Genomic DNA, 120,000 nt, shown 5'->3' with positions numbered 1-120,000 from the left:
GATCTTGTCCCCGTTTACTTGGAACCATCTCCGATTCTCATATATATAATTCTCTAGATTTAGTTGATAAATTATACAAAATTGCTCTTTGCCCTACTGATAAGATGCGTTAGTTTTGACGTATGTTCTCTTTTTACTAAAGTCCCTATAGACTCTATTTTAGAATATCTTAGCAATGAACTAACTCAGCATGAATTACCTCTACCTATAAGTCACATTATTTCACTCACGAGTTTGTGCATTTGTGATTGTAAGTTTATATTCAATGGTGAATTTTATCAACAAATTTTTTGGCATGGCAATGGGAAATCCTTTATCACCATTGCTCTCAAAACCTGTATATGGAATTCTTCGAAAAACGCTACTTACCTAATATCATTCATATTCCTGTAAAGTGGTATCGTTACGTTGATGATTGTTTAGCTGTTCTTCCTGTCGGTATTGATGTAAATGATTTACTCTCTAAATTAAATAACCAGGTACCATCGATTAAGTTTACTCTAGAATTAGAAAAAGACAATTGCCTCCCTTTCTTAGACGTTTTGATACATAGAGAACCATTTCAATGTAAATTCAGTATTATAGGAAACCGACTAACAACTTAACTTATGTTCATTTCTTCTCAGGCCACCATCTTAATATAAAAATATCAATTTTTTCCTCTATGTTTTTACGAGCATTGCGAATTGTCAGTCCACAATATTTGGATCAAGAAATTGAATACATAAGAAAAATAGGGAAAGATTTATGCTATCCTTCACATATATTAGACATTTGTTATAATAAAGCCCACAAAAAGTTTTATACTGAAAACAACACACAGAAAGAAAATTCTAAGAACATTCTCAGTTTGCCTTATTTTAACGGATTTGAAACCATTAAACCATTGCTAAAAGCTTTTAATGTCAACCTTGTTTCTTCCTATAATAACACACTAAAAAGAATGTTAATAAAAAATGGCCCCAGAGAAAGCAACAACATAATATATAAAATTCCATGTATGGATTGTCCCTCATTCTACCTCGGACAGTCGAGCAAGGGCTTAGAAGTAAGGCTAAGCCAGCATAAATACTCTGTAAAAACTGGGGCAAAAAATCTAATGCATTATTTATTCATTTAAGTGAAAACAACCACCGAATTAATTGGATTGACAGTTCAGTAATTGCACGGTCAAGAGATGTCTTATCACGAAATCTTTTAGAATCTGCTTTAATACAACTTACTTTTCATTGTAATTTCAATGTTAGTCGTGGCCTTTTTCATTTAGACCCTTGTATCTGTAACATGTTTAAGAATGACCTCAAATATATAATTACTGACTTAAATAAAAATCAGTTGCCTTAGAGTTATTAAAAAATTTTTTATTGTAATGTATGTCTGTCATTTTTTGTGAATATGGTTTTGTCTACCAGGTTCCGTATAGCTGTCACCTTTAATCCTTTAATTGTCTGGAGATTGTATCTGAGATGATTGTCTTAAACCTTTAATTGCACCCTTTGTTTATGCTTGTTTGGGAAGGTTTCTTATCTTCCAGGTGTGTCGGATTCTAGGCACTAATCTTTTTATAATCCCTATCTGTCAGTTATACGAACCTTCTTGTATTGTCTTTTCTCGTATTTTTGTCAGTAGCTGCTTCAGTAAAGGGCTTTTCAGCCGAAAGATCTCGCAGACTCCTTCGTTTATTTTTCCTTCGTGGCATTTATCTTTATATATATATATATATATGTGTGTGTGTGTGTGTGTGTGTGTGTTTACATAAAGCGTGCTGTGTGTGAGAATGAATAAAATGCAATATGTACAATCCACGTGTACGTATTAACTGATATTTTACAAATAAAATACACCGAAAATAAATAGAGCTGTATATAAAGGCTACTGAAGTGAAAGTGATGTAGACTCATTCTTCGTTGATGAAGAATAATTATTTGTATTTCTATGAAAACGCATCTGCTCTGGGGAATCGAGGAAGATGTATGGATGAGTTCATTGTTCCTTTAGTGCAGCGAATCTCAAACTAGTTCCAGGGTGCCACAGGCGGTGCCTAGGGTGCCGCAAGATTGTCTTGAATTTTGTCTCGGCTAAATCATCTCTGAACATTTATTAAAAAAAAAAAAACTTGCAGAAGTCTTCATATAACTATTATAAGTGTATATATATTTCTACTTTTAAAATGCATATATCTCCTCTGTGACTGTATAAAATGTTATGTAGAATTGTGCAACATTTTTTGAGATTCCTAGATAGCTTAGAGATAGGATGTTTAAAATGTGTGTTCAGGTTTTGCATAACATGTTGTAAAAGAATATATATATAACATAGAATGAAAAAAGAGAGAGATTTTCTTTGTCCATTCGAAACTACGATTGTTTCCCTGTTATGTCAACACTTTGAGATTAGAGGGTCTCCGAGATCCGTTTGCTTTCCTAATCTGTCAACACGTTTGATAAGCGAGCTCCAGACTTCATTTGTGTTTTGGGAATCTGTCACCATGTGTGATAAGCCTTCTCCTTCGTGTCGATCGAGTAGAGTACGTGTCTTTTTTTTTACCAGACTGAACTCATACGTGTATGTCTTTGTCAAAGCCACGTGCAGGTTACACACTGTATATGAAGTTGCGTAAGATTTCGAAGCTTCTGGAAGAGTTATAGCCCAAAAGCATTTTGTGTCATCTGCCCTGTCCAGTTTCTGTAAGGAAGAGAGATTCATTATATCTTAGAACTGCGAGGCGATCAGATCTCCCTCTCTCTCTCTCTCCCTCTCTCTCCATCGCATAGCACTTTTGATCTTAAAGTAACGTAACGATTTCGTATTTATAAACTGGTCACTCGTAACTTGAGAATTTTAGATTTGATATTTCTTAGAGTTTATCTAGTATTATTTAGTGTTTTTTGTAAATCTGAACAAATGTTGTTGTAACGGCACCTGGTTTTTGTGAAAGTGTGATACAAGCTGCGGCAAGAAAGAAAGAAATTGGTATACCAAAAAGGTAAAGTGTGTTATATTTTTATTAGTTGCAAATAATATCTAATGGTTATGATGGTTTGGTAAGAAACTAATAACTGATATGAACAGTGGTTAACTAGTAACTAATAACAGATGGTTACGAAGGTTTGGTAAAAACTGATGGTTACAATGTTTTGAGTGAAAAAGATTTACACTTTTACACATTGCGAATTTTTGTGTTTTGTGTTTGTTCCATTGTTTGTGCACTTGTTCATTTTCTTATTGAAGTGTGCCTTTTTATTTTATATTTTCATTTGCATTCACAATTTAATTGACTTAGTTATTTTCATTGCTTAATCATTGCACATTTAATTAAATTTAACACTTGTGAATTAATTTGCATTTACTTAGAATTCTTTTCAAGTTTTATTATTGTTTGGCACTTGTGAATTAATTTCAAATTTTCAGTTATTGCCTAACCCTTTTCAATTTTGATTGAATTAATTTTCTTAATTTTGTGATAAATTAATTTTGATTTAATTTTACTTAATTTGATTCAAGAATTAATTAAACTTTACTTTGTTTTCAAGTAACAGTAATTTTCCCTGATATTGTGAATTTCACTTATAAACTTTGAGTTTAATAATAAATTTTTGTATTTAAAATTTTTATAAGTATTTCCTTTCTAACCAGTATATTTGCATTTAATTATGATTATACTTATGTTAGGTTGAAACATAGAGTGGTGATTAATCTGCTTTCCTTCAATTTACTTGAAGTGACTTAGAACCAGGGAAGTACTTAGACTTCTGAAATCAGGGAAATACTTAGACTTTTAAAGTTGTTGATGCCCTTTGATTAATTTAATTACTTACAAGATTACCTCACACCTGTTTTGATGAACTTAGTCTGATTTTCTGCAATACTGGTAAGTTGTTAAGGTATCACTGTTTGCCTTTAGAGTATTCAGTCGTTTAATACCTTGTGATGAGGGTTCAGGTTTTCCTGGCTTTTTTTTTGTGAGATAACAATAAATGGACTGGTAAGCGTAGTAACCAGATACTTGGCACTTCGTAACATTGCATATATATATATATATATATATATATATATTATATATATATATATATATATATATATATATATATATATTATATATATATATAAAGAATTAGTGCCAGGGTAATGATTACATTAGTTAGTGTACCTTTACTAAAAAAAAAAAAAAATGAGAACTATTGCTGTAGAGCCTCACTGATTGTGGTCAAGTAATCGCTACACGAGATGAATATATCCTTGCTGTAGTATACTTTCAGTGTTATAATGCTCAAGGCAAGTTTTGAGTTATTGGGAATAAAATCGGAAAGAACCAAGCTTTTTCTTTTCTTCTCTTTCTTTACTGAGAACCTAAAAGAGACTGAGAGTTTGTTGTCTGACCCAAAAGAGATACGACTCAGTTTCGATCTTGGGCAAATCTAGTAGACAAGATTCCTTTTAGAATTTGTGCAAATCAAATAGACACATTCACTTGTTTGAGTTGAAGAGAATCATTTAGACAAGATTATATTTTAGAGTCTTACTCAACCAGACATATATAAACTCAATTTTGGGATAAGAAAATTACCAATAAAAGAATTGTATGGATAAAATTACAAATATTAATTGGTTGTTTAATTGCAATCTGTCACTCTTGCCTTTATTTATTTATTGAAGAATAGTATTGGATAAATAACAGTGTCAGTCGTTCAGCCGCACAGGAGTGGGGATTTTAAGTTGAAATTTTGAAAAAGTTTGAAAGTCAAGAATTTAAGCTGTGAAGAAAGGAAAAGAACGGAGCAAATCCACATGACCTGTTCACCCCCCCCCCCCCCCCCCCCCCCCCATTTTTTTTTCTCTCTCTCTCACTCGAAAGGCTAACTCATCGCTATAACGACGATTCTCATGACCAAATTAGCATGCGGGTTTTTCCTGTGATGGATGAGAACTTCCTCAGGTATAATGGAAGTCGCTCTCAGACGAGAACTTCCTCAGGAATAACGGAAGTCGCTTTCATCGCTCTCAGACGAGAACTTCCTCAGGCATAATGGAAGTCGCTCTCAGACGAGAACTTCCTCAGGCATAACGGAAGTCGCTTTCATCGCTCTCAGACGAGAACTTCCTCAGGTATAATGGAAGTCGCTCTCAGACGAGAACTTCCGAAGTCGCTCTCAGACGAGAACTTCCGAAGTCGCTCTCAGACGAGAACTTCCGAAGTCGCTCTCAGACGAGAACTTCCGAAGTCGCTCTCAGACAAGAACTTCCGAAGTCGCTCTCAGACGAGAACTTCCTCAGGCATAATGGAAGTCGCTCTCAGACGAGAACTTCCGAAGTCGCTCTCAGACGAGAACTTCCTCAGGTATAATGGAAGTCGCTCTCAGACGAGAACTTCCTCAGGTATAATAGAAGTCGCTCTCAGAAGAGAACTTCCTCAGGTATAATAGAAGTCGCTCTCAGAAGAGAACTTCCTCAGGTATAATGGAAGCCGCTCTCAGACTAGAACTTCCTCAGGTATAATGGAAGTCGCCCTCAGACGCGCGTTTTAAGAACAAAATAAGAAGAAATATTTGCTCAGTGAAGAATTTTTCCTCAAAATCGTCGACATTTGAACGACCCAAAGTAATGCCAAGCCGGCACGAAAATTCGTCCTAACAGGCACATTCATCTGAGAATTATAGTCCCACTTTCATTTCTGAATAGGAAACTTTCGAGACTGACTCGCGGGTGAATACTTTACACTGATGGCGGCGTCCTCGTCAGTTCAAGAATGTGTCCTCTGTTGTCCAGTGATAACTTCCGGTGCAATTGGTCACATGTTAGCAATCTGTTCGGCAAGTTGATGTCCTTGCAGTTATGCTCCTTGTTTATGTGCGCTCAGTAATTAATCCTAGATTACCACCCTTGGTAATCTAGGTAGGTTTTATCCGTGCGCTGCGCATGCGCAAAGATACTGCTCCCTCCCTCCCTCCCCCCGGGAGTCCTCTTTTTCAGTGGGAGTCCCACCCTCGTGAGGTGAAGTCGTTAGACTCTGTTAGTTAAGAATTGCCCGGGAGTTAGTCATTGAAAGCGTAAAGGAAACAAGAAGATTATTGCAGACCTCTAGCTTGGCCTCAACAGCTGAGATGAAATAATGGAAGTCATACTAATGATATGAATGATACGAACCAACCGACTTTTCATTAAGTTTCTGTTACATAATTGGAACGGAGAAGTGGTTATTCAAGGTCTCTTCTGATGTATTCTGCTGTATTACTTTCCTCAGTCCGTTTTGCCCGGCAGGTACTTCTTAACACATGTTACCTCTGCAATCGCGAGTCATCTCGGTGTTCCTCCTCCAGTTCGTGTCGCTGCAATTTCTACCTGGATCTCCCCGCAAGGGAAACCGGTATGGACTAGCACATAATCATTCCAGCCCAAGTAGAGCAATCTAGAGGGCCTTCTTTATGAAGGTATCCTATCTTTTTGTGGCCATCAGGAGGACACTCATTTGGTAGATTTCAGGCAGAGCGTTGCTGATTTTCTGATGGAAATCTTTGTAGCTTCGACATCACGGAAGGGAGTGCTTCGCACACGGAAGGTTTCTTAACGTTACAGGGCCAATTTTGAAGCCCATCTCCACAAAGAGGACGATTATGTTCTGTCTGTAGGTGGCAGGGATGAGTATTTGATTCAAGACCACCTCTGTTACGTCCATGTAGAGATTAGTCAAGAGCACCTTCCCGTGGGAGCCATCAACCACATCGCCGTATGTCATTGGTGAGAAATGAAAGCGGCTTTATTTGTGCATTTGTGCATGCATGTGGGGAAGCACACAGGACCTCCTCTGCAATATCAATTCTCGGGCATTCCACAGAGGTGTGAGAGATGTGTATTTCTGGTGATAGAAGTTCACTCTCGACGTGGTTCGGAAGTCACGTAAAGCCGTTGGTCCCGTTACTGAATAACCACTGGTTCCGTGCAACGGAAAAACACCATACAAACAAACGAACAAACAATCTGCAATGTCAAGGTTAGGTCTCGTCCTAATGCATCCTATCCAGGCTGTTAATATAGCCCGTAGTTGGGGAAACCTTCAGAGTCTGCAAGAAGTAGGTAGGTTTGCAGCTCAAGATAAAACCTATTAAGAGCAAACGCGTCAGCAGTTCATTTAGACGTTTGGCCAAAAAGAAAGGAGGGGTGGAATCTTACTTATGAGGAACGGGGCGATGGTGTTTGTTTGTTATCGGACTTGTACGTTTTTGCTTTGAAGCAGATTATGATATTTAATATATTGACACGTTCAGCTGATCCCATTTACATGCGACATAAATAAAAGAATGAAAGAGAATGTAAAAGGAAAATATCTAAGCCGGGGTTCCCCGTAGAGGGTTAATGTCGTTAGTGCGTTGGTGCGCCTCATGCAGTGCGCAGTAGGCATTATTTCAGGTTATTTGTAGCGTCCCTTCGGCCCCCTAGGTGCAACCGCTTTCATTCCTTTTACCGTACCTCCGTTTATATTTTTTTCTTCCAACTTACTTTCCTCCCTCTCCTAACAACTGCTTTGAGGTTTTCCTCCTGTTACACCTTTCAAACCTTTTGACTATTGATTCCGGTTCAGCGATGAATGACCTCATAGGTTCCAGCGAGTGGCCTTCGGCGTAAATACTATATTCTATTCTGTTACTTAATAATTTCATAATGGAAGTTATTCTGTTTACTTTATTGCTTCTACAGTTCTAACGCATCGAGAGACAAGCGCAGAATTCATTGTTATTCTCGGTGGCCAAAAGTCAACTTGGCATGCAGTGCAACAACCGGTTTTGCCGCTCGTAGGGTATGAATCAATTTCGGCATAGGAAAAGAATGGCGCGATGAAGTCTGCCTCATTAGTCCCAGTATACTTGGCACGGACACACGTTTACAGTACACTCACTTTATATGCAAAGGAACTCCTTATAAAAATCTGGTTGCGAAATTCGACACCACATTTTCCATATGAGCATTCGAGCATGTTTAAAAGAAGCATTCGAACACACCGAGAATGCTAATCGCCTCTCTGAGGGGTTATTGATTTTTATTCGTCATGATACTCCTTCGTATTGGTTACCTCCAATCGCCTCTGTTTCTATTCTGAATAGAGACTGTGTCGGCTGCCTTCTTGATCTCCCATCACAATCTCTAATCGCTTCTGTCTCCACTCTTAACTAGAGGCTTGTTTGTTTGCTTGTAATGGTGTTTATACGTTGCATGGAACCAGTGGTTAGTCAGCAACCGGGACCCACGGCTTCACGTGACTTCCGAACCACGTCGAGAGTGAACTTCTATCACCAAAAATACACTTCTCTCACCCCTCTATGGAATGCGCGAGAATCGAACTCGCAGCCACCGAGATGGCAGGCCAAGACCATACCGATCACGCCACTGAGGCGCTAGAGAGAGAGAGAGAGAGGCTTGTTTGGATGCCTTCTTAGTCTCTAATCGTCTCTCTCTCTCCACTCTGATCAGAGAATCTCCAATCGTCCCTGTCTCCTCTCTGATTGGAGACTGCTTCGTCTGTCTTCGTGATCTCTCGTGGTATGAGCAGTAGCACTAATGCCTCACAAACGAGAGGACCCGGCTTTCAGTCGAAGATGAGGTTGCAGTGATTACCTTCTCCTTAAATGCTTCGTCCACACGGTCGAACTCGTCTTCAGACTGTGTCTTTACCATACAAAGTATGCAAACTCTGACCGAAACTTCGTCCAAACGCAGAGCTATACAGATGGGTTACGGTCTTAAGTAATCACTGATCAGTCGGCAGCAAGTCGAGGGCAGCGTGTAGTTGTGGTAGTGTAATACGGTACAATAACAATGGTCGGAGTCTTCCGTAAAAAGATAGCGCTATACACCATAAAAATGGTTTCTGAGATTGTCTTTTTTTTCACATCACTTGTCAAAACTTTGAAGCTTTTACTGGTAATCTTATCGGCTATCTCTTTGAGGGCTGCAGAACGTTGGTTTCTATTCCCATAAGAAGCACTTCTTACTGTACACAAACATTCATGTTCTTGCAATAATTCAGTTAATTCAATAGTGTTATCCCGAGACCAATACGTGTTTGAGTTGGACATGATGCACAGTAATAAATCTAAGAAAAAATAAAAAACGTTCTTAACTCAGTCAGGATAGAAACAGACTGAAAACTGATTTTGTGTCTGGCAGCGTCGTCGTTTCATATTCATATGTCAGAACAAGGGCATTGTTTGTGCCCTCTTTAACAGCAAACACGGACATTTCAAGGTTTTGTCCGCTTAAATTGCCCATTTACAGATAATGTCTTTGTGTCTGCAGATAGAGTTCGACCGTGTGGACACGGCACACAGGGTCTTTTTTGACTGATCCAGCTAGTTTCTGACTTGGTGGTGAGTTGATTGTTGTGTGTAGCAGCCTGCGTGGTGTAAAAAAATAAAAATTATTATTACTATTATTTATTTATTTATTTTTATTTTTTTTTTTTGTCTATCACAGTCCTCCAATTCGACTGGATGATATTTATAGTGTGGGGTTCCGGGTTGCATCCTGCCTCCTTAGGAGTCCATCACTTTACTTACTATGTGCGCCGTTTCTAGGATCAGACTTCTGCATGAGTCCTGGAGCTACTTCAGCCTCTAGTTTTTCCAGATTCCTTTTCAGGGATCTTGGGATCGTGCCTAGTGTTCCTCTGATTATGGGTACAATTTCCACTGGCATTATCCCATATCCTTCTTAGTTCTATTTTCAGGTCTTGATACTTATCCCAATTTTTTCCCCTCTTTTCTTCACTCTGGTGTCCCATGGTATTGCGACATCAATGAGTGATACTTTCTTCTTGATTTTGTCAATCAACGTCACGTCTGGTCTATTTGCACTTATCATCTGATACCATTGTCCCAGAGGATCTTTGTCTGATCGTTTTCTATCGCTCTTTCAGGTTGGTGCTCGTACCACTTATTACTGCTGATGTTTCTTGCACAGGATCCAGTGGAGGGCTTTTGCCACTGAATCATGTCTCTTTTTGTACTGGTTCTGTGCAAGTACCGGACATTCGCTTGCTATGTTGTTTATGGTTTCATTTTTCGTATTGCACTTCCTACATATGGGAGAGATGTTATTTCCATCTATCGTTCTTTGGATATATCTGGTTCTTAGGGTCTGATCTTGTGCCGCCTGTTATCATTCCTTCAGTTTCCTTCTTGAGCTCTTGCCTCTGAAGCCATTGCCATCGCTGTCTCATTTATTGTCCGTGCATTGGTTTGTTGTACCAGTCCTCTGTTCTGTTTGTCATTCTCCTGTCTCTGTATATTTGTGGGTCTTCGTCTACTTTTATCAGTCCTTCCTATGCACTCTTGAGCCACTCGTTTTTACTGGTTTTTAGATATTGCCTCAGTGCTCTGCTCTCGATGATGACGCAGTCCTCTATACTTAGTAGTCCATTCCCTCCATCCTTTCATGCTATTTATAGTCTGTCCGTATATGCTCTTGGGTGTTGTGCTTTGTGTATTGTCTTATGTTTCCTAGTTTTCTGGTCTATGCTGCTGAGTTCTGCTTTCCTCCATTCCACTATTCCTGCGCTGTATCTGATTACTGGCACTGCCCATGTGTTTATGGCTTTTATTATTATTATTATTATTATTATTATTATTATTATTATTAAAGAGAATGACAGAATTAAGCGAGTTGATTTTATATATTGTGCTTTTTTCTATTTTTCTTACAATTCGCTTCTCTGGCTCAGCGATGATTCCGAGTAACTGGCCAATATTCATATTGGGAATTTCTAAAAATTATACAAAGCCTGAAAGAGCGTCTTTTACCAAAATATATTATTATTATTATTATTATTATTATTATTATTATTATTATTATTATTATTATTATTATTATTATTATTCCAATTCGACTGGGTGGTATTTATTGTGTGGGGTTCCGGGTTGCATCCTGCCTCCTTAGGAGTCCATCACTTTTCTTACTATGTGCGCCGTTTCTAGGATCACACACTTCTGCAGGAGTCCTGGAGCTACTTCAGCCTCTAGTTTTTCCAGATTCCTTTTCAGGGATCTTGGGATCGTGCCTAGTGTTCCTCTGATTATGGGTACAATTTCCACTGGCATATCCATATCCTTCTTATTTCTATTTTCAGATCTTGATACTTATCCATTTTTTCCCTCTCTTTCTCTTCAACTCTGGTGTCCATGGTATTGCGACATCAGTGAGTGATACTTTCTTCTTGACTTTGTCAATCAACGTCACGTCTGGTCTATTTGCACGTGTCACCCTATCTGTTCTGATACCATAGTCCCAGAGGATCTTTGTCTGATCGTTTTCTATCACACTCCTTCAGGTTGGTGCTCGTACCACTTATTACTGCAAGGTAGCTGGTGTTTCTTGCACAGGATCCAGTGGAGGGCTTTTGCCACTGAATCATGCCTCTTTTTGTACTGGTTCTGTGCAAGTGCCGGACATTCGCTTGCTATGTGGTTTATGGTCTCATTTTTCGTATTGCACTTTCTACATATGGGGGAGATGTTATTTCCATCTATAGTTCTTTGGATATATCTGGTTCTTAGGGCCTGATCTTGTTCCGCTGTTATCATTCTTTCAGTTTCCTTCTTGAGCTCTCCCCTCTGTAACCATTGCCATGTGTCATCGCTGGCCAGTTCTTAAGTCTGTCTCATGTATTGTCTATGCATTGGTTTGTTGTGCCATTCCTCTGTTCATTATTATTATTATTATTATTATTATTATTATTATTATTATTATGATGTAAATGGCCGTCTCAGTTGTACTTACTTCAGATTTGTTCTTTCTATTTTTCTTATTATCTTCTTTGATATAGACAGGCCATATATATTAAGTTTAAAATATTCATTTGGAAAAACTCACAATCGAGGTGTAATAGACTTCGCTTATTTTACATTCGGAGCCAAGATAGTTTAAGAATCACTTTCCCTTGTGAGATCAGATTTAAGGGTGACAACCTGAGAATTGCAGTTTTTAAAAATGCAAGCAGTAACTACCATACGTCAAGAGGACAAAGCATTAGTAATAGCTGTTATATTTATATCAGGTTATCACCCAAGTCCAGGTAAGTTTATGGTATAACAAAATCATGTTACTTATACGAGTTTGGAGACTGGGCTCCAATCTCATTACTGCCACAACTCTATTGCTAATTCTGCTTATGTGGAGTCTCGTAAATCTCTACTTTCTAGCAAAGGCGGATTGGATTTCATATATGTTGGCATGTTTTGTGGTTGTACTTTTACATATGTGATGCGCTTGTTTAGAAGTCTAGCCTACGTATTTGTTGATAGTATATAAAACCGAGTACAAATCATTTCATGCTTTTTACATTGTACTCGTATAAACTTGAAAGTAATCTTTTAACTACTATTTAAATACTGTAATGTCTCTTTCAGGTTTGAAAATGTTGTTATGTAGAAGCAACGAAACGCGTCGCAAATAAAATGTGGTGTCTCTTAGCCTATATACGCTCTTCTTACCCTACTGAGATTAAAAGTAAGTTGCTCTACAATCTCTACAAGAAAGCGCATCCAGGAAGCAACAGAGTTGGTATTATGAGCGCAAGGTTTGTCTCCTTTCAGTGTGGCTGAGGGCATTTAAATAAAAAGGAAGGGTTGGGGGGGGGGGGGGGGGGCGAAAAATTACGCCGCAGTTGCAAAAGGGCACCCGAGGTAAATATCACCACACACTTCGAGGTTGGTCCCCGCAGGAGAACTCACTTGACCTTGTTGACGCATATAGTATTCCTGGGTTAATTCCCGATTCCCCCACCCATAGCAGGGCTTTCGAATTCTCGAATTCTACCCACTACTACTACACACACACACGCACGCACACACACACGCACCTGGCAGACCGGTTTAAGTAAGGTTTCAAGTGAAGCGCAGTGCGTCTCCTGGCGTAATAGTAGGGTTTTGTTGGGGAAGGGGGATGTGGTTTTTTTTTTTTGGAGGGTGGGGGGAGAGGTGTAGGGTTTCGGGGACGATACCGGGGAGGGGGGGGTGGGGGGAGTTGGTTCATCTCGTCGGTTTGTGTGGGGGGGGGGGGGGGGGGAGCCGTAGCCGTGTGGGTAAGGTCGAGGTAAACCGAGAGACGACCTATAAAGATCATGATACTACTGGACCGGTGCGCTTCCAAGTTTTCCCAGTGCTCGAAGGATGTACCGGGAAACTTTGTGAAGATGGCGGCTTGTGGGCCGCCCCCCTACCCCCCTACCCCTCCACCACCCCTTCTATTTGGTTTTTTGCACTTTTTATTGGGGAACCTCAGACGGTTACCCGCATGGATCCGGTCATCCTCTGGAAATATTAGACCTCTTGTAATACTTGTCTTCAAAACACCCGGCATATATATATGTGCGTACAGATACTGCTTCCTTTGTAAATCAGTTATCGTAAGATTTGTTTGCACATTTTATTTGCCAAAAATTTTCTTGAAGGCCGAAAGTGTTGTGATAAGCATTTACAAAAAATGAGAGGAAATGATGTATATATATATATATATATATATATATATATATATATATATATATATATATATATATATTGTATGTATATATATATATATATATATATATATATATATATATATATATATTATTTTAGGGCATGGTTTTTCTCTTATACAACTTTCATTAAAAGGAATTGCTTTAATGGCATCAATAAGTTTCTTTTATTGATGCCACTAAAGCAATTGCTTTTAATGAATATAATATATATATATATATATATATATATATATATATATATATATATTATATACTATATATATCTGTGTTTGTGTGTACTCAGCAAGTTTCCTCGTAAAGACAAGAAACCCCCATGAATCTTAGATCACTGAAAATGTCAAACAAATTTAGAATTAGAGAACAGAAGATGCATCACACAGAAGATGTTTAGACATTAACCTCAACAAGAGGTCGCTTTTAAAAATCCTTTTCATCGAATTTTCTTTTAAAAACAACAGACTGATCGTTTTCCTTACATATGAAGAATGACTGAGTTCAAGAAATATTTGCGTTGTGTTTTAAGGAAACTAGAATTCTACTTATCCTGTTAAAACCGACTACAGTCTGCTGGTTTTCCGATTTACACCAACCCGTTATCGTAGTGCGACGCCGCTGAAGTCATCGACGTAGTGCATTGAATATCAGTAACTTTGATTTAAAGAAAGATATGCCCCGTAGGGGGGTAGTGCCGTCAGTGCACCGCATGCGGTGCAATGTAGGCATTACTTGAGGTTCTTCGCAGCGTCCCTTCGGGCCCTAACTGCAACTACTTTCATTCATTTTACTGGACCTCCTTTCATATTACCTTTCTACCATCTTACTCTCCACCCTTTCCTAACAATTGATTCGTTGTGCAACTGCGAGGCTTTCTCTTGTTACGCCTTTCAAACCTTTTTGCTGTCGATTTCCTTTTCAGCACTGAATGGCCTTAGTTGCCCCAGTGCTTGGCATTATGTCTAAAACCTATAAATCAATTAAAGAAAGAGATAAATTTCTTGATTTTGTAATGATCGCAAAAGTACAAGTGGGGGATGCAATGCTGCACCACCCTTATATTAGTCTTCTTGTATTTTAATACATTTTTAAAATCTTTTTTTAATAAGTGAGACCTCTTCTTTCTGTATTTCCCTCTACCTCTTCTTACTCCTTCCTAATAAACACCTTAATATCCTTTGGAATCTTGAATTTAAGACAGTGGTCCCTGTGGACTTGTTCTATATGAATAGGGTTCACCTTCTGAATAATAATAATAATAATAATAATAATAATAATAATAATAATGACGGAATCAAACTGTTACTCGACAGAGCGCAATTCTGGCTCAGTCCTTACATCACAGAAATTCATAATCCACGTAAAAGGAGAAACTCAGTTCCAGAAAACAAACCTAAATAACATGACTAAAGTCGTAATGCATTCTCTCCCAAGATCTAACCATTCAGGTGAGCACATACTACTGCCTTTTACGAAACGAACATTTCCATTCCATCTAAAAAAAAAAAAAAAAGTTCGTGTGCTCGTGCCTTTTCTGGGTGTAAGTTCCTTGATAGCAGCCCTTCGGTAACCCCTCCCCCCCCCACCCCGCCCCCCACCACGCACACACACACACACACAAAGAATGACGCGGACGGAGGGAGGCAAAGCTCAGGCAAAGTTCCAGGTCGATCTGGCTGGATGTAGCCGAGACCACCGAGATGAACCCTTCTGGAAGATGCGACCACAGCCCAACCACCCTTTTGCATCCGATGTCAGATAATGCGGTAACCCCAATGGCAGCAGCAGCAGCAGCGACGCTCGAATGTATACTAGTTAGACCTTGGTTCAAATGACCTCTCCGTTTGGTAGCCACCCAGAATACTCTACATCAGGTGTCAATTTAATCCCAATACAATTATTGTAAATCGGAAGGTGGCACCTTTTGCAGTTACCAGAGAGAGAGAGATTAAAATGGGAAAAGAATAGCATTAGGATAGTACTACCAGTCTCATTGCATTTTGATATTTCAGGAGAGCTGAATGAATGCCTCTTAAGACTTGAATGCAAACATCAGATTTTGACTCATTTTAAGGGCAGCTCTGTCCACAGCATGTGTTCGAACTTCAGCCTCCAGTTCATGTGCAGGCCCTGCTATGTTTCCAACAGCTGCAGCTTAAGAACTGGTCTTATATATCTTCATATCCACGTGTGCCCTTTCCCCCGTTAGGGGGTTAGTGCCGTCAGTGGACCTCACGCGGTGCACTGTAGTCATTACTGAAGGTTATTTGCAGCGTGCCTTCGGCCCCTTGCTACAACCCATTTCGTTCCTTTCACTGTATCTCCTTTCATATTCTCTTTCTTCATCTTACTTTCAAACCTCTCCTAACACTTGATCCATAGTGCAACTGCTTTGAGGTTATCCTCCTGTTACACCTTTCAACCCTTTTATACTGACAATTTCCATTTCAGCGCTGAATGGCCTAACAGGTCCCAGTGCTTGGCCTTTGACCTAAATTTTATATTCAATTCGACTCGACTCAAGATGTGCCCTTTCCGGTTTTTGGGAGCTTGCTTAGCTCTTGTCTTGTTCGTTCCTGTTGCCTTTCTCTCCTTCAGAGCGCCTCATTGCGCATTGCATCAGCTACAGAGACTACATTGCGCAGATGCCCAGGAGTCAAAAATAGACCAAACAATGGTGTGCGGTTTTTTCCTTTGCGGGAGTATTGCGTCATTCGGGTGACAGTATCCATGAAGTCACGTTTCACTAGAATCGGACGAGAGCTTCGAGTGCTTGCTTTCGCTGCTCTGCCTTATGTTCTAACGAAAGGGTTACTGATATCGAAACACTGAACCAGGTTTATTGTGAGATTGTTTCCATATCCAGTAATACAGAACATGGAAGGTTCCACTCATCGTACAGATGAGAAAGGAATAAACTTCGTCAATCGTCGGTCACATACCACTCTCAGTTCAACGCCATTTGGTGTACGAGAGAGAGAGAGAGAGAGTAGGATAAATTTGCACAGGTGCACCCGTACTGGTTGGAGTGACTGGCAGCGGGATGAGTTGCTGGGTAGGGGTAGGGGATAGAAGGAAAAAAAAAATAGGATAAATTTGCTTCATGCTCTTATTAGTTGCGTTTTTATATTTTAATTTTTTTTGTTTTTTTGTCGGCTGATCTTCGAGTAAGGATCTAGATGAATTTTTGCTTCAGTCTATAGTTCGCGTTTTTAAGAATTTTATTTATTTATTTATTATTTTTGTGGTCCTGACTTGACATCCTTCAGAGTTAAGATAAAAAAAAAAAAGGGTGAATTTGCTTCTTGCCCTTCTAATTCACGTTTTCAAGGATTGTTGTTGTTGTTGTTGTTTGCTTCGTTCTGTTTAGTTGTTGTTTTTGTTTTCTGACGTGACATCCTTCAGAGCAATGGCGCCCTTGGTCACGTTGCCATTCAAAATTCGATTACGATCTCGCTTTCGTTATTATACGACCTCGCTTTCATCATTGTCCTTTATCTTATCCATATTGAGCCAAGTTCTGCAACGCCATTTCGCTGACGTAGAGACTTCCGAATAGTACAATATATCAGATTTTCTAGGTTTGTTTCGACGATGGTTTCAAAGGTGCACAGGCATGAACAAATCTGTCTAATTCTGTAATATCATATTGCATCAAGCGTTTAACATTGAGGATCATGTTAAGAGTTACCGAACCCACTGTTTTTCAAGACAATATTTTGTATATATATATATATATATATATATATATATATATATATAATTTATATTTATTATTATATCAATATATGTATACATATATATATATAGAATATCTCTATATATATATATATTTATATTTATATATATATAATATTATATATATTATAATTAATAATATATTATAGAACAAAGTGGTTTAATATTGTCTTGAAAAATAGTAAACAGGGGAAATTTTTCAAAAATCATCACTGCGTAATAGAACAAGTGCGTTTTTTTATATATATTTCTCTATTATGATCATAAAACGTCAGTTTTTGCCACTCTCAATGCACTGTTTAATAAATGAAAGCTTCAGTGTATTTTCATATCCTTACACGCATCTCTAATAATAAAATTTTTTAATTTCTGGGCCAACACACTCGTGGTTACATGAAGTTATGCTCATAAATGACAAAATACAGATTCTTTTTATTTACATCTGCGACCAGAACGAGAAAGTAATAAGTAGAAAAATTTAGTTGTAAGTTCACAGGTGATTACAACTTCAATTTTAAATCTGTTATAAATATTATTTTTAACGGTAATATAAAACAGAGGGCAAGGTAGGCTATAATTTGTACTTATAAAAGGCATTTAGTTTTTTATGTCCAGGGAAATTTCAATGGTTATACAAACCTACTCATAGTTGCTTTCGCTGAATTCTTTACAAATTAATTTTCAATGTTGGATCATGTCAAGTTTAGCGAACTCACTGTCATTCAAACAATATTATACCACTTTGATTTATATATATACATACATGCACACGCACACACACAGCTATATATATATATAATATATATAATATAATATATTATATGTATATATAATATATATATATATATATGTATATATATTTATATATATATATATATATATATATATATGTATATATATATATATATATATATATATTATTATTTGTATATATATATATATATATATATTATATATATATATATATATATATATATATATATATATATATATCTATATATATATATATTAGATATATTATATATATATATATATATATATATATATATAAGATATATATATATATATAGTTAATATATTTTTTCTTACTTAGGCGCAATCTCGTTCTAGTCTCAGAAATAAATAAAATGAATCTGTATTTTGTATTTTAAGAGCAAGACTTCATGTACCACGAGGTGTGTTGGCCAAGAAATGAATATAATTAGAGATGCGTGTAAGGATAGCAAAAGATATTGAAGCTTTATTAGACAGTGCATTGAGAATGGCAAAATGACGTTTTATGATAATAATAGAAACAGATATACAAAAAACTCACTTGCTCTATTACATAGTGATGATGTAAAAATTTTACACCCCTTGCTTAAGACATCCGGCGTTCAATTGGCATTTAAACACAGTAATACGATGACAAAACGCTTTCTAGACAAAAGCAAAGCGTGTTTATATCAGACTGGAAAATGACAGGAAAAGGAACTTGAATTAAACAGACTAAAACCCAAACATCAACAAAATTAACTCGTGAATCGGGTTAAAATCGTTATTTTAGTTCATGTTATAGAGAACAATTTTTGCTATTAACAGAACAGGTGCCATAAAGTTGGTTTACTCCAGAACCAGCCAAGCGGATCGCAAATTCCCGAGATTTATTGCACCACCCCCAGTTTTTTTTCTCCATGCCCCTAGGATAGCTTAGGTTTAGTCAGGTTAGTTTAGTTTGAGGTTGTTTTCCAAGAAGATTCTATGGTTAGTTTTTAAGATATAGCGTCCCGCTTTTTCAGGGAAGGCTCGGTACTCGGTTACACTTCGGGAGTATGCCGACAGGTCCTGCATTGACCCTATTAGTATGCTGGAGTCAGGTTATACTAACGAAAATCGCATTATCACGGGAGGCCCAAAATCTTGGAGAAAAATACCACACATGAGATTTGCGAAAGATTTGTACATCGACAAGAATGTGGAATTGTCCAACGCAACGGAATCTAGCTTTTGAAGATCTAGTTTGGATTAGTATATGACTAGCAGCCTAGGAATGTATAAAATCGAGTGTAGTTAACCTGTAAGATAAAACATTTGAGATCAGCTGTCCTTGGAAAAACACGATGTGTCATTGGAACACTCGTAGTCTGTCAGACACGGGATTACCCCGTCTCTTTTTACGGTGCAAATTTTGTGCTCGTGTGTACCAGTCCTGTTGGAGATGTCTATGGAAGACGAAAAATGTTAGGATTCACGCCTTTTTATTCATTTTTTTTTAATTTATTTTTTCTTTGTGATATTTTGCATGCACACATACTTAAGTATATATATATATATATATATATATATATATATATATATATATATATATATATATATATATATATATATATATATATATATATATATATATATACATATATATATATACATATAATATATATATATATATATATATATATATATATATATATATATATATATATATATATATATATATATATATATATATATATATATTACATTTGTATATATATCTTGCATTTTAAGCACTAACTTTCCTCCTATATATATGTGTAAATAAATAAATAAATAAATTCTTCTGTTAAAACAGGATATATCTCAAGTATAAAAGGCCCATTCAAACACTCACTGCTTGATTGGGGTGGAAGAAAGTCCACCGAAATGTAGTCCTTAGCTTTAAACCAGTGTTTTAATGGCCTTTTATACTTGAGATATAATCTGTTTTAACAGAAGAATTTATTTATTTATTTATTTATTTACACATACATATAAGAGGAAAGGTAGTGCTTAAAAACGCAAGTATACGTGTTATATATCCAAAAATGTTAAGTCACATATAACCCACAATAACACTCGGCTATCATGGCAGAGATGGGCAGATTTCGATTCTGACCACAAAGCCTGAATTCGACAGGTGTATGAATTAGCAGAGTCGAAATCAACTTATAATTTCTCTTGATCACATGGTTGATAAGTCAACTGTCTACCACTGTATCTAACCCAAGGCATTCCTTCGAATCCTGGCCGGGCATATGCTTACCCCTCTGGTGTAAGTTATTCCCAAGTCAAAATTAATTCGACAGTAAGGGGTATTTTTGATTTGAAAGTCATGGTGAATTACTGACAAACTCAAATTTCGTCGAAAGCAAACAGAAATTATTTATCCCACTGCCTATCCTATGATTTGTGCGTTGGGCAGAAAATCATAGCCTAAGAATGCTGCTGCTTTTTGTCTTTTACTAGAAGTGCAGAATAATTATAGAACCATGAAGGTGGAAAAGAAATTAAAAGTAAAAGTCATAGGTGAGAGATGAGCGAGATAATAAGCGAAACATTAAAGAAGGCAGTGCAAGGGTCCAATTAGACAAGCTAATAGTATACCTAGATTAGGAGACTCCGGTCTCAGGAAATCTCTAGTAGATCCACAGTCGAAAATTGCGGTCTTGATCTGGATGAGCAATAGAAATCATTGACAGAAGGCACAAGAGTGGGAAAAGAGAGACTGGAGGGATCAGCAGAAGTGATTTTGCAGCATACAGTGGGGTACTGCAAGGGAACGTTATTTTACCTACGCTATTTACCTTTTTGATAGACTTTTCAATGAAAATGGTAGTCGGAGATGGAAGGGGTCTGTATAGGAGTATCGATAGAAACTTGGCAGACAGAATAGATAGTTGAAGCTGTTTTAATTAGTGTAAAACCATACGGTTTACAACGCTCGCTTGGTAGAAAACATCATACAGCTAGAGATGGGATTTAATATCGTTAAAAAAAAAAATTTAAGTAATGAAGTCAGAGTATGCAAAAAGGGATGAAATAGCACTAGATTGAGAAGGACTGAGGTTGAACTTACAGATATTGAGAAACAGTGATCACAAAAGGCAGGCTGAATAAGACTTTGAAAAATCAGATTGAAATGGAATAATGAAAGTAAGGTTATGTATTAATTCAGCACGATCTGTTATGCTATGAAGAACTGACTCATGATAATGAAACTATATCTAAAAGATTTCGTTTTTTTATATATATTTTAGGATACATTTTTCAAGGAGTCAGAGAACAGGATAGAGTTAGGAACGATATGGGAAAATGACTGAAATTCCACATGTGGTAGATGACATCATAAAGAAAGGAAGATGGCGATTGTGTAGGGATGTCCTCTGCACGACCCCTGGGGGGGAACATTGCGTGACGATGTCACCTGGGTTCCTGAGGGCCACCACAAGGGTTGGGGACCCAGAGGACATGCTCGGATGAGAACTGTAAGAAGGAAGGATGAAGGGGAGTGGAGTTCCGTGGAAGATAAGAGGAAAGACATTAGTGACGGAATTTTACGGAGGATGGAAGGCGATGATGATGACGATGATGAATGGAAGTAAAACAAAGTTGCAGTCTGTCGAGGTGAATTGTTTGTTTTTTCTCCAAGTGGAGTGAACAGAGTTGAGCTATCGTGGGTAATTTCTTTTTCTAGGTTGTTTATTCGTGTGAACGAAGTTGTAAAAACAGACTGATGAAAAATATTCATAATTTGGATGTTTCTTCAAGGGAAAGAAAGCTGGAAAACCCAAGGAGTGTCGTGCTGATGGCACGTGAGAAATGAAAAATAAAAAAGGGTATACTTAATGAATATCAATGTTCACTGATGTTTATTTCTACTTAGTAGATACCATTGTTCATTTATGGCGTGTGATTCCCAAGTTGGATGCTCGCATATAATTTTCCTTGGTTGGCTATTTAGACGCAGTGAAAATATTCCCAGTATATTTTTTTCATTTATATATGATGTAGATTCATTCCGCCCCACGGGCATAACTGTAGTTGCATAGCCTCAATACGCTGAGCAGCCATACACGAGAGTTGACGAGAGGAGCCGGTGTTTCTCAACGTAATAACCTTTCTTCTCTTTTAGACCTTGGGCTGGATTCCGCCCTACGCGGCGGCGCCCTTTCGCCAAAGGAGGAAAATACCTCCGTGACGTCACGACATCCGGGGAGGCCGGCCACGTCACCGATGACTCTACAACTCTGGGCGATATTGCCTTATGCACTATGCATCGGCCTGCCTCCTAGTCCTAACCTGCCCTTGTGTGGACACCACGTCACAATGACATCATGACTACGTCACTGATGAGGTCACAGACGCATCTGTAGCTAGAAACTTCTCCTATTCAGAGATGTCAGTGACGTCATAATTATACTACGTCATGGGCGGTGTTGGACTTTCTCCTACTTTCTGTGTAGATCAGGTAGTTTTCAGCGTAGATGAGAGAATACGGTGAGGTTGTTACATCATTCAGGGAGCTGCGTTGTACATAAAGAACGCTCTTCTACGAACACTGATATAATCCATTCCTCTAGATGTTTTGCCAGTGGATGATTTCAGCAATATATATATATGTATTTATATATAATATAATTATATATATATCTATATATATATATATATTATATATCTATTATATCTTTATATATATATATATATATTTATGTATGTTATATATAGATATATATATATATAATTATATATAATTTAATATATATATATATTATATATACATTTATATGATTGGTAAAAATGTTCTGTTACAGCAGAATCCCATCTACTAAAAGGAGCGCATAAAAACGCCAAAACATAGAAAGTAAGTACTATACTTCAGAGAGGGGGAGAGAGACAGCTATCTCTGAAGTATAGTACGTACGTTATATATTTTGTCGTCTTTATGGGCTCCTATATAATTAGCAAAGTTAAACCTGGTTATCCTGTTCTACATATGTTTTATTTCTCTTTCTGAAAGAGGGAGAGAATGTTAACTCCCTCCGAAAGCTTTAATAAAAAAAACTTATTTCCAATTTTTTTTTCCAAATTTTCGGGGTGGGCTTTCATACAATAATAATAAATAAATATAAATAGTTTAGCCAGACCACTGAGCTGACTGTCAGCTCTCACAGGGCTGACCTGGTATTTCATACAAAACGTACGAAATACCAGGTCTAGGCCAAAGGCCGAGCACTGGCACCAAATATGGTTCTTCAGCACGGTGATGGAGCCTCCCCAGAGATTCTTGTACTTGAGAGAAGGGATGAATATTGGCTGAAAAAAAAAAGAAACTTCCTGTACATTCACCACCTTATTGGCAAATTAGTTACACTATACCACATCTTTCCCCAGTATCTATAAGGGGTACGATTGACTCTGACGAGAACCTTTTTAATCAAACAAAATCTTCTTTCAGTTTTCTTCTGAAGATTGAAAAAGAAACCCACAAAATTACTGTGTATAACGTGTTTAATTATAGATATTTACGAGTAAAATAAAATGTAAATATTTGTAAGTAAACACGGTATACACAGTAATTTTGTGGGTTTCTTTTTCAACCATTTCAATGTTACTCATTATAAAATCAATTTAAAATTCGTGACATATGTGATGCTTTTTGAATGAAAACCATGCAACTAAATGATATATAAAAAAGATGGGCAAGAAATCTAACCACATAGCATTGCTTTGCCTGTGAAATTTTTCTAATAACATTTTGCTGCTTCATTAAAATCTCACAATAGCGTCGGTGACTAAAATGGCGAAGAAATCCACAGTGGTTCAAGTATAAATATATATTCGAAATAAATATACAAAGCGAGAACTTTCGAGAACCAGCTCGATTTTCCTTCTAGATATCTTTTCGAGAACCCGCTCGATTTTCCTTCTAGATATCTAGATTGAGACCGAGAATCTAGGAGCATGCAGGTTCTCGAAAACTCTCATTTTGTATATACTTCTGTTTATTTCTTCGCCGTCTTGTTGCTTGTTGCATCTAACGTCATTCATGTATGTGAATATTTTATCAGGAATAAACGGCTCTGATGATAAATGAATGTTCTATTTATACATATTGATAGATCTTTGATTAATTTTACTCTTTATACATGTTGACAGATCTTTAAACATTTACTTTTATCCCATTTAGCCTCTCTCTCTCTCTCTCTCTCTCTCTCTCTCTCTCTCTCTCTCTCTCTCTCTCTCTCTCTCTATATATATATAATATAATATATATATATTATATATATATACACACTCGTATATATATATATATATATATATATATATATGTATATGATATATATAATGTATATATATATATATATATATATATATATATATATATATATATATATATATATATATATATATATATTTATATATATATATATATATATATATATATATATTTCCAGCAATTTATTTCCAGCAATTTATTCCTCCATTTGAACTTTTTTTTTCTTCCAAGATGTCCCCAGTCTGATTTTTTTTTTTTAGTTTTATCAAATATAGAACAGCTCGTGTTCGGATAAAGTGACCTCATTGCACTTCACGGGGTGCAATGTAGACATTACTTTAGGTTCTTTGCAACGAGCCTTTGGCCCGCACCTGCAACAGCTTTCATTCCTTTTACCGTACCTCCGTTCATATTTTATTTCGTCCATCTTACTATCCACCCTCTTGTTACAGTTGTTTCGTAGCGCAACTGCTTTGAGGTTTTCCTCCTGTTACACCTTTCAAACCCTCTTACTCTCAATTTCCATTTCAGCGCTGAATGAATGGCCTCATAGGTCCCAGAGCTTGTCCTTTGGCCTAAATTTGTATTCAATTCCATTCCTATATTTTGGTTTGATTTGATTCATATAGAATTTTGGCACTACGTCAAGCACTGGGGCAACTAAAGCCATCCAGCGCTGAAACGGAAATTGACAGTAAAAGGTTTGAAAGGTGTAACAGGAGGAAAACCTCCCAGTTCCACTAAGAAACAATTGTTAAGAGAGGGTGGACAGTAAGATGGAAGAAAGAGAATATGAACGGAGGTACAGTAAAAGGAATGAAAGTAGTTGCAGTTAGGGGCCGAAGGGACGCTGCAAAGAACCTTAAGTAATGCTTACATTGCACTGACGGCATTACCTTCCTACGGGGTCCAATCCTATAGAACAGCCGTCGACAGAATGAAGTAATGACGTATACGTCTCTCCTGAAGAACCTTCAAGTCCCCATCAGGCACCTTTCTTCCCTTTCACATCCCACCTTCCTCCGGGCGAGGTGCAGGTTGGTGCAAAGCCAGTTTAATTGAAACCGAGGTGAAAACCAAGGTTGATAAGCGGATTAAATTAAAACCAAGGTTGATAAGCAGATTAAATTAAAACCAAGGTTGATAAGCGGATTAAATTAAAACCAAGGTAGATAAGCAGATTAAATTAAAACCAAGGTTGATAAACGGATTAAATTAAAACCAAGGTTGATAAACCGATTAAATAAAAGCCAAGGTTGATAAACTGATGAAATTAAAACCAAGGTTGATAAACCGATTAAATTAAAACCAATGTTGATAAGCGGATTAAATTAAAACCAATGTTGATAACCCGATTAAATTAAAACCAAGGTTGATGTACGGATTACATTAAAACCAAGGTAGATAAACGGATTAAATTAAAACCAAGGTTGATAAGCGGATTAAATTAAAACCGAGGTCGATAAGCGGATTAAATTAAAACCAAGGCAGATAAGCGGATTAAATTAAAACCAAGGTTGATAAGCGGATTAAATTAAAATCAAGGTTGATAAGCGGATTACATTAAAACCAAGGTTGATATAAGGATTAAAACCAACCATCGCCAAATAACGTAACTAGGATCTCGATACCAGATCCACATTAACGGGGATTGGGGGTTTATTGCCAGCACCCTCTGCCTGCCCAAGAGAAGAAAGAGAGAGAGAGAGAGAGAAAAAAGGAGTCCAATTCATTACAGTGATGCTTTTTTGCGGCCTCTTATTCATCCGAGGATTGTCATTCTGTTAATTAGGAAATGATCTCGCCTGTCATTTTGTCGCGAAAGTTTGTTTTTCAAATTATTCGTTTTTTTGTACGCCTTAGGTACAAAACGTGTTAAGGACGATCTGTGCAATTTATTTGAATTCGAGTGTATTATTTGTATTGTTTATTTAAGGAGTTCAAATGATTTGGGGAGTTTGGGGTGGGGGGACTGGTGTTGTTGAGGAGGCGAAACGAACAGGACTTCCTTTCTCCAGGTAAAAGAATGACTTGGCAATTTCAGAGTTTGTTTTTTTCCCAGCAGTTAAATATTTAGTCTGGCCTCTCTCCGAGTTTTTCCTATTTGGGTCTGCTCTCGTGCATAAGACTGTCAGGTGATATCAATGTTATTACTCAGGTATGCTGGGTTGCTTTACAAGAAGAAGAAGAAGAAGAAGTCGCTAAAGGATGGATTATGGATTTGTGTACCAACTCGAGCCCTGCACTGAAAACCCGCGGTGTATATCGAACCGGAGATATTTTCAAGGGTAATTTACCACTGAAAGCCCTCCAACTGTGACCAGCCGGAGATACCAACAATGAATTAACGTCAGGAACTCGGAGAATTGGAAGTCATAACGGATCTTTACACCGGAGTCGACTCGGTTACTATCGTTGATTCACACCAACCGTGCATTTGATGTCTATGCCAGTCCCTTACGACGCTCCTGATTGGCTGTTGATAAGCCAATGACAGGGCTGGAAACTCTCAGTCTCTCTTGAGAGTTCACATGGGTAGGATCTATGTTCCACTTCTCCTGAAGTATACGTCTTTCAGGTGAGGTGGAACATGCAGCCTGCCTATGTGAACTCCCGAGAGAGAGTGAGAGTTTCCAGCCCTGTGATTGGCTTATCAACAGCCAATCAGGAGCGTTCGTACGGGACTGGCCTAGACGTCAAATGCACGGTTGGTGTAAATTTACTATAACTCCACCTTATTCTCAAGGCCCCGTAACCTGATACGAGAACACGGCGAGTTGTTTACCTGGGGAAGTCGATGAAGGTCAGAAATAACAATCCTTTCAAATGGAAAAAGAAACCCACAAAATTACTGAGTATAACTTGCTTACTTGTAAGTATTTACATAGTATTTTTACTCAACACTCGAGTACCTTCAGGCCCTATCTGTGGTGGCCCTTTCTCAAGTTATACTCGGTCATTTTGTGGGTTCATTTTTCCATCCTCAGAAGAAAACTGAAAGAAAGTTTTCGTTTAGTCCTTTCAAAGTCAGATTCCCGAGACAGGTGGTATGATTGATTGGTTCTGAATTACCCGGCGTTAAGCTTAACCACCAAAGTCACTGGAAGAGGAATTATACAACATGTAAAATTTGAATGATATATCATCGGAATATAACCTTGAATATGTATATATCACGCTGGCTGTTTCCACTGGACTTCTATCAGAGAAACCAGCAGCGTTGATTCTATAGTAGATTCACATCAGCCGTGCATTTGATAACTCAGGAGAGATGGAACATACATCCTGCCTATATGAATTCTCGAGAGAGACTGAGAGTTTCCAGCCCTGTCATTGGCTTATCAACAGCCAATCAGGAGCGTCGTAAGGGACTGGCCCAGACGTCAAATGCACGGTTGATGTAAGTCTACTATAGTCATTATGTGAATAGACAAACGGCAAGGAATGAACAGAACACTCGTGGAACTGCGCATGTGAGACTATCAGCCTCATCCTTATATAATATGTTGCCACAGGGAACCTGCTTTTCTTTTCTACCATCTAGCGGAACTGTGTTTATGATTTTTTTTTTTTTTTTTTTACACTTTTCCAAACTTCTCCCTCCCCCCTTTTTCTAATTTTTCTTCTTCGGAAGCGGAATCACTTGAAATGGAGTAATGATGCGCCTACACCACTGAGAAAATGTAGTACCAAGAAACAAGAAACTTGATAGTTATAGTTAACAGCTCTCTCGAGCGCCTCAGTGGCGTGGTTGGTATGGTCTTGGCCTGCCACCTTGGTGGCCGCGAGTTCGACTCTCGGGCATTCAATTGAGGGGTGAGAGATGCGTATTTCTGGTGATGGAAGTTTCACTCTGATACGTGGTTGTCGTAAGAATTCACGTAAAGCCGTTGGTCCCGTTGCTGAATCCAGCTCTCTCTTGGCTACTTTTACTTTGACCTAAGCCTGTTTTGGTCTAAGAGTTGGGTATTACGCAGACGATTTACTCATGTGCGTCCTCGCCTCTCACGTGTAGTACTAATCGCTGTTAACTGCTGCGGGTACAGGGCTGTTTTAACGCATGGGTACCCTCGGCAGTTTCTCGGGAGCCCCGCGAGCATAGAGCCCCGTGCAATGCTACTGGAATTCCTCGTTGGACGAGTGGTTTACGTGCTGGACTACCGATTCGGTAGTACCGAGTTCGATTACCCGCTCTGCCAACGTGGAGTCAGAGAAATTTGTCTCTGGTGATTAGAGACCAATTTCTCGATGTAATGTGGTTCGGATCCCACAATAAGCTGTAGGTCCCCCGTTGCTAGGTAACCAATTGGTTCCTAGCCTCGTAAAAATATTATCTAATCCTTCGGGCCAGCCGTAGGAGAGCTGTTAATCAGCTCAGTGCTCTGGTTAAACTAAGATATACTTAACTTATATGATATTGTAATATACCAGAGTTCAGGCCAAATGCCATGCGCTAGGACCTATGAGGTCATTCAGCGCTGAAAGGGAAATTGAGAGTAGTTAAGTTTGAAAGGTGTAACAAGAGGAAAACCTGAAAGCAGTTGCACTATAAAACAATTGTCAGGAGAATAAGAACAGAGGTACAGTAAAAGGAATGAAAGGAGTTGCAGCTAGGGGCCGAAGGGACGCTGCAAAGAACCTTTAGTAAATGCCTACAGCACACCCCGTGAGGTGCACTGACGGCACTAACCCCCCCCCCCATTGCTTATTTGAGATTGAAAATGAAATTCATCAAGAACACTGGTAGGATGAGCACGAAGTAGCTATTCAGGATTACAATTTATGAAGCAGTACTGATAACCAAGTGTTGATACTCCCCGTAGGCGGGTAGTGCCGTCAGTGCACCTTATTCGGTGCAATGTAGGCATTACATAAGGTTCTTTGCAGCGTTCCTTCGGCCCCTAGCTTCAACGACTTTCATTCCTTTTACTGTACCTCCGTTCATAATCTTTCTTCCATCTTACTGTCCACCCTTTTCTAACAACTGTTTCATAGTGCAATTGCTTTGAGGTTTTCCTCCTGTTACTCCTTTCAAAACCTTTGACTGTCAATTTCCGTTTCAGCGCTGAATGGCCTTAGTTGCCCCAGTGCTTGGCGTAATGCTAAAAATCTATATAAATCAAATCAAATAAGGATTGATAGGTTTGTGGATACATGAAGGGAGTAATTGTTCATGTCTGTGGAAACTGTAGAATGTAGACCTAGATAGAGATGAGGCCAATTATTTCCTAAATGTGTGTGAATCGGCTCGCAGCAGAGGGTTTAGATTAAGAATAAATACTGAAGTATGATCTAAGGAGGGCCTCGTTCATTGTTGCAGCAGGATGTTTAAAAGTCAAAGGTTTAACAGTGGAAACATCCCTTCCTATTCTGGACACTCATCTCTGAATTGAGGGCAACGCTAAGTTATTCCGGGTTGGAAATCTGGTTCTTTCCTTCAGTTGAAAACAATTGGTTCATGAATAAATGGGAACATGGTTTTGTACACAAAGACCTAGTTTGGCGACCTTTTTAAAGAAACGTCGCCTCCCAAGGAACAAGGCTCTTGATGAACATTGAGAGACTCCATGCACGGGACAGTTAGAGAATTTGGGACAACTTGAAATCGTTTTTTTTTTTTTTTTTTTTTTTTTTTTTTCACGTTGAAATTGCTCTTAGTGTTCGTGTGCATGATGGTGACCAACCGTGATGGAAAGCGTTCGTTTTTCAGACCGAAACATAAGAAGAAGAAGAAGAGGAAGAAGAGGAAGAAGAAATCAGTTTCGTGGCACAACGATGCAGCAGCATTGGAACGAAGGTCTAGGGGTTGAACTGCCTTTCACTCATGTGTATGGAAACATGCATCGTGAGGACCATTGATTTCAAGCCAAATAAAAACCCATTCTCCGCAAAGAAATTTCACAAATGTTTGTGTTGAACGCCTGACTTATAATAAACAATTCATATAGTGATTTCAACTATGTGCCATCTCTGTCAATGGTTTACCAATTGGTGATTTGCACCATACAAACTTCTGACATCCTATTGTGAATGTAGGACTATTTATTTCTTTCTCAATGTATTCTAGATGTGCCGACTTATGGACAATAGTGATTTTTACTCCACAACAAAAGTAAGTTGAAGTTGATGTCCAGCGATCCACGATACTTTTATTAAAATCTATAATTGATATAATTATTACCGATTAGGGGCGTCCTTTTATGAGTCCGTGCTTGGTTCTGTTAACCTTCTTAATAACATTCATTGCTAATTTAGAATCGAACTAAAGTAAACTTGAAGGTCAAGGAAGTAAGAAATATAATTAGACAAACATTATTATCCACCATTTCAACTCGTATGTTATACAATTTTTGGAGGAGAAGGAGAGAGAGAGAAGCGAGAGAGAGAGAGGAGAGAGAGAGAGAGAGGAGAGAGAGAGGGGGGTAAAAAAAAAAGTCACATTAATCTTTCCTACGTATTATATATCGCCACTCAAGGGTTTTAAACCGGTATGTATCCACTTTGCGGTGTGTTTAGTACTATAAGCCCGTTGGGGACCACCGTAAAAATATAAGCAAAAAAGAGAGAGAGAGAGAGATGACAGGGCAGTGCTGTTAGTTCGGTGTCGTACAGCCTTACAATTTGAGGAAATGGGAACATTTTGGCTCAGTGATGTAACGCGAGTGAGAAAGTTGCCAGTTTCGTATATCCAAGTCCACATTGATCTTATAGGGACAACCTAATTGTGCAGGGTGGCTTATTTTCAAGTTTCATATCAAAGGTGTATTTTTACCATCGTTGTTGTTATACGGAAGTAACAATACTCTCCAAACAAGATTTAAGGTAAGGCAGTTGATGGTTTGCCGGAATAGAATAGTAAAATTTGAATTGAAGTACATTTGAATTTCATCGTATAAGCAAATAACTTTAATTTGATTTGGATAAACGTTTCATTCGTTTTTTTGTGTACAAACCAGAATGTTTAGCTTTTCTCAATAGATTACTGAAAAATTACCCAAGAATTTATTAAACTTTTCTTTAAAATTGTAGTTTGATTCCAAAGCCTTAAATTACCTGTGGATATTCTCACCTGCGCTTATCAGCGAAAAATAACGAATTTTAGAAATCTGGATAACTGAGCCATATATACAAAACATCGGCGTAATCACGAAAATCCATTGAGTTCCCCATTCGATGAATACTAAAAGTACCAAAGTACGAAAGACCCTTGCCCACATGGCAGCAACCATATCTAATATCTAGATTCACATCAACCGTGCATTTGATGTCTAGGCCAGTCCCTTACGACGCTCCTGATTGGCTGTTGATTGATAAGTCAGTCACAAGGCTGGAAACTGTCTCTCTCGAGAGTTCACATAGGCAGGATGTATGTTCCACGTCTCCTGAGGGGTACTTTTGAAAGACATAGATCCTACCCATGTGAACTCTCGAGAGAGACTGAGAGTTTCCAGCCCTCTCATTGGCTTATCAACAGCCAATCAGGAGCGTCGTAATGGACTGACCCAGACGTCAGATGCACGGTTGATGTGAATCTATTATAGTCATTATGTGAATAGACAACTGCAAGGAAAAAAAATAAACACTCGTGGAACTGCGCATGTAAGACTATCAGCCGCATCCTATGCTAATATGTTGCCACAGGGAACCTGCTTTTCTTTTCTACCATCTAGCGGAATTGTGTTTATGATTTTTTTTTTTTTTTTTTACACTTTTTCAAACTTCTCCCTTCCCCCCCTTTTTTCTAATTTTTTTTCTTCGGAAGCGGAATCACTTGAAATGGAGTAATGATGCGCCTACACCACTGAGAAAACTGTTAGTACCAAGAAAAAACAAGAAAACTTGATAGTTATTGTTAACAGCTCTCTCGAGCGCCTCAGTGGCGTGGTTGGTATGGTCTTAGCCTGCCACCTCGGTGGCCGCGAGTTCGATTCTCGGGTCATTCATTGAGGGTGTGAGAGATGCGTATTTCTGGTGATGGAAGTTCATCTGGACGTGGTTCGGAAGTCACGTAAAGCTGTTGGTCCCGTTGCTGAATCCAGCTCTCTCTTGGCTATACCTTTACTTTGACCTAAGCCTGTTTTGGTCTAAGAGTTGGGTATTACGCAGGACGATTTACTCATGTGCGTTCTTGCCTCTCATGTTTGTTGTACTAAATCGCTGTTAACTGCTGCGGGCAGTGCTGTTTTAACGCATGGGTACGCTCGACAGTTTCTCGGGAGCCCCGCGAGCATAGAGCCCCGTGCAATGGTATTGGTATTGTTTATATGCTACTGGAATTCCTCGTTGGACGAGTGGTTTACATGCTGGCCTACCGATTCGGTAGTACCGAGTTCGATTCCCCGCTCTGCCAACGTGGAGTCAGAGAAATTTGTCTCTGGTGATTAGAGACCGATTTCTCGATGTAATGTGGTTCGGATCCCACAATAAGCTGTAGGTCCCGTTGCTAGGTAACCATTGGTTCCTAGCCTCGTAAAAATATCTAATCCTTTCGGGCCACCGTAGAGAGCTGTTAATCAGCTCAGTGTTCTGGTTAAACTAAGATATACTTAACTTATATGATATTGTATTATATCAGAGTTCAGGCCAAATGCCATGCGCTAGGACCTATGAGGTCATTCAGCGCTGGAAGGGAAATTGAGAGCAGTTAAGTTTGAAAGGTGTAACAAGAGGAAAACCTGAAAGCAGTTGCACTATAAAACAATTGTCAGGAGAATAAGAACAGAGGTACAGTAAAAGGAATGAAAGGAGTTGCAGCTAGGGGCCGAAGGGACGCTGCAAAGAACCTTTAGTAATGCCTACAGCACACCCCGTGAGGTGCACTGACGGCACTAACCCCCCTCCCCCATTGCTTATTTGAGATTGAAAATGAAATTCATGAAGAACACTTGTAGGATGAGCACGAAGTAGCTATTCAGGATTTACGAATTAATTAAGTTCAGTACTGATAACCAAGTGTGATACTCCCCGTAGGCGGGTAGTGCCGTTCAGTGCACCTATTCGGTGCAATGTAGGCATTACATAAGGTTCTTTGCAGCGTTCCTTTGGCCCCTAGCTTCAACTACTTTCATTCCTTTTACTGTACCTCCGTTCATAATCTTTCTTCCATCTTACTGTCCACCCGTTTTCTTTAAAAAAAAAAAAAACAACACTGTTTCATAGTGCAACTGCTTTGAGGTTTTCCTCCTGTTACTCCTTTCAAAACCTTTGACTGTCAATTTCCGTTTCAGCGCTGAATGGCCTTAGTTTGCCCCTCCGTTGCCTTGGCGTAATGCTAAAAATCTATATAAATCAATCAAATAAGGATTGATAGGTTTGTGATATATGAAGGGAGTAATTGTTCGTGTCTGTGGAAATTGTAGAAAGTAGACCTAGATAGAGATGAGGCAATTCTTTCCTAAATGTGTGAATCGGCGCGCAGCAGAGGCTTTAGATTAAGAATAAATACTGAAGTATGATGTAAGGAGGGAGTCTTGTTCATTGTGCAGCAGGATGTTAAAAGTCAAAGTTTAAGGTTAACGGTGGAAACATCCCTTCCTATTCTGGACACTCATCTCTGAATTGAGGGCAACGTACATAAGCTTATTCTCTGGTTGGAAATCTGGTTCTCTTCTTCAGTGAATTGAAAACAATTGGTTCTGATGAGATAAATAAAAAGTGTGAACATCTGGCTTTTGTGTATCACAAAGACCTAGATTATGGCGACCTTTTAAATGAACGTCAGCCTCCCAAGGACTACAAGGCTCTTGATGAACATTGAGAGACTCCATGCAAGGACAGTTAGAGAATTTGGGACAACTTGAAATCGTTTTTTTTTTTTTTACGTTGAAATTGCGCTTAGTGTTCGTGTGCATGATGGTGACCAACCGTGATGGAAAGCGTTCATTTTTAAGACCGAAACATAAGAAGAAGAAGAAGAAGAAGAAGAAATCAGTTTCGTGGCACAACGATGCAGTAGCATTGGAACAAAGGTTTAGGGGTTGAACTGCCTTTCACTCATGTGTATGGAAACATGCATCGTGAGGACCATTGATTTCAAGGCAAATAAAAACCCATTCTCCGCAAAGAAAGTTTCACAAATGTTGAGTTGAACGCCTGATTTATAATAAACAATTCATAGTACGTAATTTCACTCTGTGCCAATCTCTGTCAGGTTTACCAATTGAGTATATTTATATGGTGATTTACAGGCTTACATACAAACTTCTGACATCCTATTGTGAATGTAGGACTATTTATTTCTTTCTCACTGTATTCTAGATGTGCCGACTTATGGACAATAGTGATTTTTACTCCACAACAAAAGTAAGTTGAAGTTGATGTCCAGCGATACAAGGATACTTTTATTTAAAATTCTATAATTGATATAATTATTACCGATTAGGGGCGTCCTTTTATGAGTCCGTGCTTGGTTCTGTTAACCTTCTTAATAACATTCATTGCTAATTTAGAATCGAACTAAAGTAAAGTTGAAGGTCAGGGAAGTAAGAAATATAATGAGACAAACATTATTATCTACTATTTCAACTCGTATGTTATACAATTTTTGGAGGAGAAGAGAGAGAGAGAGAGAGAGAGAGAGAGAGAGAGAGAGAGAGAGAGAGAGAGAGAGAGAGAGGTAAAAAAAAAAAGTCACATTAATCTTTCCTACGTATTATATATCGCCACTCAAGGGTTTTAAACCGGTATGTATCCACTTTGCGGTGTGTTTAGTACTATAAGCCCGTTGGGGACCACCGTAAAAATATAAGCAAGAAAGAGAGAGAGAGAGAGAGAGAGAGAGAGAGAGAGAGAGAGAGAGAGAGAGAGAGAGGCAGTGCTGTTAGATCGGTGTCGTACAGCCTTGCAATTTGAGGAAATGGGAACATTTTGGCTCAGTGACGTAATGCGAGTAAGAAAGTTGCCAGTTTCGTATATCCAAGTCCATATTGATCTTATAGGGACACCCTAATTGTCCAAGGTGGCTTATTTTCAAGTTTCATATCAAAGGTGTATTTTTACCATCGTTGTTATACGGAAGTAACAATACTTTCAAAAGATTTAAGGTAGCAGTATGGTTGCCGGAATAGAAGAGTAAAATTTTGAATTGAAGTACATTTTAATTTCATCGTATAAGCAAATCACTTTTATTTGATTTGGATAAACGTTTCATTCGTTTTTTGTGTACAAACCAGAATGTTTAGCTTTTCTCAATGGATTACTGAAAAATTACCCAAGAATTTATGGGACTTTTCTTTAAAATTGTAGTTTGATTCCAAAGCCTTAAATTACCTGTGGATATTCTCACCTGCGCTTATCAGCGAAAAATAACGAATTTTAGAAATCTGGATAACTGAGCCATATATACAAAACATCGGCGTAATCACGAAAATCCATTGAGTTCCCCATTCGATGAATACTAAAAGTACCAAAGTACGAAGACCCTTTGACCATGATATGGCAGCAACCATAGCTAATATAGTAGATTCACATCAACCGTGCATTTGATGTCTAGGCCAGTCCCTTACGACGCTCCTGATTGGCTGTTGATAAGTCAGTCACAAGGCTGGAAACTGTCTCTCTCGAGAGTTCACATAGGCAGGATGTATGTTCCACGTCTCCTGAGGGGTACTTTTGAAAGACATAGATCCTACCCATGTGAACTCTCGAGAGAGACTGAGAGTTTCCAGCCCTGTCATTGGCTTATCAACAGCCAATCAGGAGCGTCGTAATGGACTGACCCAGACGTCAGATGCACGGTTGATGTGAGTCTACTATAGTCATTATGTGAATAGACAAACGGCAAGGAATGAACAGAACACTCGTGGAACTGCGCATGTGAGACTATCAGCCTCATCCTTATATAATATGTTGCCACAGGGAACCTGCTTTTCTTTTCTACCATCTAGCGGAACTGTTTATGATTTTTTTTTTTTTACACCTTTTCAAACTTCTCCCTCCCCCCCCCCCCCTTTTTTTTCTAATTTTTCTTCTTCGGAAGCGGAATCACTTGAAATGGAGTAATGATGCGCCTACACCACTGAGAAACTGTAGTACCAAGAAACAAGAAACTTGATAGTTATAGTTAACAGCTCTCTCGAGCGCCTCAGTGGCGTGGTTGGTATGGTCTTGGCCCGCCACCTTGGTGGCCGCGAGTTCGATTCTCGGGCATTCAATTGAGGGGTGAGAGATGCGTATTTCTGGTGATGGAAGTTCACTCTGGACGTGGTTCGGAAGTCACGTAAAGCCGTTGGTCCCGTTGCTGAATCCAGCTCTCTCTTGGCTACTTTTCCTTTGATCTAAGCCTGTTTTGGTCTAAGAGTTGGGTATTACGCAGACGATTTCCTCATGTGCGTTTTCGCCTCTCACTAGTAGTACTAATCGCTGTTAACTGCTGCGGGTATAGGGCTGTTTTAACGCATGGGTACGCTTGGCAGTTTCTCAGGAGCCCCGCGAGCATAGAGCCCCGTGCAATGGTATTGGTATTGTTTATATGCTACTGGAATTCCTCGTTGGACGAGTGGTTTACATGCTGGCCTACCGATTCGGTAGTACCGAGTTCGATTCTCCGTTCTGCCAACAAGGAGTTAGAGAAATTTGTTTCTGGTGATTAGAGACCAGTTTTTCGATGTAATGTGGTTCGGATCCCACAATAAGCTGTAGGTCCCCCGTTGCTAGGTAACCAATTGGTTCCTAGCCTCGTAAAAATATCTAATCCTTCGGGCAGCTCGGTGCTCTGGTTAAACTAAGATATACTTAACTTATATGATATTGTAATATACCAGAGTTCAGGCCAAATGCCATGCGCTAGGACCTATGAGGTCATTCAGCGCTGGAAGGGAAATTGAGAGTAGTTAAGTTTGAAAGGTGTAACAAGAGGAAAACCTGAAAGCAGTTGCACTATAAAACAATTGTCAGGAGAGGGTGGACAATAAAAGGGAAGAAAGAGAATAAGAAACAGAGGTACACGTCAAAAGGAATGAAAGAGTTGCAGCTAGGGGCCGAAGGGACGCTGCAAAGAACCTTTAGTAATGCCTACAGCACACCCCGTGAGGTGCACTGACGGCACTAACCCCCCCCCCCCCCCCGCCATTGCTTATTTGAGATTGAAAATTCATTAATTAAGAACACTTGTAGGATGAGCACGAAGTAGCTATTCAGGATTACGAATTTATGAAGCAGTACTGATAACCAAGTGTTGATACTCCCCGTAGGCGGGTAGTGCCGTCAGTGCACCTTATTCGGTGCAATGTAGGCATTACATAAGGTTCTTTGCAGCGTTCCTTCGACCCCTAGCTTCAACTACTTTCATTCCTTTTACTGTACCTCCGTTCATAATCTTTCTTCCATCTTACTGGTCCATACTGTCCACCCTTTTCTAACAACTGTTTCATAGTGCAACTGCTTTGAGGTTTTCCTCCTGTTACTTCTTTCAAAAAACTTTGACTGTCAATTTCCGTTTCAGCACTGAAGGCCCTAGTTGCCCCAGTGCTTGGCATAACGCCAAAAATCTATATAAATCAAATCAAATAAGTATTGATAGGTTTGTGATATATGAAGGGAGTAATTGTTCATGTCTGTGGAAATTGTAGAATGTAGACCTAGATAGAGATGAGGCCAATTCTTTCCTAAATGTGTGTGAATCGGCGCGCAGTAGAGGCTTTAGATTAAGAATAAATACTGAAGTATGATGTAAGGAGGGCCTTGTTCATTGTTGAAGCAGGATGTTTAAAAGTCAAAGGTTTAACGGTGGAAACATCCCTTCCTATTCTGGACACTCATCTCTGAATTGAGGGCAACGTACATAAGCTTATTCTCCGGTTGGAAATCTGGTTCTCTTCTTCAGTGAATTGAAAACAATTGGTTCTGATGAGATAAATAAAAAGTGTGAACATCTGGCTTTTGTGTATCACAAAGACCTAGATTATGACGAACCTTTTAAATGAACGTTCAACCTCTCAAGGACTACAAGGCTCTTGATGAACATTGAGAGACTCCATGCATGGGACAGTTAGAGATTTGGGACAACTTGAAATCTTTTTTTTTTTTTTTTACGTTGAAATTGCGCTTAGTGTTCGTGTGCATGATGGTGACCAACCGTGATGGAAAAGCGGTTCATTTTCAGACCGAAACAAGAGGAAGAAGAAGAAGAAAATCAGTTTCGTGGCACAACGATGCAGTAGCATTGGAACAAAGGTCTAGGCTGACTGCCTTCACTCATGTGTATGGAAACATGCATCGTGAGGACCATTGATTTCAAGGCAAATAAAAACCCATTCTCCGCAAAGAAATTTCGCAAATGTTTGTGTTGAACGCCTGATTTATAATAAACAATTCATAGTAATTTCACTCTGTGCCATCTCTGTCAATGGTTTACCAATTGAGTATATTTATATGGTGATTTACAGGCTTACATACAAACTTCTGACATCCTATTGTGAATGTAGGACTATTTATTTCTTTCTCACTGTATTCTAGATGTGCCGACTTATGGACAATAGTGATTTTTACTCCACAACAAAAGTAAGTTGAAGTGATGTCCAGCGATACAAGGATACTTTTATTTAAAATTCTATAATTGATATAATTATTACCGATTAGGGGCGTCCTTTTATGAGTCCGTTCTTGGTTCTGTTAACTTCCTTATAACATTCATTGCTGATTTAGAATCGAACTAAAGTAAACTTGAAGGTCAGGGAAGTAAGAAATATAATGAGACAAAACATTATTGTCCACCATTTCAACTCGTATGTACATTTTGGTTTGAGATAGAGAGAGAGAGAGAGAGAGAGATAAAAAAAGTCACATTAATCTTTCTTACGTATATATCGCCACTCAAATGTTTTAAACCGGTATGTATCCACTTTGCGGTGTGTTTAGTACTATAAGCCCGTTGGGGACCACCGTAAAAATATAAGCAAGAGAGAGAGAGAGAGAGAGAGAGAGAGAGAGAGAGAGAGAGAGAGAGAGCAGTGCTGTTTGGATCGGTGTGTACAGCCTTGGAATTTGAGAAAATGGGAACATTTGGCTCAGTGATGTAACGCGAGTGAGAAAGTTGTCAGTTTCGTATATCCAAGTCCATATTAATCTTATAGCGACACCCTAATTATCCAAGGTGGCTTATTTTCAAGTTTCATATCAAAGGTGTATTTTACCATCGTTGTTATACGGAAGTAACAATACTCTCAAAAGATTTAAGGTAGCAGTATGGTTGCCGGAATAGAAGAGTAAAATTTGAATTGAAGTACATTTGAATTTCATTGTATTAGCAAATCACCTTTATTTGATTTGGATAAACGTTTCATTCGTTTTTGTGTACAAACCAGAATGTAGCTTTTCTCAATAGATTACTTACTGAAAAATTACCCAAGAATTTATGGGACTTTTCTTCGTTGGACGAGTGGTTTACGTGCTGGACTACCGATTCGGTAGTAGTACCGAGTTCGATTACCCGCTCTGCCAACGTAGAGTCAGAGAAATTTGTTTCTGGTGATTAGAGACCAATTTCTCGATGTAATTTGGTTCGGATCCCACAATAATGCTGTAGGTCCCCCGTTACTAGGCAACCAATTGGTTTCCTAGCCTCGTAAAAATATCTAATCCTTCGGGCGGGCCAGCCGTAGGAGAGCTGTTAATCAGCTCAGTGTTCTGGTTAAACTAAGATATACTTAACTTATATGATATTGTAATATATCAGAGTTCAGGCCAAATTCCATGCGCTAGGACCTATGAGGTCATTCAGCGCTGAAAGGGAAATTGAGAGCAGTTAAGTTTGAAAGGTGTAACAAGAGGAAAACCTGAAAGCAGTTGCACTATAAAACAATTGTCAGGAGAATAAGAACAGAGGTACAGTAAAAGGAATGAAGGGGAGTTGCAGCTAGGGGCTGAAGGGGACGCTGCAAAGAACCTTTAGTAAATGCCTACAGCACACCCCGTGAGGTGCACTGACGGCCACTCCCCCCCCCCCCCCCCCCCCCCCCACCCCCCCCCCCCCCCCCCCTTGCTTATTTGAGATTGAAAATGAAAATTCAATTAAGAAACAACTTGTAGGGAGGTAAGCACGAAGTAGTTATTCAGGATTACAAATTTATGAAGCAGTACTGATAACCAAGTGTTGGTTGATACTCCCCGTATCCGTTCATAATCTTTCTTCCATCTTACTGTCCACCCTTTTCTAACAACTGTTTCATAGTGCAATTGCTTTGAGGTTTTCCTCCTGTTACTCCTTTCAAAACCTTTGACTGTCAATTTCCGTTTCAGCGCTGAATGGCCTTAGTTGCCCCAGTGCTTGGCGTAATGCTAAAAATCTATATAAATCAAATCAAATAAGGATTGATAGGTTTGTGGATACATGAAGGGAGTAATTGTTCATGTCTGTGGAAACTGTAGAATGTAGACCTAGATAGAGATGAGGCCAATTCTTTCCTAAATGTGTGTGAATCGGCTCGCAGCAGAGGGTTTAGATTAAGAATAAATACTGAAGTATGATGTAAGGAGAGCCTTGTTCATTGTTGCAGCAGGATGTATAAAAGTCAAAGGTTTAACGGTGGAAACATCCCTTCCTATTCTGGACACTCATCTCTGAATTGAGGGCAACGTCCATAAGCTTATTCTCCGGTTGGAAATCTGGTTCTCTTCTTCAGTGAATTGAAAACAATTGGTTCTGATGAGATAAATAAAAAGTGTGAACATCTGGCTTTTGTGTATCACAAAGACCTAGATTATGGCGACCTTTTAAATGAACGTCAGCCTCCCAAGGACTACAAGGCTCTTGATGAACATTGAGAGACTCCATGCATGGGACAGTTAGAGAATTTGGGACAACTTGAAATCGTTTTTTTTTTCTTTTTTTTCACGTTGAAATTACGCTTAGTGTTTGTGTGCATGATGGTGACCAACCGTGATGGAAAGCGTTCATTTTTAAGACCGAAAGAAGAAGAAGAAGAAGAAGAAGAAGAAGAAGAAGAAGAAGAAGAAGAAGAAAATAATTTTCGTGGCACTGCGATGCAGTAGCATTGGAACAAAGGTCTAGGGGTTGAACTGCCTTTCACTCATGTGTATGGAAACATGCATCGTGAGGACCATTGATTTCAAGCCAAATATAAACCCATTCTCCGCAAAGAAATTTCACAAATGTTTGTGTTGAACGCCTGACTTATAATAAACAATTCATATAGTGATTTCACTCTGTGCCATCTCTGTCAATGGTTTACCAATTGAGTATATTTATATGGTGATTTGCACCATACAAACTTCTGACATCCTATTGTGAATGTAGGACTATTTATTTCTTTCTCGCTGTATTCTAGATGTGCTGACTTATGGACATAGTGATTTTTACTCCACAACAAAAGTAAATTGAAGTTGATGTCCAGCGATACAAGGATACTTTTATTTAAAATTCTATAACTTATATAATTATTACCGATTAGGAGCGTCCTTTTATGAGTCCGTTCTTGGTTCTGTTAACCTTCTTATTAATATTCATTGCTAATTTAGAATCGAACTAAAGTAAACTTGAAGGTCAGGGAAGTAAGAAATATAATGAGACAAACATTATTATCCACCATTTCAACTCGTATGTTGATATAATTTTTTTTGAGGAGAAGATATATATATATATATATATATATATATAATAGTATTTATATATATATATATCTATATATTATATATATATATATATATATATTACAATATTTATTATATAGAGAAGAGAGAGAGAGAGAGAGAGAGAGAGAGAGAGGACTTACCTTACAGACCTTACAGTTCGTTCGGTTGCCCAGGTCCCTCAGTGTGAGGCACCTCTAATGTATACCAGAGAGTTGCTAGTACATCTTCCGGTATATTTTGCATCTTCCAATCTTGGATGGTCTGGGATGCAGTTTAGATATTTGTCGAGCTTATTCTTAAACACATCTACGCTCACTCCTGATATATTCCTCGCTGAGAACTGGCAACGCATTGAATAGACGCTGCATTATCGATGCTGGTGCGTAGTGGATTAATGTCCTGTGTGCTTTCCTTATTTTTCCTGGTATTGTTTTGGGCACTATTAATCTACCTCTGCTTGCTCTTTCTGATATTTTTAGTTCCATGATATTTTCTGTTATTCCTTCTATCTGTTTCCATGCCTGAATTATCATGTAGCGTTCTCTTCTCCTTTCTAGACTATATAATTTTAATGATTGTAGTCTTTCCCAGTAGTCAAGGTCCTTAACTTCTTCTATTCTAGCTGTAAAGGACCTTTGTACCACTCTCTATTTGTGCAATATCCTTTTTGATAGTGTGGGTACCATATCATATTGCAATATTCAAGTGGACTACGAACATATGTTTTTATAAAGCATAATCATGTGTTCAGCTTTTCTGTTTTGAAGTGCCGTAACACATTCCCATTTTTGCTTTACATTTTGCCAAAAGAATTGCTATTTGATCATTGCATAACATATTCCTATTCATCATCACACCAAGGTCTTTAACTGCTTCCTTATTTGTGATTGTCTCATTATTAGGTCCCCTATATGCATATAGCTTTCCTTCTCTGTCTCCATAATTTATTGATTCAAATTTATCAGAGTTAAATACCATCCTATTTTCCTCTGCCCAATCATATACTTTGTTAAGGTCTCTTTGTAGAGCGTTCCTATCTCATCACAAGTAATTTCTCTACTTATTCTTGTGTCATCAGCGAAACTACTCACTACCGAATCCTAACATTACTGTCTATGTCTTCAATCATAATAACAAACAGTATTGCAGCTAACACCGTACCTTGTGGACACCGGAGGATATTACCTTGGTTTCATCGATTTCTCATCGTTTGCAATAACTATCTGTTTTCTGTTGTGTAAAAATTCTTTTAACCATCTTCCTATTTTTATACTACGATATTGTGTTTCTAATTTTCTTTGCAATATATTATGGTCTACTTTGTCAAAAGCTTTGCAAAGTCTAGATAAACCACATCTGTTTCATTTCCGCTTTTCATATTTTTGAATATGTTCTCACGGTGGACTAACAGTTGGGTTTGTGTACTTTTTCCGGGTACGAAACCGTGTTGTCCTATATTAAACAAATTATTTTTTATTAAATGTTTCATAATATTTTTCTTCCATTACCCTTTCATACACTTTCATAATATGTGATGTTAGACTCACAGGCCTATAATTACTTGCCTCAAGTCTTGATCCACTTTTGAAAGTAGGGGTGATATATGCTAATTTGTGCTCATCATAAATCTTGCCTGTATCTACACTTTGTCTTAATAATATGCAAGTGGCTTTGCGATAGAATGAACTACTTTCTTAACAAAATAGCAGGGATTCCATCAGCCCTGCAGCAGCTCCATTTTAATTTCATTAATTGCCTGCACATATCAGCTTCATTAATTTCTATGTCAGCTAGATATTCACTATTTTCGTCCCTTACTTCTATATCATTATCTTCATTATCTATTCTAGGGGTGAATTCTCTCTTATATCGTTCTGCCAGTATGTTGCAAATTTCCTTTTTTTCATTCGTTAATCTCCCTTCAATTCTCAGAGGGCCTATTTCTATTCTTCTTTTATTCATCTTCTTCGCATATGAGTATAATAGTTTGGGGTTTTGCTTGATATTAATAGGGTTTTTTCTTCAATTCCCGTTTTTCATTTTCTTTTGATTGTATAATCTTTTGTTCTGCATTTTCTATCTTACTTTTTAGTTCTATAACTTTCCATGCATTTTTTTCTTTTGCAAGACCTTTTTTCCACTTTCTGATTTTCTGAACAAGATCCTTCTGTCTCTTGGTATGCATGAATGATGTTTACTTTCTTCTTCGGTATATATTTATCCACTATTTTCTCTAATATTTTATATAATATCTCCGTATTACCCTTATGTCATCGCTTACGAAAATGTTATCCCATCTTTGTTTAATTCTTCATTTATTCTGACCATTTTAATATTTTTACTGTAGAAGTTGTATTTTCCATATCCTTCCCACTTTTTCATTTCTTGCTTATCTCTGTTTTCACTTGCTTTGGAAATGAACTGTTAATTCTATGACATTATGGTCTGAAATACTCGCATTATAAAACTATTATTTCTTTAACATAATTCACCTCGTTCACAAATACTAGGTCTAAGTATTTCCTTTCTTGTTGGCAGGTGATTTGTTGTTAATGTTGTATTCTAGTAGCATATCTAATAGCTTTTCGAATTGCCTCTTATCTTCTGCACTACTATTACTCTCTTTTTTATATGTATAAGTACATCCACAATCTCCTATTCGTTCTTTCCATTCTACGAAAGGAAAGTTGAAGTCACCAGATAGGAGAATAGTCCAGTCCTTGTGATATCTACATTATCATCAATTTCAATTATTAAGTCAAACTCTTTAGTATTAGGAGGTCTATATATTACTATGTTCATTAATTTTTCAGATTCAAATTCTAAACCGCTATTAGTTCACATTCTGAGTTACTATATTTCTCATATATTTTTCCTTGTTTTTTGTCTTTCCCATATATTGCGGTTCCCCCTTGATTCCTATTTTTTTCTATCTGATCTATAAGTTTGGAACCCTTTATTTGATCATCATTCCCAGTCTCTTGGGAATACCAGGTTTCACTTATATTCATTATATCTATTTTCTTTTCAATTTGGTTAGTTCTTCTAAGTACTCTATTTTTCTTTTTGAGTTACTCGTAACTAAACCCTGCGCATTCATCACTATGATGGTTTGCGTGTTTTCTTCTTTCCAATATTGGTAGTAATAAGGATTTTCCCATGTCTCTTTCTGTTCTGGTATGTCTTTTTTTTCATCTTTCCAGAAATTCTGACATTAAAAAATCCAACTTTTCCATAATTTGATTTGACTCTTCCTCATCATAATTATTCATTTTTGTGTCTGAATCTGCAGTTTTCTCCGTTTCTGCAATATCCTCTTGCATAATAAATACAGTTATTATCCCTTGAGTAGAAATTTTGGAGCTGATGCATTGAAATTTTGCTGACATCTCTGCATATCTCATTGGTGGTTTGCTTTTCTCTTTTACCTGATATTCTTGATTTCTCTCTTTATTGGTTTCTTTCTTATTTTGGATTTTATTACTTGGTTGGTTATTTATTGATTATGATTCATGGCTACAGGGTGCATATATTTGCATTTTTTGTCGAACTTACATCTTTTCCTTCTTTCTTTTAGGTTTTGCATATTTTTGGATGCAGATCTCTGCAATCATCCCCATATCATCTAGGTATGCACATTTACCATATATTTCATAGTTGTGACATACCTTAGGATGTTTGTAGTAACATCTTCTCCAAATCTGCAATTCCCTCTTTTCAAAAGGTTGCAGATTTTGTCTTTCTTGTCTATTTTTCCTCTTTCCCCGTCATTGTGTAGATCTGGGTAGAGCCTCTTCGGGATTTGCTTTTCTGTTGCCATATCGTAATTTATTTCTTCGTAGGTATGCTGCTTTATTGCCTCATATGTAGTATCAATGAGTATCTCTGCATCCATACTTTATCTTGTTCTTTGTTTTCCTTATTTTTTTCTGTCATTTCATTTTTGTTTACTTCTCTTCCGTTTTCCTCATTCTTCTTCTTCTTCCTTCCTCTTCATTCTTCATCACCTCAACTATTTGTACATTCAATCGTTGATTTAATAACATTGTCTATCCATGATAGACATGTTGAACAAAAATTTCTTGTATCTTTTCTCATATCTTGTATTACCTCAGCACACTGTGGATGGGGTCGGAATGTTGCATGCAGCACATTTTCTGATTAGGTTTTGTGGATTGACTATGCTATACCAAACCTTACACAGTTTGCATGCTTTTGGCATTCTTTTTCCTAATGCGTCAATTAGGATATTCACAAGATTCACCTTATTCATTTTCTTTGTCGGAATATGTTGGTTTATGTATATTTTCTTTATGAGTCTCTTGACCACTTGGATTTTATTTGGAACTTCTTCAATTATTTTCAGATGTTTTCATTAGATTTTTTTCCAGTTTGAAGGATTATATCCTTCTAATATATCTATGAATGCTTTTGTATCTTTTTGGTTAGGACTGTTGCTGATTTCATAGATGAGAAATGCCAGTTCCCTTCCTGCTACCTCATCGTATTGCGAATCTGCTAAACACGCTAAATTACGCCATCTCTTCCCGCAGTTGGAACTTACTGCCATCTTGTTCTGATTTACAGTATTGCACTTGATAAACTAACTTAGAAGACGCTTTATCCTACTATTTTCACACTAATCTTATCTCACGAACACTTCTAGATATTTCTCAAATTCTAGTCGTATGTTAAACTTGTGATATCTGTTGATTAATCTGATTTCACGCGGGAACGTCTCATCAAGCAAGATGGCTTCATCAAGCAAGATGAAGAGAGAGAGAGAGAGAGAGAGAGAGAGAGAGAGAAGAGGTAAAAAAAAAGTCACATTAATCTTTCCTACGTATTATATATCGCCAATCAAATGTTTTAAACCGGTATGTATCCACTTTGCGGTGTGTTTAGTACTATAAGCCCGTTGGGGACCACCGTAAAAATATAAGCAAGCAATAAAGAGAGAGAGAGAGAGAGAGAAGAGAGAGAGAGAGAGAGAGAGAGAGAGAGCAGTGCTGTTGGATCGGTGTCGTACAGCCTTGCAATTTGAGGAAATGGGAACATTTTGGCTCAGTGATGTAACGCGAGTGAGAAAGTTGCCAGTTTCGTATATCCAAGTCCATATTGATCTTATAGGGACACCCTAATTATCCAAGGTGGCTTATTTTCAAGTTTCATATCAAAGGTGTATTTTTACCATCGTTGTTATACGGAAGTAACAATACTCTCAAAAGATTTAAGGTAGCAGTATGGTTGCCGGAATAGAAGAGTAAAATTTGAATTGAAGTACATTTGAATTTCATTGTATTAGCAAATCACCTTTATTTGATTTGGATAAACGTTTCATTCGTTTTTTGTGTACAAACCAGAATGTTTAGCTTTTCTCAATAGATTACTGAAAAATTACCCAAGAATTTATGGGACTTTTCTTCAAAATGTAAGTTTGATTCCAAAGCCTTAAATTACCTGTGGATATTCTCACCTGCGCTTATCAGCGAAAAATAACGAATTTTAGAAATCTGGATAACTGAGCCATATATACAAAACATCGGCGTAATCACGAAAATCCATTGAGTTCCCCATTCGATGAATACTACACGTACCAAAGTACGAAGACCCTTTGACCATGGTATGGCAGCAACCATAGCTAATATAGTAGATTCACATCAACCGTGCATTTGATGTCTAGGCCAGTCCCTTACGACGCTCCTGATTGGCTGTTGATAAGTCAGTCACAAGGCTGGAAACTCTGTCTCTCGAGAGAGTTCACATAGGCAGGATGTGTGTTCCACGTCTCCTGAGGGGTACTTTTGAAAGACATAGATCCTACCCATGTGAACTCTCGAGAGAGACTGAGAGTTTCCAGCCCTGTCATTGGCTTATCAACAGCCAACAGCCAATCAGGAGCGTCGTAAGGGACGGCCCAGACATCAAATACACAATTGATGTGAATCTCCTGTAGGTAACATCTGACTCTTCACAGATCAGTCAAGGGAGGAAATCGAAAATAGGAAAGAATGGACGCAAAACACATGGTACCTTGAGGAATTCAGGTAAAGAAATAGCTACAGGTTAAAAAAAAAAAAGTATTAATCTTTCCTACGGGCGTATTACGACAGCGCGGATTCAGAATTGAAACCTTGTTCAAAAAGCGAGACAAAACGTACCATCAAAAGAGCGGTGTTTGTTTTGTCTTCACCATATTTAACCGGGAAAATATTCTTTCAACACAGGAGGCTGAAGAAGAGTGTGGCAATACAAGGAGGCTACACGTGAAGTCAGACAATAAAATAAACTGTGACTGGCCATTTCCATCTAACACATTCCTTAAATTATGCCAGATTTCAGGTAATTCCCGAGAAAGCATGGGATGCACTATCTCCTTTGCCCAAATAAGGACCCTCCATTCCTCCTGCAAGTTATCAAGCTGATGCTCAGACACTAAAGAAAGTAAGTTCAGGGCAAGTTTAACGTTGGACTTCGGCCGTCTTTCAGTACTAGTTGCTTCTTGGCTCCATGATGTGCTATATAGCAATGACATTCTCTTCTTCTTCTAAACGAAACTTCCACATTTCCTTCAAACAAAAGAGCGGTTCCATTTCCTGCTCCGCCCTCTCCTACTATAGTAGATTCACATCAGCGGTGTATTTGATGTCTTGGTTAGTCCCTTACGACGCTCCTGATTGGCTGTTGATAAGCCAATGACAGGGCTGGCAACTGTCAGTCTCTCTCGAGAGTTCACATAGTTAGGTTGTATGTTCCACCTCTCCTGAGGGATTTGTCTTTCTAAAGTATCCCTCAGGAGAGGTGGAACATACATCCTACTTATGTGAACTCTCTCGAGAGTCAGAGTTTCCAGCTCTGTGACTGGCTAATCAACAGTCAATCAGGAGCGTCGTAAGGGAATGGCCAAGACATCAAGTGCACAGTTGATATGAATCTACTATAGGCTGGGTCTCGCCACCATAAAACTTTCTCTCTTACCGACGGGTACCGTAAGGTTCAAAGGGGTTGCAATCCTCTGCCACCCTCTTTTTCACCTCACCAACTAACCGCCAAAAGCATTTCTTTTTCTCAGATGATCCAGTTACGGGCTGCTCCAGGAACATGAGCCCGTACAACGAACGAAACCTCTCGCATATCTGACAAGAAAGTTGGGACAAGAACACTGATAAGTGTGACCGAAACCTTCTTTCATTTTCCCCTAGATTGTGTTTCAGGACTTTCGGTACATAGTTTTCAAGGATTCAGAGATTTTAACATATTCATCTCAAACTTTCAAGTTTTGAGTTTATTTTTCAAGATCTTGAAAGATTTTTCAAGGGCTGGTAGTGCTAGTAGTGGAGCAGCGGGCAACAGGCGGTCAATTCTGAATAACCACTGGTTCCATGCAACGTAAAAACACCATGCAAACAAATTCTGATACCAATGACAGCCGCTCTTTTGATGTGTTTAAAATTAATGACTTTTTTTTTTTTTTTACTAGCCAAAATCATCACATTCTTCCTGTGACTTCATTACCAGTCACCAAAGAAACAACTTGATCCCTCTAAGACTATATCTATGACTTAAACGAGCCCCGCAGCAAACAAAAGAATGAACAAGAGAGCCGTTTTAAAGCCTATAGCTTTTAAGTAATACTACTACCAACACTTTACGTTTACAATTACGTCATTCTTCATTACTCACTACACACGTTCTTCGCTGTCAAATGGATTCCATTATTTGACTCCATGTCCTAGATGCATATGTGCCTTCAATTTTATATACAGTACGTGTAGTGTATTTTAAAGCTCATCGTGAATACTTTACACCTACAACGACTTCGCCTATTCCAACCAACTGTTGAGGTACCTATGTTTGTTTTTGACAATTAACCTACCTACCTAGTAGCCTATACCTAGGTACTAGCCTAGGTACCTAGGCTAGCTATAGCTAGGTAGTAGGTATATATACTGCATTGATTGTTGCCTCCACTTCTGAAATCATTCTTGGTAAGACTTGCAAACTGATAAGTAGCCTAATAGTACCATGGTTAGGACCAGTCTCGTGGTGATGAATGTAAAAACAAACGAAAGACGGTAAATACCTACTACCTAGTAGGTAGGTAGAGGCTATGATAAACTGACTGGCAGGGAATAAAACACATTGAGAGATAATGGACAATGATCATGTTATGATAGCCACCCTGGAAGTCATAAGGTAGCCATATGTTTAAGAAGCGATTGGCTTAGGTGATTATGGAAGGAACTAGCTATCGAGTGGCAACACAGCAGCCACTTCTCTCGCAACGGGGCCACTTCCCGAGAAAATGCTTTAATGATGCCATTGTAATTTAGGAGAAAATACTTCGAGAGGAACGTAGAGGTCTCAGCGTGCTGCCTGGATGGGCCACAATTCTTGACTGATGCTCATGGCAGTGAATTCAAGTACTTTTTCGGCAAGGTGGTTGCATTCTAGGATTGGTGGTTGCTACTATGTCATTTACCCTTACTAACCTAATCTACCTTAACCTAACCTAGCAGCTGAGTAGGTACTACTTTTATAGGTTGCGCACCCCACCCATAGGCCTTTAGCATGTTCTACAGTCTTCAGGACCACAATGTGGTTGGGGGAAAACACAGGTTGAGTGAAATTAGGATGATAATCTCTTTGATAGCTCTCATTCAGGCTTGGTGTCATAGATTAGGTGTGATTTGTGAGGTCATAACCTTATTATTTATTTGCAGTTTACTAAGTGAGGTTAGGTGGGGTCTAGGCAAGACCTGGGATCTTAGGTTAGATTAGGTAGATGTCCAGGGGCTCCAGCCCCACCATATAGGTAAGGACCGATCATCCTATTTTAGGTTAGGTTGGGTATCGCTCCTGGCTAGGGAAGGACTTGGCCGCTAGTTTAGTCTAAAATTAGCTGATCCTTGTATTATACATGTTTTGTGTTGCCAATATGGCCCTACGAATTGTAGGGTATAAGGGGTGCAATATCTCTTAAATTTCTTATACAAAATGAACATCAGAATCATTTATAGCTCAAATTAAGACATAGGAAAATTAATTATTTAAGTCCAAAATACAATGTGTAATGGTTTTAGGAAAATGAAAGTCCAAAATACAGTGTGTAATGGTTTTAATCATCTCAGTATGTAGTTGTTGGTATGGAGAAACATTTTGGTTTCATTAAAAATTGTGATAGCAAAACTTGGCTAGTTCATTTGATGATTCAGTAGATATCTTGCTATTATAAAGATAGTTAATTGTTAAAAGCTAAAAGTATTATTGACAAACTAAATGTACCATATATTTTATTTTGGTAACAATAGGATTCAAAGCAAACCTTTAAGAATGTGATTGAAGTACTATTACTTTAAGTTTAATATAATTGTTCACCATGTAGTAGATGCATCCATCTTTTGATGTTAACCTCACAAAATGTTTGTACGTACTAAACATAAGAATACTACATTTAAATTCTAGATTTGTGTTTGATATTGCAAAAGAAATTATTTTAAATACAAAACTATTATGCGCCATGTAGTGATGCTTTTTGAGTTGGTTGTGTAAGTGATATCACAAAACAGATTAATATAAACCCATGCCATATAGGTAAATTGTTCCTGTATGATAGATGTATATTGACATATTTACTTGCAGTAACTTTCACAGCATATCTTATTTAATTTTCACAGCATATCTTATTTAATGGGTTAAGAAGCAGTCCTTATTCCATAACATTAGGACAATTAAAGCCTTTAGGCATAACTCATTTAGTAGATTCAGGATTAGTTTCTGTTAATTTGTTTGTGGTGTATTGTATATATTTAAGTTGTGGGAAGGAATATGAAAATTGATGCAGTAGAGTACTACTTTATTTAATGAAAATTATTCATAAACTATTAAAACAATATTGTGAATTATCTGTCTATTTTACTTGGAAAAACTAATATTCTAGAGAGATTATACACTCATGGACTAGGAGGATTTTCATGTATCATTATTATTCCCAGTAAACCTCAAAACGTGCACTTAAGTTATAGTTAAGTTGGTCATTTTGAATCACTGTAGGTGTTCATATGAAATTTATTTTAAAGATGATGTAATTAATTCCTACCAGCTAAATGTTTTGTTTCGTTTTTTGTCCAGGTATATTGCTACTTTAAAAGTTTGAACAAGTTTGGTAACAATGTGCAGTGTTGATCCAGACGAAATCACAGAGATGACTCGTGCCACGGATGGCTTAGATATTAGCAGGTGAGCCACGTAGTTACCAAATTTACTAGTCTGACATGATTTGCTTTTCTCTGTTCTAAATATGCTATACATGCAAAATATAATTTAACATGGAAAAACAAAGTATTTGATGGCTTATTATTTTGTTTGTATTATACATTATTGATATTCCATGGAAACACATATAATTAGTAATGCTTTTGTTCACTAGTCACTGATACTAGCAGAGTTCAATCCAGTATTTTAGGAGGCTGAAATATGTACATACTTTGATTTGGATTTCCCAAGTACCGTACTGAAAGTTCATGGGTCCTACTTACTGTACTACTACTAAACTGGTCAGGTTTTGTTTGGCATAGATTACATTTTTAAAGGCATCTCAATTATGGTAACATTGAGTTTTAAGTGTTATTATGGTGCATTAAGTTTTGTAGAGTTCAATTCTATTTCCTATATTATAAAGCCAAATTATTTTTATGATCAGGGTTGTGATGATTTTCCTCTTGTAATCAGAACCTTTTTCACTTTATGTAAGATGAATTTCATTCTCATCAAAGGTTAGTTCATATAATCTCTTTTCCAGTGGTAATGTGATGTGTAGGAGGTGTAACACAGAAAAAGCTGTCGTTGTATTGAGGATTAAGGATGCTTACTGCAGGTGAGTTGACATGTATACTTGTGTCACGTGTGATGCTGTATGTATTGAAGGTATTTACTTAGAATGTCATCAATGTGCAAAGATAGGCGTGATATCCTAATATAGATGATTCTACTTCATAAGTCAGTGCAGTGGCTAAATTTAGGGCTGTACCCTATGAGTCTGTGCTAAGGTTAGAGTTGAAATTTAAAAATAATTACTATTGTACATGCATAATTTACAGATTAATTATGAATTCTCATGTAAGCTCTCATAATTATCTGTTCTATTAATGAAGAATTTATTAATCTGAATCTAGTGTAGGAGTCTTGTTAAATTGTATAACAGTGATAATAAATGTATGATCAACAGCCTTTTAAGATTCAGTAGAATAATGGCGTACCTGGGAAGTATTGAATATTTATAAAGCAATAACGGTTATACAATCATCTGTAATAAGTTGTCATTATATTCTTATGTTAGTTCAACAAGACCAGACCACTGAAATGTATTTGTAGACTCATTTGGGCTTGCATGAGGGATTTGTTCTATTGAGAGGGGAAAATTAGAGCAAGATGAAGTTAAAGCCAAAGGAATGCAAGACAAAAGATGTTTACTTTTCACTGTAATAATGAAAAATTGCCGCAACATTGTTACTAAAAATCTTTGCCAAGACTGCTCTTTACAGTACTGCATGGAAAGTGAGGATATAAATATAAGGCTCATCTTCAGAATACATCAGTAGCATTCTTTTTTACTGGCTTGAAAGTTTGGTAAAAGGTCAACAGTACATTTCAGTCTAATTTGAAATCATTTAGCAGTAATGGAAGATAAAAGAAAAAGTCTGATTTTGAAAGATAATTCTAAATCAAATGCACTAGTTGTGTTACCACTGACACTGCAGTCAAACAGTCAGCTGGTCACCATTATATCATTTAATGTGTTGCTGAATGATAGTAAAGTGATTTCTTTTTGTTCTTGTTGAATTTTCTTTTAATTTTTGTGCAGCCTACGTATGCTAGCTATAGTTTCCCCTGATTATTGAGTAAGCACTGTTAATACAGAATTAGTTTTATCTTCATCATATCCTATTTTATTTATCACTATTCAGTTAGTATACTGAAATCACTGTTTCTGTTCTGTATGGTTTTATTATTATAGTAATATACCTATTGAAACCTTCATTTCTTATTTGTAAATTTTGGTGAGTTTCACTTGACAGTGAATCTCGGTTGTAAATATACTTTAACTATCTGTACTAAGAAGTCTTTGCAAAAGTAGTTATTTTTTATTAGTGTAGAATTGAAAAATTTTTAAAACTTATTTTCTTCCATCAGGGAATGCTTCTTATCATACTTTGTCCACAAATTCCGATCTACTATTGGGAAATCTAAGCAGATTCGACCTGGTGACCGAATTTTGATTGCTACCTCCGGAGGTACATCATCCTCTGCTTTACTGCATCTTGTAAGAGAAGGATTGGATGAATCTTCGCACAAAAAGTTACGCTTTGAACCAGCTTGCATCTACATTGATGGTAGTGTACTTTGATTATAAAGTATGTTATTGATTGCTTATAAACTGGATATTGTCACTTATTGAATTGATATACAAAAATATTCTTTATTTAATTTTTGAGTTATAAGATTTCCAGTGTATAAGGATATTGGGTACCCAAGGATATGATTAGCATTAGTATATGTTCATTAGAGGTGAAGAAAAGATACAGAATATTTATAAAAATACAATTTGATTTTTTATGCAAACTGTCATTTATTAAAGCCCATATTTATGGCCTTTGAATAACCCAGTCACTGGAATTCTTTTGTCCAGCAAACTGAAGAACCATTTTATGAACCACCTGAAGCCTCAGGTGTTTTATCAGTCACCTGCTATTAAAGCTGGAGTTGGAAAATCATTATGAGTGTTGGGTTTTGTATAGAAAATCAAGTACGTATTGCTGTGGGCTCTATCCTTAAAGTAGAATTGTTTCTACACGAATACAAACCCTGAACTTAAGCGCTGCTGGAAACTGGCCATTCAATTCTTAACAAGGTTGTTGGCTAGTTAACTACCTGCTTCTGCCTGACGGTACATCCACTTAACTTCTAGCCATCGGACAGTACGCATGCTTCATGCTTGCCTCTGCCCACCAAACCTGGTTTCCCTTGAGCTCGCCTCACCGATCCTGGGTTTTTCTGTGTCATCGTTCTTTATTTGTTTGAGTATTTGCCCGGCCATATGCACAGCTCGGGCCTGGGTGTCAACAACTCTTCAGTAGACTGGCTCGACCAAGAAAGAGGTGTCCCAGTACACCATTTCTTTTTGACTTCGTGAGACAATCAAAATGGTGTACTATACACCTGAGGAAGTGCGTGACGATATGTTCTGGGCCCGAGCTCACGAGGTCCGGGCACTGGTCTGTTCCTCACATTTAGGAAGAAACTGTCGGTTCATCCGATACTGAAGATAGGAGTGTGGTTGCAACAGACCACATTCACCTCCTACCTGTGGGATGTTGCCCTTAAGTCCTCGGCATGCCGTCATGTGCTGGAACAGGCTTGATGCGTTGAGTTACTGAGCACCCTTTTTAGTATCTAAATATACTTTGATCAATAGGAGTAAGTCTTACCCTTTCTCTAGCAAGGGGAGAGAGGGGCTGACAAAAAAATCCGTTGGTTATCATTAGCTTTATTGTCTCTGACACTAAAGGTTCATCCAGGTCTTTTCGAATTAATGATGCCTCTCAATACCCATTAATTCGAAAGACCAAGAAGTCTGGCAGTTGAACACACAATGTTCAACAGATCAGACGCATGGGACTTCTTCCTTTTCTCTACATGACCTGGAAGAGAGGCCCAGGTGAAGTGAATCATCAGTTGGTTTGGAAACACTCAATCTCTCCTACCAAAAAGTAAGTCTTCCATATGTAAATAAGACCGAGGGCGGTTTGTTGTACTTCATTGTAGGAACAATGAGAAAATTTTAAAATTTAAAGTATTTTTATTTGTATTTTTCCTAACTTACAAACCTGAGGTCTTGACAGATACTGCCCACCTCTAGCCACCCCTCATTCTGATACCTGGGCCAGAAGGTAAGTAAATGTATTGTCAGGCAGAAGGGTGGGACTACCAACCTTACAGCTGGTAGTTAACTATGTAACAACCTTGTTAAGAATTGAATGGCTGGTTTCCCACTGCGCTAAAGGTATTTTCACATGTAAAGACCAATGGTTTGTATGTTAAGAAAAATACAAATTACATTAAAAATTTTCATTTTTAAAAAGTAGATTAGTAACTGCCTACATTTAAAATAGTATTTAGATCCAAGTAAAGTAGATAGGGATCTATCTTGAGGACTAGATCTCTTTTCTGTGTAGCTTTGTTATCTGTAATATTACTGCCAAAACTTTGGCTGACTTCCTGAGCCAGTAAGAAACACTGTTCTGGAATCTGTGGTTCTCCTGAGAATGATGGAGTGGTACATTGATAATACTCCTCATTACAGGAAGCTGGCATGAGAGGATGGGTGATGAAATCAGTTGCAAATGACAAGCCTATAGAAGTCCAGGCTTTAGAATATGAAAAAAAAGAAAATATTTAATCTTGCTGACCCACCTACAAGATTCAAGTGTAAGGAGATATATTGTCTTCATTGTAATTTCCAGCCATGATCTTTCCCACCGTTATCCCTACATTAAAGGGTCAGTTGCTTGATGTGCCTTCTATCAAAGGCATCATCCTCCACCAAATTTCCAGCCTTGATGCTTCCTCAAATCTGGGGAAGATCCCCACTGACATCACCACCTCAATTGCTGGATTAGCCTTCTAAGTTCTACAAGAATCCACATCTCATCCATGGATAGGCCTAAAGGACAAATATATTCATGATTGAAAATTAGATGTTTCAGAAACCGTGAATTATCTTATCTAACCTTTTTTTTTGAGAGTAATAATAGTACATTTTGTATTTGGCCATCTGTATTTTATGGACAAAGAAAAAGAGTACTGTATGTGTAAACTTCGGTTTTTCAGAAAGTTGTCTTAGTGATAGTCCTGACATTGGCCCAGAATTGACCCAGCAAGTTTGTAAGGGAGTCTTGGGTCTGAAGTTTCCCTGTTATTTGACATCTTTGGAACAGATAATGTCTTCTCAACCACCTGTACCTGTTTTGATTTCAGAGGTAAGTCTGCTTTGAAGTAATTGAATGTGATAAATTGTAATTTGTTGTCAAGGTTTCTTTATACAAGGGTTTCCATCCATGTTAAGCTGACAAGCACTCAGCTGGTTTGGTAATTATGAGAAAACCACCATAATTTTGGTAATCATAAAGTATTCCAAATAGTAAAGTAATTTAATAGCCACATGAACTTATATTTTTTTCCAAAGAAGGTTTAAAAATTAAATTTGTACTACTGAAATTTATTAGGAAGTTATTAACATAAACTAGACTTGCACTTACTTATTTGTGTAGGTGTATAATGATATACACAGATAATACATTTGCCTCTTAAGATAGGATCATATTACTTGTTATAACCTGAATCTAACAATTTTTAAATTGAAAATAAAAAATTTTATATATACTTATGGGCCTTCAAAATTTCCAGTAAAAAGCACTGGATGGTCCAGTTTCACTGCAAGACCTTTTACTTCCTCTTAATTTTTTTTACCTCTTTATCTGTGTCCAACCACTCCAAATCCCATATCTCACAGTCTTAATGTTGAATGGCTGAAAGTGTCCCATGCTTTGCCTTATAGTGTAAATTTTATGATTCATTTATTCCAACACTCAGGGTTTAACCCAAATAAACTGCTAGGTTTTCCACTCTTCTTGCAAACTGTCTCCCACTGGAACAAAAGAGGGTTGACGCAGGGGACTATACTCAGTTTTTTCCATCTGTCCACCCACCTGTGGTGTTTGAGTATGGTAACACTGCATCCTGGGCTTTAGATAGTTACATTCAGCTTACATTCAACAATAATAACAATATCCTATTTCAAATATTAACTGTGTAATTTGCACACAATGCATTATTAAAACACTTTTCAGTTGCAAATGTACACCCAGATATCCTTTAATTTACCTAAAACTTACACATAGCAAACTTATCTAAAGCCCGGGACGCAGTGTTACCATACGCAAACATCACAGGCGGGTTGACAGATGGAAAAAAAAACAGAGTATAGTCTCATTACCTTCTGTCCCCTTTGGCTGTGGACTTTGAGCTGGCAGTAGTGCCTCCATATGGGATGGAAGGCATCCTAGACTTCCTTTACAGCAATCTGCTGCCTTAGAACTGTGAGAAGGGGCATGTAACTAGAAAGTTACTGCCTTGAAATATAGCTGTGTCTGTTCTTTGGACAGCAAAGCAAATTCTTTGATCATTGCTTGCAGGGGAGAGACATGGGGCCCACCTCAGACCCTAGGGATAGGGAGGCACTAGATGAGCTGGAAGCAGTTGTTACCAGAGGACAATGCAGTAACTCCAGGGGTTGGCTAGCCAGAAGGGTAACTTGTGCTTGTCCTAGCCTTTGTTTTTGAATGGTGTCTGTCTGAGGAATGACTTCCTGCAGGTCCTTTCCTTTTCTTATTAGGGAAGTGGAGAGACCCTTGCTTCCTCTCCTTGATATTCCTGTTTACCATTACTGTGGGAGAAGTGCCTATCCCCATTGCTGCCACTACAGTGGGTAGTGATTATCTGCACCTTGGGAGAAGCTGTAGCTGCTCCCTGAACCCTCCAAGGATGGGGGTAGGTCTTTCCTGGTGGGTGTCCACTGTACCTGTCACAGAGGATGAAGGCTGGTAAGGTAGATTCCAGTTTTTGACAAGGAGTTAGTCTGTCCAAGGTTGGTTTACTGGGGTAACTGAAGGCTCCAATTCCTTGTCTAGGTATCCTGCACACCAGAAAAGTTGTGGAGGCTGCCACGGCCACCAAGGTAGTGCTGTCCTGGAGAAGATGATAATGGGGTTAATAGTGGGAAACTGTTGAAGATGGTGGAGTCCCAGGTATATTTGTTATAGTCTGCTATAGGGTAGACCAGAGCCGAGTCTTAACTGCTGAAGTAGTGTGAAGCAGAATTCTTCTTGATATGCTTCAACTACCCTATACCCTGGAGAGAAAGCAGCTCCATGGAGACAATAATGTTGTGTCTAGGCCCATCGTGGCAGCGAAGGAGGTATAGTGGTTGCATGAGAACCAAAAAGACATGAAAGAAGCAGCATGGTTGGCCACTTGAACACCAGGGCTGAATTGCTCAGGCATTTGGAGGACAGGATGTTGTGGCATGAGTGTGTAGCAGGGAGTTGGAATGCCAGTCCATCTTCTGTATCTACAGCACCATGCACCTTTCCTTCATCTCGGGCAGCGGCATAGCACTCTTATCATGGGAGCGCTAAGTTGCAACAGTGGTAACTAGTTGCTAGTTGGAGAGTCTGAAGTCATAGTTGAATCTTATGGGGGCTGGCATCTATATGCCCTCTTCTAAGTGAATTTGAACAACTGGTCTATATATCCCAATCATTGCAGATTAAACAAGTTGTTTTGGACTAGATGAGTACAATAATAAGTGAGGGTCCTTGTCTAGGGAGGACATAAAAAAGCTGTGTGCCTTACCTGGCAATCCATGAAACTTTTGTAGATGTGTATTAGAATAGGTAAAAAAACAGCAAAAGCCTGAGTAGCAAAAATTTATCCAACCCTATTCGACACTAACTGTATTAGGGTTGAGTGTTTTATATTATTTGGTAAGTATAAAAGTATACAGGGAAAAAGTTTTTTATGATATTATCCTATTATATCCCAAAGAAGGAACAAGACAGACATCCAAATAGACATAAAAATAATTCAGCAAATTCAGCACTAAATATTAAACATTTCACAATTTATGGTCCAAACATGAAATCGAGATGATGCAACAAAAACAGAAAATCATACACATATTTCCCCCCAACACTATTCTGGATAATTGAAAGTTAAGTGAGCTTTATTAACATGAACTCAGAAGTTTATGTCAATGAATGAAGGTTTTGACAAATAGAACAGAATTTGGGTACTTACTCAAATTCCACAAAGGGATTTGAGAAAGTACCCAGCATTTGCATTCACATCAATAAAAGTACCATGAGTAACAGTTAAGACCTAAAATGAGAAGTGATTTAGCTGTAGAGCAAGAAGCTTAAAGGCTGGGAGCACACAAACAAGACCTGGGAGAATATCCCTGAGGTGTTGATGCTGCAGGGTTACACAAATAAATTAAGAGTATATGTGTATGTTGGCAGAAAGCTTGATGGATTGAGCAGTTGCATTCTTTCCATGATAATGGTGAGCCTGGGATTATTTTTGCATCTTATGATTAATGAGTATTAGTGAAGAAAGGGGAGATCAAAAGTGGCCTTTATCACTAAAAACAGCTTGTTGGTAGTCTGTAGCCTTTGTTTATTTTGGTAAGACTTAATGTTTCTAAGCTACCCTTACCATGTCCTGTGTGAAACAATGGAACATCTTCCATAATTACAAACTTTTTTTTTTTATATATAGGATGATCCAGTGGAGTTGAACACTAGTTTGGAATTAAAGGAAAAACTCCAAAAACTCTTGTCATCTTGTAAGAGTGACTCTGCCAAGCAAGATCTCCTTGAACAGCTGAGACAAGAATTGTTGTCGCAGTGTGCTAGTGCTCTTGGTTATCAGAAGATATTTCTTGGAGATAGTGCCACTGCATTGTCTGTATGCATTTTATCCAATGTAGCTCTTGGGAGAGGGTCACAGTTGTCTGACAGAGTGGTAAGTACTACAATATAATGATGGCTGTAAGTAGACCATATAACTATTTAGGAAGAAAGTGCTCAGGGTAGAAGACAGTAGAGAGAAGTCATTCCACAGCTATTGCGTAAAGGAGATATCTTGCATAAAATGTAACTGGTGATGGTGATCAGTCATCATTTGCAATATTGATACCATGGAAATCATGTTTGTTATTGAATACTTTGTTACCTGTATGACTTGAGTTAAATGTAACATGATGTAACAAAATTATCAAGAAATAAATGAGAAGACTGGGCAGAGGGTTTCCATATATAATGCTTTGTGGGAGTGCAGAAAATAGAGAAGGAAACTGGGGTTCTTTAGTTATATAAAATTTGGAATTTAATCTGATGCTTTGGAAACTTCATTTTCAGGGGAGTCATATATGAGGGAATTTCTTTTAAGTCAAGTATTCATCTCACTCTTAAACTGAGTCAAGATTTATTATTCTCATAAAGGTTGCCTGTTGTATATATTATTTGATCACATATACACACAATTCCAGTTTTTTTATTGATCTTTGTATCCACTGGGCACACATATCTCCTTGCTGTAGTGTGTATCATAATTCTGCCCAATTTTAGAGAATGCAAATAGAAATACCTCTGCTCTAGGCAAGGATATTGAACTTCAAGGCAGGTTATGTTCTATGATTTTTATTCTTACGATAATTATGTAATTTCTGTTGTGATCTATTTTACTTAGAGTTTGATATTTCCTAAGGTCATTAATTTTGTCATAGCCACAACAGAGTACTTTTTATCAGATAATTCCTCTTCTTGAATATGAGGTAGTATAGTAGCGTTCCCTGAATGTAATTAACCCTCTTACGCCGACTGGACGTATTTTACGTCGACATTTTTTGTCTCCCGTGTGCCGACTGGACGTATTTTACGTCGACATTTTTTGTCTCCCGTGTGCCGACTGGACGTATTTTACGTCGACATTTTTTGTCTCCCGTGTGCCGACTGGACGTATTTTACGTCGACTTACAATAGTTTTTTTTAAAATTCGCGGAAAAATACTTATAGGCCTACCAACCTAAAACTTTTGAATCACGCGCCTTGGGGGATGCTGGGAGTTCACGGATCAAGATGTTGTTTTGTTTACAATCGTTACGCAGGCGCGCAAGCGCGAATTTCTTTCTTGCCGCACTAAAAAGTATCTGTGACACATCTCGGAAATTATTTCGTCACTCTGACATAATTTTTGTACCATTGTAAATTAGCCGTTACATGAAGTATTATATATGAAAATGTGCGCATTTTTATGTAGAATACAATAATAAAATACTCATGATTGTAGCTTTTATCAGTTTTGAGATATTTTCAAATTAATAACGATAATTGCCAAAATTTCAACCTTTGGTCAACTTTGACTCTACCGAAATGGTCGAAAAACACAATTGTAAGCTAAAACTCTTATATTTTAGTAATATTCAATCATTTACCTTAATTTTGCAACTAATTGGAAGTCTCTAGCACAATATTTCGATTTATGGTGAATTTATGAAAAAACTTTTTCCTTACGTCCGCGCGGTAACTCTTCCGAAAAAAATCATACATGCGATTGTGGTAATGTTTGCACCATTTTAAAATTAGCCGTTATATGAAGTTTTATATATGGAAATGTGCAATTTCATGCACAATACAACTAAAAACAACCCATGGTTGTAGCTTTTATCAGGTTTGAGATATTTTCATATAAATAACGATAATTGCCAAAATTTCAACCTTCGGTCAACTTTGACTCTACCGAAATGGTCGAAAAACGCAATTGTAAGCTAAAACGCTTATATTCTAGTAATATTCAAGCATTTACCTTAATTTTGCAACAAATTGGAAGTCTCTAGCACAATATTTCGATTTATGGTGAATTTATGAAAAAAATAACATTTTTCTTTACGTACGCGCGGTAAATCTTCCGAAAAAATCATACGTGCGATTGTGGTAATGTTTGCACATTTAAATTAGCCGTTACATAAAGTTTTTAATATGAAAATGTGCGAAATTTCATGTAGAATACAACAAAAAATAATTGAAGGTTGTAGCTTTTCTCATTTTTGAAATATTTGCATATAAATCACGATAAATAGAAAAAAAAGCACGTTCGGTCAACTTTGACTCTACCGAAATGGTGACGAAAACGCAATTGCAAGCTAAAACTCTTTACAGTCTAGTAATATTCAGTCATTATCTTCATCTTGAAACAAATTTGAAGTCTCTAGTAAAATATTAGATTTATGGTGATTTTTAAAAAAAATCTTTCCTTCCCTCCGCGTGCGGACTCCGCCACAAATCCGAAATGCGTACGTCCCATTCTCGGAATATTTGCTCCATTTCATATTAGGCATTCAAATAGTTTTTTATATGAAAATGTGCGCAATTTCATGTAGAATAAAACGAAAAAATATTTGAAGGTTGTAGCTTTTCTTATTTCCGAAATAATTGCATATAAAAAAATATATATATAAAAAAATTCGACATTCTGTCAACTTTAACTCGTCAGATATGTCGAAAAACTGCAATTGTAAGCTAATACTCTTACAGTATAGTAATATTCAATCATTTGTCTTCATTTTGAAAGAAATTGGAAGTCTCTATGACAATATTTAGATTTATGGTGAATTTTTGAAAAAATATTTGTTTACGTCCGTGCGTTACGAATTCATGCATTATTTGTGATAATATTTTCTCTGTGTGCTTTTATCGTTTTACAATGTGTTATATACCAAAATGATCGGAATTTAGTGTACATTACAACGAAAAAAAAAGTAACTTGTTACCTTTAACCGTTTTGCGCACAGCGCGATTTGAATACAATTATATATGAAATTTCGTTTTGCGCTATCATATATCGCATTATTTATAATGATAATGATAATTTTTTTCATTTCTGATGGTTGCATACTAAACTTCAGCAATGACAAAAAAAAGGAGCCACAAAATGAACTCTTAATCTGAAAACTAAGTGCGCTGTGATTTTTTGAAAAAAATATTTTTTCCGCTTCCGCACTCACTCTGAAACACCTCCGGCACACGGGAGACAATTTTTTTTTTTACCACTTCGGCGTAAGAGGGTTAAGCAAGTTGGGCTATGGAGAGGTTACATTTGAAAAATTTATTTCTTTAATGTTTTCAGTTATGTTTAAACCATAGATTTCTTTTAATATATATTTAGTGGTTTCTCTAATCAAATATACTTGGGCTTGTGGTCCTGACTCTTGTGTTATATTGAACTTGAGGGCAGTAGCCTGTTTGTTCCCAAGACTGAAGATGGGATTCTTCTTGAAGTTTTTAGAAAGAGTAATCTCGACTGATTTTCTGGTAATGCAGGCCAGCATAAAAGTTAAATGTCTTGACTGAATGGTCTGGTTAAAGTATCTTAATATATCCGCCCAAAAAATATTGTTAATATGTATCGAAAGTAGATCAGGTTTGGGGGTCTTCATTTTAACTAGTTTTGTTATGTTTGTATGTTGATGATAGATCTTTCATGTTGTTTTTATAGGGGTAACCAGATCTTGAATCATTGCTGTTGCAGGGTAATCAGAGAAACAAAATTGATAGCCTTACAAAGTTGTATGCCTGAGGAAAGTCCCCCATGATTCCAAGTGTTTGGGCTTGTCAGTCAGTCGCAATCAAATTTGACATTTAGACCTCTGTTGTAGATATCCTTATTATGCATGACTATTCCAACTTGGGTGGAGGCACCCTGTCAAACCTCTCCTTTCCTGTATGATCAAAGGATAGTCAGTCAGATTCAGCTCTATACAGAATTGTAGAATAGTTCAGTTCAGAAAGTGCAACAGAAAAATTATTCAGTAAAAAGTGGGAGGAAGCCCTATGTAATTTAGCTGGAGCAGCTAAATGAATACGAAGTGCTGAAAGTCACATTTGAAGAAAACATTTAAGAAGTGGGGCAGCTAAGTATAGACCAAAGTGGATTGACGAAAGTAAAAGGCAGAAAGCAGTGCAGCTGAGGCTGAAGGGATACTGTGGAGAACCTTTAGTACTGTTCTACAGTGTGCTGCACAATGGTACCATCCTATAGGGATATCAGTATTGAGTTTCAAAGTAAAATAATTCAAATGGTTATTTCAAGGACTTTTACTGGCAAGTTTTCTGTTAGTCAATAAAATATTTTTTTTATACAGAAACAAAGGCTGTGTCCTGAGTTTTCATTTGTGTAATAGCAAACATTTTTGCTCTACACATTGCAGAGGAAAACTGAGATTTTGCATGAAGTGTTTGAGTCCACTACGAAAATTTATTATTGATGCTTTTAATCAATTATTTTTTTACTTTCTACCATAGGTGGTCCAAATTATTTGTTTTTATACATTCAACTTCCCTGGCAGATATATACTTAGCTATAGACTTCGTTGTCCCCGACAGAAATTCGAATTTCGCGGCACACGCTACAGGTAGGTCAGGTGATCTACCGCCACTGCCGCTGGGTGGCAGAACTAGGAACCATCCCATTTTCTAAGACAGACTTTCTCTGTCGAGGGTAGCCATAACATCGTTGTTGTTACCTCCTGACTTGGATTTCGTTTTTCATCGCCGTTGATCTTCTGGACTGTCTTTTTGGTGACGTATTTGGATCTGTGGTTTGGCATACGCTTTTGTGGAACGTTTTTTGGATTTTGCTCAAAAATGTCTGATTCTAGCTGCGAAGTTAGAAGATGTATGAATGAGGGTTGTTTGGTGAGGCTACCGAAAGTGTCGTTAGATCCTCACAAGGTATGCAAGAAGTGTAGGGGATATGAATGCACTAAAAATAACACGTGTGATGAATGTGTGAATATGGATGAGGAAGGATGGAAGAAACTAGATTCCTACTTAAGGAAACTAGAGAGAGATAGGGTTAGAAAGGCTGTCTCTAGAAGCATGAGTAGATCTCGCTCTAACGAGCCAGTTAGTATAACTAACCCTCAATTAATTGCTTCCTCAAATGCAGTTTCAACCCCTCCCGTAGCAGATGTTGCAAGTTCTGCTGCGGAGATTGCAAATTTGAAGTCAGCATTAAAAAGGATTTTCTGGTAATGCAGGCCAGCATAAAAGTTAAATGTCTTGACTGAATGGTCTGGTTAAAGTATTTAATATATCCGCCCAAAAAATATTGTTAATATGTATCGAAAGTAGATCAGGTCTGGGGGTCTTCATTTTAACTAGTTTTGTTATGTTTGTATGTTGATGATAGATCTTTCATGTTGTTTTTATAGGGGTAACCAGATCTTGAATCATTGCTGTTGCAGGGTAATCAGAGAAACAAAATTGATAGCCTTACAAAGAATGTGGAAAGTGACATAAGTGTCCCCAGTGTAGTGGAGGGTGCGTCTGATCGGCTCTGTCTCGCTCCCAGACCTAGACCTCTTCCAAGCTCCCAGGCCCAGAGGAGAAGGAATGTCGACAGTCGTACGGAGGTTACGGAGGCGTCCCCTCGGCAGAATCCTTGTAGGCGTCCCAGACTGCCAAGGATCGCCATTGGAAAGGCATCCTAAAAGAGTGCTTTTCATCATCTGATTCGTCTCCTCGAAGAAGTGGATGGACTTCCGACGAACTGTCGCGTCCGATTAAGAGGAGTTGGAAAGCTCCGACGTTAGACTCGAGCCCGGAACGTTTCCCGGACGATTCTCTCTACGAGAGGAAAAGAGCCAGGAGGACAATATCACGATCTCCTACTCCCTCCAGAGCGCATTCTCCTATTCATAGCAAAGAAAAGGAAGAAACTGCGACGGACATCCTATGTAAAATGCAGGAACAAATTTCCTCGTTAGTAGGAGTATTGGAAAAAGACCGTACGAGGAGAAAGGACGATTTCTTCCTGTTAAGAGATCGCGTCCGACGGGCGTTCCGGACTCCAGACTTATCTCCTCTACGCCTCGTACGAGTACAGAAAGAAATAAAGAGAGAAGGATGAAAACTCATAGGCTTGGGACGCCACATACGGACAATGAAGAAGAGTGTCCGAGTCGGACACAACTACCCAGGCGCTCAGCGCCAGAATTGGAAGACTCGGACAGGAAAAAGTGTTCTACGCGGACGGCGCCAACCAGACACCATTCGCCAGACGCGGACAGCCCGGACAGGCAGATATGTCCTATGCGGACAACTATGTCCAAACGACTCGTACCGATTGCGGACAACCTTGACAAGGCGGACAACCTGGGTTGGACGAAACGTCGTACGCAGGCAACTCCGTCCGGGCGCCAGACGCCAGAAGCGGACAAGTCGGACAGGCAGAAGTGTCGTACTGCATTGACACCAGCCAAGCGCCAAGTTCCATATGTGGACAGCTCGGACAGACGACAAGGTCCGAGACGGACAGATACGTCCGAATGCATTGGACAAACTAGACTTTCGGCAAAGGTTAAGCACCAAGCGCCAAAAGATTCATACGGAGAAGTTAACCAGGAAGTGTCTCTTTATGATTTGAACCTGGAGCGTATTTCTCTGGACAGAGACGAAAGGTGCCGCACAGGCGGCCGTCGTCCTGTTCATGATATCTCCGTTTCGGGTGAAGATCTTCCGCAAGCACAGCTGTTTCCTGAGAAGAGTGAGATACGTCGCACAGGCGACCGTCATTCTTGTCAGGAGGACTTAGATGATGATCGGGTTTTTTCTCAGGATCGGCATTCTCCGGACAAGGACTCAAGGTGCCGCACAGGCGGCCGTTGCCCTTGTCGGGAGGGAGCTGATTCTGCGAAGAGCCATTCACCTTGCGAGAAAAGACGTTCTCCCTCGGCTAATATTGATTCTACCGGGGGAACTGGCATTGGAAGATGTCTCTGACACCGAAGACCAGAAAGGAGCTGGACTATCAGATTATAAAGCATTAGCTGCGCTTTTGCTCCAAGAATTTGGAGATTCTTTGAGTCCTGCCGCTCCTCCGTCTCCTCGGTCGCTTTTTACGAGCGCGAAAACCTCAAAGTAGTCCTCCTTCCTGAAGATGCGGCCGACAATTTCTATGAAGAAGGCTTTGCAGTCTTTTGGAAATTGGCTGAAACTCCAAGAAGGAGGCGGGGGGAGCGGTTTTAAACCTCCCTTCCGACTTTCGGAGGAGGGGTCTTTATGGTTGAGACAGGCGAAGCAATGGGACTCGCCCTCAGCAAACTGCGGAGGCAGATTTTTCAACGCTGGTGGACGCGTCGAGGAGACACTCTCTTTCGTCAGCCAAAACAACTTGGGGAATGTCTGAAATGGATCATCTCCTCAAGGGATTGATCCATGTCTTGGAAGTTTTCAACTTTTTGGACTGGTCCCTTGGGGTGATGGCCAAGAGGACACAAGACAATGAGCAATTGAGCCCCCGATGTCCTTAATAGTATTTTGACTCTTGTACGGACAAGGCAGTACAAGACAGGATCGGGAGAAGGTGGCCTCCCTTTTCGGGGCGGGAATACTTAAGAAAAGAACTGTATTCAGTTCTTTTCTTACGAAAGCTGTCTCTCCGGCACAGAGGTCGTCCCTTCTGTACGCTCCTCTGTCTAACCAGCTTTTCCCTTCTCAGTTAGTGAGAGATATTTCTCACTCACTTACCGAGAAGGCGACACAGGACCTTCTGGTTCAATCAACCAAAAGGCCGAGGACAGCTGTTCCTGCCACGAAGGGGGAGACACGGGTCCCGAAGCCGCCCTTTCGAGGGAGTTCATCTTCGAGATCCTCCTAATTAGAAGAGAGGAGCAGAAAGAAGAGGTAGGGCTTCTGCCTTTAGACCTACAAGAAAAGCAAATGAACCTCAGTCCTCCAAACACCAGTAGGCGCCAGACTACTGAACTTTGCAGAAGAATGGGCGTCGAGAGGGGCGGACAACTGGTCCCTCTCAATTGTAAGGAGAGGATATCTCATCCCCTTCAGGGACAGACCTCCCTTGACGTCTACTCCGAGGGAACTGTCGGCGAAGTACGCGGACCCTGTCAAAAGGAAGACCCTTCTGCAATTAGTAGAACAAATGTTGGACAAGGAGGCCATAGAATTAGTACCGGATCCACACTCTCAGGGCTTTTACAATCGACTGTTCCTAGTTCCGAAAGCCTCGGGAGGGTGGAGACCTGTCCTGGATGTGAGCGCACTGAACCGATTCGTAGAGAAACAGAAGTTCTCTATGGAAACATCCAACTCGGTGCTAGCGGCTCTGCGTCCAGGAGATTGGATGGCCTCCTTGGATCTACAAGACGCTTATTTTCACGTCCCTCTTCATTCGTCATCGAGGAAATATCTACGATTCATGATGCAGGGAAGGGTCTTTCAATTCAGAGCGAGAGGCTTTTCGCGAAAAGCTGCAAGCGCAATTGCCAGAGCCCGCAGGTCTTCTACTCTGCGGGTCTATCAATCGAAGTGGGAAGTCTTCCGTAGATGGTGTAGGTCGAAGAAGCTGTCCTCTTCCGATACCTCTGTGACCGAAATTGCTGATTTCCTTATCTTCCTTAGAGAGGAATCACGTTTAGCTGTTTCTACCATAAAAGGTTATAGAAGTATGCTCTCGGCTGTATTTCGAAACAGGGATCTTAACATAGAAGACAATAAGGATCTCCATGATTTGATACGATCCTTTGGTACTACAAAGTCTAAATCCTCTATCACTCCAAGTTGGAACCTAGATGTGGTTCTCCAGTTTCTCTCTTCGGATACTTTCGAACCACCTGATAAAGCATCCTTTAGAGACCTCTCGAGGAAGTGCATTTTTCTCTTGACCCTCGCTACGGCCAAGAGGGTCAGTGAGATACATGCATTAGACTCTCGGGTAGGTTTTAGAGGAGATTCTGCTGTTGTCTCTTTCCAACCTTTGTTTTTGGCCAAGAATGAGAATCCTTCTAAACCTTGGCCCAGAAGTTTTGAAATCAAGGGCCTCTCTCCCCTTGTGGGTAGAGAAACAGAAAGGTCTCTCTGTCCGGTCAGAGCACTGAAGTTTTATCTGAAGAGAAAGAGTCAACTTCAGGGTTGTAATCAGAGCCTATGGTGCGTGGTAAGGAACCCGAAGAGGCAAATGTCGTAGAACGCATTAGCATTCTTCGTGAGAAATGTGATAACGGAGGCTCACATAAAATGCCAAGAGAAAACATTTAAGCTGCTTAGGGTTAGAGCACACGAAGTCCGTGCAATTGCAACTTCCCTAGCCTTTAACAGAAATATGTCAATGAAAGACATATTAGCAGCAACATATTGGAGATGCAACTCGGTATTTGCCTCCCACTACTTAAAAGACGTCAGGGTGACTTATGAAGTGTTTTTCTCTTGGACCTTATGTATCAGCGGATACCGTGCTGGGACAGGGAGCTGGTACTGATCCTTAAATAATATTGTTTTTAACTAAAAGATTGTTTGGTTTTAAGTTTTTAATGGTCGTTTGAAAGGATGTTGGGGGGTTAACTCCTTTCAATCGTAGTACTAACCCCGGTATTAGGATCAGGTGATCGGGATCGGTGTTATGCTCCTTAATGATGCCATATGGCAAGGTGGTTTTGTCCATGTAAGTGGATAGGACCCCATTGACAAAGATCCTTAGGTTCTGTCGAGTAAGTGGATAAGACCCCATCGACAGACCATCAAGAACTCTTAGCATGAGGTCACTACCTCGCTGAGGCTCTTGAGGCGATGTAAGCTCCTAGGCAGTAGCTATGAAGTCTTTCGCCGACACAGGTAGGAACCAAGGTTTCTTATATTTTTGTTACCTACAACGTATGTTGTTCCCTGTCTATTCAGTAATTAGCTGTCTCTTACCCTCTGCCAAAGGTACCAATCAGCTAAGTATATATCTGCCAGGGAAGTTGAATGTATAAAAATGATATTGTCATGATACAGTAAAGTTTTATACATACTTACCTGGCAGATATATACTATTAAATGGCCCACCCAGCCTCCCCTCAGGAGACAGGTGGAAGAGAAAGTCTGTCTTAGAAAATGGGATGGTTCCTAGTTCTGCCACCCAGTGGCAGTGGCGGTAGATCACCTGACCTACCTGTAGCGTGTGCCGCGCAATTCGAATTTCTGTCGGGGACGACGGAGTCTATAGCTAAGTATATATCTTCCAGGTAAGTATGTATAAAACTTTATTGTATCATGACAATATCATTTTTAAATAACTTTGTTCAGCAAAGAACGAAACATGCACTCAAGGTCAGGTCACATGAAAATTTTTTTAGGTTTTTGTGGAAGATTTATGCCTCTTCTGGGTAACTTTGCTTGTCCCTCATGATATCCTTCAGGGCATATTATACTTAATTTAAGTTTCTGAATTAAAGGAATTAAAGTGAAACCAAAAGCTGCTGGTAGGTTCAGTAAACTTTTATTGTATGTTCTAGATGTGCCTAAAAATGTTTAAACATTGCTTTTACCTTTTGTAGTATTTGTCTGCACTAGACAATGTATTTTATTACAGTGTTTATTGTTTTACATATATATATTTTTATACTTTTCCTTTTATGGTGTTAGGTGTGGAGTGAGTTTTCTCTATTCCCACTCCTATGCACTTTCTGTCTGAACTATCACATCTAGGTCTTCATCTATTTCGTATTTCCATGATATCTCCCCCACCACCTCTCCTCCACAGCTCAGTACAGTGTTCATTGATTCTAAACTTTGAATGAGTTTTTATTATCAGCCTTTCATCTTTTTTGAAGCAGTGAATTTTTTATACATTCCCATGTATTAATATGCAGTTTTGTCACTGTCTAAGGCATGATGCCTATCTACACCCAATGTTTTGTACTTAAAGGATTGATCTAAGATTTGACTTTCTCAGGCAGCTTAATTTTCTGCAAAATGAAAGAATAGAATCATTCAAGATGAAAATACTGCCTTTTCTTATTTTACATTTACTTGGGTGAAGCAACTAAAAATTTTTTGTTCCGACACGGCATACAAACTTGAGGTCCTTTTACAATAGGAAAGGTACTAGCGGCAGCTGGATAGGTCGTAAGCTTTCGAGGGGTTCAAGGGGTTCGGTAGTTAACTGCTTGTCCGACAGGCGCGCGCTGCTCGCGCGACTGGGAGGTAAACAAATCTCTTTTGCTTTCGGCCTCACAGCGAGTAGACGTGTGTGTTCGACGCTCTCTGCCCGCTTCTCGTCGTTTGCTTTCCCTTGAGTATATGGTTGTGTTTGTGTTGAGTAATCATTGTAAGTACAATCATTTCCTCTTTATTTCATCAATTGTGAGTTATTTGATCAATTATGGAGTCTCCACGCCCCGCTACCCTCCGGAGATTGTGCCCGGGTACGAAGGGCGTAAATGCGGTAAGTTCCGCTCGTTTCCTGAAATTGATCCACATATTTTGTGTGCTCGGTGTCGGGGCCGCGAATGTACCCGAGCCGAGCCCTGTGAAGTGTGTATGTCTTGGTCGGAGGCGCAGTGGGGCTTGTACGAAGGTAGGAAGAAGCGGAAGGCCTGCAAAGGAGTCGTCGGAAAGCTCTCCGCGACTCCTTTGGTTACGGACACTTCGTCTTCTTTCCTGCCGCCCGCTCAGCTCCCACGTTTGGCGCCTTCCCCTTCGGGGGGGGTTTCTAGGTCCTTCTGCTCACTCGATCTGTCGAGTGTTGGGAGGAGGGCGCGAGATACCCCGATGTTGAGTTGTACTCTGAGTCCTCTATCCGTTCGTCTACATCGCACGGACGGGTAGAGGATCCTGCTAATCACCCGACCTTTGCTTCCTCAGGTGCTGTTGCCGCAAGGAACGACCTCGGACAGGTGTGGGCATCGTTGGGTCTGCAGGGCGTGCCGAGTGTCCAGGGGCTGCTCTACCATCTCGCTGGCTCTGTGGCGGTCACGCATGTACGGTGACGACCACTACCACGACCCTTTCAACTCCTGGCTATGCTTCACCTCCTCACCTGGTGTATACCCCGCACGCGGTCTCTGTTACTCCTCCCACTACATCGGTGCAGGGGCCAGTCGCCGTACCACGGGGGAGTGTGATGCCGCCGCCTGGGTTTGCCGTGCTGCCATCGACCGGACTTTGTGTGCCCGAAGAGCTCGCCCTGGACTCCCACCAGTACCTAGGATGTCTGTGCCGCTGGTCCGTCCACTCTGGTCTTGCCTGTACAGCCTGCCGTACCTGCCCACCGCCGCTGTTTACGGACGTGATGTTGCCGACCACTGCTGCCGTTCCTGATCTGTTCTGCCGTCTCCACTGCTGTTCCTGTGATGCCTGCACCTGCTGACGTTGTTCCTGTTCGTGGCGCCGCTGCTCCCGATGCCGATCTGTTTGGACAGGTGCGTCCGGGCCTGTTGCTTCGGCAACAGCAGCCCCGCTCCGCCCTGGATGACAGATCTGACATCGGTCCTGAGGAAGCTGACGAAGAAGAAGAAGAAGAGGAGGAAGGTGTCGTCGTCGTCTTCATTGTCTTCTTCGTCGTCGTCTTCGTCTGCCGCCTCTTCCCCTTCTTCTTCTAAGGCTCCCCCGCCTAAGAAGAAGAAGGTCGCCTCCTCCCCCCTAAGAAGTCTCCTTCGGGAGCTTCTAAGGGCGGCCCGTCTCGCTCCGGTGAGACGGGGGGTTCTTCCACTGGTCACCCTGCTCCTTCGGGGGCAGGACCCGTCTCTTCTTCCGCAACACCGGCACTTCCTCGCCTGCTGTTAGTGGTTCGACCACGGCAGCAGGATCCGTCTCGGCCTCTCGTTCGCGAGAGGTACCGAGTGTACGGTCGCCTACCAGCGACCGTGCAGCTAGGAACCAGACCTCTGAGCCAGCTCAGCGTCAGGTTCACGGGCACGGAGCGGAAGACTGGTGACAGCCGCTCACGCGACTCTCACCAGACCAGCTCTCGCTCTCGCGGCGATCAGCTGGCTACCCGGGCTGACGTGACGGTCCACGACCGGCCACGGGGCTGAGGCTGGGAAAGAGGTCCCCCCGTTCGCCGGCGGACCAGCGACGTGACGCGCCGTGAGGATACGCACCGGTCTCACCGTGACAGTGGAGCTCGCCGGTCGCCTGACCGTCACTCTCACAGAGAGCGATCGGGTTACGGCGACCAGCACCAGCTCTTCTGACACGAGACCGGGGGGGCGCTGTTTCTCAGTCCAGCCGTTCTCCACAGCGAGATGGCTCGACAGGCCTGCAGCTCGATCGCCACCGCGGGTTGACCGATCGCCTGCAGTCTTTCCAAGCCCACTGGTTCTGCCAGCGAGCGAGGAGGGAGCGTCAGGTCTGCCTCTCCCATACCTTCAACCTCCTCGGGTTACACCGGGAGGGGCGAGGTATTGAGGAGTGATCGTGGGAGGGGTGCGCCCCTCAGGATCCCACCACGACGTCCTACGTACCAGGCACGGTTCTCGGACCGGCCAGGGTCGTATGCACAAGTGGCTGGAGGAGACCGAGAGGGGTCTGTCGCTGTTCCCCCCTCGAGGGGGGAGGGTCTCGGGAGCTGCTCCTGTTCGAGGGACTGGACGGTCCTACTCCGCAGGATGCAGTCACTCCTGAGATTCAGAGGAACTTTGCCGAGGTAATTGCGCTGATTCGTCAGCACAACGACCTCGGGGAAGGATCGCCGTTCCCACCATCCGAGCCCACGTCCCGGCTCGAGTCGTTCTGGGGCCCGAAGAGGGAACCCAGGACCGACGGTGGGTTTGCCGCGTTCTGAGCTTGCCGACTCAGTGCTGGACCAGTAGAAATCTCTTGTCTCCGGGCAAGACGGTTCTCTCAAGTCTGGCAGGTCGAGCAAGCTGCTTCCACCTCCTATGCTGCGACAGGCGCGTTTTTTTACGTGCCATCTGAGGACCCGATGCCGCCCAAACAGGTGAACCCGGAGTTAGCCAGGCTAACGCCGGGTGTGTCTCTGCAGCAGCTCCTGTCCGAGAACCTATGGTTCTCGCAGCAAGAGGCACTCGGCCTGGAATCCACTGCCATGGCAGCTTTCCAGGCCGTCTCCTGGATAGATCTGTGGTCCCTCACAGTATCTAAGGTCGCAGCCAACTCCGGGGGAATTTCTCCCGAAGATGACTCGGCCTTTAGGAGGACTTTGCCAGTCTGGGGAAGAGCCATCTCCTTCCTTGCCCACCACAGACGGGTGAACCTGTGGGCCAACCTGGTTCTCCGACGTAGGGACGCTGTCCTTACTCGAGTTTCCAGGGCGGCTGGGCGTGAAGCGGCATTGGGACTCCGCAACGGACCTTTACGGAGTTCCACGTCTCTCTTCCCAGGAGAGATGGTGGACGCTGCGGTGGACAGACGGCGCACTGACGACAGTGACCGTCTGGTTCACCAGGCAGTTTCGAAGGCTTCTGGGCAGCCTCGAACTGCGGCCAAGCCAAAGAGCTCGGCTAGCGCTTCCACGGTGGCTAAGACGGTAGTCGCGTCGAAGCCCCGGGGAGAGACTCTGTCTTCTTCGACTTCTGCAAAGGGGAGCCGTAACCAGCCCTCCTTCTCCCGAGGAGGCTCTGGGAAGAAGTCGAAGAAAGGGGGGAAACGCTAGGGACGGCGTTCCCCCTCACCTGCTGCCTGGCCGGAAGTGGGGGGGTGCCTGGCCAGCCATTGGGCGGGAACTTGGCAGCGCTACGGCGCCGAGACCTGGATTGTAGATGTCCTTCGGGAGGGATATCTATTACCCTTCGAATCTCGGCCACCCCTCACCTCCAACCCGGTCCAACAGCAGTCGTACGTTCCAGGGTCATCGTAAGGACGTAGCATTGAGACAGGAGATCAAGACCATGCTGAGCAAGAGAGCTGTAGAAATCGTCACGGATCAGTCACCGGGCTTTTACAGTCGACTCTTCCTGGTGGAAAAGTCTATGGGAGGCTGGCGCCCGGTGATAGATCTCTCTCCCCTGAATCGGTTCGTTCGCCAGACCCGGTTCACGATGGAGACGCACGTTCCGTGCTCGACTCCATCAGGGAGAACGATTTCATGCTTTTCAGTGGACTTGAAGGATGCGTATTTCCAAATACCCATTCATCAGTCCTCCAGAAAGTACCTCCGCTTCATCCTCGACGGGACGGGACGGTGTACCAGTTCAGGGCACTTTGTTTCGGTCTCTCAACCGCCCCACAGGTGTTCACGCGAGTGTTCACTCTGGTGTCTGCTTGGGCCCATTCGCACGGGATACGTCTGATGAGGTATCTCGACAATTGGCTAGTCCTGGCGAGTTGCTACAGGACAGGGATCGACTACTCGAGTTCTGTCGCGATCTGGGGATCGTTGTGAACTTCGAGAAGTCCGATCTCGAGCCCAAGCAGAGGATGAAGTACCTGGGTATGCTGATCGACACGGTAGCAGGGCGATGTCTTCCCCGCAGACTCGCGGATCAGCAGATTCAGGGAGGCAGCCAACCAGTTCCTGTCTCGGCAGGAACAGGTAGCTCAGCGATGGCAAGTCGTGATCGACACCTGTCGTCACTCGAGAAGTTAGTCCCTCACGGGCGTCTTCACCTGCGGTCTCTTCAGTGGAGACTAAAGGAGAGTTGGTCACAGGCGACGGATCCCCCAAGCTTTCCAGTGTCACTGACACCGGAGGTGAGGCAGGACCTAGCCTGGTGGCTGGACGACAGGAACCTCTTAAGAGGAGTGCCTCTGCGCACTCCCCCCCCGGACATGCAGCTGTTCTCAGACGCATCGACCGAGGGATGGGGCGCACACCTGGAGGAGTTGCTGACTTCAGGAGTGTGGGACGAGAACGACAAGCACCTTCACATCAATGTACTGGAACTCAAGGCAGCATTTCTCGCTCTCCAAGAGTTCCAGGACGCTTGATGGGACACTCAGTGGTGTTGATGTGCGACAACACCACGGTAGTGGCCTACGTCAACAAACAGGGGGGCCTAGTGTCTCTCCCGTTGTCCCACCAGTTGACCCCGGCAGGTGCACGAGTGGGCCGAGGCACACTCAATAGAGCTTGTCGGCACGCTACATTCCAGGGAAGAGGAATGTAAGTAGCAGACACGCTCAGCCGTCGGGATCAGGTGATAGGGACCGAGTGGTCTCTACACCAGGACGTGGCGGAAAGGCTCTTCGACCTGTGGGGGCGACCAGTCGTGGATCTGTTCGCCACCCGGCACAACAGAAAGCTTCAGGTTTTCTTCTCAGCCGTGCCGGACCCATGGGCAGCTGCAGAGGACGCTCTTCAACACCCGTGGGACAACCTCTTCGTCTATGCCTTTCCCCCGTTCAGCCTGATTCGCAAGGTGATCAGTCGAGCACTGGTCACCCCGAATCTCAGGATGATCCTGGTGGCTCCCAAATGGCCACAGGCCATTTGGTATACCGGACCTGCTGGCTCCTTCTCGCAGGAGAAACCGAGAGAGATTCCCCCTTGGCACAACCTTCTCGCCCAGCCACACGTCGAGCGGTACCACCGAGCAGTCCAGTCCCTACGACTTCACGGCTGGCTGTTATCCACCATCTCTTTGCGAACGAGAGGCTTTTCTCGTAGCGCAGCAACAGAGATGGGCTGGAAAACGTCCGTCAGTCCTCTGCAGCTGTGTACCAGGGAAGTGGGCCGTCTTCTGTGGTTGGTGTCGTAGACGGGGTCTATCTCCTCTCAGAGCCACTCTTCAGCAGGTAGCGGATTTCCTCTTGTTTCTTCGCCGAGAGAAGCTCCTCTCGGTCCCCACAGTCAAGGATACAGAGCCGCCCTGGCTCTCGTCCTGAAACTGAGGGGATTGGACATCTCGAACTCGTTCGAGATCTCCTTGCTTATGAGGAGCTTCGAAAGGTCTTGCCCACCCAGGGAACTCAGGCCCCACCCCCTGCGTGGGATGTGACTCTCGTCCTTAGGAGTTGACTCGAACACCATTCGAGCCACTCCGAGAGTCGTCAGACAGGGATCTGACCCTCAAGACCCTCTTCTTGCTGGCCCTGGCATCGGCGAAGAGAGTAGGGGAACTTCATGGTCTTTCCTATGATGTACGACACTCCAGGGATGGGGATCTGTGACGCTCGGATTTCGTCCCGAACTTCGTTGCGAAGACTCAGAAACCGTCGGTCCCTGACGACAGGTTCGAGTCTTTCACGATTCCCTCCCTAATGGACTTCACCGATAATGATGCGGATGAGATGCTGCTTTGTCCTGTGAGGGGCGCTACGCGCTATCTGAAGAAAACTCGACACCTCAGGCCTGAGTGTCGACGCCTCTTCGTTAGCACCGGGGTAACCAAGAAAGAAGTATCCAAGAACACTCTTTCATTCTGGCTGTGTGAGGTCATCAGGAGGGCGTATGAGGCTGATGGTAGTGACGACATCCGTACGTCCCGTCTGAGAGCTCACGAAGTCAGAAGTATTGGCCCCTCGTTGGCGTTTCGTAAGAACTTCTCCGTGGCGCAGGTCCTGAAGGCAGGTGTCTGGTCTAACCAGACTACCTTCACCTCCTTCTACCTTCGGGATATTGCACAGGTCCTTGGATACCTTTTCCTTGGGACTCGTGGTGGCTGCTCAACAAGTTGTGTAGCTAACCAGACCCTCGCAGGCTGAAACAGCATCGAGTTCTGGTGTGACTGTGTGGATGGATGTGTGATGAGTGAGTGACTGGCTCTCTCTTCCCATCTTTTCCTCCTCCTCTACCTGTGGGCAGAGGGCCACGGTCGTCACTACGCTGGATGAGGACGAGATGCAGGTGAGCTATATGACAGAGCCCCATCCTATCCCTTTCACTAGGGATAGGAGCAGAATATCCACCACTTCCTCCTACAAGGGGGGGAAGTGGATGCCTACAAGAGACAACCCATGACTTTATATTTGCTCCTGTACAGGAACAAGTTCTTACATTGCTGGTACGAAGAGATACGCTTGCCTCTCTCTTAGTACTTGGTCCAAGAGGTCTGACCATTGATCCTGCGGTGCACACCCCGATCAATCGGACAGAGGCTTGGATCCCCCCTCCCTCGCTCTTACGACCAGGGAGGCTTCCAAGGTTGGGCGAACACCAGTCTGTTCACAAAAGACTCAGATTCACCCACCAAGAAGTGAGTCTTCCTATTGTAAAAGGACCGAAGGTTTGTATGCCAGTGTCGGAACAAATGACAATTTGTCCAAAATTGCATTTTTCCTAACTATACAAACCTGAGGTCCTTTTACACATAGTCCCACCTATGCCACCCCTCACTCTGCAGTTTTTGCTTGGGCCAAAAGCAAAAGTGATTTGTTTACCCCTCCCAGTCGCTGCGCGCGCGCCTGTCGGACAAGCAGTTAACTACCGAACCTTGTTGTTTCGAAAGCTTACGACCTATCCAGCTGCCGCTAGTACCTTTCCTATTGTAAAAGGACCTCAGGTTTGTATAGTTAGGAAAAATGCAATTTTGGACAAATTGTCATTTTAATTACAAAAGAAATGTAATTTTATTTTCATATTTGCTCATATGCTCTTACTCTGCTAGTTTTCAGGAGTTACTGTATATTCTATCTTAATTAGATGATATTTAAGCACTATATTGTTATAATCATTTAAGTCTGCTACATCAGATAGATATTGTACATTACATAATTTTTTATTATGTATATAATTTATGTAGTTTCAATTCAACAGCATTTTAAAGCACGGCATAAAGACACGGAGGTATATCGTCCCATGAGAGAACTGTTGCAGAATGAAATTCAGTATTACAATGATCTTCACGACATACTGGCAGTACAAGCTCCAAGTCTGAAATATAAGGTGAGTCTTCATTGTAGGTTTATCTTTGAGGAATAGGAAAGTTAGAATGTTTTGAGATCTTGTCAAAAATTATTTACCGCACTTTAAACAATTCTAGGTGGTGTATTTTCTTGACCAAGAGTGAAAGTTTTGGGATGATTGATAATTAATACAATATTTATTTTAAAAGCAAGCATTGATTGCCTTTCAGGAGGTATTTCAGTTGGTGTATAAACTCTCTAGGATACTTTAGCAATTAAATTTTTAATCGATTAAAGACCTTTGACCCAAATTCAGCATTTGAACTTTTTAATCACAATTTCGAGTCACATTAGAAACTTTTGGAAAGTACTCATCAATGACAGTGTACAAATATGAATATAATAGGATCTCAACATTTTAATTTACATTTTGTTCATGCAACTTACCTGTCAGATATATATATAGCTGATAATTTCCGACACCGACAGAATTTAAAACTTACGACACACGTAGTGGGAGTCAGGTGGTTAGTACCCATTCCCGCCGCTGGGAGGCGGGTATCAGGAATCATTCCCATTTTCTATTCATAATTTTTCTGTCGCCGGTGTTGTGAACATCTGTTTACAGCACCTCCGTCTGGATTTGGAAACTTTTTGCTACTTGAGTATCCCTTTTGGTTCTTTTTTTTGGATTAATTGATTGGATCGGTGGCTAGGCACACGTTATTAGTGGATTGATTTGATTTTGGTTTGGACTTTTCTTGGAATAATATGTCAGGGTCTAGTACAGCTAGCGCTAGGTTCTGCTCTAGAACTGATTGTAGAGGTAGGCTACTGAAAGCTTCAGTAGACCCACATACGGTATGTAAGAGTTACAGGGAGCATGAATGTGTGTATGAAAGCCGTTGCAAGGAGTGCGAAAGACTAACAGATTCTGAGTGGAAGGGCTATGAGACCTATCTTAGGAAACTTGAAAAGGATAGGTTAAGGAGGTCTTCCTCCAGGAGTGTTCAGGCGTTCAAGATATTAATGTTTCTCCTGTTAACCCTCCTTCTGTTAATGCTCCTAACCCGTAGTTTTTGCCTCCGGCCCCCTGAAACAGTGTCGTAGAAAGTAATACTTTTATCCTTAATATTGGAGTCGATTCGTAATCTAGAATCAAAAGTGTTGGCTCTTGAGAGCAAAAGTGACGTGCAAAAGTGCAGTGATACCCCTTGTGTAGTGGAGGGTGCGTCAGATCGGCCTCGTTTCGCCTCTAGGCCTGGACCTCTGCTTGACTCCCACGGACCTGGGGAGGGAGCATGTCGAAAGCCGAAGGAGGGTTACAAGGAACCCACCGATCTGACGTGCCTTCGGCAGTTACTGATGAAAATCCCCAGACTGCCAGGGAGCGTGCGCGTGCACGCCTCCTCAAGGAGTGTTTTTTCGTCATCGGAGGCTTCATCCCCACGTAAGGGTGGAGTTCTCAAGGTGGCTTCACGTCCGCGTAAAAGGACGGCGCGTAATTTTTGTTACGCTTCAACGTCCTAGTTTCTCCGCTTTTGCGATCTTCGCCTGACAGTGCGTTCGCTGCTTTTCCGCCGCAGAAAAGGCGTAGAGAGTCTTCGGACTTGGATTCAGTTAGCTCGTGTGAGCGATACAGTCGCTCCAGAGCTCGGGAAGAGGCCGTACCTGGGAGGAGGAGGAGGGGGGCGTCCCCTCGCCGCTCTCCTGCTCACAGGATCAGTCCCTCCCCAGAGCAGGAAGATTCGCCTAACAAGAGAATGATTCAGTCACTGCAGCAGCAACTTCAGGACGCTCTTGCTGCTAGAGAGGCTCTTCCGCGTCGTAGGAAGGATGAGAAGCTTCCTGTGAAGAAGTCAAGACCCGCTCTTTCTCCTCGCTCGCCTCTCTCTTCGTTCGAGTCTCCCTCTAGAGTTCGTTCTGCTCCCCAGCAGCTCTCTAGAGGAGGTGAGAAGTTCGCTTCTCGCTCTCAGGATGATATACTCCCGCTCTCAAGTCTTCGCATGTTCGCAAGCGAGTGATGGACGCTGAGCGCGCTTCTGTGCAAGTGGAGCTCGCTTCAGGTGCCGCCAACGCGCACCTGTTGTGGATAAACGTGCACCAGTGAGCGGCAGCCGCTCGCTGACTGACGCGGCGGCGCGCACCAGTGGAAGCCAAGCATGCACTAGTGGAACGCTCGGTGCGCGCCAGTGGACGCCAAGCGTGTGTTGGTAGATGTCGAGCGCGCACCTGTCGGCGCCAAACGTGCGGATTCGGACGCCAAGCGCGCGCTGGTAGACACCAGTTCCTCACCGATGCAAGTTCAGGTGGATGAAGGAACCCTTCCTGGTCGTCAGTTTTCTTCAGAGTTTCCTCCTACTTCTCAGTTTTCTGAGGAAGGAGTTAGCGATGATTTAGTAGAAGCAGAGGAAGAACAGCAAACAGCTACTGTCTCATCGGACTATAAAGTTTTGATGCGTCTGCTACAGTCGGAGTTCGGAGAAACTTTTCAACCGGAGCCCCTCGTACTCCTCCTTCTCAATTTTCTTCTTTTAAGGCAACGAAGGCATCGGGGTTCATTAAAATGAAGAAGTCGCTTTCCACGAAGCAAGCGTTCCGGAAAGTCAATGAGTGGATGGAAGAAGAATAAAGCGTCAGGAAAGTCCTCTTTAGCTTTACCGCCTTCAAGACTCTGCGGTAAAGGAGGCATGTGGTATGAGACAGGAGAGGGACATAGGCGTTAAACTACCAGCCTCTGCTCAAGGTGACTTTGAGCATCGTAGACGCCTCCAGAAGAGCCCTTCTGTCTTCATCAAAAGTCACGTGGACCCATAACGAAGTTCGACTTTCACCTAAAAGGCTCTTCGGACGGCTAGAAGGTCTTCAACTTTCTTGACTGGTGTCTTGGAGTTTTAGATGCCAGGTCAAGGAGTTCTGATACTATTAGTTCTGGGGGAGCTGTCCAGCGTACTTTCTTGTATGGACAAGGCCGTCAGGGATGGTTCTGAGGAGTTGGCTACGCACTTTAGCTCGGGGATTCTCAAGAAGAGAGCGCTCTTTTGTAACTTCACGGCCAAATCCGTCTCTCCAACGCAAAAAGGCGGACTTGCTCTTCGCTCCTTTCTCAGACCATCTCTTCCCCCAGGCTATGGTTAAGGACATAGCTTCAAGCCTTCAGGAAAAGGCAACGCAAGATCTTCTGGCTCAGTCTTCTAGAAGGCCAGCAGCTGCTTCATCTTCTGGAGCTTCGTTTGCCAAGAAATCGAAGCCCTTTCGTGCTGGACCTTCCTCGAAAGCAGCCTCCCGAGGAAGAGGCTCTTCCAGAGGAAAAACCCCTGCTCCGTCAAAGAGTAGGAAGTGATTCGGAAGTCCTTCAGACGCCGGTAGGAGCCAGGCTTCTCGATTCGCGAGAGCCTGGGAAGAGAGAGATGCCGACCCTTGGTCGCTGGATGTCGTGAGGAAAGGGTACAGGATCCCGTTCTTGAAGTCGGCCCCCCGCTATCCTCAACACCAAAGGATTTGTCTCCCTCTTATCGAGGAGAGAAGCAGAAAGTGCTTTTCGATCTGCTGGAACAAATGATCGAGAAGCAAGCGGTGGAACAGGTCTTCGACCTGAATCACCAGGGTTTTACAACCGCCTGTTCCTGGTGCCGAAACATTCGGGGGGTGGCGACCCGTCCTCGATGTCAGCAGTCTAAATTCTCTTTGTGATAAGAAGAAATTCAAGATGGAGACGACTCAATCGGTGCTGTCAGCTTTGAGACCGGGGGATTGGATGGTCTCACTGGACCTCCAAGACGCGTATTTTCACGTCCCCATCCATTCCCAATCAAGGAAAATACTGCGATTTGTCCTGAAGGGAAGGTATTCCAATTCAGGGCACTTTTTGCTCTCGGTCTGACCACAGCGCCGATGGTTTTCACCATTCTAATGAAGAACGTGGCAAGGCTGCTTCATTTGGAGAATATACGGATCTCTCTCTACCTAGACGACTGCTTATTCGAGCTTCATCGCGGGAACTGGTGGTCTGGAGGACCTGCACACGACCATGACGTTAGCAAAGTCCCTGGGGCTTCTGTAAACCTCGAAAAGTCGCATTTGACTCCGTCTCAATCTTTAGTCCTATCTGGTATTCAGATGGACTCAGTGGCTTTTCGGGCTTTTCCGTCCCAGGGGGGGCGACAACTTCAATGCTTGGAGAAAGTGGCGACCTTTCTGGGGAAGGAAACATGCTCGGTGAGGGAATGGATGAGTTTGCTGGGGACCATTTCCTCACTGGAGAAGTTTGTTTCTCTGGAAGGCTCCACCTCAGACCTCTTCAATTCTTCCTAGCCAACAGTTGGAAGAACAAGCAAGATCTGGAGGCGATCTTGTGCTTAACGAGAGAGGTGAAGGATCACCTAAGTTGGTGGTCAGATCCTCGGAAGCTCGCAGAAGGGCTCTCCCTCAAACTTCGGAACCCCGACCTAGTGTTGTTTTCCGACGCGTCGTCCACGGGTTGGGGGAGCACACATAGAGGGAAAGAAGTGTCGGGCACCTGGAGAGGGGAACAGGTGTCCTGGCACATCAATCTGAAAGAGCTGTCAGCCATTTATCTGGCTCTCAGGTTTTTCCAGGAAGAAGTATCCGGCAAAGTCGTTCAGATCAATTCGGACAACACCACGCGCTGGCATACTAAGAAATCAAGGGGAACTCACTCGCTTCTCTGTTTGCCATCGCAAAGGAAACTCCTGTTGTGGGCAAAAAGCGCAAGAAGTCACGATCCTGACAAGGTTCGTGTCAGGAGTACAGAATGTTCGGGCGGACCTTCTCAGTCGGCGAGGACAGCTGTTGCCGACAGAGTGGACCCTTCACCAAGAGGTTTGCCAGTCGCTGTGGAACCTGTGGGCTGTCCACAGGTGGATGTCTTCGCAACGTCCAGGACGAGAAGACTTCAACTCTATTGCTCCCCAGTTTCTGGACCCGGGAGCAGTCGCAGTAGACGCCCTACTTTGGAGTTGGTCGGGCCTAGACACATACGCTTTTCCCCCGCTCAAGATCTCGGGGAAAGTGATGAGGGAAGTTTGCGGGCATCGGAAGGAGCCCGAGGATGACACTCATCGCCCCTTCTGGCCGGCAGCCGACTGGTTTCACAGAGGTGATGTCCTTCCTGGTAGACTTTCCGAGGACTCTTCCCTTAAGGAAAGATCTACTCAGACAGCCCACTTCGAGAGGTACCACAAAAAAACCTCCCCGCTCTGAGTCTGACTGCGTTCAGACTATCAAGAAGTTGGCCAGAGCGAGGGGTTTTTCAAGACCTGTGGCGAAGGCGATTGCCACCGCAAGGAGGCCCTCCTCGATCGCTATGTACCAATCGAAGTGGGCTGTCTTCAGATCCTGGTGCAGGAAAGAAGGGCATTTCCTCCACCACAACCTCTGTGAGCCAGATAGCTGACTTCCTTCTTCATCTGAGAGAAGAAGTGAAGTTGGCTGTTCCAACTATTAAAGGCTACAGGAGCGTGCTTTCTGTAGTCTTTAGACACAGAGGACTCGATTTGTCTAATAATAGGGACATTCATGATCTCATTAGATCATTCGAGACTAGGAAGGTAGTCCAGCCTAAAGTACCCTCATGGAACTTGGATGTGGTACTCAAATATTTGATGTCGAGTAACTTCGAACCGCTTCATTCAGTTATCTTTCAGGAATCTGACGAAGAAAACGATCTTCCTAACCGCTCTGGCGACGGCGAAGAGGGTTAGCGAAATTCAGGCCATTATTGACAAGCAGATCGGCTTTTCAGAAAGTAGTGCGGTGTGTTTATTTAAGTACCCATGTCTTAGCAAAGAACGAGAATCCTTCCAACCGTGGCCGAGGTCCTTTGAAATCAAAGGGTTGGCAGATATAGTTGGGAACGAACGTGAGAGATCCTGTGTCCTGTCAGGGCTTCTAAAGTTCTATCTGCAAAGAACTAAAGCTTGCAGAGGTTCATCGGACAATTTGTGGTGTTCAGTGAGGAAACCTGATCTTCCTAGTCGAAAAACGCACTGGCGTTCTTCATCAGAATACGATTCAAGAAGCGCCATAATAAGTGTAGTGACAGTGATTTAAAGCTTCTGAAAGTAAAAGCTCACGAAGTGAGAGCTATTGCTACTTCGGTAGCCTTTCACAAAAAATATGGCTCTCAAAGATATTTTGAATGCCACATTTTGGAGAAGCAATTCGGTGTTTCGCTCACACTACCTGCGGGAGGTGAAAGTGACATACGAAAATTGCTTCTCCCTCGGACCATACATTGCTGCAGACACTGTTTTTTGGGGGCAGGAGGTAACAACTCATCCTATCCTTTAGGGATTAGGGGGGTTTTTAATTTGTGTTTATGGTTGTGGTGACCGCCTGGGGCGGGTCTCCCTTCCATTAGCTTAGTTAAGTGGGATACCTTTGGTAAACTAAGCCAGGTGGTGGTATTTTTGTCTCGTTGCCCTCATTAGTATGGTCCATGGTTCTAGTCACGTCGTGGTCTCGCCCCTAGTTGACAGATCTCTGGAGTGCACCAGCTTCATAGGTCTCTACCTTGCTGGCAACTCTAGTAGCACAAGCAGACTTACGTGGCAGTAATCACGAAGCCAGCTATGCTAACAGGTAAGGAATCAAGATATCAATTATCTGCCACATATGTGTTTCCTAAATCCTCTATCTGTCTCTCCCACCACCAAAGGTGGGATTCAGCTATATATATCTGACAGGTAAGTTGCATGAACAAAATGATATTGTAATGATACAATTAAGTTTGTTCATACTTACCTGGCAGATATATATAATTAAGTACCCGCCCACCTCCCCTCAGGAGACAGTGGAAATAAAAATTATGAATAGAAATGGGAATGATTCCTGATTACCGCCTCCCAGCGGAATGGGTACTAACCACCTGACTCCCACTACGTGGTGTCGTAAGTTTTAAATTCTGTCGGTGTCGGAAATTATCAGCTATATATATATCTGCCAGGTAAGTATGAACAAACTTAATTGTATCATTACAATATCATATTTTTTCCTAAAGAGTTTAGATACATGCAGAAAGCACCACTTTAATCATTCCACTATTGACTGGTGATGGATATTCACATTAAAGTGTTTGAAATAATATTATTAGTATTCAGATGAACCCTATTCTTATGGAACAAATTTCCAAAGAATATGGTGATCATTGGAAATAAGTAACTTGAGGTAAAGGGAAATACAGAAAGAAGAGAGATCACTTATTAAGAAAGAAATTTCCTAAGTTAAATTAATAAATAAATAAATGAAAGTAATAAAATTATTACAATGCAAAGAGAAATGTATTAGGGTAGTGATGCATTGCATGTTTGCTTGAACTTTTGAAGTTCCAATTTGTTCATGAAACTTACCTGACAGATATATATATAGCTGTATTCTCTGAAGTCCGACAGAATTTCAAAATTCGCGGCACACGCAGTGGGCGGCCAGGTGGTAGTACCCATTCCCGCCGTGGGAGGCGGATATCAGGAACTATTCCCATTTTCTATTCATATTTTTTCTGTCGCCGGTCGGTAAACAACTGTTTACAGACCTCCGCCTAGGATTTTGAAAACTTCATTAGCCGCTTAAGTATCCTAATTATTCTTTCGATTATTAACTTGGATTTGTGGCTAGGCATACGCTATCGTAAATTTTTTCATTGCATTTGATGTCTGAAGCTAGTTAGCCTAGTTTCAGACTTTGTTGTCTGCATGGTAAGGTGAGGCTACCGGAACTTTCGGTAGACACTCGCTTAGTATATATGACGTTTACATGTTTTCTTTGCATAAGTTCAATGTAATTAGTGTAATGTGTGACTGATTACGGAAGAAGGATGATTCATGTACGCATTTTAGAGCGTGTTAGAATCAGGAGTTTTCCTCCACAGTAAACAGAAGTTAGAAATAATGAACCTTCTAACTCCTGTAGATTTTATTTTGCCTAACCCTGTGGTATGGCTTACGGGCCTAGAAGAAGTGTCTGCTAGAGGATTACATCAAGTAATCTTAGACTAAAGTGCTCGCTCTCCAATCAGTGTTGTGAAGTGTAGTGCCCCTTGTGTTGTGGAGGGGGCGTCAGATCGGCCCCATAATGCCTCTAGGCCTGGACCTCTGTCGGACTCCCAGGACTCAGGGAGAGGGCATGTCGAAAGCCGCAAGAGGGGTTGGACGGGGCTCCCACCGATCTGGCGTCCCTTCGCAGGCCCTGTTGACGCTTCCCAGGCTGCTAAAGATCGTGCACGTGCACGAATCTTGAAGGATTGCTTCTCGTCTCCGAGGCGTCCTCCCCACATAGGGGTTGGAGCTCTCGGAAGGACTCGCGCCCCCTAAAGAAGCTTTAGAGAAGAGGACGCTTCACGTCCTCTCTCTCGTCACGAGAGGATGAAAGAGTCCTATGCCCTGTCAGGGCTCTCGAATTTTATTTACATAAACGAAGGAAGTGAGAGCTCCTTCGGGTAATTTATGGTGCTCAGGAAGAGACCACATTTACCCTTTTTGAAGAATGCACTGGCTCTTTTCCTAAGGGACATATTAAGGAGGCTCATTCATCTTGCCAGAAGAGTGATTTTGAGCCTCCTGCGAGTGAACACTCATGAAGTTAGAGCTGTTTCAACCTCGCTAGATTCCAAAAGAATTGGAATCAAGGACATTCTTGATTCCACCTTTTGGAGGAGCAACTCGGTATTCGTCTCCTCTCCTCATGGCGCTCCGTATACGTTATGTAACGTTCGCTTTACTTCGAAAAAGCAAGCTGATAAGTTTGACGGCCGGCAAGCTGCTTTGCACAGTCAAACAACTTATGTCTCTGGTTCGGCATAAGAAGGGCAATTTAGACGTGAGGAAGCTTTTGGAGGTCTCGACGTCCTATAAGTAGAGACATTCTCCAGGACGCTCGGCAAGCACCTTGCGAGGGTGTCTTTCGGACGCTCATCGTTCCTTTGCTGAGTGCGTTTCTGGAGTCTGTTTTTTTTTGGGGGGGGCCATTACTAAGACGCAAGTTGTCGCACAGGCGGCCACTGTCTTTGTAAGAAGGTATGAAGGTCTTTAAGGCCCGTCTTGAAGACGAAAGCCATACGTCTTCCTTTAGTGTTCACACACTTCAGGAGCAGCGTGCGGTTCTCCATGGAGACTCGCATGAGGACGTCCCTTGAAAATATTCAACGTCATACGCAAAACGCGGTTCGTCATAACATTGAGATGTTGGCAAGGTCGCTCGCCAGGACGCCTCTTGGCGGGCTTTGCATGCATCAGGGCGCTCAACGAGATCCTCTCTGAAACGTCGTTCAGAAGACTTGGTGTTCTCTGCTCAGACACGCTCGCAGCTAAGCAGGACGTTTTTTGAGGACGCTCAGCAGGACTGCTTTCCGGAACGCTAAGACATGGACTCTTTTGAGGACGCTCGGCAGGACGCTTATGAGGACGCTTTTGTGGACATTCGCCAGGACGCTTCGGTGGAAGCTCGGCAGGACGCTTTGCGAGAGAAAAGACTTGTTGAAGGCGTCTTATTTGCTGTTCAGGACGTTTCTTAGGACGCTTGACGCTTTCTAAATGCTCGTCAAGAGGAGGTTTTTTCAGGACTCTCCACAGGACATTTCTTTACAGAAATTTTTAAAAGGATTCGGAGTTAGCGGAGAGACATACCCGAATTTTTTCTTCGATCCCTCTTTCCTCTTCATCGATTTCTCTGAGAATCGGGAAGATTATATACTCGGATTCCTGGGTGACTTTCGGTCATGTTAAAGGGTTTTCCCCTATTAGCAAAGTGCTAATAGTTTTGTCAAGTCAGGACGTTTTCCCCATTGTCAAGATACTAAATGTTTTGTCATTTAAGTGGGGGAACCCCTCATAAATGGGGTAGTTCTCATTGATATAGATTTTAACGTTTTTATCGTTTGAAGCGGATAAACTCATTAACAAATTTCGGAAGAGCTCTCATTCATTTTCAGAGGCTCATCCGGGAGTAAAGAAAAAGACTTGTAGACTAGATCCAGGAAGTCTTATGTCCAATATCATAAGAACATTGAACGGTCCTTTCGATCCTCGGTTCTCTCTTGATGATCTCTATTCGAATATTACTCTTCTTGGCAAAGAGTCAAGGAGTTCTTTAAAAAGTCTCATTCATTAGAACGTGGACAGTCGTTTTCCTTTCTTTCTCTCTTCCTCGTCGAGGAAAGATGTAGTAGAGAATTTGGTGTTCAAATTACTACAATACTTACGTAGTTTATCTTTGCGTCATTTTGCTAACGCATGGGTCAAGTCAATATATGCATATCGTATTTACCTCTGCGGATAGAAGCCGAAAAGAACTGTTGTTCTAATGTATTTATTTGACACTCCCTTCAACCTTCCAAGAGTTTTTGGAGTAAGAACAACTCTTCAGGTATTGTTACGACAACACCAACTCAGCTTCTGTATTTAGCGAATTCTGTTTCGTTTAAATAGGCCTGCTTGAGAGTTTCCTTTTGCTCAATAATATCATACCTATTCCTTCGTAAAGGGAGTTAGCTGGCACTCAGGCAGATAGTATTCTGTTCACCATTGAAGCTTTCCTTCGAGGAAGACTTCTCCTTCACTCTCTTTGATAGAGATCGAAGGTGGTCGATCTCCAATCCTTATTTTGTTTTCTTGAAGGAAAGAATTTAGGATGGAGATCGTTGTTCAGAATCCTATAAATATACAAATACGTTATATTAACCTCGCGACATGATTCTACTAAGCAGTTGAATTGTCCGAGGGGTAGGCGCATATCCTAGTTATTCTACGGATTGCAACTTAGACGAGAAGTATTCTAATTGAACTGCAACTCGGGGTGCCTGCAACCTCCCAGGAGTTTGTTTTCAATTTTATATACTTATGGTTTTGTCACGACAACACCATTTCAACTTTTATATTTACCGAAATTCGTTTCGCCTAAATATAATTGCTCGAGCATATCTTTTATGCTCAGTGGTTCTAGCCGAACGCATTCCTTTGTGGAATATGGATTACTGGCAACTCAGGATGACGAGTCAGCGGGAGCTCAGCTCAGCTACTGCGTATTGAACTGCCTGATAGCAGCTCAGTATCAGCTGGGCCTCCGAGATGCACGGTTGTTTATGTCTCTCTCTCTCCCCTGCTTTGATTGACTACCGAACCGTATCTCTGCCCAACAATCATGGACTTAGGTCTCTGATTAACGGGGATTCTCGCAATTATGAAGGACCATCTACTGCTGTGACGATAGATTCCATCGCCTTCGATATTGCGAGAATTTTCAACAGAGATATCTCTTAGACTCTTTCATTTTACTGTTTACCGCACGGTAACAGAAGTCTGTACAAGTCTCCCGCTGCATCGCACTGCGATAATGCGAATGATTTTGCAGACATCTGAGTTTGTCTTTAAAATATCTCATATTCGTAGGTGTACAATTGTTCATTGTTCAACCCGAATTAACAGATATGTCAAAAGGCATCACCTACTCTCCGACCTGACAGCTCTACTTCCAAATGTTCAGCCCATGAGAAGCAGTTCTTCAGGCGGCTTTCCCCTGTGTTTTTCATTACTGAAGAACGCCCCGCTTTCATTGCAACTACGACTTTTCACCGGACAGCAATGAAAAGCGGTTAGCGTTTTCAGTCATTTGTAAGCACAGGTTCAGAATCTTGAGAATCCTTCTCCTCGATTCGTCTGTGAAGACGTAGGTTGCATTCAATATCTACCTTCGTCTTCAACGGTACATAGCGATAAGATCTTCAAGAGTAATGGCAGTCTCTTGGCCAAGGCAAAGCAGTGCTGCCTATTTTCAGTGTTCAATCGGAGGAGGCCGTTTCTGGAGATAGTGAAGGGAAATGACTGTTCCTCCACCTCGACCTCTGTGAATTTCCTTATTGGGTTCTATCTTTCCGTCTGAAGTATGATATAAGCTAGAAGTCCTAACTATTGTAGAATATGCAAATATGTTGTTGACGGCCTCTAGGGCTCAGAGATTCGGTTCTGTCAAACAACAAAGCTTCACGATCTTTGAGGTCTGTGGAGATCTTGAAATTCTCTGGATCAAAGGTTCCGGCATGAACTTAGACGTAGTCTGAGTTTCTGATGCCAAAAGCATATCGAACCTATCCTTTCTGCGAACTTAATACACGGTGACCAGAAAGGCTAATATTCTAACCGCTCTAGCCACGGCGAAAGAGGGTTAGTGAGGTTTTAGCCATCATCAGAGGTTTTGGCTTTAAAGGACATAATGCGGTCTGTCCTCTAAGCCTTCCGTTCTTGATAAGAACGAAAAACCTGTCTAACCCTTGACCCGAAGGCTTGGAGACCAAGGGTATGGCACAAATTATTGGGCAAGGGCATTAGAGAGTCCTGTGCCCTGTAGGGTCTCTCAAGTTTTATCTTGATAAAACTATAGAAAGTCAAGGTCAACGGACAATCTGCAGTGTTCCGTAAAAAGACCAGACTGGTTCATGTCCAAGAACACCCTGGCATTATAGCCAAGGAGTTCTTTTAAGAGGTCTCATTCATTAGTTGCATAAAGATTTGAGATTTTTTCTAATATGAATGCTCAAGAGGTGAGGGCGCGGCCTCGGAAGCATTTCAACAGAGCATGACACTCAGGATGTTCCTGAGTGCCACGCTTTAGCGAAGCAACTCTGTGTTCGCTTCACACTCCCGACAATCTGCGGTGTTCCGTAAAAAGACCAGACTGGTTCATGTCCAAGAACACCCTGGCATTTTAGCCAAGGAGTTCTTTTAAGAGGTCTCATTCATTATGTTTGCATAAAGATTTGAGATATTTTCTTAATATGGAATGCTCAAGAGGTGAGGGCGCGGCCTCGGAAGCATTTCAATTCAAAGAAATCATGACACTCAGTAACATCCTGAGTGCCACGCTTTAGCGAAGCAACTCTGTGTTCGCTTCACACTCCCGACGGGATGTGAAGACGACATTTCAGATCCGTAAGTCGCTAGGACCATACATATCCGTAGATATATTATTGGGGGCAGGAAGCAACACGAATCCTATCCTATAGAAAAGGGATAGGTGTGCTTTTAACTTTGAAGGGTTGGTCGCTTGAGGCGCGTTCCTTTTCTTTAGCCTAGAAGTTATGGAACTAACTTTGATAGGTTAGGTCAGGTGGTGGTTTTAGCTTCGGTGCCCTCAGAAGTATGGTCATATGGTCTAGTCACATTTGTGGTCACGCCCCGTTGACAGATCATCTAGAGCGCACCAGCATTACAGGTCTCTACCTCGCTGGCAAACTCTAGTAACGCAGAAGCAGACTTAGTGACAGTAATCACGAAGTCGCCTATGCTAACAGGTGATGGAACCAAGATGTATATCATCTACTTAATTTAGTTTCCCAAAAAATCCTATTCTGTCTCTTCCCACCATCCGAAGGTGGGATTCAGCTATATATATATCTGTCAGGTAAGTTTCATGAACAAAATGTTATTGTTATAATACAATTAAGTTTGTTCATACTTACCTGGCAGATAATAATAATTAAAGTGCCCATCCACCTCCCCTCAGGAGACAGTGCACTGATAAAATATGAATAGAAAATGGGAATAGTTCCTGATATCCGCCTCCCACGGCGGGAATGGGTACTACCACCTGGCCGCCCACTGCGTGTGCCGCGAATTTTGAAATTCTGTCGGACTTCAGAGAATACAGCTATATATATATCTGCCAGGTAAGTATGAACAAACTTAATTGTATTATAACAAAATACATTTTTAGAACATCCTCAGGAACTGTTCCACAGTCCAGCAGTGTCAGGAATCAAGGACATCTGGAACTGAAAAGTTTGAAAGTAAAGCAAAGTTGCTCCATATAGGTGCTGCTGGTTGTAAATCAGGTTACTCTTTGCAGGGAAATGAGATCAGTGATCAATTGTGAATGTGGAGGACCTCTGTTAAAATACAGCTTTTAAAAAATTTACAAAAAAAAGACCATCTGTTGATGGTCCAAGTCATAACTGTTGATGTTAGGAAACATGAACCTACCACCACAAATCACTCAATCTGAAGAGAGATAAATCTCTGGCAAAAGCAGACTTTTATATTCACCTATTTGTACCTACCATATATCAGATCCACTTATAAAAGTGTTTAAAACTTTATGAAAATTTTTCCCCAGTTCTGTATACAGGCAGTCCCCGGGTTACGACGGGTTCGGCTTATGATGTTCCGAGGTTGAGGCACTTTTCAATTATATTCTCCAGAAATTATTTCCAGGGGTACGGCGCTTACAATGCTGATCTGGCAAAAGAAATAGGACACCAAACATGCAAAATAATCAATATTTGAAGGTTTTTTTTTTATGAAAAATGCAATAAGAATGCAGTTTACATAGTTTTGAACACCCACAGCATTAAAAGTAAGGTTTTCTTATGATTTTTGACAATGTTACAGCTTACAACTCGTTTCAAGAGCTGAACCCCCATTGTAACCCGGGGGCTGCCTGTATATAAAAATTAAATTTTAAAAATTCTTGAAGATAATACTGAAAAATATATACATTGTAGCATTTACATGTTAAACATGACCAGTTTAATGGAATAAAACAATTCTTGGAGTCAATGGAACCGTGCCACCTTGGCTCATTCCTTGATACTAGAAGGAGAGACTGCTTCCTAAGCAACAGTGTTGTGGTGTTCATCTTGATCCACACACTGTTCTCCCACTTGCCATGCTGAGTCTTTGAAACATCTGCTGAAAAGACAGATAAGATTAATTAGACAGACATCAAAGAAAGAGATGGAGAGAATTTGCATGTGTCATACATAATATATGTAAATGACAGAGAAAAAGAATTTGTTTAAATCAATCATGGTAATAATGACAATAACAATCAATCTTTCATGAGAATAAAATAATGTATAAGGCTGTTATGATGTGGCAAATGTTGAGAGCTCCCACATCTACACGAGGCCATGCAAAAATGAGTTATTGGACAGTTCAATTAGGAAAACTTGATGTGCCCTTCTGAGAGCATCTGCCACCAAGTTGTGGATTCCCAGAACAAGCTGAGGCGCAATGATGGTGGTATGGCTTTCTGCCCAGGTGAAAATCTCAACAGCCAGTAGGCAGAGCAACTCAGAACTAGTTTCTCCTCGATTCTACAAGTAATCAATGGCGGTGGTGTTATTTGCCATGACCCTCGTGCAGCAGTCCAGCAAGACTGGCACAAGGTGCATAAAGTTCAAGGAAGCTGATGTGCAATGTGACTTCCTTCTCTGATTCAGTCCCTTTGGATATAATACTCCTACATGTGTGCTCCCCAATCCAAGGTTGAGGCATTTAAAAACTTGAGGAGATATGAACAAGAGCACCTTTAACAAGAAGTCAGTTGAAGCTGTAGGGAGTGAATACAAAAGCGGTGTCGCCAACTTTTACAGAACAGTGAGGTGATCAATTAATACCTGCTAAGACTGGCCATCATAGTTAAGGACATTACAGGGGATGTACTATGCTGTTTGCCACATGTCTATCAAGACTCAGGTATTTCTCATGTCCACTGAAATCTGGTAGCTCTTGTCTCTATGCTGCAGGATTCAGGGAGGTCCAGAGTAGATGGGGGAGAGGGAGGGGCCAGTCTGCGTCAGTTCTGATAAATATTTTGTTTGGCCCAGTTCTTTGGGGCTACGTCAAAAGTTCTTTTTTCTGCCATGATTTGTTTTAATGCTCTACGGACATTGGAGGGGGTTGGTTGGCTCGGTTGGGTTTTTGAAAATGTTCGTTGGTATTGCTAGTGACTGTCTGGCCATTCTCAGTCTTAATAAAATCCACAGCAACTCTTTTCTCCAGGAGCAGTGGAACCGCTTATCATGACATTTGCTTCTGGGTTGTATGCTGCCATGGCAACTCTTCTCCATCCCCTGTTTTAACATTTGGCAGTTAGCACTGCCTTCAGGGAGTGGTGGAACTGCTGTTGCCATGTGTTTTATTTTTTTGTCCCAAGGCTGGTAGGGAGGGAATTCCATAAGGGAGATGTGAAGTGTCAGGGCATCTGGTATTCTGATCAATGATTGTGAAGAGGTATCTGAACCCCTCAGAAGTGGTACGGGTCCCACAATGTTGATGTAAATTTGGGAAAGGCATTGTTCCATTGTACTGAATTGTCCTATCCCTGATTGTACACCTTATGACCTTGGATGTTTGGCAGGGGAGACATTCCCGACCCCATTTCTTGATGCCCGACTTCATGGGCCCCAGGCGTATGGTTCTGACAGGATATGGGCAATGGAACGGCCAGACTGCAAAACTGAAAGTCTTCCTCCTTAAGGCCAATGGTAAGTAGGAGCAAGGGGGTCTAGTATCTCATCCATGAGGCGTTGGAAGGTCCCACCTGTATTTTGAAGGCCGAAACGGCTGTAGTTGAAGGTGTATGTCTTGAAGGGGGTTATGGTAGCTGTTTTTCCTATACGTATCTTTCTTTGCTAGTGGGACTTGGCAGTAGTACCCCTTCAGTAGGTAAATTTTTGTGAGTACTTTGGTGCCTTCTAACTGGTGTGTTATGTTGGTGATGTCAGGCAGTGGGTATCTGTCTGGTATTGTTTTGACATCAAGTCATCAGTAGTCGCTGCAAGGCCACCATGTACCATCTGCTTTAGATATCATGTGGAGTGGAGATGCCCATGGGCTGGAAGCTGTCTGGTACTAGATTCCTGCCTGTTCCATGTCATAGAATACTTGTTTGGCATAGGCTAATTTGTCCAGGGCCAAACATCTGAAGCGTGCGTAGACTGAGGGGGCCCTCAGTTAGGATTTGGTGCTTGATGTGGTGATTTGCGGGGCTCGTTAAGTCATGCTGGAGGATGCCTTTGAACACTTTATGAAATTTGTGGAGGCAACGAATCTCTGGTTCCATTGTGGGGTTTGCCGTTGTTCTTGGAGTAATGAGTGCTATAGGGCCATCTCTCTGAATCAGCTGCTATTTTGCTATGTCTACTAGTATGTTGTGGGCTTTCAGGAAATCTGCTTCTAGTAGTTCAACTGTGATGTTTGCATTGATGAATATTTTGATGTGATGAATGTCCAACTGTATGGTTTGCCATTGAATGATAATTTCATAGTTCTTTTTCCATATATTTTAAGTGTGGCAGCACTGGCAGTAGACACCTGGAGAGTGCTGGGGGTGGGGTTGAGGCATTCGTGTGGATTGGCTGGAATTAACGACTTGCATGCACCTGTGTTGACGAGGTACTGTTTTGGACATGTCTGTGACATGAAAACACGTGGAGTGTTTTTGCTTGTACCGGGAAGAAAGGTAGACTTGTTCCCCTTTACAAGGTAACTAGCTAGTCCATCGCTGATGGTTAGATGCTTCGGCCACTTATGCGGCTCTTTTGCATTTTTTTTTTTTTTTTTTTTAAATAGCAGGCAGCCGTTCTCACATTTTCAGACCTCTCTACCGAAACTCCAGTGGAAGAAACATAGGACCTGTACGTTCTTCTTTTTTTGGTCCTATATTCATGTTTGTTCTCCTTCCTGTAGCTTTGGGAGTGGCAGGGCCCTCTGGCTTGCTGTCTGCTTCTGTGTTGCTTTGATGCTGTGGTTGAGTGGGTTTTGACAATGTCTGGAGCGAATGAACCATGTCTACCATTCTCAGGAATTTGTCGAGGGGCATGGTGGATGCACTGGGTATCGTGGTGACTGTTTTGCTTGGCAACTTCATCAGGACGACCTATATCACGAGGTCTAGTACTAGACATTTTTGGTCAACCATCTGTGGCGGGAATCATTATTAGCCACCATAGTTGTTTGTAGACATTAGACATAAGATTTGTTCGAAGACATTGTTCGATAGGAACTTGAGGATGGCATTGGCTTTGTATGACGACGTTGTGATCTTGGATCTGAAGATGGCTTTCATTCTGAAGAACCAGTCCTCTGGGTTGTGCGTCATGAATAGGGACAGGTGGACAAATGCGGCTGCAGTGTTGTCGCTGTTTGGGCTGGGAGTGGCGGTCATCTCTGTGGTCACTAGTTTGGAGACCAGGTGAGTAAGAGGTAGCACCTAACATCAGAGCAAGACATGCATAATTTTACAGTGAGGTGTGTTTTCCTATGCCTGGAAAACAGTTAACAATTCTTCGTACAAAGTAAGGAAAGTTCTTCATTACATATGGTTCAAAAGCTTGAAGTGTTTTACATTTATAGATGTTTTGGGTTTTACAATTGAGATAGATATACGTAGATATATTGTAGTTCCTGCAAATACTTGAAAATCACTGCTTTAGTTGTCCATCTTTGATTTGTGTTTATGGGGAAATGCAATATTCTGTGGCAGGTAAAGTTTGTTGTTTTGAATGGCAGATGCTTGGAGGGCCCAACTGGGCCTTACACAGTTATTAAAAACTCCAAACTAGAAATTATATAGATAAAAGTAACATTAATCTTTGGCAACTATAATGACTGAAGTAAAGCGAGGAAAATTGCAAAAGTGACAAATTTTTAACCAGTTTGTATTTTTCATAACTTACAAACCTGAGGTCTTAACATTACGATAAATACTTAGCACCAGCTGGAAACCGGTAAAGTTTAAAATAATTGAGCCACCCACATACCCCTCTAACTCGTGACCCCGTTAGATATTCTTCCAACTCAGGTTAGTTGATAGAGGGGTGGTTAGAGGTGGGCCAAAAATTTGTCATTTGTTCATATACGAAGCAAACTTTCGGTCAACATTAGGATAGACTTTTGGTGGGAGGTAAGTACAGTGGTACTTCGAGATACGAAATTAATCCGTTCTGAGGCGCCCTTCGTATCATGAGTTTTTCGTATCTTGGACCGCATTTTACGTGTAAAATGGCTAATCCGTTCCAAACCCTCCAAAAACACCCCAGTAAATTTCATAATAAAGCTAAATTGACCTATAAACAATGAAATACTACAACAATTTGGACCATTCAATACCTAACTTAATAACGCACTGCTAATTACCTGGTATGTATGTAGTAAAATGTGGAAGCTTACCTTTCGAGTGAGGCTATCTCCGAAAGTGGGGACAGAGGAGGACAAATGGCAGATACGTACGTACACTTAACCTTACGAAACACCTAAAAAAATGTAAGGAAAACATACATGAACTAAAATTTATGAAACACATAAACAAAAGTGTAACACTTGACTTTACAAAAAACTAAAATTAAAATAAAAATTTTTTATTTTTTTTTATTACTTTTTATACTTATTTATTTATTTTTATTATTTATTTTTTTTTTAAATTTCAGCTTCATCACCACTTTCAACTTTCTGTTTTTTAGTATCACTTGGTTCTTCCTTTTTGCTTACTCCTGCTAATACTAAAGGCCTCTTTAAAAAATAACTATCCAAGGAAGATTGCTTCTGCCTACTTTTCACAATGTTCCTGAAACGACTCGGGCAAGCCTCCTTGTGTAAGCCTTTTCGGGGTGTCTTTTTTTCAACAAACTATTGCACTTTATGAAAAGCAGCTAGAACATCCTTAATTTCTGCCGTTGTCATAGGGTCGTCCTCCTCCTCCTCACCGCTGCTAGAGAACTCCTCTTGAACGACGTTATGTTGCATGGCCTCCAACTCCTTCAAGTCATCCGTCGTAAGCTCCTCTTGGTGCTCCTCGAGAAGGTCGTTGATGTCGTCCTCGTCGACGACCAGCCCCATCGACTTGCCGAGTGCAACGATCTCGTCAAGATCTGGTTGCAAAACAGTTTCAGGATCGTTAACTGTTTCTGAATCTGCAGCACCAGGTCCGCCCACGTCGAATCCCTCGAAGTCTCGAGCGGATACAGCATCAGGCCAGTTTCCTCCACGAGGAATTCAAGGTTCGCCTCGAAACCTCCTGCCAAGCTTGGTCAATGAGTCGGATGCATATCACAACATCGAAATGCTCCTTCCAAAATTCACGCAAGGTGAGGTTTGTGGTATCGGTGATGTTGAAACATCTCTAAAAAAGATGTTTCGTATACAGCTTCTTAAAGTTCGATATCACTTGCTGGTCCATGGGCTGGAGGAGAGGGTGGTGTTAGGTGGAAGATAAAGAACCTTGATGAAGGAATACTCCGCTAGGATATCTTCCTCGAGGCCAGGAGGGTAGGGAGGGGTATTGTCCAACACCAGCAGAAATTTCAGAGGGAGGCGCTTCTCTTCCAAGAATTTCTTCACTGTCGGGCTGAAACACAGATTTACCCACTCCATGAACAAAAGCCTCGTTACCCAGGCTTTGCATTTAGCCCTCGCATTAGCCCTCCACATCACTGGAAGCTTCTCCTTAAGCACTTTGTGGGCCATGAAGGCTCGAGGAGTCTCGGAATGATAGACCAGTAGGGGCTTCACCTTGCAATCCCCACTGGCGTTTGAACAAAGTGGGAGCGTAAGCCTGTCTTTCATAGGCTTATGCCCGGATAGCTTCTTCTCTTCCTCCGTGATGTACGTCCGACGAGGCATTTTTTTCCAAAAAAGGCCAGTCTCATCACAGTTGAAGACTTGCTGAGAACTGTAGCCTTCCTTGGTCATCATCTCTTCGAACGTCTTTTTAAAGGCTTTGGCCGCTTTCGTGTCCGAGCTGGCAGCCTCCCCATGCCGCACCACCAAATGGATGCCAGTCTGTTTACAGAATTTCTCGAACCACCCATGCGAAGCCTTGAACTCTGGGGTTGGCGCTGATGTCCCTTCTCCTCCGTCGTCTTCGGCCTGGGCAATCAAATTGCCGAAAATAGCCCTGGCCTTGTGGGAGATTGCTGTCTCCATTATCGTATCGCCAGCGATTTCTTTGTCTTTTATCCAGACAAAAAAAAGCCTTTCCATCTCGTCGTGCACATGGGTCCTCTTGCTGGACAAAATAGTGACGCCCTTGGAAGGTGTAGCTACTTTGATGACATCCTTCTGCTTAAGGATGGTGCCTATTGTCGACGGATTTCGGCCGTATTCCTTGGCGATCATACTCAATCGCATACCAGCTTCATACTTCTTGATAATCTCCATCTTTGTCTCCAAAGAGAGCATCCTCTTCTTTCCATGAATTTCAACTTTCTTGGAACCCATGACTACTATATACTGTACGTAATTTACGTATAAGAAGAGTAAAGTTCTCACACAACACGATAAAGTAGGTATACTGCAATGAAATCACTAATGAATTTACGATAATAAACGAAATCGTTAGAACGAACGAATACTGCGTGCGTACGATAACGATGCTGGGACGAGTGGCCGAGGCACGCTGCTACGTAGTAGATGCATGATGGGAAGGATGCTGACCAATAGGAGAGAAGGATCTCATGGCAGTGACTAGCATCAGGAACCAATGGGAGAGCTGGAGGATGGTGGCGAGTCTACTCAGTTGGCGGTGCGCGAGTTTCAAAATTATCGGTGGTCCAGGCGAATCTCGGACTTTACAGCAACAACCTTTCATATCTTGAAAAATTTTCGTATGTAGAGCCATAAAATTTTTCCTATTAGCTTTCGTATCTCGAGTTTTTCGTAAGTTGAGCCTTAGACCCCTGAGACAGCTCTTACGTGGTTCTTCAATTATACGAGTTCCTCTCTGGACGAGTGGTTTTTGCATTCATCTGCCAATCTGGTGGTCGGAGGTCCGATTCCCGGCTCGGCCAACTTGGAATCAGAGGAATTTATTTCTGGTGATAGAAATTAATTTCTCGATATAGTACGGTTCGGATCCAACAATAAGCTGTAGGTCCCGTTGCTAGGTAGGTGACCAATTGGTTCTAGCCACGTAAAAAAAAATATCTAATCCAGGCCAGCCCTAGGAGAGCTGTTAATCAGCTGTGTTCTTGTAAAAACTAAGATAGACTTAACTTTTTCAATTATACAGACGATATCATAGGAAAACCCAAGGGAATGTCCTATGATAATATATTCTATTCAGACACATCCTAATTATCCTCCTGTCCAAGGAATTAACCTGTTAACAGGACATGGCTCATTCTTCACAAGTACTGTTACTTTCCAACCACGAAACACCCTATGCGGTGATCTGTTACAATATACGGACATATGTTCAATGTGTTACCTTCCAAAGAGAAAGGCTATATTGCCAGAAACCACCATGGTGCTATTCTCGAGCAACCTAGCCCAGAATTGTACCCAACGTCACTTCACCCCACCTCACTCTTGAAGAATGGGAAATTCTCCACCTTCCCTTTCCAGATATGATGAGGTTGATGGAAGAGACCCTTTTGCAGATGCTAGGTAAATCTAGCCAACGACCACTTGGACTAGGCGAAGTAGGTATAGTCAATTAAGTGATTAACTTATTTTAAGTTGGCAAGACCAGGTTCACACTGGCTTGGTTAGGTTAGGCTAGGTTAACTCTTCCACCAATCAGGCTAGGCTAACTCCTCCACCACTTAGGCTAGGCTAAGGCCATCAGAGTACGTACTTGTACTCTAACTAGTCTAGGCTAGTATAGACTAGCTTAATCTAGAATCTTAATGACTTAGGTTAGGGTAAAGTCGTCCAAGAAAGTTCGAACTATACATGCTAGGCTACAATCACAACCTGCTAGGCTGAGGTGGTATAAGTGTTCCAAATGGGTAGCCTAGGCACTAGTCTATGCTCGGCTATGCTTAGAAGCTTACTACTTTGACCAAGCTAAGATAGTAAAGGCATGTTCAAGTAGCCAGGCCATGCTAAGTCATCAACCCACTGTTAGGCTAAGTTGACATGTATGTCGGAACCATCTAACCCATGAGTTAGGCTAAGCTAACGAAGAACTGTACCACTCAGACTAATCTAAGATAGTAAATGCAGGTTCGAAAGCCAAAACCGCAACCATTAGCTAGGCTAAGCTGGCACATGTATGCCCAAACCAGTTAGTTCAGACAGTCTAAGCTAAGAACTACTACTCAAATTAACTAAGATAGTAGTGGTAGATTTGGACTGGCTGGGATAGGCTACGAATTTAACCACTTGTTAGGCTAAAAAGTATGACTCAATTAGCTTGGCTATAGCATCTTAGGTTACAAGTGCACTACTTAGGCTTGTCTACCTTAAGTGGTGAAAGAAAGAAATTCCTCCACCTCCTTTTGACTTAAGTTTTCATGCAGTTTCATTAAGAAGAATGGTTCTACAGTACTTTACTGCAAAGGAACCAAGCTTTTGATTAACTTTAACTACTTGTGTATGAGTCGAAGCGTTTGGTCAATATTCTTATAGGAACAAACCAGATTATACCAACAAGTACATAAAACAAGGGAATTCTTACCTGTAAAGGTTTGAAGTTTTCTGGGGTCAACCCAGAGTCTGTTAATTCCCACCATGCACAGTGTATTAGATTACTAAGAGGAATCAGTAAACTTGTTGTGATGGGTGCCGTTGGTAGACAGCAGGTGAATGTGGCTGATGCATCTTCACTTCTCTTAGCACGTAAATGAGAGGGTGACAAATCTCAATAACTACTTCGTGGACCTTACGGCCGTCCAGCATTACGTGCATTGTAAAACTCCGCTGTTCATATTCTCATGATTAAACCAGCAGTTGCCAACTGGTTTGTGTTTACCTTCCAAACTTAGGATAAAACTTACACAAAACCATGGAAATAAATTAATTTAGCGTATCTATTTGCAATCCTATATACAAATATGGGAATATTTTATCATTATTGCATTACTATGACATCTAGAATTCATGGAAATTGTTTGTAAAGGCATTGGCGTATATATCAAGTTCGTCTAAACTGGCAACACTGCGCTCTTACGAACGATTCCTACACCTGTCACTGTTTACACAGTTGCGTCCTACGACCATCTAAATTGGCAACACTGCGCTCTTACGAATGATTCGTACGCACGTCACTGTTTACACAGTTGCCTTCTACAACTGTCCTGATCCTTCTGGCTGTCGTATTCCTTACGACCATCATATTATTTACAATCGTCATATTCTTATGACCGTCATTTCCTCATGGGCTTCTTATTACTCATGACTATTATAGCTCTGATGGTCGTCATGCTTCCAAAGCCCTTCATAGCTCTCATGGGCATCATGGATCTACGCCATTTATAGCTCTACGGCCAACATGGTTATCACAACCTAGGCTATCACTGGACTGTTGACAACCTAAACGACAACCGTCTAAATTTGACTGAGCTAAACAACTGCGTAAATTTGACTAAGCTAAACAACTGCGTAAGCTTCCTTATTCAAAATTTAACCGGAGCACACAACGGCATTGCTGATTATTGTACAAGAAAATTCATATTTCTCCATAAGTTTGTGCTTTCGAAATGAAAGCGTAATATAATGATGTCACCGAAGATGAGAGGTTGGCAGCAGTAGGTTGTGACGTCATGACTACCTCCATTTTGATAGCGGTTTTGGCTATGACGTCATCAAGTTTGATGGAAGTGTGAGGCTGTTGATGGTACTCTTGCAGCCAAGATCAAGAGACCCAACCTGCTGTGGCATTTCTACTTTTTACAAGGATGTGACAGTCCTGGCTCGAAGATGGAGAAGAAATAATTCTTCTCCTCTTGGCACGAGGATCAGTCACGAAGTCCCTCATTCTAGCATTCTCCAACTCTTCACAGCCACACTAGACTAAGCTTCCATCAGTCACTTGTTTGGCAATTACAACTATTCTTGTGCTTTCTTATAATAGGGATGTAACAGTCCTGGCTCGAAGATGGAGAAGAAACTTCTCCTCTTTGCTCGAGGATTAGCTACGAAGTCCCTATTCTTCCGTATTGGCAGGAGAACGCACTGGCTTCCAAGTCAGTCACCTAAGCTTGTTGACGCCTAGCGGAAGGATACAGAGGAAAGACTTGCATCTTTTCTACTATGTGACTGTTATATCTCCTAACACTTGTAATTTCTCTCAAAAACAATGTGCGTTTAAAAATTGCCAAATCCGAAAGTGTAGTTGTAAAGTACTCTTGTACCTCGAAGAAGCGAAAATGGAAGCATGTCTCAGAGTAGGCCGCAGTTGTGAAGGGACGTTATGGCGGGCGCCATGTTTATGACATCACTGAGCATCTTGAATGCAAAGCCAGCACTTGACAAGAAGTGCAAGGCTGCTGTTGTTATTCTTGTAGGCATAGCAACCTGACTCAAAAGGCTGCCATGTTGCACTATCTGCTTCTCTACAGATGTTGACGCATTTGACCGCCATTTAGTGCATTATTAGAATAGAAGGGACATCCATCGCGTGGGACCCTGGATGGCAGCGCGACGTCATATAGCAAACCAACTGTCCTTCTTGGGTTGGTACTCCTGATAGGCCTAACGCCGATTGCACACCTCAATCATCTCTGCCCACGTATCTGGAACGCAAACATGATGGCGATGCACACCTCTCTCCACAGGAAAAGGAGCACAATTGTTCATAATTACTTCCCAAAGCACATCCTGATACATCCAAGCTTTGGATTTACAGGCAAGCCATATGAATATGTGAAAATCCAAAGCACAGGCAACAAATTAACTGTACCTGAAGAGTTTCTGCACCTACGACTTACTACACGATGAGTACCCCAGCGTCAAAAGCGTTGAAGAAAATATCCGGACGTTTATCTGCTTCTTGTGATATCCAGGATGTCTCGAAGCATGAGAAGGCTTCATGTTCGCATGCCCGGGAATTCCAAATAATAGATTCAAAACAACAGGGGGCAAACTAAACCGGCTTTAAAAGGACAGAAGCAAAGCACGTCCTCTCTTAAAGGCAGCCCTTGCGTAAACAATTATTTTAAACTTTACTGGTTTCCAGCTGGCGCTAAGTATTTATCCTAATGTTAAGACCGAAGGTTTGTTTCGTATATGGACAAATCAAAATAAGAGCCATAGGCTACTTACAGCAACAAGACAACTTACTTAAAAAGTTCACAAAATTATATGAAACACAAGATGAGAATGAAATGGAAATTGTGCTAAAAGTGATACCTTGTCAATGGCACATCACTTAACATGTTTGAAACAAAAAATTCTGTAGGGTATGGTAGCACATCTTACATAAACCAAAGTGCACAGAAAAATTAATATGAATTCTTGACTGTTGAAGGCTATTTATTGGTGGTTTTGTAATAACAATCACATGTTTATAAAAAGGAATTAAGTTGCAGGTTTTGATATTAAGAGATTTAGACCTGTAAAATTAGTAGTGTTAGCTGAACTGTAAATCTTTTTCTTTACAGGGTTCAAGCATCATAACATGCACAGAACAGTTTGTAATGGGTCTCCAAAAAGAGTTCCCTGCCACAATTCCAACGATTTTCCGAACTGGAGATAAATTAGTATCTACATCATCTGAAATCAGCAAATGTTCTACACCAGAATTAAATGGCTATAATGAAACAAATTTTTCCTCTATCTGTGCAATGTGTGGACTGATACTTGACACAATGCAGAGTGAATCATCAGCTGTTCATGCAACATTGGTATCACAGAGATTATCTTGCACTGTTGCACCTTCAGTAAACCTAGGAGAAAGATTAACTGATGCAACAAATGGTTTATCTGAACAGTCATCATCAACTAGCAGCCCAACACATCTGCAAACCTCTCATGAACATCATGTAAAGTCCATTAACTGTTCTTCAGATTTATCCAGTAGTGTAGGAACATCCTGTGATTGTTCTCAGCAAACAAGATGTTGTAGCACCAATAAAGACAAGCAACAGTTAAATGCCAGTAATTCAGTTCATAAGAATATTCTTGATAGCTATCTATGCTATGGGTGCAGAATCATAGTAAGGGAATTGGTAAGTAGTGTTTGAATATCTTTTCCTGTATTTTACAACCTATGATTGAGTACATATGCTTTATTAGTTATATCTACGTATTAATAAAAAAAATGGATAACCAAATGTACCCAACACAGTTGGAGCTATTATTAGGTTTAATACTTTTCTTTTATTTATTTAAAGGAAGAAGTCAATCTCCTACCTGTTAAAATCCGTGGTTCTGTTGCTGAGCAGGAGCGACTCAAGCGTATGAGGGAGAAAATTGAAGATTTTTTGCTATAGTAAATTAGTAATGAAAAATTTCTTCGCAACTTTTGAATAAATTTGTTTCTTTCATTTTGTTTGTTATTAACATATCTTAAGACTAGAAGGAAACCTACAGTGGAGGCCAACTGATTTTATCAACATGTCATGTAAGTTGAACAGCCATGCAAAAATTATGTGAAGATAATGAATGGAGACACAAATGCACAGGTTTATAAATGGAAGGTGAAAATCAAGGGAAAATGAGGTTGACTCATTTGGGAATGCATTCCAAGTTATTTTATAGAGCCCTTTGCCACATCTTGGTGGTGCTATACCTAGAGGGAACAAGTAGTTGGAGATAAGGAAATTAGACAATTAGGTGGCAAGAGACCAAGATAATGGATGAATATTTACAGATAGAAAGTAAAGTATCCGAGATTAAAACGACTGTAAAGCACCCAGTGATATCTGTTGAGTGTTCTAAACTAAACATTTTGCCACAGGAGGTTACTGCCTGCAGTGGGCAGTGTTACAAGATTCTTTCCTATTACTTCCAGTTGCACTGCTTCATGCCTTTTGCTGGTTCCCTTAATGCTATCCAATTTCAAACTTGCTCAACACAATTTTCACACCGCATTTAAAATGAAAAATTGTGACAGCCTTAAAATAGTAATTGAATTGTCTGGTTAAAATACTTTGTAACAACAATGATGCAAAAATTATGTAGATAAGGAAAGGAAAATCTTCCAATAAATACATATTCCAGCATTACAGATAATATATAATAGCTTATAGAATTGCAGATGGGAAGAAATTTGTTCTAAAGAAAACCATTTGCTACCTTGCAAGCAAATCACTCATGAAAAAATGCACCAAAAGAAACTGCATTTTATTTTACCTCAGAAATTTATATTATAAAGAAAAACTTGAAAACCTAGCTTGATGGTTTGAAGTGCAGCTCTAGTTGCAGCAATAGTTTAAGTCTTGGAGTAGTCACCGGGATGGCAAAATGCACTGATGGCAAAATGCACTGACTGCTACCACTGAAGAAACTATTATTAATATCCCAAGTTAAACTGCACCTTAACTGGAAAAGTAGAATGTAATGAGCTCAAGGGCTTTAATAGAGGAAGCAGCGTAGTACTTGGAAAACAAATACCAATAGCTTTTCTACAGAATAAACTGTACAGTCAAGCTCAAAATGACACCATAGGATTTCAATCAAGATTAGTAACTGGCAACATACAATGCATATTTATCTCTGCATGCAAAATAACATAAGGCCATATTTCATGTGCTGGAAACTATTCATATACTGGAACCCAGGACAGAGCAATTTGTGAGCAAACTAGTTTGCATCTTACAGGCCTTAATTTTATTTTCAGGCCTGTAAATAACCAATGTAAGGGGGTACTGTAGTACCATCAGTATTTTATGCACTGTACACATTACTAAGGTTCTTTACAGCATCCTTTTAGCCCCTAGCTGCAACCCCTTTCATTGACAGAGTTAAGGATACTCTTTGGCCTTGCAGAAGCGTGGTAAAACCACTGGACAGCAAAATCTCTAGAAGGTCAGGCAGTGTGTGGAAAGAAGTAACTGCAAGCTGCCAAGACTAGAGGAGGCACAGAAGAAGACTGCAGGTAGGGCCATTGAGGATATGGCAGGAGCTACACTGGGGAAACCAAATGCAAAACAGGAAGGGCAGGTACTCTAGTTGATGCCAAAGTGAATAAGACACCCAAGGTGAGGATAAAAGTCATGTTAAGTGGACATGCAGTAGCAGGACACGAGAGTAAAGGGTACACAGGGTAGAAAGGTACCACAAGGTTGAAACAATGCACCATATGAAGGTACAGGGTCGGACGTATGTGCTGGAATTGTTAAATAAGTGGGAGCAGTTGAAGATCAAGTAGCGAACATTAGCAAATGAAGATGTCAGATACATTAGGTAAATTAAGTCTCAAGAAGGCTGATGGGTACAAAATGGGGCTTGTTGCAGTTTGGAGAAGGTCAGGACCCACCTGATAGGTCCTGATACTGGGCACAGAAGACATGACCACCCCAAGAGGACTCACTAAAGTTCCCTTTTACTCCCCAGGAGATTGCATGGTACACTAAGGTGACCCCAATATCAGAACACTTCTTTTGTATCACTGCCTCAACTTTACTCTTCAGAACGAGTAAATAGGAATCCAAGTCTGATCCACAGAGAGAGAGAGAGAGAGACTATTGTAAGTTGAAATTTGTCAAGATAGAAGTATACAAAGAGAGTAACATCTCAGGAGCATAAAAAGAGAGTAACATCTCAGGACAAGTTTGCCCACATTTTCAATTATGTAGTGAGAGGTTCATGCCCTCCCTCCCAACACAACAACTTCCAGAACTGTGCCCTTTCATCTTTAAATGAGTTTCTAGTTACAACAAAGTTAGCATGCATGTTAAACCAAAGTTTGAATCACGAAGCTGCCATAAAGAAAGCCATGGTGAACAACTCCATGGCTCCTGACTCCTTTACCAAGAAGGAAGTAGTACCTTCTTAGTCTCTCCAGGGGTAAGCTGTGTCAGTCTGCAGGTGACAAATCAACCAGAACAGGAGTAGTCTCCAGATCTTCTGGCATGTAACTTCCAGTGTAATGTCAAATGCAGGGAATGTAGCTTGCTCAATCTGCTGGACAACAGGGAACCTTCTGAAATACAGATTGTGCTGTTGACCGGATTCAAGACACCTAGAGTTACTGGCACTAAAGGCGTTGGTAAAAGTTCTAGAGACATGTCTATTGTAAAGGATATGAAAGATAAATTTTTGCAATCAGCACTGAAATTCTGGGATTTTTACGATAAACAATTTCTGCTAATCATCAAAATATACTGATTACAAATGATCAATGATTAGCTGGCCTAAACTCATGTAAAAATACTCAAAACATCGCTGAGGTAAATGCAAATTTGGTGAGAGGATGGCCAGAATGACGGGTATAGGAAATGGAACAACAAAAGAAGAATATGCAGCATTAAGGGACTCATTACCTAATGTGAGAGGGATAGGAACTGTTTTAGATCCAAAGATGGGGTAAATTTTAACTTTACATACCTCTAGTCTCACTGTGACACTGTCGGTCTCATCACACTTCAAAGGGATGTTGCAAGTTTCAAATATATTCATGGCATCTGACATTTATTTGTGGTTGACCATACGTGTAATATCATCTTAATGCTCAGCATTCACTGGTTGTCATCCATCTAAGTATTTATCAAACTCATGTGAAGATCAGACGATTTTTGGTTGTTGCTTTCACCAGACTCGGAGTTCTGTTGGAAGTATGAACGTGGGATTAATCTGTGATCTTGAATTTTCTCTCCTCGACTTAATATTCTGATTATTATTCCTTCCCTCGCTTTTGTATATAGACCCGGCATATTCTTGTCTTAATTTATTCCTCCGGGTTGTTACGTCGACCTAGAGTATTTTCATAATGTATTCCCGAGCATTTTAAAGTTATCTTCAGTAATAAAACCAGAGCTTCCAACTTGCTGGGAGTTAAGGTGGGGTTACCCATAGCCACGGTCACTTTGTGCTAGTCTACCATCTTTAGGTGAACATATTTCTTCATAACTGAAAAAAAAGATGGGCTCCCACATCCAAGAGGAACATTGCTACTATTAAAGAAAGTACTACCTAAATTTACACTTTATACTCTGTCTTGAAGAATCTATCTTCAAATCCCTTCAGAACTGATCCAACACTGAAGAGAAAGTATGAAATGTTTTCACATTGCTCAACCACGTCAATTCCTCAAATTCTAAGGGCGAAGAGACTTTCTGCCTGACCCTCGCTCTCCACCTAGTCATTAAGCGTTGCCGAAATGAATTCTATGTTCATGCAATCAAATTTTACATGGTACAAGCAAAACCTGATGCAGGAAAATTAGAAGACGCTTGACAGTCAAGGGGGAGACAGAGCATTGACCAGATGTGAAGACGAAAGACAAGTAACTTTGCAATTAGGGGGCAGAGTGAGGCTATAAAGAACTTGTTTTGTTACACACAGCAGGCAGCATCAGGCTCTCGATGAATTCCCCATTTACAGTAGATATAAATATAAAAAATAACTGGTTGGAAATGAATGAATTATCATATAGTATAAGAAGATAACCTTGGCTATGACATTTTTTTCAGACTTCAGGATTTTGATTTAATTTTATTTGGGGTTTTACGTAATATGACATTACAATGGTGATTATAGCCACCGACACTAAATAAACTTATGCTGAAAAGGAAGAAAAATGAAAAGGTTTAACAAAATGTTTCATGAAACATTCAACTATTACCTAATAATAAATCCTCTCATTAACTGAATCCATGAAATTAGATGAAAAAATTTGTATGTAACTGAAAATAAATTTTGAAAGATGCCAAAAACTTTTAACTAACTTGAAATTGAAAATTCAGCTCTTCATAAAAACATCCTTTCTGAATACCCTGGAAAGCGGGTAAACACCTTCCTAGTCTAGTTCCTCGGAGAGGAAACAGCTCCCCAAATCCCCATTCCTGGAACACTCAATTAGCTACCGCCGTTCAGTCAAGTGGCCAATTCTACGAAGGTATAGATCAATTACCATCCTAGCGTACTGCTACTGTGTATCTGAAGGAGCAATTACTTAGTAATTTCCAGTATTTTCTGTTAATTTCAACCCTAATCCCACTAAATTTACCATCCCTGCTTTACCTGCTACTTTACTTTAGGCTGGATAATTGGGAACAAGTCCATAAATGGTAAAGGAATTGTTACTTCTATCGTAGTTGGTGCCTTGCTCTTTGGAAAGTTAACTTACATATCAAGGTCGATAGACCTTGTTACATATCGTTTAAGAAATTGTAAAGCACCGTTAAAAATGTCAGCAACAATGTACATAGATATTCTCATAAAGCGGCATGAGATAAGGATTCCAGAGATTTACTGAATAAAACGAGAAGAAGACATTAACGTTGAAACTGTTTGTTCTATGTGCTTTCCACGCATCTTCATCTTGAACTGGTAAATGATAAATGAATTTCATACTTCACTGAAAGAAATGCCCATGCCCGCATAAAAGTTTTTACGGCTATCATTTACAATACTTTACTTCTAATATCATCAACATTATCTGCGATATTTGCGTAATGAGACAATAAAGTAATGCTTCGAAGCAGCTATGTTTTCTCTCAACAGCAATTCTAGGACGATGAGTATTTCTCGTTAGAACCTGGAAACAATACTCAGGGGAATTCAAAACGGGATGTATTGTTAGGGTCCCACGTCCTTCCACAAATGAAGTAAAGACATTTCAGACGCACTCCTTTCTAAGCAAGATTAAGTCATTTAAAAAAAACTAAATAAGGTTCAATATCCTTGCACAGAAATCTCTTAATACTGGGAAATTTTTCATTACGATTACAAAAATACCACGCCAATTATATTTGAAATCTACGAAGTTCGTCGTATGCATCGTTCAAAAGAGAAAATAAGAGCTTCCCACATCAACGAAGGCATGAGGGGAAAAGCTTAAGGGGAGATATCCTGGTCGTCTTAATGACAAATGGACCTTTTTTCCTCTCCTCCCCTCTCTCTTTCTCTCGCTTGATTTCTCCGTCTTCACCCTAGCAGCTTATATCCACTTCTCTCGCATCTCCGCCACCGAAGAGGACATTACCTCGATGAGGTGAGTTTAATGACTCGTGTATCTATTTCAAGGGAAGTCTCCCATCTTGTATGGCGGCAGCATTAAGATAATTTTCAAGAAGGGAATGAATGAACGAAGGAACATTTTACTCCTCGGCCTTTACGCCCCTCCCCCACCCGGCCCCCTCCTAACCCTTGCAGACCAATTAAAAAAGGACTGAGTGCAACCAACTAATTATGATCATACGGCAGATATATTCTGTCGTTTACCCGGATGAAAAAAGGTGAAATGCGGTCATACAATTCCCTAGTCATGCAAGGTAATTCAAATCCGATGATCTCATATTTTCTCCTAGTAGTCCATCCACGAAACATTTACAGTGTGCTTTCAAAATGAATATATTCAGTTACACCACCAATCGATCTTAGTCTTAATGAGCGAAAGGCGAGACGTTTAACAAGGCACTACAAAGACATGGGTTCTTACAATAATTAGCAAAAGAGGAAAAAGTTTACTGAGCTTCTCTTGATTATTTTAAAAAATTGATATATTTTTTCAGAAGAATTTCAGAGATGATTTTCATTTAATTCTTAAAGTACAGGGAGGTCGGTCCCTAAACTCCTTTCTTGAGCACGAGTGAAAATTAAAGTTCCCTGATTACATTAAAATCCTGGTCGGTTATATTTCTTTTAGTAATCGGCGAATCGTTGAAACAAACCCATTCCTGTCGTAATGGGTTTGTTTCAAGATCAATCAGTCATTTCTAGCTCTTACAAAATCTGAATTTCATTATTTCCTAGGACAAAATTCAGTTACTTTCCCCCCCGCCCCTTGTTACAGCTACGAAGGTATGTGAAATCATTGCTAAGTCCCATCCCATCAAGGAAATGACTATCTAAAAGCGATTTTGGTTCGCTCCGTTTTATGCAAAAGTGCCTTTGTTTTCCTAACTTATTTCTTATGAGTTCTCCATTTGTGAATCGGACATCTTATCGGCTGTTTATTGTAAATTGGTATTCAGTTCAATGAAAACTTACTTGACAAGTCAATGGCTTTTTAAAATTAAATTCCTCGTCGATCTGGGCACGTTTTGAGCATAACGAAATGGTAGCATGTTAGTTTTGCCTCCAGTTCACGTGTGGTGGTCGCGATTTCAAGCCTCGCTCATGGTATGATGAAATTTCACCTTGGACAAGACCTTGCCGTCCCCGTCAACTACGGATGGGAGGGCCAGGGGGAGTCCACAGGTCAACCCGTTGAGTCATCAGAGACCAATGGCTGGTCCTAGCATGAAGGCTATAAGGCGTCTTCGGGTCTGTTCATACGTTCAAGACTACACAGAGTTCGGTTGCTAGGTGGTTTGCCCTTTACCTCTGCCGATAAAACCATTAAACAATGCTTAAACATTCAGTACTTACTCTACCCTTTAACTGCTGCATCACACTTATGAGGATATACAACCCCAAGAATAGAGACCCAAACTTTTCTATTTTATTGTAATCCTAATTTTATGTATGTAGCTTTAATATATATATAGCAAACCTCCAAGCAGGAAAGTATGCTAGAAAAAGTGACATCCTCAACAGCAATAAAATGACAGCCACTGGCTTCACGTGGCTGCCTTCAGATTTTAGCTGTTTTCTGCCCCAAAATGATTCGCAAACATTGACTGGATTTTCTTCTGTACCGCACTAGTGCCTTATGTCTCTTGCATTTAGCAACGTCCAGGCATTACTATTTACTACCAAACTATTAGAATGAACTGATTTGCATTAGTAATAACAAAATGGCATTAGTACATACAATATTAATGGAAACATTTGGTAACACAGAACTTAACATACGAATTACAAAAAATTTACTAATCGCCCTAAGAAATCCTTTAATAACTTATTTGGGCGTCTATCTTTGGGGTCAAATTGTTGGAGCAATTGAAAAGGGAAGAGTAATATACCAATAAAAATTAGGTTATGTGAATAATAAAGAGAGGAAGAGTTAACATTCTCATAATCATGAAGGTGGCTCTGAAAATCATTATGAAGAGTGAGTAATGAAGTGACTGACATGCACATTGCAGAGAAGGGAATACAAATATGATGAAGATGATGTTTCTGAGAAGGTTTAAGCTGGAGTTCCGAAGTGCTGGAGTATCTTTCAAACCCAGTTGTCAAGAGGATAAAATGATATTTGCTTTTTCTGTGGAACCGACTCCATTTGGCGATAAATCAGGAAGAGCACTCACAGACTACAGAAATTCGCCAAGGCATCTGTTGTTTATTCCAAGTGAATGTATTAGCATTTGTAGATAGAGATAAAATTGTTAATTATCCATCACTACCAATCACGTGTAAACTAAAGTGACCAAACTAATGAATGATTTCATAAAATGACAAAAAAAAAACCGTTCATCAATTTTAACAGAGAGAAGAGACGAACCAAAAATAAATTAAGTATTTTGAGGAAAATCACATGGCACGTGTAGCACAGGCATACAAACAATCACTGTGTGTGTGCGTTTGTGTGTGTATACTTCAAAGGTTCTTCAAATACATTTGAAACGATAAAGCTGTGAAGTTTTGACTTTAATTGTATTTGCTTATTATGTATTTATAAACCTACATACATTCATACACATCTATGCATGTATATATATATATATAGGTATATAAAATATATATATAATTATATATATATATATAAATTGTATTATATATCATATATAATATATATATATATATATAAATTTAGTATAAATATATAAGTATAGCTATATATAATTATATATCTATATATATATATATATATATATATATATATATATATATATTATATATATATATATGTTCCTTAAAGTTATTCCCAAAGTAAAGTCTTCTTGAATTTCGTTAAAGAATTTATCAAAACATACTTCGCTTAATGAAACAAAATAGAAAAAGTTCGCATGATATAAGTCACAATCCACACTTACGGAGATCTGCTTTTATTGTAAATTCTCTCCCTCCTTTACAGATAACGAAAGCTACACCATTTTAAAGATAAAATGTTCATTGGAGCGGTTATCTGCTTATATATACATACTGTGGTACATGTATCAATGCATAGCTTCTCCTTATGGTTGCAGAAGTGAGGGAGGTGGTGCGCTTTATAGCTGAATAGTATCACTAGAGAATTTCGCAAAATACCGGACAGGGTCCTGAAAACTTATCACTGATTAATAATTCGTGTTTCACAAACTATACCCCCATAACAGGCTCCGAAAAGTACCCTGCTCGAGTACCCACGCGAAGAATGCTGAAGACCCACTCAAGATAACGAAAGAGGTGATTACTCGTTCCAAGAAAACTCGGCAACAGACTCAAATTAACCATTACTTGATTGCGAATGTCAATTATCGCGCATCCGCCTTCCCGCGCCGTTCCAAAGCCTCCCGTGAAATCGCCGAAGTGCCCATACGTTTCCTAATGACCACGGGATAATAGCAGACTCGGCGGGAACCTAAAAACTGTCAGAATTATGTAAATGACAACACTAATATCAGGAGAACACTAACGTCCAATAATAATGTCATGAGCTTTGTTACTACTCGCGAGGGTACGGACCCCGAGGATGCGAGATACCGCTAGACTCGGTGAAATAAACCCTTCCTTAGTTCTCACCGCTCTGCGCTTTGGGATAATACAATAATCATTAAGTGAAGTCAAGGATGAAAGCGCAAAAATCTTCCATCTCGGCGAAGAGCCGCGAAGGGCATTCCCAGCCGTAATGGACTTGTTTGCAATGGTAGAAAATCATAGGTAACCCGAGTAACCTTCCGCGGTAATGCTCCTCAGCGCGCGCTGGATCGCTCTCGCAAAAATTAGGCGCCGTCATCCCGCGTCGTGAAATATAGATATGTATGTAAAGCAGATACTCCGCACTTCTCCATTTCTCGAGAGTGGGTCTATTAACGTACCCCAAAGTTAAAATGTATTTGCCGTTTAACTGATAAAATTCGAGTTCGTGATCATTAGCGTCGTCAGGCGAACGCCATGAGGGATGCCCCACACCGTCACGCCGAGAAAATACAAAGAAAATATGTATATATTGTGAAAATATCTCTCTCTCTCTCTGCTTGGCAACACCAACACACTCAGTTTTTTCCTTATATTCAAACATGCCATGGACTATGTAGTATTTAATAGCTCTCTCTCTCTCTCTCTCTCTCTCTCTCTCTCTCTCTCTCTCTCTCTCTCTCATCAAACCCAGAAATTAAAATACACACACATATACATATATATATACTTGTATATATAAATTTATATAAAGCATATACCTTTGAAAGTTCTCTCATTCCAAAGTGCCTGACAATCAAACTGAGAGCTTGTTATGAAACCAAAAATCCAGACACAATACCTCGATTACAATTTCATAAAGTTTGTTGATTACAATGTAATATACTGCTTTAAAACAACAAAAATACATAAGATAAAATACTAAATATTTTCACGTAGCCTCCTTCAATTTTTCAACGCTCTAACTTAGCTCAACCAGACAGACCCATCTTATCTGCCAATTAAAACTTAAAGGTCTCCTTGAATAACTTTTTCTTAACTGCTTTTCAATAGAACCATAGTTTTTCTCCAAATGGTTCCTATTTCAAAATTTGGCATAACGACGCATATTAAACCTGATCTGCAAAAGAGAAGATCAAAACAAATTTAACAAAAGGCTTTATAAAGAAGTTCTCTCCTCTTACTTGTATTTAAATGGGAGAGAATAAAGGATTTATTTTCGATCATTCGTAAACTATGAAATTGTAATGACTTAAAAAAATGATCTTATTAATAACTAATGATCCAGGTCGTTAAGTTCTTACACTCCTTCCTACTTCTTCTGTTAAAAAAAACACACTATCAAGTAGAAAATGAGAGAGAGAGAGAGAGAGAGAGAGAGAGAGAGAGAGAGAGAGATAACTTCAGAGTCGCTCCAGTACCTTGATTCTTACCAGAAATCTATGATGACTGAAGGACATTATATAATAGATCAATCAAACATTTATGCTCATGGTGTGCTCACAATCTGGTTACCTCGCACGGGTGAATTTTTTTTTTTTTTTCCCGTATTTCAAACCTATACGACCATCATACCACTGAGACAGGACTACTATACATAGCTTCTGTTGAATAGATTGGGAATCCTTTTCTACCCGCCTAGAAAAGCGGATTTCAACAATCCAAATTATACTAATAGTCGTAATTAAACATTTTTCCATGGGGAGAATTTCTCGACCAGTAAATGAATCAAGTGAAGGAGAGGAGACTAATCATCGAGAAGAAAATAAATACTAGATTTTTGGAACTAAAACTGGTCACTGGGACATTGTTAAATCAACGGACACATACACCCTAGCCAGGTAATACGCACATAAATATGAAAACACTCCAGCCATCTAGTGACAAAACCCCTAAACTGACAACTCAAAGAACCAACAGTTTATACTACAGCATATCCAATATACAATAAAGCCAGAGGATAAACATTTCAATACAGCGACGCAAGCCCAATATTTAAAAAAAAAAAAAATCCGTAATTGTGAAACGGCCCCTATACAAATGAAAAAAAAAAAAAACACTTCAATAACGCAGATACATAGAAAAAACAATGGCAGAAAAATACTACTTCACTCATAGAACGACGACGTCCCATCTGCTATACAGCAACACAACAAAACTTTCAGTACGGCAGTGATACCGTGATTTCAAAGGGACGGAGCTTGTGTAATACACGCCCCTTGTCGCAGTCTTATGCTACTAAATATTACCTGGTTTACCAATCATGGAAAAACGACTTGCCTTTTACCAAAACATGATTCCGAGGGGCTTTCTTGAATGAATGAAATGTCATCCATTGTAACTAAATTGAGAAAATAAACGTGCTATGAAAACCTAAGAACATGAGAGAGAGAGAGAGAGAGAGAGAGAGAGAGAGAGAGAGAGAGAGAGAGAGAGAGAGAGAGAGAGAGAGAGAGAGAGAGAATAAAAGTAATGAATCATTTATCAAAATAAATTCTGTCAAATGTGAAATAAGTCTAGTAAGACACTTTCATTTAAAACAGTAATATACTTTTAATGACTAAGAGATCAATGCTATCATGAATGAACAAAACAACCTTGCTCTTTGCAAGAAAACGTACTGACTGATTGTGACATATCTGGCGTCAGTTTAGGAAAACTGCATTAACGATTTTTTAAAGTCTACGGCGATCTTCATGCAAACTGATATTTTATGCCATAATACATTCAATAAAATCCATCTCAAGTGATTATAAAATTGTTTTTGAGTCAGGTTATTATTATCATTGTTCCCTTTATCCCATACAACTGGAAGTTTTGGCCCGACAACCTAAAAAATCGTAATCAGATCACATTCCACGCCATTGCTTTTTATCCTCTCGAGCGCAGCGTTACTGAACTGGGGAATATATATCCGAAACTTGACGTTACGGAAACTGTTCAACAGATTGCGTACTGATCGAAATTTGCACAAACATGGGGTAAAGACTTTGGGACATACGGCGATCTGAAGAAAGGACCAGAAAACTTAGTTTAATAAGTTATGCTAACATCGGAATTTCGAGGGAACAGAAAAGTTTAATCCTCCGGCATCCTTCCAAGATTTCTAGAGCAGGACCTTAAACTCACTACACACACACACACACACACACAAACACACACACACACACACACACACACACACATATATATATATATATTATATATATATATATATGTGTTGTGTGTCATTTATATACAAACAATATATAAATATATATAAATATATATATATATATATATATATATATATATATATATATATATATATATATATATATATATATATATATATATATATATAATATTATATAATAATAAGTGTGTGTGTCTATTTATATACAAACAATATATAAATATATATATATATATATATATATATATATATATATATATATATATATATATATATATATATATATATATAAAACCACCCATTTCCCCTAACGTGTGGCTCTGAGAAGATGAAGAAGAAGAAAAAAAAGACGGTAACTGCCACATTCGTAAAAATAACTGCCGAAATCCAATTTAAACGTAAGCATATTTAAGTTAATTCTACCGCTCAAGATCACCATAACTTTTCACTCGGGCGAATCTCTTAACTTCTTGTCTTCCTCATCTTTTTGGATGATATCTCCATCTGACTGCCTAACATCCCAGGGGAGAGATATGAATAAAATTCTCTTTGGAAGTGGGTGGTTGTTTTGTTTGTATGGTGTTCTACGTTTCATGGAACCAGTGGTTATTCAGCAACGGGACCAACGGCTTTACGTGACTTCCGAACCACGTCGAGAGTGAACTTCTATCACCAGGAATACACATCTCTGACCCCACAATGGAATGCCCGAGAATCGAACTCGCGGCCACCGAGGTAGCAGGCAGGGTGGTCGTAATTCCTGTTCCAAGAGAACTGACACCTGAAAGTATACGGGACTTTGGGCCATGTATTTAATAATAATAATAATAAATTTTGTTTCTGTTCAAGGCCACACAAATGGAATATACAAAGAACAGACGGTAACATACACAATCTAGATGCATGAGATAACATGATGAAAATTATTATTCAGCAATAATACTGAGAATAGTAGTAAAAAAAATAACAATAAAAAAAAACAGATTGTATACCATTAATTTCCAGCTAGGGACTTTAGGTGGTTACAGAAGTCAGGTCCAGGAGGCTAAATCCGAAAATTGAAAATAGCAAAACTCTATAATAATGATAATAATCACAATAATAATAAACTTAGGACATTAGATCACGTGTTTTGAAATGCATCCAAAGATAACTGTTGCGAAATAAAACTTCTTATGTCTAACTACAAAATATTACATATTCTTTCTAAGTGGTTTGAAAATTTTCTCAGCATCTTCCGTCTTCATGAGATGCGTCTTTATGTTCTAATTCACAAACTGAGATTTTCACAATTTCTTGAATTTTCCTAAACAATGAGTGTTGAAGGTTGATCTCGGCCTTAAGTTCATAACACTAAAAGCGAATGCTGTTCAAGTTTTTTAATATCAAATTTACATGTTTGCACTATATTACGGCCCGAAATAAATATATAGGCAAGTAATGATGGGCTCATCTTCTGATTCTGACGACAGTACATGATGTATTCGCTTTCTCCTTGCCAACACTCAAACTTTGCATTGAAAGATATCCTAAGAAACCGCATGAAGTCAAAGCCAATGTATTTCATACAGTGTAACTTCTTGAAAAGGAGTTCTCGATTAACATGTCAACAATAAGTT

The 120,000-nt window shown here is 40.6% G+C and overlaps 1 protein-coding gene and 2 long non-coding RNA genes across 4 annotated transcripts in view; 2 read left to right on the top strand and 1 right to left on the bottom strand.

Moving 5' to 3' along the window:
- The window catches only part of LOC135223250 (uncharacterized), a 110,964-nt gene extending 98,410 nt beyond the window's left edge, over window positions 1-12,554 (top strand). Inside the window, exon 3 of the long non-coding RNA XR_010316440.1 lies at window positions 12,396-12,554. This is a non-coding gene — a long non-coding RNA (uncharacterized LOC135223250). The remainder of the gene's footprint in view (window positions 1-12,395) is intronic.
- A 36,960-nt stretch (window positions 12,555-49,514) lies between these two features.
- Window positions 49,515-106,082, top strand: LOC135222702 (cytoplasmic tRNA 2-thiolation protein 2-like). Of its 2 annotated transcripts, XM_064260888.1 has the most exons (9): window positions 49,516-49,726; window positions 52,014-52,121; window positions 52,684-52,758; window positions 54,075-54,274; window positions 56,772-56,920; window positions 60,279-60,524; window positions 78,996-79,124; window positions 105,198-105,764; window positions 105,930-106,082. In XM_064260888.1, the coding sequence occupies exons 2-9, from the start codon at window positions 52,054-52,056 to the stop codon at window positions 106,026-106,028; spliced, it is 1,533 nt and encodes a 510-aa protein (XP_064116958.1). In that variant the 5' UTR covers window positions 49,516-49,726; window positions 52,014-52,053; the 3' UTR covers window positions 106,029-106,082. The 2 variants fall into 2 exon arrangements, with proteins under 2 accessions (XP_064116959.1, XP_064116958.1); XM_064260889.1 differs by lacking the exon at window positions 60,279-60,524 and having other exon boundaries at window positions 49,515-49,726.
- Window positions 106,083-109,099: 3,017 nt separating this feature from the next.
- Window positions 109,100-120,000, bottom strand: part of LOC135222701 (uncharacterized) — a 347,322-nt gene continuing 336,421 nt past the window's right edge. The window contains exon 4 of the long non-coding RNA XR_010316313.1: window positions 109,100-109,304. This is a non-coding gene — a long non-coding RNA (uncharacterized LOC135222701). The remainder of the gene's footprint in view (window positions 109,305-120,000) is intronic.

This window comes from Macrobrachium nipponense, chromosome 8 (genome assembly GCF_015104395.2).
Source record: "Macrobrachium nipponense isolate FS-2020 chromosome 8, ASM1510439v2, whole genome shotgun sequence".
Classification (NCBI taxonomy): domain Eukaryota; kingdom Metazoa; phylum Arthropoda; class Malacostraca; order Decapoda; family Palaemonidae; genus Macrobrachium; species Macrobrachium nipponense.
Note: the sequence above shows the minus strand (reverse complement) of the source record. Positions and strands in the feature narration are given on the sequence as shown.

Coding starts and splice junctions, on each gene's coding strand:
- LOC135222702 (XM_064260888.1), top strand. CDS start 52,054: ATGTGCAGTGTTGATCCAGACGAAATCACAGAGATGACTCGTGCCACG. Junction 54,275..56,771: donor AGCTTGCATCTACATTGATG/GTAGTGTACTTT, acceptor TCGGTTTTTCAG/AAAGTTGTCTTAGTGATAGT. Junction 79,125..105,197: donor CTCCAAGTCTGAAATATAAG/GTGAGTCTTCAT, acceptor TTTTCTTTACAG/GGTTCAAGCATCATAACATG.